Here is a 133,556-nt window from a genome sequence, read left to right as displayed (position 1 = left end):
ATTATTATTACTCAACAAATTGTCGTTGCTGCAAGTTGCAGCGTCGGTGGCGGGAAGACAGGGAGAGAGAGAGAGAGTGTGAGTGAGTGAGAGAGAACTGCCACTGCAACTTGTAGTGGCGGTGGCGGGAAGACATTTGAGAGAGAGAGAGCCACAGGTTGCAGTGGTGGTGGCGTGAAGATAAGAGAGAGAGAGAGAGAGAGAGAGAGAGAGAGAGAGAACCACTACTGCTTGTTCAGGTTGCAGAGAGGGTTCGAAGAGAGCTTGATGGCGGTGGAACTTGTTCAGGTCGCAAATAGGGTTCAATTAAGGATACTAATGTCTTTTACACACCTCTGAATTACATCTGAGCGCATTAAGAACCTGCCCCACTTCTTGCAAATTAAGATCTAAAATTAAATTTCAGATCTAATAATAAGAGGGCATATCAAACACTACCTTCATATCGGTATAATATCTAAGTTGTTGTGTATGGTCCTCAGGTTTGATAATGGTACTTTGTTACATGTTAAGTTTGTTTACTTTTGATATATTTACCAATGGGATACTTTCGGGATCAATATCTGAGGTATGTTAAAGCAAATGATGTTGGGATGGTGAAGAGTTGTGATAGGATATAACATGAATATATTGAAAATGACTTTTCTTAATTTAAGAATAACTTATTTATATGCATAAACTCCAAATCTATGTGCGAGGGACTTATGGTATCAGATTGAAATATCCAAAAAATACATGAAGGGCATTCTTGATATTTTCTGTAAACATGAAAGTTATAGAAGAATACCCTTTCAAGGGATGTAAAGTTGAATATCCACTGATGTGATACTAGGACGGAAATACATCCCGTCCTATCAATATCTAAGGTCATTGACATGAGAACTTAGCTCAATGAAAGGGCATTCTTAATGTTTTGATTGAAATACATCGAGTGAACCACATTAAAAAATAGTTTGATGGGAAAGTCTATTTCTTAGCTCAATGGAAGTATATTTGAGTTGTCGCCTGGACTCTTGATTTTTCAAAGAAAATAGGGCTGTTCATGGGTCGGGTTAGGTCGGTTTACTGAGGTTTTTTCAATCGATCTGACCTGTTCGGATTATCTGAACTTGAAACCGAAACCGACCCAGTATTAAACAAAACCGACCTAGTCGGTTTGAATTAGGTTTGGTCAATTTGGGTCGGTTTTGACTCTAAATTCAACCATGCTTGACAGAAATTCAACTGTACTATATATATATGGGGACTGTGGCACCACAGTATGTGAGGTAATGAACGCGGAAAAAGCATTGTTTTTGATAAATAAGATATACCTCTAGTCCACGCTTTTGAATCTGTCATTTGAGATAAACTGCACAACACATTATTGCTTTTTTAAAATCATGTGAGAAATGAAAACACCATATCCACAAATCTATTGTGTTGTGTCTAAAGTACAACTGTCAATGGGTTGGGTCTATCCGATAGAACTGAATCGATCAAAATACTGGTTTTGGTTATGAATACCGTGTCCCCAGTCAGATCGGGACTGGTTCTTGCTGTTGAGAGCTGATTAAGGCCTTAATCGATTATAATGGTTAATGATATATAAATGTCTATTTTTTTTTATTATATTTTATACCTGAAAGGGTAAATTTCATAGACAGTGTATACGATAATTTTGGTCAAAAACATTTTACTATTTCATGTCATTTTTATAAAGGCAATTAGATAACTATAGATGTCAAATATAATTGGGTCTTATTTACTCATACCCGATTATTTTCATTAATAATTGATTCGGGTCTGAATCTCAATTATAGAGCCAATTAATAATGATTTTGGGACTGGTCCACTCTGTCCCAAATCAGACCTGACCCACTGACAGCTCTAGTTAGCATTGGGATAGTGCCATGGTGGTGGTAGGAAAGAAACACAGACCGAGTTAAATTAACTCAACCTAGTCCAGTCCAAATACACAACCAAATTTTCAACACGAAATTCTCCACAAATTAATCAATAATATGATGTAAAAAAAATCATCCCTAACAAACTTAACATGGGTCAATCAATCATGTTACGTACATTAGATAATGTGCATAGGGTTTGGATTGTCCAATTAACCCAACCCGATTTCATATTGGGTTAGCAGAATTTTCCAACCTTAAGCCTAATCCCATCTTCAACCCAACCAACCCTTTTTATTTTCAACTTGACCCAACCCAGGTTGTAGGTGTAGGTAGGACCGCAGGAGAAGTTCAGATCGGATGAGCTTGGGCCATCATTCTGTATGTTGGGTTAGTACATAAGATTGATGTTGAAGATCACAAAGACTAGAAGTCGAGTTTGGTGCTCAAGCTTTCTTCTTCGCCATTTTTCAATGGGGGTAGTGTTTCAGAATGAACAATATCGGTCTTCTCGAACATTTTGGAGAGTTACTTAAATATCTATATTAATATAAATATATTAGGGGAATTTACGGCGCCCAGTCCGGGGCATAAAAAAATACCTCTAAAATCATTGTACTAATTTAGAAATTTCGAAATTTTATACCTTGCAAATATAAGTTTCCGTCAACTCCACTGGTCCACACCCACGTCACCCCCAATCCTTTCATATTATGTGAAATACCCGAAATACTACTTTTACCCACTTGACTCTCGACCCTAGAAAAATCCAGAAATATCTCTCATTTAACATCTCGTCATAGTTAAAGTTAAAACCGTTAATTTTCTCTCTCCTCCCATATTTACGCACTTAACCAACTTATCTACCCAAGGTCCTTCTTCGGTTCTTCCAATCACTGGTGTTCTTTCTGTTCTTTAATTAAACCGGTCCAATCTTGCAACATACAGAGAACAACTGGAAACAAATGCGGCAACAAGGCTGCCACTTTCCTTTCTGTTGAATAAGACGTAAAGTTCTGCAGAGAGAACCTTGTAGAGAACATTACAGAGAACCTTGCAAAGGACTTTGAAGAAGATGATAGTGGTTGTTTAAAGGGGAATTTTTCATATTTAAAGAGAACTTTGTAGAGAAGCATTCGTTTGAAGCAGACGACAGAATTTTTACAAAGAAGACACAGAGAAGAATCATTCGTTCTTAGTTTCTAAAATCTAGTGTTACTTACTAATTTCCACCCCACATTAGAACACCAAATTTGTTCATACAATGTAAGATTCTAATTCTCTTTCTTTCTTCCTTCTCTATCATTCATTCCATTTTCGCTCTTTTTTTATCTTTATTCTTCTTTGTAACTCCCGCTTCCTTTCATCTGCCTCGTTGGGACGACAACGACAAATTGAGCAGCGGCAACAAATTTTTCCCCTGTTTTCTAAGTTATAAATCAAATTAATATCGTGTAATAACACTAACTGATCTAGTGGTCATCATTTTTGTTAGGTTTTATGGTCTCTAAATTGAAATAGCCACATACTGTTCTTTTTACATTTATGTCTCTCACTTTTCTCGTGATCTTCCATTTTTTTTTCATATTGTTTAGTAGTTTCGAATGGAGGAGGAACCCTTCGAGGTTGAAGTATCCTTACTTGATATCTTTAGGCGAACTTCTACTACTTGCCACCTCCCACGGCCGAGATTTACTATAAATACAGTGGGCAACAAATTTTATGCAGTCGTTACTGTGACTATGTGGGGCGATGTGAGAAGCTTCTATGGGGATACAACTGATACGCCCGATGCATTGGTTGAAATTCCTTCCCGAGTGGCCATGCAATATCTGCAATCACGCCAACGGATCAACATAAGGGATGCAAACTTTGATGCCATGAAAGAGTACCGACGCATTTGCCTTGAATGGGAGGCCGAACTACAGGAAGTAAGGACATAATATCTAGCATTGAGACGTGAGTTTTTGCAATTACGCGACAAGGTCAAACGCTTGTAGAATATCGCTACACAAAATGATTGAAGTGGCCACCATTAATGAGATTGGAAATTGTCTAAATGACCAGATGTTTATGCCAGATCAAACATTTTGTGTGTAATTTGTTTATATAAACGAATCACACGTTCCATTTTTCTTTATTGATAACTATATTTTTATTTGATTAGTCTTTTATGTGCTATGTTAATACATTTATCCACCTCCACCAAAAATGATTTCTCTTCCTAAATGCTTCATAAATACATATATCCATATGCAGGAATGAACAACAACAAAATCAAATCTAGATTGTATATTGTCCAGTTAGAACAAAACATATATAAATCTTTGACAACTATCGTCCGTTACTAAAAAAAAATGAGTAGACATCTTTCCGAAAAAATGAAATAAGTTCGACAGGAATCATATATTTACTAATGAATTACATTTACAATTAAAACTAGTTTATTGCAAACCTATAAGACAGTGTAGATGTGCGTCAGCCTAGTGTAGTCCACATTTGGTGGATTATTGTATGCACGTACCGAGATGGATTGACTTCAAGTGTATATGCCAGAGACATTCAGGCCTTGAATAGCCTATCTAAGGGTCCGTTCACCTTCGGACGTGGGCATGTGTCGTATGCATGTGATCACTGTTAATTATGTGTTTTAGCTACTGTATTCCACATTTGGTGGATTATTGTATTCACATACCGAGATGAATCAACTCACAGGTCATTCTTATGTATGCCATGGATGCCTCAAGAACTTTCTCAACCTACCTCCGGTCCTATTCACTTTTGGACGCGGGCGGACGTGGCCGATAGTAGTGAATGTGTGGTTTTCATGAGATTAGTACTGTTGTGTGTTTCATCCTAGTGAAGTTCACATTTGGTGGATTATTTTATGCACATACCGAGATGGAATGACTCAATAGCCACTATAGTGCATGTGCTGGAGGCCTCAGGGACCAGACAATCTGAATGCCGGGCCCATTAGCCTTCGGACGCAGGCAGATGCGGTCGATAGGTGTGAATGTGTTGTTTGCATGAGATCAGTACTGTTGTGTGTTTCACCCTAGTGTAGATGCACATACCGAGATGGAATGACTCAATGGTCATTATAGTGTATGTGTCGGAGGCCTCATGGACTGGACCATCTGAACCCAGGGCCCATTTGCCTTCGGACGAGGGCGGATACGACCGATAGGTGTGAACGTGTAGTTTGCATGTGATCAGTACTATTGTTTTTTTTCAACCTAGTGAAGTAAACATTTGGTGGATTATTTTATGCACATACCGAGATGGAATGACTCAATGGACATTATAGTGCATGTGCTGGAGGCCTCAGAGACTAGACCATCTAAACCTTGGGCCCATTTGCCTTCGGATGCGGGTGGACGCAGCCGATAGGTGTGAACGTGTCATTTGCATGAGATCAAGACTGCTGTGTGTTTCAGCCTAGTGTAGATGCACATACCGAGATGGAATGACTCAATGGTCATTATAGTGCATGTTCTGAAGGCCTCATGGACCGAACCATCTAAACCCCGGGCCCATTTGCCTTTGGACGTTGGCGGACACGGCCGATAGGTGTGAATGTGTCGTTTGCATGAGATTAGTACTGTTGTGTGCTTCAACCTAGTGTAGTCCACATTTGGTGGATTATTTTATGCACATACCAAGATGGAATGACTCAATGGGCATTATAGTTCATGTGTCGGAGGCCTCAGGTACTGAACCATCTGAACCCCGGGCCCATTTGCCTTCGGACGCGGCCGATAGGTGTGAATGTGTTGTTTGCATTAGATCAGTACTGTTATGTGTTTCAACCTAGTGTAGTCCACATTTGGTGGATTATTTTATGCACATACCAAGATGGAATGACTTAATGGGCATTATAGTGCATGTGTCGAAGGCCTAAGGGAGCGGAACATCTAAACCCCGAGCCCATTTGCCTTCGGACGCGGGTGGACACGACCGATATGTGTGAATGTGTCATTTACATGAGATCAGTACTGTTGTGTGTTTCAACATCACATACCGAGATGAATTGGCTCAATGGTCAATATGATGCATGTGCTGGATGCCTCAGAGGCCGGACCATCTGAACCCTGGGCCCATTTTCCAGGTGCGAACGTGTCAATTGCATGAGATCAGTACTGTTGTGTGTTTCAGCCTAGTGAAGTCCACATTTGGTGGATTATTTTAAGCACATACCGAGATGGAATGATTTAATGGGCAATATAGTGCATGTGCCGGAGGCCTTAGGGATCAGATCATCTAAACCTCGGGCCCATTTGCCTTCAGACAGGTGGACACGACCGATAGGTTTGAACGTGTCATTTGCATGAAATTAGTACTATTGTGTGTTTCAACCTAGTGTAGATACACATACCGAGATGAAATGACATAATGGTCACTATAGTGCATGTGTCAGAGGCCTGATGAACCGGACCATCTGAACCCTGGGTCCATTTGCCTTCGGACGTGGGTGGATGTGGCCAATAGGTGCAAACGTATCGTTTTCATGACATCAGTACTGTTGTGTGTTTCAGCCTAGTGTAGTCCATATTTGGTGGATTGTTTTATGTACATACTGAGATGGAATGACTCAATGGGCATTATAGTGCATGTGCAGGAGGCCTAAGGGACCGAACCATCGGAACCCCGGGCCCATTTAACTTCAGATGTGGGTCGATGCGGCTGATAGGTGTGAATGTGTCGTTTGCATGAGATCAATACTGTTGTATGTTTCTGTCTAGTGTAGATGTGCATACCGAGATGGAATGACTCAATGGGCATTATAGTGCATGTACCGGAGGCCTCAGGGACTGGACCATCAAAACCAGAGCCCATTTGGCTTCGGACACGGGTGGACGCAGCCGATGTGTGTGAACGTGTCATTTGCATGAGATCAGTACTGTTGTGTGTTTCAGCCTAGTGTAGATGCACACACTGAGATGGAATGACTCAATGGTCATTATGGTGCATGCGTCGGAGGCCTCAGGGACCAGACCATTTGATCCTCAGCCCCATTTGCCGTCGAACGCAGGCGGACGCGACCGATAGGTGTGAACGTGTTGTTTGCATGAGATCAGTACTGTTGTGTGTTTCAACCTAGTGAAGTACACATTTGGTGGATTATTTTATGCACATTCCGAGATGGAATAACTCAATGGGCATTATAGTGCATGTATCAGAGGCCTTAGGGACCGGACCATCTGAACCTCGGGCCCATTTGCCTTCAGATGCAGGTTGATGTGGCCGATAGGTGTGAACGTATCGTTTGCATGAGATCAGTACTGTTGTGTGTCTCAGCCTAGTGTAGATAAACATACCGAGATTGAATGACTCAATGGGCATTATAGAGTATGTGCCGGAGGCCTCAGGGACTAGACCATTTGAACCCCAGGCCCATTTGCCTTCAGATGCAGGCGGACGGGGCCGAAAGGTGTGAACGTGTTGTTTCCTTGATATTAGTAGTGTTGTGTGTTTCAACCTAGTGTAGATGCACATACCAAGGCGGAATGACTTAATGGTCATTATAGTGCATGTGCCGGAGGCCTCATGGACTGGACCATTTGAACTCTGGGCCCATTTGCCTTTGGATGTGGGTGGACGTGACCAATATGTGCGAATGTGTCATTTGCATGGGATCAGTACTGTTGTGTGTTTCAGCCTATTGTAGTCCACATATGGTGGATTATTTTAGGCACATACTGAGATGGAATGACTCAATGGGCATTATAGTGCATGTGCCGAAGGCCTCAAGGACCGGACAATCTAAACCTCAGGCCCATTTGCCTTTGGACGCAGGCAGACGGGGCCGAAAGGTGTAAACGTATCGTTTGCATGATATTAGTAGTGTATTGTGTTTCAGCCTAGTGTAGATGCACATACCGAGATGGAATGACTTAATGGTGATTATAGTGTATATGTCAGAGGCCTCATGGACTGGACCATCTGAATCCTGGGCCCATTTGCCTTTGGATGCGGCCGATAGGTGCGGACGTGTCATTTGCTTGAGATCAATACCGTTGTGCGTTTCAACCTTATGTAGTCTACATTTGGTGGATTATTTTATGTACATATTGAGATGGAATGACTTAATGGGCATTATAGTGCATGTGCCGGAGGCCTCAGGGACCAGACCATATGAACTCTGAGTCCATTTTCCTTCGGACGTGGGTGGACGGGCCTGAAAGATGTGAACATGTCATTTGCATGATATTAGTAGTGTTATGTGTTTCAGCCTAGTGTAGTCCACATTTGATGGATTCTTTTATGCACATACCGAGATGGAATGACTTAATGGGCATTATAGTGCATGTGCTGGAGGTCTTAGAGACCGGACCATATGAACTCCATGTTCATTTGCCTTCGGACACGGGCGGATTTGGCCGAAAGGTGTGAACGTTCCGTTTGCATGATATCGGTAGTGTTATGTGTTTCAGCCTAGTATAGTCCACATTTAGTGGATTATTTTATGCACATACCTAGATGGATTGACTTAATGGGCATTATAGTGCATGTGTCGGAGGCCTCAGTGACCGGACCATATGAACTTCGGGTCCATTTACCTTCGGACGAGGCGAATGGGCCGAAAGGTGTGAACGTGTTATTTGCATGATATCAGTAGTGTTGTGTGTTTCTGACTAGTGTAGTTCACATTTGGTGGTTTATTTTATGCACATATCGAGATTGAATGACTCAATGAGCATTATAGTGCATGTGTCAGAGGCCTCAAGGACCGGACCATCTGAACCCCGAGCCCATTTGCCTTCGGACGCGGCCGATAGGTGCGAACATGTCGTTTGCATGAGATTAGTATACTAATCACATTTTTGGTGAACACATGTCTAATTCACTAGTAAGAGAGTTTGAGAACCAAAAAAGTAATTATAAAGTTACATTAATTACATGAGATGAACGTTATAACCAAAATACAATTTCAAAATGATGGCTATTTGACATGCTCGAATTACCCTTATTCTTTAGACGCTCAATATCCTGTCGAAGGTGTCCATTTTTGCGTGTCGACTGCCAGATCTCTCTCATGACATCACATAGCTTGGCCTCTCGTTCAGTTATCAATTGCGTGTAACGGTTTATGAGATCAATGTTTGTGTCTCTTATCTCAATTCGACACTGTGTTTTCAGATATGCAATGGCTGCTTTGGCAGCCAATTGAATAGACAGTTCCATCATGTCACATACGTCACATTCGATTAACATTTCTTCACCCCATGCATACATGGTGATGACTGTTTGTGATTTGTCGCCCACCACCCTCATAGCGCAATTGGACCGTGGCAGGTTGCATGTGTTTGTGACTCATTGGAGAACCTCCAAAATTGAAATCTCCACCACAATGGGTCGCTTTGCCATCTGGCACACATGGACAAAGATTAATGCTATAGTAACGTATCAGTAAGATATTCAGTTTGAGTTATCAAATGATATGCCCACCCCTACCCCTAAATACTCAGGTTAGGGTTGGACAATGGATCAAATCGTGTCATCTATACTTACATAATTAAAGATTTAAACATAATCGGTCGGTTTAAGCAAAATATAGTTGCAAGTTTAAACAACACATTACAAACATGATCAGTCCCCTATATCTATCCCATTTGCATCTATTACCCCCACGGGGCCCATCCCCAAATGTTGTTTCCGCTCAACCCACTTGATACTGCATCATTCTCTAGCTGCTCATGCTTTTCATACAACTCTTTGTTCTCGATCTGCAATGCCCGGTATTGGGCCTTGGTTGCCTGAAGTTCCTTCTCTAAATACCAGGATCGGTGATACAATTTTTTACACTCATCAAAGTTTGCATCCTTGATGTGGATGCGATGGGTCATTTTTAAGTGTTGTATGGTCCACATCGCTGCCGATTGTAGTGATGGCTCGGGCGTTGAAGTAATATCCTCATAAAATGTCATCTCCTCTCTCCACACATCCATGTTGATTGCCGCTTGAACTTGGTCTTCAAGCGTGTTAACAGCGAAACTCGGACGTGGGAGATGGCATGCGGCGGCAATTCTCTTTAGCATATCGTAATGAGATACCTCAACTACAATGGTATCGTTATCCATGGAACTAGCAGAACGAATCTAAACACGGGTGTATAGATTGTTAGATAAATGTACAGTGCGTGTGTGCATGTGGACATGTCATCATAGGCATTTACATATAGAGTAAGCCACATCAACACCACACGCGTTTCATTTGGATGTCGGGTTCGGTCAGTGCAAGGCCCGTTCAAACACCCTCCGAATAGCATATTCACCCTTTCATCAGGAACAAATCCGCATACCTGTGGATTTATATGATGTGTGTTAGACGGGCTTTGCATTGTTTGAACCCGGTTTCCCGAGCTTGTTGAATGTAGGCCGCTTGGACCCGTTAAGCCATACAAGTATAGTAGTATACAGACAGAGTGTCAAAAAATAGATGTATAACCTGTGGTTGCGAGAGAACACATACAAATATTGAGAGTATGAGTCCCATATATATTGTTGCATGAGAAAAACACAAGAAAGATGTTGAATTTGCATATTCTTACTTCTCGAATTGAAACTATTGTAGCGTCAGAAACTCTTGTAGTACCCTCGCGATGAGTGGAATAAATCACAGACCACTCTTGCAGCAACCTCGCGACAAGTTGAATATATCACAAACCACTCTTGCAGCAACCTCTCTTGCGTGGATTTCCCTCCTCTATGGTTGCCATATATACACAATTTCTCTAGTAAAATCAGCTACAATCAAGCTGATTGATGAATCAACAAGCTTCTATTCAATCTCGCCCTGACATCTCACTGACTGCATTTGATAGCACCGAGCTTCTCTTTTACATTGACAGCACATTGTGACCTCTCACTGTATTTGAGATTCACTTCACATTGACCAATCTTTTGGCTAGCATCTCAATGCGACCACTCATTTGGACATAGCTTACCTTTTGGATGTGACCACTCACTGCGCGGTAGAGCTTGGCTTCTCAATTTCATCTCCCTGTGACCACTCGCTCCACTCACATCACACACATTGACCAATCTCACTGAGACGAGTCATTTGAATATAGCTCACCTTTTGGCTGACATCTCAATGTGACCACTCAATGTGCTAGAGTTTGGCTTCACATTTACCTCCCAATGTGACCACTCGTTCCTTTATTCACAAAAGGGTAAGAGCATTTATCATATAATTGTAGGGTCTTTTATATTTAAGAAATCATTGAATGCTTGCCTGGTTTATAGCTTACCTTTTAGATATGACCACTCACTACGCTAGAGCTTGGCTTCTCAATTTCATCTCCCTGTGACCACTCGCTCCACTCACTGTATTCGAGCTTCACATCACACACATTGACCAATCTCACTGAGTCGAGTCATTTGGATCGATATAGCTCACCTTTTGGTTGACATGTCAATGTGACCACTCAATGAGCTTGGATTCACATTTACCTCCCATTGTGAGCACTCACTCCTTTATTCACAAAAAAGTAAGAGCATTTATCATATAATTGTAGGGTATTTTATGTTTAAGAAATCATTGAGTGCTTGGCAGGTTAAGTTCATCAGCCCTGACTGCTCCAAGCGGACCAAAACTCCTTTATCTCTGAGGACTCTTCAGAAAGAGGAAGTCCTGCTATGTCAAAGGTTGTTTTGTGGTCTTGGGTCAGTGCACTAACATTAGTGTCATGAAGGAGCAATAACTCACATACTATCTGCAAAAGAAAATAGGTAAAAGCCTCTTCCATGGTTTGATTCTCCAAGAGGGGGTTATCATTTCTTTCAGTACAGAGAAATACACCATCCAAGTCAAACATTGTAATATCTTAGTTGGGTTGCCAAATACTCAATACAACAATGACAATGATATAAGAACAACAGGATGGTATAAGAAGAATGAAACATAGTCAACTGACTGCGGCTAGAAGCGTGAAAACATAGAGAAATCTCCTAACTACCATTATTTGCATCTTCCTATCCCTATCTTGTAATCAGTAATATATAAATTATAGTAACTACCTATCAAAAAAATTTGTATAAATTATTGTGAATGATATAATGAAGTCAAGAACAGATATAAGGAAGAAAATGCAGAGGTATTAAAATAGGAAGTATGTTTGTTTTGCTCATGTGGTGCAGTGGCTGTCTTGTGTGGATTGATTTTCTGCTCGTGTGGTTGTTCCTTCAGTGATAAGGTAAGAGGTTTCTATGCATGATTTCTGTTATGATCAAATAGGAAGTATGTTTCAGATTATATGTTGGGGTTTCAGATAGTAGCATGCTTGGGTTTATGCTGTTTTTGTGTATTTCGAAGGAAGAGTTGTGATCATATAGTGGTGAGATTTCAGGTAGCCGTAGGAGTAGGGTTTGTGGTGTAAAGAGTACATTATTCAACAACAACAAGTGCTGAAATCAGTGTGACGAGTGTGATCTAGTCGTGTGCAGTGTGCAGAATTCAGTGATAATAGAATTCAACAAGTGTGCAGAATGTTCAGATGACATCCATTAAACTAAATGAAGAGAATTATGTGCCTTGGGCTAAATTCGTCGAAGTCTTTCTGGAGGCAAAGAAGAAGGTAAAACACATAAGAGAGGAGAAACCCTCCACTGACTCTCACGAGTATGAAGACTGGGAGCAAGAGGATGCTCAGATCATCACATGGTTATGGAATAGTATGGAACCCAGGATTAGTGAAATTTCATGTTTCTTGACACTGCCAAAGATGTGTGGGACCATGCGAAGAAATTGTATTCGGGTCAGGACAATACAACCAGAGTGTATTAACTGTATCGGGAGTACTTTAATCTGCAATAGGGTAATCAGAGTCTTGAGGAGTACTATACCAGTATGAGAAACATACGTAATGAGTTGAATGTCTATCACCCTCTCACTTCTGATGTCAAAATTCAGCAACAACAGAGAGAACAACTTGATGTGACTCGATTTTTGGTGGGACTGAAATCTGAATATGAAACAGTACGGGCTCAGATACTAGGAGGATCAACTCTCCCTTCTTTAGAAGAGGTATTTGCTCGACTCCGGAGGACTTCTATCGGATCTACTGAGAACTCTAATACCTCAGATAGATCTGCCTTTGCTATGTCGAGAGGCCGTGGTGCTAGAGGTGGAGCTCGGGGAGCTCAGTCTGGCCGTGGTGGTAGTAGTGGTCCGGTGTATGGCCGAAGTTGCAATGGTGGGCCTATTTATAATCGTGGTGGTGGTCATATTGGGGGCAGAGATTCAGGGGGAGCCCGTGGTAGAGGACGTGGCTCAGGCCCGAGGAGGTGCACTTATTGTGGTATGGATGGACATACCATTAACTATTGTTATGATCTACATGGTCCACCCTCAACCTAGGCCAATCATGTTGTGACTAGTGACACCAGTTCCAGCTTTAGACAGGAGAACCGTTCATCTGATCAGATACCTCCTACATCCACTAATGGTCCCGTGAAGGAGATGGTGAGTGTTCTCCGTGATGAATATGAGAGGTTTATCCAATCCACATCACAGCAGAACATGGCTACTTTCACTCACTCAGGTATGGCTTGTTTGGCATCCACACTCAATCCCTGGATCATTGGCTATGGAGCCTCCGATCACATGACTGGAACTCCAGGTGTGTTTTCTTCCCTATCTCATTGCTCAACATCACAATCTGTCACCCTTGCTAATGGTTCAACATCCTCAATTTGTGGTGTTGGTAATGTTGACCTAGACCCTGTATCCCTATCCTCAGTTTTGTATGTTCCTAAATTGCCTTTTAATCTTATGTCTGTTAGTAAGATGACCAAATCACTTAATTGCTCCATTACTTTTTATCCTTCTATGTGTGTTTTTCAGGATCTCAAGACGGGGATGAAGATTGGTGGAGGGCATGAAGCTGGTGGACTGTATTACCTTGACAGTGGTGGAAAAACTTCAACAGCTCTCCAGTCATCTTTTTCTCCTCTCTAGTGGCATTATCGATTTGGTCATTCGTCGCTGAAAGTTTTGAAGTCTTTGGTTCCGTCTTTGAGTCAACTTTTTGTTTTGGATTGTGAGTCGTGTCAGTTTGGGAAACACCATGGTGTTCCCTTTAGTTATAGGGTTGATAACCATGTGTCGAGTCCTTTTTCGTTGATTCACTCCGATGTTTGGGGTCCTTATAAAGTGATGCCATATAATAGATATAGATATTTTATCATTTTTGTAGATGATTTTTCAAGGATGACGTGGCTCTATCTAATGAAAGAAAGAAGTGAATTGTTTACCATTTTTTAGAAATTTTATGTTGAGATTCGTAATAAATTCGGTATTCACATTAAAGTTTTCCGTTCTAATAATGGGCGTGAATATTTATCCTCACCATTTCAAGAATACCTGGACCAACACGGCATTATACATCAGACCTCATGTACCTACACCCCACAACAAAATGGGGTGGCTGAGAGAAAGAATCGCCATCTCTTGGAAGCAGCACGATCCCTCATGCATCACATGAATGTTCCCAAACCCTTTTGGAGTGATGCGGTGCTTACCTCTTGCTTTCTGATTAATCGGATTCCCACATCCATCCTTGATGGTCATTCTCCGTTTATGATCTTGTTTCCCGCCTTGTCTCCGTTTCCTCTTACTCCTAGGGTATTTGGGTGTGTCTGCTTCGTCTATAATCTGGGTCCTGGGAATCACAAGTTTGATGCCCGTTCTCTCAAGTGCATCTTCCTTGGCTATTCTCGGATGCAGAAAGGGTATAAGTGTTACCATCCTAGTTCTCAACGGTCCTTTGTGTGTGCTGATATCACCTTCTTTGAGTCTACTCCGTTCTTTTTGGGGTCCGGTGATGCTTCTTCCTCCTCGTCACCTCCTCCTCTTCCACTTCCCGTTTTCGACTCTCTTGCCCTTGTTCCAACCGTGACCAAATCCTTGCCCCCAATGCCACCACCTGTTAAACGCCCACCTATCCGTCATGTGTATACACATCGCCCACGCGTACCAGCTACTACTCCTCCGGCTACAACACCATCGATAGATTCGGTTCCAGACCCGAACCTAGCATCTGATCTTGATCTTCCCATTACCTTGCGGAAAGGTAAACGAACTTGCACCCTTCATCCTATTTCTAATTATGTTTCACTTACTCACCTTTCTGCCTCCCATCGCCAGTTTGTCAACTTGTTATCATTAGTTGTTGTCCCTAAGAATGTCCAGGAAGCCTTGCCTCTCCAGGGTGGTGCCGTGCGATGGAAGAAGAACTTTCACCCCTTCATCATAATCATACTTGGAACCTCACCGTTCTTCCTCTTGGGAAGCAAGCTATTGGTTGCAAATGGGTTTATACAGTTAAGTATCTGCCTGATGGTAGTGTTGAACGCCTGAAAGCGCGATTGGTTGCAAAAGGGTACTCCCAAACCTATGGTATTGACTACACAGGGACCTTCTCACCAGTTGCTAAGATAGGGTCAGCTCGTGTTGTGATATCTCTTGTAGCTGTGTATGATTGACCGCTATATCAGCTTGATATCAAGAATGCCTTTTTGCATGGTGATTTACTCAAGGAGGTCTACATGGAGCAACCTCCAGGTTTGTTGCTCAGGGGGAGGATGGTAAGGTGTGAAGACTAACGGAGGCTATATATGGGCTTAAACAGTCTCCTCGAGCATGGTTTGGTAGGTTCAGTGATGTGGTTAAGAAGTTTGGTATGAAACGGTGCCAAGTTGATCATTCTGTATTCAGTCATGACTCTCCGGGAGGAAAAATACTGTTGGTGGTGTATGTAGATGATATTATTATTACTGGGAATGATAACATGGGTATTGACAGGCTGAAGACTTATCTAAAGGATCATTTTCAAACAAAGGATCTTGGTAAACTGAAATATTTCTTGGGGATAGAGGTAGCGAGATTTAAGTATGATATTAATCTATGCTAGAGGAAATATGTGCTTGATTTGCTGGAAGAAACATGCTTGTTGGGTGCTAAACCAACTGAAACACCTATGGACACAAATACTAGGCTAAGCAGTGATATGGGTGAAGTGTTTGAAGACCCTAGCAGATACCAACAACTTGTAGGTAAACTAAACTACCTAACCATTACTAGGCCATACATCTCATTTGCGGTTAGTGTGGTAAGTCAGTTCATGCATAAACCTCTGATTCTTCATTGGAATGCAGTTCTGAGAATTGTGAGGTATTTAATAGGGCTCCGAGTTGCGGTTTGATATACAAAAGTGGCGGAAAATTTGAAATAGAAGGGTATTCTGATGCTAACTGTGCCAGTTCTATGTTTGATAGGCGGTTTACCACAGGCTATTGCACTTTCCTGGGGGGTAACCTGGTGACATGGAAAAGTAAGAAGCAAACAGTCATGGCAAGAAGTAGTGCAAAAGCAAAATATAGGGCTATGGCGCATACTGCTTGTGAATTAGTGTGGCTAAGGAACCTTCTACAGGAAGTAGGGTACAACATCAATACTCCAATGAAGCTCTATTGTGACAATCAGGCTGCAGTTCATATTTCTTCTAATCCAGTGTTTCATGAAAGAACCAAGCACATTGAGGTTGACTGTCACTTTGTGAGGGAGAAGGTGCTGAGTGGAGAGCTAAACACTGCATACGTTAATACAGGAAACCAGTGGGCAGACTTATTTACAAAAGGGTTGAGTCGGGGAAGAGTGGACTACATATGTAACAAGCTGGGATTATATGATATATACTCACCATCTTGAGGGGGAGTATTAGCGTAGGGGTATTTCTATCTTTATACTTATATTAAGGTTGCTGATCTATAATATTATGTTAGAACCAGTGCTCCTTACTTAAATAAGGGCACATATATCTTTTCCATTATTTTAATAATAAAAGCACATGTCTGGCTGAATGGGAGTTAGGTTTTTTGACTTTCAGTTCGAACTAGACTTTCACCTTTTCTCTCTCTCTCTCTTTCTTCCACCTTTCTACCTCTCTCTATGTGACTGATCTCAGACAAATAGAACTCCAAGGCAGGCCGAATCATAACAAATTCGAATCGAGCTCGAGCTAGATGACACCTCGACCACTGAGGGAGACCTCGGCTCGGCACCTCGGTTGCTGAGGGAGATCTTGGCTCAACACCTCGATAACTGAGGGAGACCTTAGCTCAGCACCTTGTCAACTAAGGGAGACCTTAGCTCGACAACTTGCCTACTAGAAAAACCTTAGCTTGACACTTTAGCAGCTTAGGGAGACCTCAATTTGGCACCTCGGCAATTGAGGGAGACCTCAGCTCGGAACCTCAGCTGCTTGAGAGACCTATAATTGAAGGTAGCCAAGCTCGAACTTCTGAGCTTTTGACTCGAGTCGAGCTCGAGTTCAAATCTCTAATTTGAATCGAGCTCAAGCCTGATAGTTTATGAGCTAGCCCTTGCAATGCAGGGCCCCCTCCACTAGTAAATGTATTAAGTAGAATATGTACGTAAGAAGGCCTGAGGGTGAGGGAAATGGAATCTAAACAATATTTTCTGCCTTTTTTCATAGAAATTACAAGAATGCCACTCTCTCCTACCAACTCTCTCTATCTCTCTTGCTTTCTTTCTTTCAAATTATAAGAATGTCACTCTCTCTCTCTTTTTCTTACAAATTACAAGAATGCCATCTCTCTCTTTTATTGTAAATTACAAGAATGCCACTCTCTCTCCAATTGAGGGAGACCTCAGCTCGGCATCTCGGTTGCTAGGGACCTGCAATCAAAGGTAATTTTTGAGCTCAAGCTCAAGTCTCTAATTAGAATCGAGCTTGAGCTAGACGAAACCTCAACCACTGATGGAGACCTCAGCTCGGCACCTCGGTCACTAAGGGAGATCTCGGTTCAATCCCTCGACAACTAAGGGAAACCTCAACTCGGCACCTTGTCAACTAAGGGAGACCTTAGCTTGACACCTCGCTTTCTAGGGAAACATCAGCTCGACACTTTAGCAGCTGAGGGAGACATCAATTTGGCACCTTGGCAATTAAGGGAGATCTCGTCTCGACACATCGACTACTTAAGAGACACGCAATCAATGGTAGCTGAGTTTTAACTTCCGAGCTTTTGACTCGAGTTAAGTTCGAGCTCAAACTCAAGTCACTAATTCAAATCGAGCTCGAGCCTGATAGTTTATAAGGAAGCCCCTACAACACAGGGCCCCCTCTGCTAGTATTTCATTTAAAGTTGCACTGGGATTCTAATAGCATTAAAAAGAAAAAAGAAAGGAGAAAAAAAAACTTTTGTTGATTCTAAAGATGGCCCTTCATGTTCATCACTTGGTACCCATTTGGGAGGACTTTCCCACGATGGCTTCCGGCTTTGCAAAGTAAGCCCTACATGGAAAAGCTAGAAGCTATGTTTGATGAAAATCCCATAAAGCCCAAATGCGCTTTCATTCAGCTAATAAATAGACTTCCCAGTAGCTTTTTCAACATGACTGATCAATTAACGCAACTTAATCAAAGTTGAGAGCCCTCCCAAAAGGGCTCTTAATCATTTCTTGATACCCAGTATACATCAAGAAATTTACAATTAAATCTCTGTTTGGTTTGAAGGAAAAAAAAAAAAAAGGGGAAGGTGTACTTCTGGTTAGCTGCGGGTGACTGATACAAATCGAAATTGCTATTATACACCATCCTTCTGCTGATAATGTCACGTGTGTAGAATCGTTTCTTCACTTCATTATCTTGCTCGTAAAATCTGCGTACTCCTTCAAGCATCTCATCCAACAAGCTTGCAGGGATCCCATGATTAACTACCTGAAAGAAGCCCCATGTCTCCGATGCGTGGCGGATTGATCGACGATCTCTTCATGTCGAATTGCATCTTCATGGATGCTGCCCAAATCTATAACCGGAATTGTAGTCGGGTGCATCTCACCGGTAATGGGTTTCTGGTCAGTTTTATCGGATGGGTGGATGAAAATACGAGGGACCTTCACAAGCCCTGAGTCTACCAGTCCTTTAACACCAGCTTTCGATTCATCAAATTCTTTTAATTCCTTCGTTCGATCATAATCCGATGCGATTCCGGCTGCAGAAACTTTGCTGGCACCACCTGTGACTACCATCTTCTCTCTTTTGCAGGCTTCTAACTATGGGGAAGAAAACAGAGACAACGAGTTCGTAGAGTTCAACAGAAATTCCAAGATAAGAAACAACCGCAAGGAGAAGAGTTCTGCCCTCAAAAACACAAATAATTTCACTCGAGGGATCTGCTGCGAACATGGATGCATGTCACGGGTTACATAATCAATCACAATTCAACACGCTAATGTTCCATACATAGCCCATGGATACGTCATTGTGTGCTCAGCAGATTTGAAATCCAAATATGTTCAATTGGAGTGGGATCCGCTTTGCATTCTCAGTTACTCATATCCTCTGCACCAAACCAATAGCAATTTGCCACGCCAGTCTGTCTTTCTCCATTTTAAAATTAAATCCATTTTTTTTTCCAGATGTTGTGGCAGATTGCTATTGGTTATTGCAGAAAATTTTCTGCACGTGCAGACAGTGTGAGTTCGTTTAATTCCACTCTGTACATCTTTGCATTCCCAAATAAAGACTTAACACTTATCCCATTAAACATTTCCAACAATCAATATATATTCCATTCATGAACCTAGGAGACTTCTTTTTTTAAAGATAAAGATAAGATTAAGATGAAACCAAATTATAAAATATAGAAAAAAAATGTGACGTTAATACTTGAATTAAATTATTGTTATCGATAAGACTGAAAAAGAACTTTGGCGTTCCAATTTTGACATTGAATAGTTAGGATATTATTTATATTAGTAAGAAAATGAGGAATTCAACCCAAGTCTATACAGAACCCAACTCAAAACAAAATAGAAGTAGATGTCAAAATATTATATGTAATCCATTGAGCTTGACTTCATGATCTGAGAGATCTTCTAGATTGACATCCACCATTATATATGAAAGCTACGTCATACGTGCGAATCTGGAACTCCACTCCTTTTGTGTGAGACAGCGTGTTCTTCCATTCAACTTTCACAATATACCAATTGAATGGTGGTTTAGTTGGTTGGTGTTTAATTTGGGTAGTCCTAATATCGGTTTTTCTCACCTTAACTTTGAGAATAGTTGTTAGATTATTTTGATGGGGGTAGTGTGTTGTGAGTAAATGTGGATAGAGTTCTGTAGAATCTTCAACATGTGGGTGATATACGATACCCACATTTCATATATACAGAATAATCAAATGGCTGCCCAATTCAAATCAACGGAGAGGAGAAACGGAAAAAACCATTGAAAAGAAAACCCTAGCCCCTTTGCTGTCTGACCTCATTTTGGCTGATAGATATCTCATGTCCATATTTTTCAGTCACTGCATAAAACTTCATTATTGATACAGTAGAGCCAGCAAGAAACAATAGATGTCTCATACTATGGCTTGACCTAGCCTTTTCAATTCAGACATGGCCATTGGTACCTCTTCATAGAAGAGTTAAAGAAAATGGATATCCTAATTATTTCAACTTATATATAGAATAATTAAATGTTATACACTCTGTTTTTATGACCATCGGTTTAGTTCCAACTGGTTTGGTTCATCAATTTTTTGGTTAATTTTTTGATATTTATAATATATATTGTAAATAAATGTATAAATATATAATAAAATACTAGAAATACATATAATATAATATATTATAAATAATATAATATATTTATATATATATACTAGTTGGTTCGGTTAAACATTGGATTTTTGTATTGGTTAATCGAAACTGAATTGATACATTCAGTTTTTCAAAGATATCAAACTGAAACATAGCCTAATGCAAACAAACATAGGCTAATGAAAGGTAGAAATACTAAACGGTTAAAAAGAAGCCTTTCAACTTGACCAACCCTTTTACTTCTGTCCAAATAAGGTAGGGCATGCATCTGCTCTTTCTTACACTAGTGACAGATAATTGAGGCAGTAGGAAGATGGTGTACATTTTGCATCAGTTTTTGAGAAATATTTGCATTGCTAATGTATACAAATCTATGCTATACCTAAAAGTGTGGATGCAAAGTAAAAGTTTTTTTGGATTAAAATTACCATCTTTTTGTTTATTTAAGAAAGGGTATAAAAGTCATTTTATTATAACTTTTATTGTTACTAAAATGCCCATATTTGTGTATTTAATCTATTTCTAATTGTAAGGGTTGAAAATGTAATTTCAATTATTACTTTCCACCTCATTTAATCCCCTCTCATCAAGTCTTATACTCAAGGTATTAACTCTCATTTTCCCTTAATAAATCCTACATTTAAGTTATTTTTCACTAATAAATGCTACTAATTAGATCTATGTGAATATTTTTAAGGGTAAACAACTTAAACATATCCTGTGTTTTTTTAAATTGACTTAATCATATCCTTACTTTTGCAAAAAGACTTAAATATACATTGTGATGCTTTTACCCTTCATTTTCTTTCAAATTTGAAACTCGTGTAAGTGGTGGGCATATAGGACTGCTCTCTCTCTCTCTCTAACCCATCCAAAGTTTGGAAAATACTTCTATTGGTGCAAACGTGTGCACTTTGCATCTGAGTTTTGTTTCAATTCTTCAAAAGATGGAATCTTTGTATATTTCTTCAACTTCTCCAAACCAAATAACATTGGTTTTGTAAAACTTTTCAGCTTTTATCTTAAACCTAGTAAACCACATACATCAGTATGTATTAGGTCAAGTGTGCCTGCAGATCTTTCAGGCTTACTGTTAAATGGCCGCTTAGTCATCTTACCTTGTAGGCAAGGCTCACAAGTGGAAAGATTTTTTATGGTTAGAAAATCCAAAGGACCATCCTTTGCCAGCCTTGTGATTCGGTCAACACCGATATGGCCAAGTCGGTAATGCCAGAGGCACGTGAGGTTTACTGTATCACGATTTCTTTTCTTGGGATTTTTGACCGAAATAGTTTCGGTTAAGTTAGTTTTAAGAGAAGGGTGTAGAACATAGAGAGCGTTCTCCAATTCCCCGCATGTGATGAATTTGTTATTCCGTTTAACAGTAACCATATTAGTAAAATAAACAGTATTTCCATCAGCACACAATTTAGAAACAGAAATTAAATTTCTTCCCAAGTTCTGTACATAAAGACAATCTTTAAGTACAAGCACTCATTCTCTAAAGACTAATTCTACGGTTCCTATTGCCGCAGCTGCAACACTTGCAGTCATTCCCAAGAATAGTGTCACTTCGCCTTCACTCAATCTTCTGCTAACTTTGAACCCCTACAGTGAGTTACACGCATGAGTTGAAGCCCCGGAGTCAACACAATAGGACACAGAAGTAACTAACATATTAATTTCTATGACACAAGTTTCGATGTTACCTTTCTTAGATTCTAGGTAGGCAGGACAGTTCCTCTTCCAGTGGCCGGTCTGTTTGCAGAAGTGATAGACATCAGATGCCTTGTTTTTCTTCTGCTTCTTAGGCTTGGCAGCTTTCTTCTGGGGCTTCTTTGCCTTTCTCTTTTTCTTGCCCGATTTGTTAGTTTCAACAAGCATAACCATAGGCTCATCCTTCTTGAGTAGATCCTCAACCCTTTGCAACATATTGATGAGTTCTTGGACGCTGACATTCAGCTTGTTCATGTTGTAGTTCATTGTGAACGCATTGAAGGAAGAGGACAAAGAATTCAGGATGGCATGCACTTGCGTGCCAAGATCTAGCCCGGATCCAAAAGCTTCGAGTTTGTTAATGTAACCCATCATCCGAAGACAATGGTCATGAACTTTCTGCCCTTTGGACATCTGCGCGGTCATGAACAGTTTCAGGACCTTCTGTCGAGTAGAATGGTTCTGCTCTTCATACATTGTCTTTAGACTGTCCAATATGTCCTTGGCTAGTTCGATCTGATTGAACTGCCTCTGTATTGAGTTGTCTAGTGAGGCAATGACAAAGCAGCGGGCTAGGGAGTTCTTGTCCTCCCAATCTTGGTAGTCCCTCCTACGGGCCTCAGAAGCCCTATCACCCGGACGCTCCGGGGCAGGATTTTTCACCACCTTATCTAACTTTTCGGAAGGTAGGACCAGCATAAGATTTCTGTACCAGTCGGCATAGTTTGGGCCCTTAAGCTTCTTATTGTCTAGAAGCTTTGCGAATTGATCGTTTGCCATTTTCTGATAAAACAACAAAGATGTTAGTCCACAACCTTAGTTTGATTCATGTTACCTACATAGATATGGTTTTTAATCTATGTTCCATTTCCATTTGTTCATCTCTGATATTTCCCTCCTTACTCAGTGACGGAGACGACGAAATGTCTCTGGAAATGTGGGAAATCACATAGGGTGCGTGAGGCCAACTGTTTCAGCTGCATAACCCCACCACCTTTCTGTGACGGATCATATCCACTCATCGAATGAGTTTCCCTTTGGCCTAGGTTCAGAGCCGTTTTTAGGTAAACCTTTCTGTCTAGTGAGTGCACATCCATCATATTCAGGTTACGCCAAGGTACCGTGAGAGAGTTCCCGTTTTCTGGTGAAGCCCCTCCAACATCAGTCTATGACACCCCTATCATCTTATGAAACACTCTGACAGATCCAACAGCAAATGGATAGCCCAATTTTATGGTGTGTTTCCTCATTACTGAAGGACCCATCATTGTGCTAATGACGGAAGGCCTTTAGAGAGTCTATCATATGGATCTCCCTATCACATGCACTCATATTTGCTGGAGGGAACAAGATTACGCCCTAATTCTAATTTAGGTCAAACCAGAGTGGCTCCCACTGACTTTTATAAAGTCAGATTTCTGGTGGGCCTTAATCAGCTAGGGTTTCCGTACGCATTCCTTTTCAGGGTTGTGGGGCCCACCAAGTAAGGAGGGGTCATCCAATGACCTTAAGGGACACCATGGCAATGATGTGCATTCAGCCATGGTGTGCGCAAGAGCCACTAACGAGTCATCATGGGCCAAGTGCTTATGGCCCATGGTTGCAGCATATCAAACATCCAAACATCAAATGTAGAGGAAGAATTGATCCAATCAATTAACTGCTGGAAAGCCCATTGAACAGCCCATTTAAAAACATAACATTAACAATTAATGTCTACTAGGTGTATGGGCTGAATCGCAGATAGCAATTCGGCCCATACAACTTTTCTCACAAGAGTGGGCTTTTGCAGTTTTAACCTTTTAAAACTAGGCTTTACAGGTGGGCCGAATTAATCCCTGTAATTGAACATCAGATTTGGAACTGCAAGAGGGAGAAAAATTGGACTGAAAACAGTCCCCTTCGAACCCTAGATTCAGTCCAAACAGTTTTGGTCCAATCTAGTCCGAAATTGTTCGAAACTGGTTTTCAATTAAGAGTTAATTCATGAAAGATCTGAAATTAATCATTTCGATTTTAAACAATCACAAATCAAGTATGGACTGTTCGCACCACCTACAAAATAGAGGTTAATCACTAAGGTTGCAGTTTCACAAACTGCAAATCACAGAAAGCGATTTCTCCATCTGTAAATCTCCAGCGCCGCCTTCCTCTTCCTTCTTCTTCAATCAAGAAAATAAAAAAAAATAACAGAAATCCTATTTCTATTAAGTAATTACATTCTTGATCAAATTCTATACATTCAGTCTAAAAAATAAAAAAAAATTATTTACAGACCGAATTGAATAAAATAAATGAAAAGGGTGCGCAGACCTTCTGCGCCAAATCTGCACTGCGATCTCCAGGTTCGAACAGTCCATTAAATCAAAATAAATAAAGAACAGTTCTAAATAAATTTTGGATTTAACATAAATTAATTTCAGATCAATCGCCCTTAACAAGAAACAATTTCTTGAAATAAAGAAAACAATCTACGCAAATCTTGGCAGAACATCTTTTGTCCATCTGTGCAGGTTCAGATCTAATTTTCTTTTGGTTCAAGATTCGAACCTGTGGCTCTGATACCACTGAAAGAATGGTAGGATCCATCTAATGGACGCCATGAAGGTTGTGGAATGGGTGGGCGAATTTCAAAAATTTTCCTACCTTCTTCCAACTGGGAATCATATTCCCTAAATTTAGAATACAATATTCAAGGATCCTACTTGAACCATAATTGAACCAGATCTGAACCAAAAAGAAAATGGAGGAGTTATACTTGATCCAGAGAAACAGTATCTCCCAAAGTTGGTGTTCACGCCCAAAGAAGACACCAAGATCCGCTCCTGCTGAAGATGACACAGCTGTTTGTGGAACGGAACCAGCAGAGTGCGTCCTACACACTGGATCCTTCGCAAGAATCCTTTGTAAACTCTGAGCACCGAATCTTTTTCAGTGTTTTCTAAAAGACTGATGTCAAGAATTAATTTCTTGATTTCTTTCTACTGCAAAGATCAAATCTTGCCAGAAGGAAAGGCGACGACTGGAGGAGAACTCCTAGGACGAAGATGGCTGAATTGCTTTTCTTCTCTCTAGAGTATGAATGAGATCTGATCTCAATTTGCAGGATGCTTTCTAGCTTTTCACCCTTGGTTCGAAATCTAATGATTTTTCTCTTAGGGTTTCTCCTCTTTTCTTCTTGATTAAGAAACCTTCTAATTAGGAGTTATCCCAATCCAAATCAGTATTTGGATAGGGGATGATCTTAATCCTATCTGCATATTAAGTTAGTTTACTCTTGATCTTATCAAGAGGTTACCAGATTCAAATCTGATTTGAATTTGGTTTCCCAAAGTGGATAAGGTTAAAAGGCCCTATCCTTTTGCTAACATTAATCCCAGATCCGCCCCATAGATGGGTGATCATATCAGCCCAGCTCGAGATGGGCTTTTGGCCCATTAAATGTTCAGTGCATAACTAGTTTCCAATCTGCTGCCCAGTTGGGCTTCTTTGTATGGCGTGGGACCCAAGCATTGATCTACACCCCAGTCACATGGGTTTGGCCCAGCCTTTATTACAAGGCCCAGCCGAATTCATTGAAAAGCTCAGTAAACCCCTGAGCCCATCACCTGGACCCTATGGGCCCAACACTTACACTAAGTGGTCCCTAGGCGAAGCCATCTTATAAAAACCCAGGGACTGTGGGTAGGTGCAAGAATAGCCCATCAGGTACTATCCTAAATGGTCTTACACTTAACCTCTCAGCCCTTAATGATCAAGCACTACCCGACAAGAGAGGACCTCTCCCTCGGCTGCAAGGAACAGTGCCGCACTTTCTACTTACATGGATCCCGGGAATTAAAACCATTTGCAAACATTTTGAAACCGTACATATACACATATATATATATATATATATATTTTAATTTTGCAAAACAAAATTCCAACGATTGAAATCAATTGCCGGCAGTTTGGTTTCCATCAGAGAGAGTGCATTCCCGATCATTACCTTTGTCCGACAAAGGGGCTGATCCTGTCACTATGATCACCCACTCAGATGAATTCTCAGACTGTCCCAACATACCCAGGTTTTGATCCCCACTAAGGATCTCATTGATTGGCATATCAAAGACAGCCCAATCCGACACCTAGTGAAGTGTCATAATCGAGTCTAGGGGTTAGGTGTAACTTTCCAGTTTTGCCTATCTATCTCCAAGGTCCCAGGCAATACTGGAAATCTAGTCCGGTTCAAGAATTCAAGTAATCCCATACTGCATGTGCCTTGGGTCTTACCCTGGTGGCCGAGACAGGCCATCCCAACACTTGGTGGCACACCAGTATCAGCCTTGGCAGGATAAATCTCCCAGACTTATCCAATGGTGTCCAGTTTTAGGGTCTTACATAGAATTATACCAAACAACATGAATCAAACATGCACTTTATTTATTTACACTAAATGTCAAAAGTACATCAAATCGGATTGAAGCTAAGGGCATACAAAACTGTCTAACAGTTCGGTCCCTCGACGTTGACTGTAGATAAACTTAGGGCTTTGATAGGTCGATACCACCTTATGGAAGAGTACACCTACAGTCTCCCCGTAACCAACTTTCCTTGGGAGCACGATCATAATGAGATCGTAATCTTCGAAGAGCAGCTCGTGGCTGGTCTTCACTTACCTTTGCCTCCCTTGATCATCGAGGTCCTGAAGTTCTTCAACATCACTATAGACCAATTACACCCGAACTCAATTCAGAATGTAGTAGGGACGATCTCTCTTTCTTACGAGTACTGTTTGCCTCTGGACTTCGAAATTTTTTCTTTTATTTTATCGATCAAGAAAAATTCTTCTAGCATCCTTCCCGAGCATAGGTGAACCTATTACCTGTCACCTCGCTCGGGCTTTAAACTTTTACACGAACTACCCAATAGGATCCCGGCCTGGAAGCGAAGTTATTTCGTAGTTCGTAATCCCGCAGGGTGGCCTTTCCCTACTCATTGGAGGGCTGCCATTTAGGATTCCGGTGTTAGACTGGACCTGAAGACAAGGGAGACGCTCCAATTGTGGGCAGAGCTCGACTTCCACTACAAGGACTACCTTGCCGAAGATAAGCTCGTGCAGGCCAACTTAAGTCCTGGTAGGTCGTCTTTGGTTTAGAGTTTATTTTGACAGTTGGTATTTTATTCTTGTTGATGTTGCTAACGTCAGGTTTTGTTGCAGGTCCCATGCATCTCAGCGCAGACAAGCTTCTCGGGCGGATGAAGGGAAAGAAGAAGAAGCGAGCTACTAAAAGAGCTCGTATTGAGTTCCCAGAAACCGCCATCCCTGAGCCCGAATAGCCTTCCAATGCGCCTCCGGTGATCGACTTGGAGTCAAAGAAGGTCCCACCTCGTGCACCCGAGACATCTTTAGGACCCGCCCCTACAACAACCGTTGCTTCTTCAGGGAGAAAAGGATCAGTTCGGAGTATCCTAACCCCACAATGCAGCCTTTGAAAGAGCAAAGAAGTTGTGTATTCTAAAGAAGTCGCGAGCTAGGCTGAACTAGCGCCTGCTCAGTTCGGAGCTCAGGCAGCTACTCACTGTTTGGTGGTAAGTCTTGTTCTGCTTTGATTTTTGTATTTGTAGCTTTGCTGGTACTAATTTACTCTCTTGCTAGGTGAACACCACTGTGCATGCCTTGACTTATCAGTCCGAGTAGCACTTGAAGCGAGCTCTAGCTGTTAAGAGTTCGTCTCGTGAGGCTCATACTGAACTGAATTCAACTCGCGACAAGATCCATCATCTGGAGAACAGTGTGTGAGCTCAAAAAGAGCTTATCGAGTCATTGATGTCAGAGAAAGCGAATCTGGAGCGTATGGTGGAGAACCTCGAGGCGGATGTCAAGGAGAGGAGGGCTACCGCAAAGGCTTCAAGCTCAGTAGGTGGCTAATCAAGCGCGAGTTCCCGTAGCTCGATGTGAGTGCCATCACTACCTCACGAATCACAAAGGAGGTAGCCCTTGAAGCTGCTGAAGACCTGGACTCGGAATCGAAGAGGGACGATGATGACATTGTAGAGACCAATGCTAATGACAAGGCTGGCTCCTCCACCGAGGCTTCGGGTAAGAGCGACGAGTGCCCCAAGTAGTCTTTTGTATTGTGAGCCTACGAGCTCAGCTTCTTTTTCTTCTTTCCTCCTTCTGTAATGAACTCTTTATAATGAAATACATTTTTCGTTAAGTGTTGTGCAATTGATCTTTTGACCATGGTGATTTTTTCCAAACTGTTGAACTATCGAGCTAGATGACCGAAGTGAGTGATATTGTAGGGTATACGCCCAACCTGTCTGCACACAGGCTACATGTCATAACAACCGTTACAGGTATTCATACCCGAGCAGGGTGTGCCTTGGCACTTCGCCTTTGCCAAAGAGGCGACTAGGTCCGTGATGGTGCCGAGGTCCTTTGTTAGCTCGGTATTTTAGCCCTTAGGCTGAGGGAGTGACTTATAGTCTCCTTTCTGGAGCTCGCCCATGCCAAAGAGGCGACTGGGTCTTATATAGTGCTGAGGTTCTTTTATTAGCTCGGCGCTTTGGCCCTTAGGCTCGAGGAGCGACTTATGGTCCACTCTCTTCTAGAGTTCGCCCATGCTGAGGAGGCGACTGGGTCTTGTAGTGTCGAGGTTTAGCTCGGCACTTTGGTCCTTAGGCTCGAGGAGCGACTTGTGGTCCACTCAGCTCGGTAATTACAGGTAATATTACCTTAGGTTGACAATATTCCATGCCCGAGGTACCTACTTCCCTTCTAGAGTTTCGAGCTCATACGTTCCTTCCCCAAGTACCCGCTTTACTCGATCGGGTCCTTCCCAATTTGGCCCATGCTTATCAACACCGGGCTCAGGTACCTTGACTTTACGAAGAACCAGGTCTCCGACGCAGAAGTTCCACTTCTTGACCCTGGCGTTATAGTACCGAGCTACTCTCTATTGGTAGGCCGCGGTCCTAATGTATGCGAGGTCCCGTACCTCATCAAGTAGGTCGAGGTTGGTGCATAGTTCATCATTGTTTGCTTCATCTTCGTATGCTTCCAAGCGTAGCATAGGGACCTCAATCTCGGCTGGGATCACTGCCTCCGTGTGGTAAGTGAGGTTGAAAGGGGTCTCGCCCATTGCGGTCTTCACCGTGGTTCGATAAGCCCATAGTATGCTGGGCAGCTCGTCTACCCACAGTCCCTTAGCTCAGGCTAGACGTGCCTTCAGTCCGCGGAGAATGGCTCTGTTTGTGACCTCCGCTTGACTGTTCGTTTGAGGGTGCGCCACTGAGATGAAATTTTGTTGTATTCCCATGTCTTTGCACCAGTTCTGGAACTTAATGTCTTCGAATTGTTTTCAGTTATCAGAGTTCAACACTCGGGGTAGTCTGAAATGGCAAACTATATTCTTCCAGAAGAATTCTGCACACTTCATGTCGTGATCATTAAGAGAGGTTCGACCTCCACCCACTTAGTGAAATAATCAACTGCTACCACTAAGAACCTCCTCTGTCTTGTTGCTAGTGGAAACGGTCCGAGTATATTGATCCCCCACTGTGCAAAGGGCCATGGGCTGGTAAGGTACTTTAGGTCGACAGCGGGCTGGTGGTGGATGTTGGCATGCTTCTGACACTTGTCACACCTTCTCACGAACTCAATCGCATCTACCTTCATCATTGGCCAATAATATCCCTATCGTAGCGCCTTCTGGGCGAGAGCCCTGCCCCCCATGTGTCCTCCGCACAAGCCCTCATGAGTGTCGCGGAGCACGAGTTCGGCTTCAGAAGGTCATAAGCAGTGCAGATAAGGGAACGTGTAGGATTTTCGGTACAGTCATCCATCTATTATGACGTATTTTGCTGCTTGACGCTCTACCCTTTTGGCAGCATTACGATCTGCAGGGAGGGTCCCATGTAGCAGGTAGCTCATGAGTGGATCAACCCAGTTCGGCTCTGCTTGTATGACAGGAGTGACCTCCTCTGCCCTCCCGAGAATGCTAGGCCGAGGCAGGTTCTCTATGTACACGGTTCTCATGGTGTTATCGCTTGTGCTGGCTAATCGGGACAGGGCATCGGCCTCAGCATTTTCGGATCTCGGGATCTGCTTGATGAAGTAGGACTGGAAGTTGAGCAGAGCCTCTCTGACTTTGGCTAAGTAGGTGACCATGGTTGACTTGCGAGCTTCATATTCGCCGGTGACCTGGTTGACCACGAGTTGAGAGTCACTGCAGATAATGATGTGCTTAGCTTTTACTTCATTCGCTAGGGCTAGCCTGGCTATCAACGCCTCATACTCCGCTTCATTGTTGGATGTAATGAACTTGAAGCGTAGTGCATACTCCAATTTCACACCGCTTGGCCCGTACAAAACGATTCTAGCCCCGCTACCTTGTTGATTTGACGAGCCATCCACATGGAGGATCCAGGGCTCCTCATCCTAGGTCGGGTTTGATCTAACCAGGAGAGAGGCCGCGCTAGTTGAAGCTTCCTCGGTGTGCTTGGGCTCGTCCGACCTGGGGACTTCGATGCTGAAAGTGCATTCTGCGACAAAGTCGACTAAGGCTTGGGCCTTGATAGCAGTTCACGGCTTGTACTGGATGTCGTACTTGTTGAGTTCGATGGCCCACTTCGTCAATCTACCAGAGACCTCGGGCTTGAGCAAGACTTGCCTTAGAGGCTTATTGGTGAGGACGACGATTGTATGAGCTTGGAAGTACAGTCGAAGTCTTTGAGCTGCATCAACTAGCGCGTATGCCAACTTTTTGATCTCTGGATACCTCGTCTCTGCTTCTTGCAACACTTTGCTAACATAATAGATGGGTCGTTGGACCCAATCTACTTCTTTTATCAGTACTGAGCTGACTACCTCATCACTCACGGAGAGGTACAGCTCCAAAATATCTCCCTCCTCGGGTCGGGTTAGCACCGGGATGCTAGCGAGGTACCTTTTGAGCTCATCAAAAGCGAGCTGGCACTCTTCAGTCCATTCGATGCCCTTGCTTCTTTTAATTGCCTTGAAGAAAGGCATGCAGCGATCTGCCGATTTAGACATGAAGCAGCTCAAAGCAGCTATGCGCCCGTTCAACCTCTGAACCTCCTTCAATTTTTAGGGTGGTCTCATATCTAAGATGGCCTTAATTTTATCAGGATTGGCCTCAATGTCACGTCAATTGACAATGTAACCTAAGAATTTACCCGAGGTGACACAGAAAACGCACTTATTCGGGTTTAATTTTATGTTAAACTTATGCAAAATTTCAAAAACTGAATGCAAATCTTTTATTAAATCATTCGAAAACTGGGTTTTGATGACCATGTCATCTACATAACATTCTACTTTTTTGCCAATCAGTGGCTCGAACAATCAGTTTACAAGTCTTTGAAAAGTAGCCCCGATATTTTTCATCCCAAAGGGCATGACCTTGTAGCAGTACAGGCCTAGTTCGGTTATGAAGGCCATTTTCTCCTCATCGGCAGGGTCCATTCTGATCTGATTGTAGCTTGAGTAAGCATCCAAGAAGCTCAGCAACTCATGCCCTGAGGTCGTGTCCACCAAACGATCTATCTTGGGAAGTGGGAAGCAGTCCTTCGGGCAAGCTAGATTCAGGTCGGTATAATCGATGCACATGCGCCATTTACCATTGGCCTTTTTTATTAGAACGGGGTTGGCTACCCAGCTCGGGTAATGGACCTCCCTGATGAAATCGGTTGTGAGGAACTTCCCAACCTCCTCGTTGACTGCTCTCCAATGCTCTAGGGCTAGGTTGTGTTTCTTATATCTAACGGGCCTAACTATAGGATTAGTGTTCAGCTTGTGAGTAATGACTCTGGGGTCTATGCCGGGCATCTCTGCCGTGGACCATGCAAAAACATCTAAATTTTTAAGTAGAAAGCTTACCAGCTGAGATCGTAAAGGCTCCTCGATTGAAGCGCCGATCTGGAGAGTCCGAGCTGGATCGTTTGTCGAAGTAGGTACAACGACCGTCTCTTCTATGGGCATAGCTCGCTCTTCATGCTGCTCCGTAGGTCGCTCCAGCTTGAGGTCGTCGGCCACCTTGGCTTTCCCTTTTAGGGCGGCGACGTAGCATTTGCGAGACTCGAGCTGGTCGCTCCGCACTACCCCTACTCCGAAGTCCGTTGAGAACTTCATAGGCAAGTAATAGGTGGGCACCATTGCGCATAAAGCGTGGGTGATTGGCCGACCTATTATGGCATTGTACGGGGAGGGAGTCGCGGCCACTAGAAAGGGGTGGTCGAGTCTCACAATACTTGGCCATGTGCCGACCTCCACAAGTACTGTAACTCTCCCAGGGGCCTGACTTCCTCTCTGCTGAAGCCCACCAAGGGAGTGTTCACGGGCTTGAGGTCACTTTCCCGAAGCTGAAGTTTGTCAAACGCGGCCTTGAAGAGTATATCCGCTAAACTGCCGAAGTCGACAAGGATGCTCCTTACCTCGAAATCATTGATTCTCATTTTTACAACGAGCACATCATCGTGGGGGTACTGGACTCCGCACGCATCATCTTCAGTGAAGAAAATTGGTTCTTCTAACCTTGGCCGCTTCAGGGGATTCTGCTCTTCTCTTTCGATCTCACGGGCTGAGGTCCTTGCTGCGGTTGAGGTGCAGCCTACGATGATCGATCTACCGGTGATCATTTGGATGGTTCCCTGAACTAGCCTCTCTTCGGGTGGCTGCCTCTGCGGCTGCTCATTCTGCCTATTGCTGGACTTGGGAGCGTCTCTACCTTGCTCCCCCTGCCGTCTTGTTTTATTATCACTTTGTACAAAATTTCTTAAATACCCGCGATAGATGAGTTCTTCTATCTCATCGCGGAGGTTTTTACAAATTTCGGTGCTATGACCGTGATCTCTATGAAAATGACAATACAGATTTTTTTTTCTAGTATTCAGGCCTCCTCTCATACGAGGTGGCCACTTCATAAAAGACGCGTCCTTGATCGCCATGAGGATCTCCGCTCGCTTCGCGTTCAAGGGCGTGTATTTCGTCTTTTCAGCTGGAGGAGCTTGGAAAGACTGGTATGGCTTTCCTCCCCAAGCTGGTTCTTTCCTCCTCTTATTGTCCCCGTTAGTTGAGTCTCACCTTCTCTTTTCCTCTTCTCCGGTGGGTTCTCGTTTTTCTGGTTCATCTCCTCCGCTGTTCTGATGAACTGGTCTGCGAGCTTGAGGAATTCAATTATGTCCTTGGGCTTGTTGGCAACCACATGCCATTTGAACTCTTTGTGCGTTATGCCTCTTTTGGCTGTTGTGAGCCTCACTACGGGGTCTAGATCGGTTATCTACAGACATGCATCATTGAACCTCTTGATGTAGCTGCGGATAGGTTCCCCCTCCCTCTGTACTCTGCCGAGAAGGCTTTCTTGGGACCTCGGGCACCTCTTGCTGGTGATAAAGTGTAAGGTGAAAATCTGCACGAACTGTGCCCAACTCTTGATTGTTCCGGGCGCGAGGTTTCAATACCATGTGCGAGCTACCCCCTTAAATGTAGTAGAGAAAGCTACACACATGCAAGACTCACCTGCCCCGGCTAAGTGCATTTGTGACTGAAAAGAATCTACATGATCATTCGGATCGAATGATCCATCATACTTATCCAAGGGAGGTACCTTGAAATCTTTTGGCATCGGGACGACTAGGAGTTCGGGAGATAGGGGAGATGGCACGGAGAGGAGAGGAGTGGCTTTCACTGCTCCTAAGCTCGCTTCTTCCTTTCCTTTGAGGAGTTTGGGCATGTTCTGGGCTATAGCTCGGCGAGCTTGGCAGCATCTCCGTTGCTTCTTTGTTGGCTCCGCATTGGTGCTGCTGGCCTCTGTGTTGTCAGGCACCGTTCTCGCAGGGAATGGCTCGGATTGCTGGCGATGGCTGTGGATTGAGGGACCTTGTCTAGAGTCAGCGGCCAGGACCTCGAACTGGTTTTCTACAAGCGGGATCTTGAACTCTGAAAGCCGAGGTGATACGGGTCTGTTAGGCTGAGAATCTCCCGTCCTGACCAAGTGCGGCGAGGTGGGAGTAACTGGTTTCTCCCTCTTGCCGCGGGATGAGACTTGGCTCCTAGGGGGATTCTAGGTCTGGGAGGTCTCTCCCCGGCGAGAGGGACGTTCGCTCCGGCGACGAAGCTTGTGTGGCTGGATGCTGAGGTGTAGTCGGCTGCTGGTTCTGAGGCAGCGGTGGAAACTGTTGTTGGTACTGATGCTGATAAACCTGGTGTAGCACTTGCTGTTGATACAGTTGGAATTGTTGGACCTGTTGCATTTGAGCTTGCATAGCTCGCATGTAGTGTACCAGGTCTTCAAGTTGGTTTTGTCCGGCCACCGGGGAACAACAGATGGTTCAGCGAAGGTTGCACCCGCCGTGGAGGGGAGTGGAGCATTCGCAGGTGCCATGATTTGGGGCACGTTCAGAGTAGGAACTCCATCCGCAGAGAGTGACAGGGTGAACTGACCAACACACACCATTGGGATCTAAGGTTGCTCCCCGGAAGCATTCATGTCTGCACTGCGTCCGACGTTGCTGGAGGAAGCCATGGAAACTGAACTTGAAAGATTTGGTGGAAGAAGGTTTTTTGAAGCGTTTCCCATGGACGACGCCAATTGATGGTGCACGATCTAGTCACTCCTAGTTGGAAGGGGCTGCGCTCCTTGCTGGTGGGCTTGCCTGGTGGGAAGAAGATGAAGGATCCCGGGGGGCTTGCCTGGTGGGAACACTCCGACGGTCAAGTTAGTAACCAGACTGAAAGATAAGAGAGAGAGAGAGAGAGAGAGAGAGAGACAGACAGAGAAATCAAAGAACTAGAGTGATGATCACGCAATACCTTCGCCACTGGGGGTCGGGGCCCTTATATACTAGCATCTTGACATGTCAGGTGCAACCACCTCCGAATCTCTGTTGCGGCGATCTGCTGTCAAATAACGGCTTGGAGTGGCTGGCCGTTATTTGTCAGAGTTGAGCTGTTGGGCAAAGGTGACTGCTGTAGAGTACGGTCCTGACAGACAAGAAACAACCTCCAGGGTTGGCAGGTACAACGCCGCCAGACAAGAGACATGGGTGCAGTCTCCAGGTTTGGCAGGTATAGTTGTCAGGCAAAAAATCCCCTACGATATGCCGAACTGCTCTGCAGCGAGCTACCTTACACCGAGCTGCTGGGGATGCGCCGAGGTACTTCTACCCGAGGCAGGTCTCCGAGGTAGCCTACTTAGGTTTGGACAGGAGCAAGCTTATTCTAGCTAGGGAGCTGACGAACTTAACCCGCAATGTCTTCAGTTCGGAATTCTCCCTACTTGGGAGAATCTTAGCTCGGGGTGCTCCCTACTTGGAAGAATCTTAGCTCAGGGTGTTCCCTACTTGGGGGAGTCTTAGCTCAGGGTAACAGAGCATTACCTTGTAGCGAACTGCTATTCATGGCGAGCTGTCAGGCTGGGTTATAGTGAGCTCGTTACGCTGAGTTGGAGCAAGCTCGTTATGCTGAGTTGTCACTTATGTCGAGTCACGTCCACTTATCCCCTCGTTATGAGGTCGGGCCAAATCACCCACAATCAGGTATGTTTCTGTATGAAACGTTTTACCTTAATCATTACAAATTGATAATAAATATGCAATGTTACACCACATATGAGAGTGGATCAACTAGAAAGGGATTGAACATTGGCATTTATATTTAAAATCTCAAATTTGACATTTCAAGGTAAAACCAGCAATTTGTATTGATCAACCAAAAAGCTTTCTGGTATAAGAATCTCTCTCTCTCTCAATTAACTTGTGTTGATTAACACAAAATGTTTCACATAGGTAGAAACAGTAATAGTAACCAAACGCAGCCAAGGTCACCACATGCGCATAAATCCACCACTAATCATCTTGTAGTTGGCAGAACTTTTCAATAAGATCCCATTGGATATTTTTGTTTTTTTTCTTTTTCTGGGTAGAATTCATCATCTTTATCATCCTGTGGTTGTTTCTTATCTTGGAATTTCTGTTGAACTCTACTGACTCGTTGTCTCTGGTTTCTTCCCCATAGTTTTCCTCCTAGCTAGCTAGAACCCTGCAAAAGAGAGAAGATGGTAGTCACAGGTGGTGCCAGCAAAGTTTCTGCAGCCGGAGTCACATCGGATTATGATCGAACGAAGGAATTAAAAGAATTTGATGAATCGAAAGCTGGTGTTAAAGGACTGGTAGACTCAGGGCTTGTGAAGGTCCCTCGTATTTTCATCCGCCCATCCGATAAAACTGACCAGAAATCCAATACCAGTGAGATCCACCCGACTACAATTCCAGTTATAGATTTGGGCAGCATCCATGAAGATGCAATTCGACATGAAGAGATCGTCGGTCAAATCCGCCACGCATCGGAGACATGGGGCTTCTTTCAGGTAGTTAATCATGGGATCCCTGCAAGCTTGTTGGATGAGATGCTTGAAGGAGTACGCAGATTTTACGAGCAAGACAATGAAGTGAAGAAACGATTCTACACACGTGACATCAGCAGAAGGGTGGTGTATAATAGCAATTTCGATTTGTATCAATCACCCGCAGCTAACTGGAGGGACACCTTCTATTGCAAAATGGCTCCTAACCCTCCAAATCCTGAAGAATTGCCTGAAGCTTGTAGGTATGTATTGAACAAAAGACATCTAACTAGCTAGCTAGAGTGGGATGAGGAACACGGAAAAAACCGTGAAACTACTGCCCCAGTCTGGTTTTCTATGTTTCCAATTCCGACCCTGATCGGTTAATTGGTTTCTTATGTGCTTAATTTGTAGGGATATAATGATGGAGTACTCGAGGCAGGTTGCAAGGTTAGCAGCAACGCTGTTGCAGTTGGTATCTGAGGCATTAACACTAGAGCCAAAACGCCTGATAGACATGGGATGCGCCGAGAGTGAAGCCATTCTGTGTCATTACTACCCAGCCTGCCCTGAGCCCGAATTGACAATGGGCACTAGCAAGCATGCTGACAATGATGTTGTCACCATCCTTCTACAAGACCATATTGGTGGCCTCCAAGTTCTTCATAAAAACCATTGGGTTGACGTGCCACCCATGCCTGGTGCTTTAGTAGTAAACGTTGGTGATCTTTTGCAGGTCAGTTTAATTCTTCTTCTTGTCAATACTCAAATACATTTTCATGGTTTGTTAATTAGCCCAGGGCTATGATAAGGGTTATAGCTCAAGCCCAAGCCTGGGCGAGGCCTGACCCAGACTCCTGGCCTAGTCTGGACGGGGCCCAAGCTCGAAATGATCACCCTTAGGGGACCTAGGTGCTTCCCATCGTTTCAAAGCCATCAACCCACCTCACCTTTAGGGGGCATTCTTTTTTCGGGTTTTGAGAGGGGGGAATGTTGACCAACAGGATTTTGGTTCCTATTGACCAAGAATCCCATGTTCTTTTTTCATATTTATGTGGGTACCAGGGAAAGTTTATTTTTCTGGGTATGGGTAAGTGATACCCATCTCCTATGTGGGTAAATAAATTTCCCACCTAGGGGGAAAGTTATCAACGCTTGAATGGGACAAAAATACCCCTTTTAATAATGGGTCTTTATGGCTAAAATGGTCATTGCCTTATTTACATGAGAAATAAAAGCTTTGAGCATCATACTCAGATTTCTAAGCCTTTTGATCTTCAACATCACTCTTATGTTCTAACCCAACATCCAGAATGATGGGTGAATGTCCATCTTCTTCTCTGCCTCCTACTAAGAGCTACTACTTGTGTTTGGGTCAAATCGAAAAAAGGGTTGGGTTTAAGGTTGGATTAGGGTTATGGTTAGGAAATTTTGCTAACCCAAAATTGAATTGAGTTAGGTATTGGACAATCCAATTTTTGGTCGGTTTGATTTGCAGTCGGAATTGGAACCGAAATTTCTTGGACTCGAAATTGAAATGGTCTATTCCCATAGTCAATTTGATTTAGTCAGGAATTTAAATTGAAATAAACTGGAATAGGATTTCATCCCCAAAGGAAGGAGGGAATGGCAGGCTATGCCATTCCAGTAGGAATGGAAATGGCCAAATGGGATTCCGATTCTGTCCAATAAAACAGTTGGCTGATTCTGATTCAAGACCACTATTCCCGTGAACCAAATGAGCCCCTAGTACACTTGAAATCATATATTCATGCACATTATGCATGTAACATGATTGGTTTAGCCATATAAGTTTGATTGTATGAGAGAGGGGGCATGATGAAAGAAGGGTGGTTCTTGACATCATATTGCTATACTATAATGTCTATATCATATTCATATATAATATATAGCAGATAAAGTCCAACTAGGGCTCAATTTCATTAATTTGTTGATAAATTTGTGTTAAAAATAATGGTTGTATACTTGGATTGGGCTAGATTGATTTCAACCTGGACCAACCCAAGTTGGGGTCTGCTCTCAACAAGCCTTCCAACAGGTCTCCCAACAAGTTACTATAGCCGCAAATTGGAAACATTTCCCCTGGACATTTGTTGGTAGCACATCCGGTTTCAACTGACCCAGTCTGTGTTGCTTTTTCCTACACTATCCTGATGATACCTCCTCCTAGGCTCTAGCGCAACACATGTGAATGGACCATTGCATTGTGCGAAAGCTTGTTCTAATGGTGTTTTCATTTCCTATATCGTATTGGGCTTCTCACAAAAACAGAAAAGCAATATTGTGTTTATGCAGCTTATCTCAAATGACAGATTCAAAAGCGTGGACCACAGAGTGCTGGCAAAACGCATAGGCCCCCGTGTATCCGTAGCATCCTTTTTCCCGTCTCGTGAAGATTCCACACATATCTATGGTCCAATCAAGGAGCTGTTATCGGAGGAAAATCCTCCCATTTACAGGGAAACCACGGCCCAAGAGTATTCTAATTTCTTCAGGTCTAAGGGACTCGACGGTACGTCTACGCTTACACACTTCAAGTTGAAAGTGGTAATGTAATACCATTTGTGTACTCGCTTAACTCAAAGGAATAAAAAACTGAAAGTATTCAGAAACTCAAAGAAAGTTTTTTCCCAATCATATGGGGTCAGCTACCTGAATCTTGTACTGCCATTTTGCACCGTTCAGTGCCATGTCCAGTGTTAAATTATGAGATGAGATTGACTACCTGTCTATGGATTTGCTAAGTTTAATTGCTTCATTGGCAAACCTGAGCCCAATTCATGAATTCCTTTTCTGGGAAAAAATAAATACTAGTTCTTTTTTGGTAACAACTACATGATAAAAATTTTTATCCTCGTCATTTATCCAATTTTTGAATCAATCTACAATGAATTTGGAACTGGTTCATACTTCATAGTTCATAGGAGAATGTGCTCTATCAATACACTACAGGGCAGAATGATGGGAGTCGTTTGCCTTCCTGTGCTTCCTAGTGTAGACATGCAATGGTTGACAAGCATTCTGATGGGTCAACACTTAACACAGGCCATGGGGCAAAATTGCAATAAAAATAGAAAGCGAAAGCTCTGGGACAAAATACCTTAGTTAAAAAAAAACGCTAACAAAAATATATCAATATTATCTTCAAACTATCAAGTCGTATTACATAAAACTTAAAAAAAAATAATATAATAAATTATTAATAGCAAATACAGAAAGAAGACGCATGTTATGGAAACGCCACTCATGCACCTACAAAGCTGTGTCTCTGTATTTACAAGTGAACCTCCACCTCCCATCACTTCATATTGGCTAACAATAGAATCAGACGGTTGCTTTGGGTTGCAAAAACTGCATAAGCGACCACAAGATATCCATTCTATGCATGCCTTTGTTATTCTGCTCCTGCAAGAGTTCTCAGTTCAACATTTTTACACTGAAATAATAGAAAGATACAGACACTAGAATGCTCCTTTGACAAGAAATCAGAAAATTTGTATCCTATAATCCATCATACCTATTTTACCTATGAAGAGATCCGATCCATTCAACCCATCCCCCTTAGGTCTTAGCTAAGAAATGACATAAATATCATATTTAGCAGATGATTACAATTACGATCTAAAACTTGTATTTCTATACTTAATTGTTACTATCTAGGGGAATTTCATACATGCAACTAGACCTGTTTATGGGCCAGATGGGCCGGGCCAGGCTTTGCCTCTATATTAACAGAATATGTTCAGGCCGGAGCCCGAGCCTGGCCTGACCATTGGGCGATCTTGAGCCCAAGCCCAGCCCTTGTATAAAGTCCGAAGCCTGACCAAAAAGTTGGGCAAGAAGAACTCTTTTTTTAATTTTTATTCAACCACAAGAGCAATTTATTTATATTAAATGACCTCAAAACCCCAAAAATATTGAACGATCTCACTATGGCCAGAGAAAAGAGGAGTAACAAAGTAAGTTATATAAAATATTATCAGGCTGGGCTCGGGCTCGGGCTTGGGCTGGGCTTTTTTGAAAAAGCCTGAGCCCATGGGCCTAAAATCTTGTCCAAGCCCGACCAAAGACGGGCCAGGCCAGGCCAGCCTGTCAGGCTACCTGGCCTATGAACAGGTCTACATACAACATATGATTACAGAATTTGTTTTCTCTATATATGGGGGATGCTCAATTGATTTTAGAGATGGAAAAAGATTAGGGCCATTCTGACGCTAACCAGATTGAACCAAAACCCAACCCTAACTGGGTATAACTGGCAGGGAAGAATGGTCAGAGCCAAAAATTGACCACCTATTCCTCTCACCACCGACTAGAAAACATTTGTTCATATCTGATGATCTTCTCAATCATGTGGGATCACTGGGATGGTAGAGGAGAAAACTGATCACATATTTTTTCATTGCAAGTTCTATCCTATGGATTTTTTTAATACATCTATGGTATACAATAGTGCTTCCCTTTCAATATCTATAATTGTTCCTCAGATGGAAAATCAAAGAGAAGCAGGGAGAGACACTGGGGGAAATTCCCTCTGTGATAGTGTGGTTGACTTGGAAAGAAAGGAACGCAAACATTTCTGAGAACAGGAGCACCACTTCAGAAGCAATCCTAAGGAAGATCATTGTTAAGAATGCAAAGAATTCAGGAAGCCTCCTATTCAGAATTCTTTAGTTTTAGCACTTTTTATATGCAGTATAAATACCAAACATATGTTGATATGAAGACTTTTCTCTAGATCTTCTGATTTCCCAATGTATAGCTCCTTGCTGCACATGGGCTGTTACATGCACACACTTTTGGAATGAGCATATTATATTCTTACCACTTCAAAAGAATTTAAAAAATATTAAAATTGTGTGAATTATTGAAATTCATCATTTTTTATCAACAACTGTATAAAGAGAGAATTTATTAACTATTGAAAGTAAAAACTGAAGAACCTATTGAAAAAAAAAAAAGAAAAGAAAAGAAAACCCCTACAGTTGGGAAAAATTGAACTTCTGGGTACAGTACATAGAATAAATCTGACCAAAACTACTATTACGAAGAAGGGAGAAATACAAGCAACATTCTGGATGACCATGTTGAAATGTGGTTCACAATCAAAATTCAAATCCATGTTTCAGAGAGCTAATAAAGGCCATGTGGGCTTGGGGATTAAAGAAATGGCCATTCCAGCAGGTCTCCTATCCAATGGTTTATCTGGATCAGCCACTTTATCACTTAATGTGGCAGAAATAGTGAATGCCACTTAGTAATAACTCTAATTCACCAGATGAGGTACATAGAGAGAGAGATAGACAGAACCATCTTGTCAATGCCCTTCAGTATGGTGGCACCTCCTTCTCATGGATGGTTGCTAAGACAGAACCATCTTGAGTGCTTAATTTCACCCATATACTTAGTTATTATGACCCAACCCATCAGGTTTACTATAACCTGAATCCAACAACAGTAAGCTTATTGGAATCCAAGTCATCTCTAAACACAACAAAGACAACCAGAGAACACCAGAGCCAACCCTATTCAGGAAGTATTTACCTGGAAAGAATTTACAGTCAGACTATATTCTGATGTGTATTCAGCAAAATAAAAGGGAAAAAATCAAGGATCAAAATTTTGTCATGTATCGGAGCCTTCCTGATACGCCCCTACAGGGAGTGTTTCGGGTCAGCGAGTGGTTCAGGGGGTAGACCAGCCTTAAACCGGCCCTCTGAACCAGATTCGAAAAGAATAAACAAAAAAAACAAAAAAAAACAGTACTGATACAGGCCGATACGCCCTACTAGCGTATCGCCCTGTATCGATATTTTGAACCTTGGAAAAAATAACAGAGGAGAACAGCGAAGAAGAGAAGAGAGAATGAGAAAAGGGGTGCAGTAAGTTATGTTCCTGCTGCCCTACTTTTTATATTTATATGTTAGCAAACAAAAGTACCCTTGCCACCCATATAAGAAAAGGAAGACAATAACAAGAAGCTAACAGCAAGCAATAAATAACATAAAACATAACATAAATATAAAGTCCATAGTTTTCAAGGTGTCAGTGCGATTCTGGGCGACACTGGGGCACCTAGTCTCCTAGGAGATAAAAATTTTATAATATAAAAAGACTAACTTTTGGTTAGTTCCCTAGTTTTATATACCATTCAGCATGTATGTTAAGTGAAAAAATAGAAATTCTCTTTATTAAGAACATTAAATTCCCTCTAAAAATGTGGCAAATCATCACATCTAAAAGATAAAAATCTTTACATATATTAATTTCATTGTTTTCAAAAATAATACTACTATAATAAGTATTTAATAGAGCAATTTCATATCAATTAGCAGCTAAAAAGGTTATTAACTTTATATGATAAATATTCAAGATGAAAAGTAAAATAGAAAAAACAAGGATGGAGTTTCTGTCTTTATAATTCTATTCTTTCTTCCTTTCTTTCTTTTCCTCTCCTCAAAACCCTTTGATCTTTTAAATTTCAATAGTAAAACATTAAAACAAAGTATAATTAATATATATAGCATATAATATAATGAATTAACACATACATTAATATGATACAACAATATAAATGATATTATAAAAGGTGCCCACCTTGTCATTTTTGTCACCTAGGTGGGCGCTTAGTCGCCTAGTTGCTAAAAGTCAAGGCATTTGAGTAAGGAGCCCATCCAAGGGCGCCTAGTCAACTAGGTGATGCCTAGGTGGGGCCTCGCCCAAACTCCTTGACAATTATGGGAGGACTGTACTGTGTCTCTACACTCCCCCTCAAGTTGCGATTAGATATTAGTCATTCCCAACTTGCATAAATATGTCTCTAACTTGATCTTTGTAACAACTTTGGTGAAGATATCAGCAAGTTGCATATCAGAACCAACATAGAGAATGACACACTTCTTGAGAAGCAACTCTTTCTTTGATAAAATGTCAGTCCATGATGAGAATAAAAATTATCATATTTTTATCCCTCAATATTCAGTATTTTATACTTAATTAGTACCTAATTGGACTCACTATTCTTGTATTTCGATTTAGGGCACGAAAGAAGGCGTAGGGTGAAAAACAAGGCTAATCGGGTAATTTTGCATAGTTTCGGCGCCGCGTGATAATTTGGGCATAACTCTCCCATTCGGACTCCGATTGAGATGATTCAAGATGCATTAGAAAGATAAGGAAAAACTCTACAACTTTCATGTTTTGAGTTTTGATAGATTCGGACTGCGTCGAGGTCAAAATTGGGCCCGAAGTCTAAGCGAATTCATAGAGAAGCCCAGTTCGCAACTAAAGCCCAGTTCGCAAAGAAGCCTTGCAGCAGCCCAATTCGTTGAAGAAGCCCAATACGAATGCAAGAATAAGAAACATCAAAGAGTCCTATCAGATTCAATTTTCTATTGTATTTCTAGAAGGATAAAAGAGATTAAGGTTACCAATTAAGAGATAGGAGTAGATTAGATCTAATCTAGGCATTATCTATAGGAAATAGGACTTTTTATTTTTGAGAAGGAACTCCAAAAAGGAGTTGGAAACAGCCCCTCCTCCTAAAGCTATATAAAGGGGGGCGGACTAGCACCCAGGGCATCATCAAATCCTGCAAGAGAGCTTTAGCCTTCAAGAAAAGCAATCAGCAACCAAGGAAGAAGAAGCAGAGTTCGCCCCCTCTCATCTGGAAGCTGCGATTTCATCATGAAGTGTCTGTAAGGTTTTAATTTCTAGTTGAAGGGTTAGGGAAGCTTTGATTCTATAAACATTGTGAGATCTAATTGATTTTTATTTCAGTTCATTGTTTATGGGTATTCATATGTTTTCTGCGATTAACTGTGAAGAATATTTTTATTGATTAAGCAAGAAGGCGCCCTTGCTCATTCAATGAGAATAATCTATGGACGATTGAACCTCCAGTTTCATATATGATTGGTAGGTTTGATCATGGTGGCAACTAACAGAAATTGATTGCAAAAAAGTTTTCGATCTATGTTAGGAAAATGTATGATCTGGTTTAAACGGTCCGAACTTGTGAGATCGCTAACCAGAATTGGGTCTCTCCCCTCTTAATGCTATTAATAGATTAAATCCTAAGAGCTTGTTTAGGACTGTCTATTAATAAGAGAAGTAATCAAAGAGCTTGTTTTGGTTGTCGAATAATACGAGTAGAGGCTGGCTGTTAGAGCTTGTTAATGGCTATAACCAATTTATTCGTAAACATATGAATTTATCTTTGCATCGAGGATCAATGATAAGAATCAAAGCTGAACTTGTCCCCTCAACCGGAAGCTATCTCCCATCGATTTGATCCTTGCTTTCTGTTATTTTCTTTTATTTCATCTTATCTTCCTTATTTTCACAACCCCCTACTTCATTTACTTGGAAATAAATCCACCCAATCCCTGTGGAGACGACCTTGCTCATCACTATATACAAATTATTCACTCGAGCAAGACTTTTTATCTTTGGTTGGATTCGACACCCACCAGTCCACCTCGAGATGTTGGGTTCAATCATGTTGTATTGGATTTTGAGCAATATTAATAGTGGCCTGGTTGTTACAATACAACATCAATGGCTTTTCATATTCAATTCCCAACTCCTCAAGTAGGGATCTCAACCATAATACTTCAACCACACCATTAGCAATGGACTCTATATTGAGTCTCAACAATGGAATGTGCAACACCATTTTGTTTCTTACTCCTCCATGAAACAAGATTCCCTCCAACAAAGGTACAACACCTTGAGTTAGATCTCCTATCATCAATACACCCGACCAGTATTTGTATATGCCTCTATTTTCATATGAGCATTATTTTTGAAGAGTATGCCTCAGCTTGGACATTTCTTCAAGTAAGCATGAATCCTCTCAATTGCAAGTAGATGGGATATTTTGGGAAAATGCATGTACTGACTGACAACACTGGCAACATAAGAGATGCCGCATCGTGATATAGATAAATATGTTTTCCAACTAATGGATGGATCATAGCTTTGCCTTCAAGAGGCTCACCACCTTCTACACTTGTCTTATGATTTTGTTCAGTAGGTGTATCAGCAGGTTTAATTCCTAATTTCTCAATTTCCTCTAATAGATCTAGGACATATTTTCTTTATGAGATAAAAATGCCATGTTAGATTGAACCACTTCAATTCCCAAGAAATAGTGCAAATCACCCAAGTCTTTCACTTCAAACTTTTTGTTAAATAACTGCTTAAGAATTAATCTCACTAGTATCATTGCCTATTACCACAATATCATCAACATACACTGCAAGGAAAGTTAAGGAAGAACTTTCCTTCTTGATAAAAAAGTGTGTAGTCTAACTAGGCCTGCACATAGCCAAACTTCTCTAAGGCAAGTCTAAATCTATCAAACCATGACCCTGGAGATTGCTTTAGACCATACAAAATCTTCTCCATCCAATAGGCTTTCTTTTCTGTATCTGCATCATGAAACCAGGGGGTAATTCCATATATACCTCCTCCTGCAAATCACCATTGAGGAAGGCATTATTAACATCCATTTGGAACAACGACCATGAGAAATTCACAACAAGGGGAAACATCACTCTAATGGTGTTCATCTTGTCAACTAGTGCAAAGGTCTCAACGTAATCAATACCATAAGTCCATGTTATCACTTTTGCAACTGGTTGGGCCTTGTATATTTCGATTAAGCCATTTGCATTATATTTTACTGTAAACACCCATCTGCACCCGATAGGTTTGTTCCCTTCTAGGTGATCCACTAGCTTCCATGCATTATTTTTAGTGAGGACATCCATTTCCACCTTCATTGCATCCTTCCACTTAGGCACTAGTAGGGATTCCTGCATTGTTCTAGGAATAGATATAGTAGCAAATAGCAATAGATGCCAAAAAAGATTTATAAGATGGTGAAAGGTGGTTATAATAAAGAAGTTGAGATATGCAATGGGTGGTAGATGAGGTACAACAACGCGTCCCTTTGCAAATTGCAATAGAGAGGTCAAGATCATTTGAGGGAGGATGAGGCTCAGTAGTAATAGGAATGTCATCTGCAATAGTAGTAGGTAAAGGGGTTGTAGTGGAGACGAGAACTAGCCTTGATTGCTCATGACTGAAATCAATCTACCTCCACTGTCTATGAGACACCCTTAATTCTTTACACTTTTGAAATCCCCTTCACCACACTCTCTTTCAGTGATAGAACAGGTAACGGAACTTCCGAGGCAAAAATACCCTTCTCACCACTCTCTCCCTGAGATGAAACCCTTGGGAATAATAGTGAACATCCTCAAATAAGGTAACATCCATAGACCAAAACAAGTTCTAGAGACAAGATCATAGCAACAGTACCCCTTTTGACTTTGTGCATACCTAAGAAAAATACACTTAGCAGCCTTAAGATAAAATTTAGAGCAATGAGGTCCAAGGATTTGAACAAAGAAAATGCATCCAAAGGGCTTAAGGGGGATAGTGAACATGTCTTTATTTGGATATGTTGGGTTAAAAGGAGATTTCATATCTCAAACTCGTGAAGGAACCCTGTTGATTAGATACATGCTTGTGTGGATGGCATCCCTCCAAAAACATATAACATTAGAATTCAGCATGATGCTTCTAGCAACTTCCAAGATGTGTTCTTTCTCTCAGATACTCCATTTTGCTGAGGTGTATGGGGATAGGTACGTTGATGGATAACCCTATATTCAAGGAAATATGAAGCCAAGGATTTTTCAAAATACTTTGTGGCATTATCTTACCTAAAAGCTTTGATTTTGATTCCAAATTTGGTTATAACCATTTGGTGAAAAGCACGGGTTAGAGAAGGGACCTCATCTTGAGAATGAATAAGATAAACCCATGAGAAATGGGAATGATCATCAACAAACAACAAGAAATATTTGTACCCTCCCCCCATAGTAGTAATATGATATGGTTCCAAACATCGTTATGCACAATTTCAAAAAGAGAAATGCCTCTGTTATTACTCAAAGAATAACTTGATCTATAATGCTTTGCAAGTTCACAACTCTCATACCTTAAATTGGACACTTGGACTGACTCAAACAATGTAGGAAAAAGGACTCTTCAAAGCCCCAAATGATAACTGACCCAACCAATTATGCCAAAGCATAATCTAACTCAGACTTACAAACAGAAGACCTCCCAACTTCTTTATTCCTCCCAAGTGGATGCTTAAGCAAGTAGATTTTCCTGAACCCATTTAGCATAGTTGGGTCTTTCTTGGCTGGTTTCTTTATGTCCCCAATCACATACCGAAGTTTCCCTCTACCTCCAATGGCCATCATGGCTGATTGTGCCCATTCCAAGTAGCTAGTTCCATCAACCTTGACAGTAGTAATCTGAAAAGAGTTATTTGTCATACGTCCAGCCCCTACAGGTCCTTCCCCTTGAGCCTTCGATTCACTCCTAGCTGTCTCAATGACAAATACACTACAAATGATAGTCCTCCAACAAATAACAGCCATTAATAAATGCTAAACAAGTCTGTACAGCCTCCAAAACAAATAACCATCCTCAAACAATTCTCCAAAATAATATTCAGGTGACTATCAGTCACAGAAGTAGGTCTGAGATCAAAAAACTGATCGCAGTCTCGTAGGAAACCCTAGAACAGGCCTGGAGAAAAGTAATTCTACTAGTCACTCTTTCTATAAGGATCCAAATACCTTCTAATGACTGTCAATCTCAACAAAGATGAGAAATCAGCCTAGAAAACTCTGAGTGCCACTTCCAAACTCATGTTTAAGCCCTAGACCTTATACCGACCTGATTTCTCTGATTCTTCCTGGTCACTGGGCAATCTCCAAGGTCAGACACCACCCTGGGCAACAATAGAATTCTTCCAAGAATTGGGCAACATGCGCTGAAGCTCCAGCCCTAGGAAATTCGCATGCAGCTGACTGGACCAAGTCCACATGAGAACCCTAATCAACCCTAGACCTGCTCTAATACCAACTTGGCTGAAAGGATTTACAGTCAGACTATATTCTAATGTGTATTCAACAAAAGGAAAGGGAGAAAATAACAGAGGAGAACAGAGAAGAGAGGAGAGAATGAGAAAAGGAGTGCAGTAAGTAATATTCCTGTTTCCCCACTGTTTGTATTAATATGTTAGCAAACAAAGATTAGTACAAAAAAAAAGAAAGACAATAACGGCAAGCAATAAATAACATAAAACATAACATAAATATAAGGAGGGACCACACCAATCTACTGTGCTGTGTCACTACATATTTTATGGAACAAATAATTCTTTTTTTTTCGGTTATCATAGTATTTGAACTAATAAGGGGCCATTTCTTGCTATAATGGTAAAATTTTGGGCTGTAAAGCCTGAGAATATGGATTTGAGTATGAGAGTGGCCACTTTGTGCAAAAATGTGCTAAATGTTAGGTCCATATCCACTCCACCCTTCCAAGACCCCAGATAGCTGGAGCAACACTTGGTAGTGGCCTTTTCTTTTATAGTATTATCAAGGCAACACATTCTCCAAAAGAAAAGAAATTAAAAATAAACGAAAAAATGACTAGAATTTCGGGAAAATGATATAAATGAATTCGTTTTTTTCATAATCTTTCAATGACCATTTCTTTCTTAATATTCTTATAAAAATAAATTTCTAACTTATTCAGACAAATTCTTCAAGTAAGAAGAAATCATTTCATTCCATGTGGTTTCCAGATGAGCCATTAGTAGTTTCAATTGATACAGTTTGGTTGTGATGCTGTTAACACACTGTCATAACTTGTTTGACATGAAATTATATATATACGAAGAGAAAGCTCCACAAAATTATATGATATCAGGAATTAAGACAACCATGATATATATTTTCTCAAACTCTGACAAAGCCAAGAGCTCATATGCAACCAAAGCCTCACCTCAACAATAAAACAAGCCCATGTCTTTTTGCCATGAGCTTCTGTCAAACCCTTTAAGATTGTAAGTCCCAATCTTCTAATGGCTTCAGCTATCTCAAGAAAATGGTTGCAATCCTCGCACAAAATCTACAGAGTTTGTCCAGAATACTTCATTTAGGGAAAAGAAGACTAACAAGAAATTTATTCATATTTGATGAGTACAAACCTCTATAAGCATCTGCCCATTCATGTTAAGATTCTCCACTATTACAGGGCAAGAATTTGTCTGGCTTCCTACTTCTAGAGCCCAGCTTGAACCATGATCATGACTACAGGATCCTAGTAGATCCATTGTCTTATCGTGCAACCACATATTCATAAATATAACGTAAGTTGCATATGGTAGACAATCACAATTAAAATTAAAACAAAATGAAATTTTTTTCTTTTACAAACGATGATACAATATATCAAGTTTTAATCTAGGAGAGCTATCTCAAAATCAATAAAATAACTCCATAAATATGTAATTTGAGCTGCATATATTGGTGACTACCTCTATCCAAGGTTCAAAGCATTGGTATTGCAAGGATTATTAGAAAGGGAATTTTAAGATACATATTGCTATATAATTTGGAGAGTGTAATGATCTGGATACACATGCATATGCTAGGGGAACTCACAAAAATCCTTCATATATATATATATATCAATAAAGTTAAATTTGAGGTTTAAATTACTATAAGGCACAACACATAAAAATCAATGTTACTTCAACCGGACCAGATGGTCTGACCATCACACTCAAAAACTGGAGGGAATCAGCGATTTTTTTTTTATCCTGAGTTTTAGTTTTAACTAAAAAACATCTGACTCACTATTAACTTGGGAAAACTGTTGAACAGAAAGTTTTAGTGACCCGGCCAGTTTTCAATGATCCACCCAAGTCATTGCTTCATGATATGTTGTAGATGATAATAATAGGAATTCAACTCACAACCTGCTATTTACAAAGAATTGCATATTACCAATAAGCCACAACACAATTTGTGTGTCTGTGTGTATTTGTGTTTCTTTAATGCTTATATTGACCAAATATATGTGTTCTTTTTTTTTTCCAAAAGCATGATTTACAATGAACCTAAATCACTTGAATGAAGATTAGAAAAATAACCAGTAAGCCACAAACATCAGACATGTTATCATATATAATATATTATATATTTATATACCTAATGGCATGGGTCACTAGTTCAACCAACTGGTTGAACCACTTGACTAGGGGTGCAAGTTGGGCCAGGTTAGGTTGGGTTGAACCCCCAACCCTAAAGCTTCAGGTTGGGTTCAAGTTGGGGTTGTGTTGGTCTCTGATTGGCCCGACTTCTCTACTTTTTTCAAATGTACTTATTTCCTAGACACTAAGGGTTCATATTAATTCAATAATAGCATTATTATGAGTAAAAGAACACAGTTACCATGTTGTAGAAAAAAATTGTCTTAAAACTTCACATATAATATACATGCATACATGCATGAATAGTTAATACACATATACATAAGTACTTACATGCATATGTACATGTTTCTACTGTAGCTACAGTAGTCCGAACCAGTAAGGAGAAGAAGAAAGAGAAGGAGAAGAAGAAGAAGAAGAGAAGAAGAAGAAGATGAAAGAACTGTCGAACCTGATAGCTAAACCCTATCAGTCGACCTCTTAATAGTGATTAGGCTTCTAATTAAATGTATAAGGACTAAACTGCCCCTACTTAAGTATGGGACAGAGAACCTCTAATAAGACTGCCACATAAGCTCATAACTTAACCAAGGTGAGTTGACTAATCTACCCTTATTCGGCTAACTCTAACACTCCCCCTCAAGCTGGAGAATATATGTCATATAATCCCAGCTTGTTACATATATAGTTCACTCTCCTTGAGCTTAAGGCTTTTGTAAACAAATCTGCCCACTGATCACCTGAGCTTACATGTTCTGTGCTTATCTCTCCAGTAAGAACCTTCTCCCTCACAAAGTGGCAATCAATCTCTATGTGCTTTGTTCTCTCATGAAAAACAGGGTTGGATGAGATATGGAGCGCAGCTTGATTGTCACAATACAACTTCATAGGTTTATCCATGTGGAACCCGATTTCTTGTAGGAGATTCCTCAACCACACTAATTCACATGTAGTGTGTGCCATGGCTCTGTACTCGGCTTCAGCACTGCTTCTAGCCACAACCGTCTGCTTTTTACTCTTCCACGTCACAAGATTTCCTCCAAGAAATGTGCAGTAACCTGTAGTAGATCTTCTATCAGACACAGAGCCCGCCCAATCTGCATCCGTGTACCCAACTACTTCAAGTTTTCCTCTTGGTTTATACAATAGCCCACGGCCCGGAGCTCCCTTCAAATATCTTACAATTCTAAGAACTGCATCCCAGTGAGATATACGAGGGTTCTACATAAATTGGCTCACCACACTGACTGCAAAGGAGATGTCTGGTCTCGTGATAGTCAAATAGTTTAGCTTCCCCACTAGTGGTCTATACCTTCCAGGATCATCAAATATTTCCCCTGTATCACTGCTCAACTTAACATTTGGTTCCATAGGAGTCTCAGCCGGTTTTGCACCTAACAGTCCTATTTCGTCCAATAGATCGAGAACATATTTTCTTTGGCACAGGTTTACACCTTGTCTTGATCTAGCAACTTCTATACCCAAGAAATACTTCAATGTCCCAAGGTCTTTTGTTTGAAAATGATTTTGCAGAAAGACCTTGAGTGTGTCGATCCCCAATTTGTCACTGCCAGTTATGACAATATCATCCACATAGACCACTAATAAAATCTTTCCAGCTTCTGAGTCATAGCTGAACACTGAGTGATCAACCTGGCATTGTTTCATTCCAAAATTCTTCACCACTTCACTAAACTTCCCGAACCAAGCACGAGGCGATTGTTTCAACCCATAAATTGCCTTTTTCAGTTTGCACACCTTAACAGCCTCCCCCTGAGCAACAAACCCAGGTGGTTGCTCCATGTATACCTCCTCTATAAGGTCACCATGAAGGAAGGCATTTTTTATATCAAGTTGAAATAAGGGCCAATCATACATAACTGCCAGGGAAATTAACACACGAACAGAGCTAATCTTAGCCACTGGAGAGAAGGTCTCCATATAGTCCACTCCATACAACTGTGAATACCCTTTAGCAACAAGTCTGGCTTTCAGACGCTCCACACTACCATCTGGCAAGTATTTAACAGTATACACCCATTTACAACCCACAACATGCTTACCAGGAGGAAGAGTAGTGAGCTCCCACATGTGAGTATGCTGAAGAGCAGAGAGTTCCTCCTCCATTGCCTGCCTCCACCCAGGTGAACTAAGAGCCTCTTGGACATTGTTAGGTATGGAAATAGATGACAATAGTGAAACAAACTGGCGATGTGAGGCGGAAAGGCGAGATACTGAAACAAAATTGGAAATGAGATGGAGAGTAGAACTACGTTTACCTTTCCGTAAGGCAATGGGTAGGTCAAGTCCTGAAGGTTCAGCAACAGGAGCAACGACAGGATCTGCGGACAAGGTAGAAGCTGGAGGAGGGGCCGGTGTCGTTCAACGTGTATACACTTGCCGAATTGGTGGTCGTTCAGTAGGGATCTGCATTGGATGAGGTGACGAGTCAACTCCAACAGGAACACCCGGAACGGGATCACTGACCGGAAGAGGAAGAGGAAGTAAAGGTGGAGACGAAGATGCTTCAGTTCCTGAGAAGAAGGGAGCAGACTCAAAAAAGGTGACATCAGGACAGACATAGCACTTCCGAGTAATGGGATTGTAACACTTGTACCCTTTTTGAGTCCGAGAGTAGCCAAGAAAGACACACTTAATGGAGCGTGCATCAAACTTGTCTATTCCAGGACTCAGATTGTGAACAAAGCACACACAGCCAAAGATACGAGGTGTTAATGAAAAGGGAGACAAGGTGGGGAACAAGATAGAGAAGGGAGACCGACCATAAAGAATAAAGGAGGGCATCCGATTAATGAGGAAACACGTAGTAAGTACAACATCACTCCGAAACCGTTTAGGAACACTCATATGATGAAGGACCGAGCTGTTTCAAGGAGATGACGGTTCTTCCGTTCAGCCACCCCATTTTGTTGAGGAGTGGATGCACAAGAAGTTTGATGAATGATGCCATGCTGTTCTAAATACTGTTGAAAGGAAGTTAGAAAATATTCACGACCATTATCTGAACAAAGAACTTTGATTGGAACACCAAATTGTGTACGTATTTCAGCATGGAATTTTTGAAAAATGGAAAATAATTCACTCCTTTCTTTCATTAAATAAATCCATGTCATTCTTGAACAATCATCAATAAAAGTGACAAAATACTTGTAACCATTATAAGACTCTATTTTGATTGGGCCCCAAACATCTGAATGAACCAAAGCAAAAGGACTCAACATACGACTTTCAACTCTAGGACTGAAGGAAACACGATGATGTTTCCCAAACTGACACGACTCACACTGTAACACTGACAAATTACTCAAAGACGGAACTAGTATCTTGAGTGCCTTGAGAGAAGGATGTCCCAGTCGACAATGCCACTATAGAGGAGTGAGTGAAGTTTGAAGTGCAACTGACGATCCACCACCATCAAGGTAATACAATCCACTAGCTTCATGCCCCCCACCAATCTTCTTCCCCGTCTTGAGATCCTGAAAAACACAAGAGGAAGGGAAAAAAGTAACAGAGCAGTTAAGAGTCTTGGTTAATTTACTAACAGACATAAGATTGATTGGAAACTTAGGGACATATAGAACAGATGATAAAGAAAGAGAAGCCAATGTCAACATTGCCAACACTACAGATGGGAGAGGAGGAACCATTGGTAAGGGTAACAGTTTGAGATGTGGAAGTTTCAGAGAGAGAAGAGAACACACCTGGAGTCCCGGTCATGTGATCAGAGGCGCCAGAGTCAATAATCCAAGGAGAGGTTTTAGATGACAGGCAAGCTATACCTGAGTGGGCAAGAGTAGCAGTAGTGTGCTGTGAAGTGGACTGAAGGAACCGCTCATACTCATCACGCGGTACACTCACCATCTCCCTTCCAGAAACAGATGTAGATGTGGAAGGAGTTAGGTCTGCCTGTTGATTATCACTGACATCAACCCCACCAGCAACAGCATGATTGGCCCATTTAGAGGGAGGGCGGCCATGAAGATCATAACAGAAATTTACGAAATGTCCTTCCCTGCCACAGTGGGTACACTTCCTTGTAGAGCTGCCTTTTTCTTTGCCACGGCCTCCCCCTGAGTCACGACCACCACCACGGCCAAATATGGAACCACCACGACCTCCTCGGGAGGCATGTCCTCCCCCTTTCGTACCACGTCCACCTCCTCTGTCTGTCACAAAAGCTGATCTATCAGATTGTGTGGGATTCTCTGTTTGTCCCAAAGAAATCCTGCGAAGCCGAGCAAACACTTCCTCAAGTGTAGGAAGGGTAGAGCCCCCCAATATTTGGGCCCTAACTGGTTCATACTCTGATTTCAACCCCACTAAGAATCTTGTGACATCTAGTTGTTCCCTCTATTGTTGCTGAACCTTAACATCTGGAGTGAGAGGATGATAGACATTGAGTTCATTTCTGAGGTTCTTCATACTGGCATAGTACTCTTCTAGGGTTTTATTTCCTTGTTGCAGACCAAAGTACTCCTAATAGAGCTGATATACCCTTGTAGTATTATCTTGCCCAGAATACAGCTTCTTGGCATGTTCCCATATGTCCTTAGCTGTACCTAAGAACAAGAAGTTGGCACTTATTTTGGGTTCCATACTATTCTATAGCCATGTCATGATTTGAGCATCCTCCTGTTCCCAATCATCAAACCCTAGAGAGTCAGCCGGTGGTTTATCTTCTTTCACATGCTTCACTTTTCTCTTTGCCTTGAGAAAAACTTCCACCGACTTGGCCCATGGAACATAGTTCTCACCATTCAGTTTAATTGAGGTCATTTGTACACCTAGATAGTCAGAGGAAACCACCACACTAGGTTTCTGATCACTACAGCCATCTCCCATTGCTGCCATGATACTCTTTCAATGCTGCCTCTAATCTGAATTCCCAATCACCAACTAAGTGCTGCTGTCAAGAGTTTGATGTTCCAGAACCTACAGCAGTCCCTAAACACAATGATAGATACACGCCTTTGTTCTTATCCACACCACTACTGATTTCACAAAAAAAAACACAGACTACACCGACATTAATTCAGCACTTACTAACCACATGCAAGCTCTCTTACAACTACTCAACAGAGTTTGTGCATCACAAGCACCACCACACAGCCATAGCTGTCACACACAATACAGACCTACTTTAACGCTTTTAAGAGAGCACCACAGGACCAACAAAAACTCAACTAGTACCATTGCATTACACCTTGCACCATTCGGCCACCTACAGTAGCAGCCCTTACACCATTTGGTCACTGTAAACACAGCCTGTTCTTGGAATTTTTCCAAGAACCAGGGCAACAACCAACCTAGTTCTCTAGGTTCTGATCAGTCCTCTCAAGTTCTTGAAGATTTTCAACCCAGAAATACCAACAGCACACAGAGGAGAGATAACCAACCTTCGTTTGAGAGCTTCAGCCAACCATTCACTGTTGAAGTTGTTTTCTTAGGAAAGGAGGTTCTGTGCACCAGAAAAAAGAAGAGCTGTGATGTTTCAGGCCTGGGACGAATCACTTTTCTCCATTGACAGCCCAGAGAAGAAAAGGAGAGAACTGAAGCACGAACTGAAGTTGTCACGAACTGAAACAGGTCACGAACTGAAGTTGTCACGCTCTGATACCATGTTTCTACTGTAGCTACAGTAGTCCGAACCAGTAAGGAGAAGAAGAAAGAGAAGGAGAAGAAGAAGAAGAAGAGAAGAAGAAGAAGATGAAAGAACTGTCGAACCTGATAGCTAAACCCTATCAGTCGACCTCTTAATAGTGATTAGGCTTCTAATTAAATGTACAAGGACTAAACTGCCCCTACTTAAGTATGGGACAGAGAACCTCTAATAAGATTGCCACATGAGCTCATAACTTAACCAAGGTGAGTTGACTAATCTACCCTTATTCGGCTAACTCTAACAATACATATTTATATAATATTTATAGATGCAAATATGAAGTTAATTTGGGTTCAGGTTGGTCAAAACCTCAACCCGAACCCAACCCAAAGTTTAGTTGGGTTCATACTTTTCAACCCCAACCCTAACCCGATCTTTAAACCAACCCAACCCTAGTTTTCCAGGCTGGGTTCAAGTTGGATTCGGGCTAACCCAGCCTAAGTTGCAGTCCTACACTTGACCCATGAGCCAATGGCCTTTTTGGTTTGAGTGAGAGGTCCAAGTCTTTCAACATTGTAAAAAATCATTTATTATAGTTTATGTGTGTTTGTCGAACTGAACCTGTTGAGAGAGCTGAGAAGAAGAAGAAGTGGAAGAAGAAGAGAGGAGAATCTGATGTGTTCGAATGGGCACTATTCATCAGCCGGCCTTGTTCACTAATATAAGAGCAATACAAAATTTACATGAAAGGACCAAGATGCCCCTGATTAGTGATGGGACACCCAATCTAATAAAACACAAGATACAATTAGGCCCAGTTACTAAGGCCCATTAACTAAAGACTCTAATACCCAGCCCAGACAAGAGAATAACAACATATCAGCCGAACCAACACTCCCCCTCAAGCTAAGCATGGATGTCAATCATGTTTAGCTTGCCCAGTAAGTCCAAAAATTTCATTGTGGTTAGCCCTTTAGTTAAAACATCTGCAATTTGCATCTCTGAGAGAGTGTAAGGAATGCAGAGTTATCATGTGACTATTCTTTCCCTAACAAAATGGCGGTCTATCTCAATATGTTTTGTTCTATCATGTTGCACTAGGTTATTTGCAATGTTGATAGCAGCGTTGTTGTCGCAGTACAACTTGAGAGGACACTCAGTCTTCACTCCCAGTTCACCAAGAAGAATTTTAAGCCACAACAGTTCTGCAACACCATGAGCCATAGCTCGATATTCTGCCTCTGCACTAGACCTTGCAACAACATTTTGTTTTTAAATTCTCCATGTAACTAGATTTCCCCCAACAAAAGTGCAGTAACCTGAAGTCAACTTTCTGTCACCCACAGAACCAGCCCAATCTGCATCAGTATATCCTTCAACTTCAATTCTATTGTTTTTTCTGAACAAAATCCCTTTCCCAGGGCAAGACTTCAAATATCTGAGGATTCTTTCTACAGCCTTCATGTGAGAAATTTTGGGATTGTGCATAAACTGGCTGACAACATGAATGGCATAAGCAATGTCGAGACGAGTGAGGGACAAGTAAATTAACTTCCCCACTAACTTCTGGTATCTCTCCTTATCAGGGTAGTCCTCTCCCACTGACTCCTGTAGACCATGATTCGGTTCTATTGGAGTATCTGCAGGCCTGCACCCCAACATGTCTGTCTTTTGTAGAAGATCAAGGATGTATTTCCGTTGACATATATAGATGCCCTCTTTGGATCTAGCAACTTCAATCCCTAGGAAGTACCTCAGTTGACCCAGGTCTTTGATTTCAAATTCAGCAGCTAGGACCTCCTTCAGTCTGTTGATCTCCTCCTTATCATCCCCAGTAATTACCATATCATCTACATAGACGATAAGAGCAGTAAGTTTTCCATTCCTCTTCTTTATAAATAGAGTATGATCTGCCCCGCTTTGAGTATAACCACCTTTCTTCATGGCTCCACATAGCTTCTTAAACCAGGCACGAGGGGACTGTTTAAGGCCATATAGTGCCTTTCTTAGTCTACACACTTTTCTGCCAAATTCATAACCTGGTGGAGGATCCATGAATACCTCCTCATGTAGATCACCATTTAAAAAAGCATTATTCACATCCAGCTGATGAAGCTCCCACGAGAAGTTTGCAGCTAATGAGAGGACTTTGATAGTGTTGAGTTTTGCTACGGGAGCAAATGTTTCTTTGTAGTCAACTCCTTTCTTTTGAGTAAACCCCTTTGCCACGAGTCTAGCCTTGTATCTTTCAATGGACCCGTCCTCCCTATGCTTCACGGTGAACACCCACTTGCATCCAACAATACCTTTCCCTTCTGGTAGATCTACTAGTTCCCAAGTTCCTGCTTTCATCAAGGCCTTCATTTCTTCATTCATAGCCTCTTTCCACCTTGGGTCAGACACAGCCTCAGAGTACCTAGTAGAAACATGCACAAAAGAGAGAGCAGACACAAAAGAACAATAACTAGGGGACAAGTGTGAGTAAGACACAAAATCCGCAATAGGGTATCTGATAGTACAAGAACGAGTAGATTTACGAAGTGCAATTGGAAGATCCAAGTCAGAGGAATTGATAGGATTACCTTGAGTTACTGATACAGGTTGATCCGAGTCCAATTGGTTGTTGTCATGAGTTGGAGGGCTCTTCTTCCTTCTATTGTAGGTAACTCTAATATCTTTTGCTGCCTATTGAAGCCTTTAGTAACATTTTCCACATCACTAGTAATAGCTGGGCCAATGAGAGCCTTACTAGATTCACCTGGGATACCACAACTAGGAGGATCAAGAGGAGAAGATGGAAGATCCGAGGCAGAGAGGGGCACAAAGAAATGGGGAATAAAAGAATCAACCGGAGGGTCCTCTTCCATCCTACTAGTCTCCCCCTGAAGAGGATCCGAGGAAGATTGAAAGTAGGATTGAGACTCAAAGAACACCACATCTTTTGTGACATATCTTTTCTTGGTGACTAGATCATAACACTTGTATCCCTTCTAAGTAGGAGAATAACCCAAGAAGATTCCCTTTGTAGATCGAGGATCCAGTTTTGTCTTCTTTGGATCCTTGACATGTATGAAACATACACACCCAAAGACCCTCAGTGGAAGAGAAAAAACAGGGAGGGCAAAGAACCGAAAATGGAGTCTTCATTCCCAAGACCTTAGATGGCATTCGGTTTATCAGATATGATGTAGTGAGGATTGCCTGAGACCAATAGCCTTTTGGAACCTTGTGCTGAAATAATAAAGCTCGTGCAGTCTTCAATAAGTGTCTATTCTTGCGCTCAACAACCCCATTCTGTTGGGGGGTATTAGCACAAGATGACTGGTGAATCATTCCCGCATCCTCCATAAACAAGTTTAAGGATATTTCAAAATATTCAGCAGCATTATCTGACCTGAATTGCTTGATTTTCTTGCCAAATTGTGTTTCAATCATTTTGCAAAATGCCATGGTTACCCGTGGCACTTCATCTCGTATCTTTAATAAGTAGATCCATGTGCATCGAGAATAGTGGTCAATAAAACTGATAAAGTATCGATAGCCATCCACAGAAACAATGGGAGAAGGACCCCAAACATCAGAATGCATTAAGTCAAAAGGTGCTTGAATTTCATTACTAGAAGTTGAGTACACAGTTCTACACTGTTTTGATAATTGACAGACTTCACAGACTAACTTTTGACTTGACACACCTTGAAACAATTCCGGAAACAACATTTCCAATGACGAGAACTATAAATGACCTATTCTAGCATGCCACAGGTGCATCTTAGATAATGACTCCACATTACATTGACCACTAGTAGTAGATGTTTGAAGGACTGAACTGATGTCTGCATCCAGGTAGTAGAGGCCTCTTCGCTCATGACCGCTCCCAATCGTTCTCTTCGTCAAACTGTCCTGAAAAACACAATGGGTAGGAAAAACGGTTATGCTACAATTCAAGTTCTTGGTAAGTTTTGAAACAAATAAAAGATTTGAAGAGAGATTGGGAACATGTAAGACAGATTTGAGAGAGATGTCCTTGCTTAGGTCAACCACTCCTTTCCCAGATATGGTAGAGAGGGAACCATCAACAACCTTCATCTTGTCTTGACCAGACATTAAATGATAGAAAGAGAATAAGGAAGACATGTGAGTCATGTGGTCAGTTGCATCGGAATCAATAATCCAGGAGGCTGGATCAATGGAACTAGTTGCACTAAAGGCTGAAACAATACCTGATTTGGCAAGGGAGGTGGAAGCAAGAGAATTTGTCCTTAGGCGGGCCAGTGCCCGGCTAAGTACCTCTACCTCATCAGCTGTGAAATCCATAGGCCCATGTCCTTGGGAACTGGTAGTCTGTCCCGAAGAAGAGGAAGCAACTGTGGATGAGTGTTTAGAACCTCCACCACTGTGACTTGCTGCTAGGTTCCCACTTGCCGAATGGCCCTTCTGGTGCTTCTTCTCTTTCCACAATGCTGTTGATTTCAAATGAGGGTAGAGAACCCAACAGTTCTCTTTCACATGTTTTTCTCCCCCACAGTGAGTACACCTTAGGTGTCTCTTGTCAGAGAACTTGTTCCCCCTTTGGCTTGTAGAAATGAGAGCTGAATGTTCTATAGACTGCTCTACTGGTTTAGTCTGGGCATCAACTTGCATCTCCTTTCTTCTCACCTCTTCATTTCTCACAAGATAGTAGACATGATGTAGATCAGGCATCTCATCTCTTCCCAGAATTTGGGACCTTATGTTCTTATATACCGGATCTAGGCCAGCCGAAAATTTGAATGCTCTACCCTCTTCAACTTGTTTGTCGTGTTTCTCCTTATCTCTAGCATTCTCCCAGTCTATGATGAGGTAGTGATCCAGCTCTTCCCACAATCCTTCTAATGTAGCAAAGTATGTAGCAACACTCATGTCTCCCTGCTTCAGGGCAGCAATATCTTGATTCAGTCTATAGATTCGGGCATTATTCTTTTTCTGCCCATAGGTCTTAGACACCTTCTTCCATATCTTGGCAGCTGTGGAGAAGTGTTGAACCGTCCTAGCTACCCTGGGAGTCATTGAAGCAAGCAGCCAGGACATGATTGTAGCATTCTCTCTTCTCCAAACAGCATATTCAGCACTCCCTATTTCGGGTTCTTTCTTCTGCCTGTCCAAATAGCCTGTAAGATACCGGGATGTGATAAAGAGCATGGCCGAAACAGACCATTCCCTAAAGTTGTATTCATCAAGTAACACACGTTATCTGTAGGCTGTGCAAATTAGGGTTCTCCAGATTAGGAGACCTCCCACTAATCCTAATATCTCTAGAAGAAACTTCCCCAGATATGGAAGACATCTTCTCCGACTTGCAAGAGTACCAAAACTGTCACACAGGTTATGTGAAACCTCTTCAGACTTCCGGACCTTCCAGCACTGTAATCTCAGACCTGAGGGTCTGTTTTAGGGCTGTAATACCCTTCCCACTCTGCTGTACTGCTCCACTCACTGCTGTCGCAAGCTGCCACTTACAGTTGAAGTGCCAAGCCAAAAAAAAACTCGGCTGTGTTTGGCCACTGTTGTCACAACCCTGACCTAGCTGTTGTGGCTTCTACCACACACCAATCACTGCTATCGCAGGTTAACCTTCACCCACGAACTGCTCTAGGACTGCTGAAATCAGTCCTCTCTTCTAGATCTGTTTTACACAGATCTCACTTAGCCGAATGGCTACACCTTGCTCTATGTATCTCTTAGGGTATCAACTACTGGAACTAACTCCCCTTGGGCCCTACAACCAAGGGAAACCCCGGCGGCATAAGTTCTGCTGTGTTCTACGACCAGACCTAGGGTTTCTTTGCAGTACCAAGATAGAGAGAGAAGTGCGAGACAGCTGCTGTAACCAGGCAAGAGAGGTGTTCTACGACCAGACCTAGAGCTCTGATACCATGTTTGCCGAACTGAACCTGTTGAGAGAGCTGAGAAGAAGAAAAAGTGGAAGAAGAAGAGAGGAGAGTCTGATGTGTTCGAATGGGCACTATTCATCAGCCGGCCCTGTTCACTAATATAAGAGCAATACATAATTTACATGAAAGGACCAGGATGCCCCTGATTAGTGATGGGACACCCAGTCTAATAAAACACAAGATACAATTAGGCCCAGTTACTCAGGCCCATTAACTAGAGACTCTAATACCCAGCCCAGACAAGAGAATAACAACATATCAGCCGAACCAACAATGTGAAGTATAAATTATCAGGACATAATTGCAAAATTCTGTAAAATGGTTGAAGAATTGAAATATGCATTATATCTTAGGAGTTAGGAAACTGAAATAAAGCTTATTAATACTTTGAATTACAAATTTTGGTGATACTTATTTTTTTTTATTTGTAAATCTTTTATAAATATCATCGCTATTTAAAAATACCAATTTTAGTGATTAATTAATTATTTTCTTTCTTTTATAATTTTTGGATGATTTAGTGCTAATAAGAGAAAATTCATGAAAGGTTATTTAAAAAGATAAAATTTAGAATATTTTATTTTCATGTGTTATTGTAATATTGTGTAGTGGGTGTGATCATTCTTGGCCCGGCCCAGAAACTTGGCCCAACCCGCAAATTCCCAAGCCTAGGCCCAAGTTTTTGTGTGCAAGCCCGGATCAGCCCGGGCCCGCATCAAGCCTAGAAAATTTTGGGTTGGGCTTGAGACCAACACTTCAAGCCCAACTCAGGCCTGGCGGCCTTGGCCCAGCTCGCAATATAATATAATATGTATTTTTAAATATATATTATAACATTATATTATATTTGTTATATATATACAAATATATTTTATTTTATACTAAATGTTTATTATTTTATATAAGATATAAAAATTTTAAGTTTTAACATATAAATAAATATTAATTAGTTGACACATGTCAATACATGTGTGAACACTTAAACCAACTCAAGTATGTAAGTTGTCCTCCTAGGCTTCATTCTCATTGCCTAAGCAATGTGGGACTTGGAAAAACACTCACTGGCAGCACTCATTATTTAGTGAATCCAAGTCCCACATTGCTCAAGAATGGGAATGGAGGCCTTGCCTTCATCTATAAAGGATAGGTAAGCCAAGCCAAACCAACTCTAAGAATTAAATGAGGCCCATGCCTTTTTTTGTCCATTGGCCCAAAGCTTAGCCAAGCCCAATTTGCCTTGGGCTTGTGCCATATTTTTTTTTTGCATATATTAATTTAATTTAAAATTAAAAATCTAAATAATTAAATTTTTATTATTTGATGTCATAGGCTTGGAAAGCCCTAAGCCCGGCTTGAGCCCATGTAGGGCCGGGCTTGGGCTTGCAAACTAGACTTGGGGTGTGCTAGTGTGGGCTAGGCTAGACCTGGGCCTAGGTTAAAGCACTTATCATTAGTGCTAATTGCTAAACCCGGCTCGACCCATGATCACCCCTATTGTGTAGTTGTAAAAACTCTTACTTCTCAGTGGGGCCATAGGGGTGGCAATTTTTCACCCAACCCGCCATTTATTTGGCGGGTTGGAAATGGGTTGATCACCCATTGGGTCAATTTAAATGGGTTGGGTTGTGGGTAACCATTGGGTTAACCACTAAAGATGTAAGTATTAATTCGTTAGCCATTTTTTTTAATTTTCTTCATTTGAATGAAATAATTTATAATTAATGCATTAATTTTCTATTAATTATTGACTAAAATTAATTTTGTCTTGAATCAACACACTTCACCCAAATTGACATAAATCCAAATCAACTTGACCCGAGTTTGGACCAGCTCAACTTGGTCTAAATATGAACAGACCTGATCACCTCGGTTCGATTCGCTTGGGTTGGTCAGCCTAGACCGAACATGACCTGACCCAGGGCAGGCCGATCCGGGTCGACCCGAATTTGAAACTGTGACGGACGGGATGGTTCGTTCTGGTCCGACCCAAAATCTGCCCCGCTTGTTTTCCCTAGTTTTGGATTGTCCGCTCAGGCTCGTATCTGTACAACCCGACCCGAATCTGAACATGTTTGATTTACTTCTTTTGAACCACTTCGGGCCAGTCGGTTTGGTCCCAAACCCGAGCACAAACCTGATATGGGCCAGTCCAAGTCAATCTGCCATTGACTGAACCGGTCCGGTTTGGTCCGACCAGACTGATCTGGATCTAAACGGTTCAACCACTCTTGAACCTAAGTGGTTCAGTCAAGCCTGAAACCCGGGCATAGTCAACTGGCTTCGTAGCTTGTGTAAAAATAACATGCATGTAATATGATTTGAACCTTCACCACTTGTGTAAATAGCAACTACTATTACCACCAAGCTATGACCAACTTATTTATCAAGAGGGAGTTAGTTTTTTGTTTTAAGTACATAAATATAAGATTAATGGGTTTGGGCGGGTTGGACTGGGTTAAAGCGGGTTTGGGTTGAACCCAACCCATTTAAGTTTATATAACTGGGTCATTAATGGGTTGGCGGGTTTTAGATGGGTTGGGTTGAAACTCAACCCAAACCAAACCCAACCCAACCCAACCCAACCCGCCCAATTGCCACCGCTACTTCTCAGGTAAGCAACCCAGGTTTGAATCCTTGCCACTACATATAATTTTTGTACACAAGTTTAGAATAGAAGTGCCAATAAGCAGTAAATATGTTGGAGGTTTTAAATGTAATTTAAATAGATATATTAATAGGCATTAAATAGACTTTTAAATATGTTTAAAAAAGTTATATTAATGGTCATTGAAGGAAGTTTTAACAGGTTCATTAACAGACATTAAATATGGAGTAGAAATTTTCAAAATTCAAATCAAATATTTTAAATTTTAAATATGACCTTATCAGACATGTATCAATATCTAAAACCTTCCCTCTAATTGCTAGGGCATAAAACAAGACTACTTAAAAATAGCACATCTGCACAAAACTCTTTGTGGAACATAGACATTATATCAACTAGTCAGGTTGGCACAGATACTAATATATCAAGGTTTAACCCAAGCAAAGCAGACATAGAATGAAACAGGTAATATTATAAGTTACAAAACCATTGGCAGAGGATACTCATTTATTTCAACTTTATCTCTCCTCACCCCAAGTGATGCAATTAGTCTCATTCTAATAACATGTTTAATTTACACAGGTTCTTCAATCATCAAATAAAGGCCATTTTTCAGTTGAAAAGTTGAATCACAGAGGAATTTAAGAATTTAAATGTTTACCTTTGATTCAGCACATCTCCTTAGCTTATCAGCATGCTTAGTGACACTCTGAAGAAAGAGCAAATGCTTGATTGTGAGCTCCAGCAGTGCATCGATACTGCACTGTGCAACCATCTCAAGATTTTCAGTGCCATATGAAAGAACAAGTATTTGCATGCATCATTCACCAAAAAAACTCAAGCAGAGACTGGCTATAAAATGGTTACCTTGGACCCATTAGGCACAAGCTCTCGAAGCTCTTTGACACGATCTTGGATCAGTTGTCTATCCCTTGGCCTAGGCCTACAAGTTTCACCAGGTCTAGTCCTCTTTCTATTTATTTTAGGTGGTTCTACTTGCCTTTCCAACTGCTCACTATGTGCACTTAGAGTTGTCAATGATAATTCTTTTTGGGACCTTACAACCCTTGATTCTGTTGAACCCCAGGTAGAAGCCAAGCTGCAATGTGAATCCTCTTCAACAGAAGATTCAGGCAGTCCACCTGCTGTACAAGGATGCTTAATGTGGGAAGGAAGCTCTTTTATTTTTTTAGTTGTTATTAGTGACTCTACTGATTTACAAAATGTGTCACTCTTAACATTGTTAGTACCCTGGCAAGCATTTGCAACCACTGCGTCTAGTAGATGTTCTGACCCACTCTCTAACATAAACTGGTTATAATCCATTCCCTCTTGGAGCTCAATTGGAATACCACTTCCTGCCCCCTCAGCCTCATTCCAAGGAAAACACTGCTGCTCTCTCCTAAAAGCTGGTCCAAGGGCTTCATGCAGCTCACAGACAGTAGAGAACTTAAGTGAATTGTCTACAGTATTTGTGCAATTTATCTCAGTCCTGAACTTCATATTATCCTCTGAGCCTTTTCCTCGTTGCACTTCAAGTGGCTCAGGTATGTGGAGTTCCTTATTCTGAAGATGAACTCCAAAACACTTAACCATATCTACTGCAGGTTCAAGGAGATCTGGAGGCAAGAAAGGGCGACCTCCTTCAGGTTTAGGAAGGGGCTTTGTAATATTTATTGTTGTATTGAGTAAATCTTGTGATACTGATGCATCATTCTGTATTGAGCCAACACAATCCTTCCACCTGTTAATTTCCTCTCTGTATTTTTTGTTCTTGAACATTTTCATATCCACCTCTTTTTGGTTATCCAAACTGCAGATTCTGGACCTTGGATAAAGAAACTGAGTACTCTCATCACCTATAAATGTAGGGGATTTAACTCCTATATGTTCATCAAGCATTTCAACTGCCTCTTTTCCATGGGGACCAGGCAATGCAACAACATCATTTAAATGTTTCCCAATAGATGGCAACAAGTGAGAATGAAAATCATGACTTCTTTTCTTGACAGCTTTATCTACTCTGTCTAAGCACTTAGCTGATATCTCTGACTGGAAAGACAGCTGCATCAGATGGATATATATTACAATAACAAAATATTCCAAATAAAATGAAGTAACATACCGGACATAAGGTGGCCATCTTCGTATTTTGCATTGGATTGGCCAGAAATTCCATACAGGAATTTTGAAGTGAATAAAATACATCCTTTACATGGGTTACCAGCTTCAAATCTTCAATAACCTGCTCCTCTCACAAGAAAAGAAACAATTAGAATGAACAACTAGATTTAAGTAAAATAAAGGAGTTCAAAATATGCATGTAAAATTTAACAACCCAAATGGAAAAGGATTTAAAAGAAACAGAGTTATCGCTGATGAGATAGGTGCAGAGAAGCATCAGTTAAAATGAAATTATTAACAGAACTTTATAATAGAAAACATAAATTAAATGCATTTTCATTATTGAACAGTATATTTTTATGGGGCACACTCTGTTAGACCTGGTTGTTTACGATTAACTAAATCTACCAGCTGAGCTTAGTTCTTAGTTCTCATTTGTTTTAGGTTAACCATTTTAACCTGAGGTTCACACAAGAACTTGCTAGCTTCACTACCATAAAAGATAACCTAGAGGCTAGAGCTAAACCAGTAGCTCAATTGGTTTATAGAATGTGAGGCAGACAGAGGTTTTCTGATGTTTAGAGATCAATGGTATTATTATCAAAGCTTGATAGTCCACTCCCCAACCCCAAGTGAGTATACCCAATTCTGAGTCTGTCATTTATTTATGTTGGTTTCAAAAATTGAGGTGCTTGTATTTTAAACCTAAGATCTGGATTTGTAACTGCTTATTCACCTAGATTTTTTTGTTTTTTTTTTATTGGCCTAAGGAATCTGGGTATTGAGAAGAATGTATACTGTACTTGGAGATAATCATGCATCAGTTTTGGCCAATACATTTAAAATGAGTTTGTAATATGTTGTGCACATGCATGAAACGTGAATGAGAAGTAAAGGACCTCAAATTAAAATTCTCTCAATGCAAAATGTACAAGTTCAAAGACATCTAACAACAAGATCCAACTCTAACTATACAGATGTAGAGAGACTGGGCCGAATGGGCCCTAATATTTGTTTTATGTTTAAGTAGTGTTCTATCTGTTTTATGAGTTAATGGGCCTGTTAACCTCATTTTAATTTCTATTAAGTTCTTGCTTTGCTGGCCGCCCACTTAAAGGGCAGACTTATAATTAGGATAATTGATTAAGATTAATAAAAGATTAGTGAAGGGAGAGAGGTATCCATCGAATTCTCTTCTTCTTTCTCTTCTTCTTCATCTTCTTCTTCTATTCTTCTGTAACCTTCGTTTCTCTCTCACTTTTCTAATTTTTAATCAGTTTTGTATCAGATTTGAAGGACAGATTCACATCTTGGTACCAGAGCAGTTCTTCCTCTTCTTTTCTTTTTCTCCTTTTTTCCCATACACCCTTTGATTAGAAGAGTGTATGGAGAGATAAGTCGCTGATCAATCAGAGGACTATTTGCCTAGTTGGTAGAGGGTTTGGAGAGTTAGAATCTGGCCGAAAATTGCCAGGAATTGAAGCTATAATTTTTCTGCCCAAAACCCTAGCTGACTATTGAAATTTCAAGTTATAGGTTAAGGAGAAGAATCGGGTGTGGCGCTCAGGGCTTGGGAGGTGTAGTTTGGTCCCCAGAAGTGTGTGGTTGAGACTTGAAGAAGGTTGGGAAGCTCTGGTAGGAGTGGCTACTTCTTTTCTCTTCCTCCCCGATAGCCAGGTGTAGTGAAACCCTAGTTTTTGAATCTCCAGGTACTATACTAACCTTAGTTAGGTTTATAAAGACTAAAAACCTAGTTTTTTTTTCGTTTGATCAATGGAGCAATCTGGAAGTGAAATGAAGCAAATGCCGGTATGCGGGGTTGGTCCGGTAGATTCCTTTTTGACTGAAGTGACCACAACTAAACTAGATGGAACCAATTATCTAGCCTGGGCATAGTCCATAGGGATTTATGTTTGCAGTAGAGATAAACTAGGGTATCTCATAGGTAGTAAGGTGAAACCTGCAGAGATAGACCCTGCATATGAGAAATGGATGAAAGAGAACTACACAGTGATTGGGTGGTTGGTCAACTCTATGCTGCCCCATATAAGTCAGCATTAGCTCTGGATGACCTCAGCCAAGGAGATTTGGGACAGTGTTAGAGAAACATATTCACAGAAGTTATATGTTGCAAGAGCCTATAAGTTGAAGAGTGATGTGAACAATCTGAGACAGGGGGAGAAGAGTGTAGTAGTTTATTACTCCATGTTGAAGTCACTATGGCAAGAAATTGATGTTATGGAGACAGTTGTATGAGAGAGTACTAAAGATGTAGAGACATTTAAAAAATTGGTGGAATGAAACAGGGTGTTTGAGTTTTGTTAACAGGTGTAATATATGCACTGTTCACAGACTTAGTACCCGCAGGGGTATTTTTGTAATTCTATAGACATATTGTTATGTATGGCCAGAATAGTATAAATGCAAAGCTTCACTCGACTGAAGCTAAGTTTTGTTGAGGCCTTAACTCAGTCGCCTCTTATTCTTCTTCCTCTTCTCCTTCTTCCTTCTTCTTCTTTTCTCCTTTTCTTCTTCTTCTTGGCCTCCTGCTCAACATGGTATCAGAGCAGGTTCGTCCAGGCCTAGAAAACAACTAACTGAGGTCTCTCTCCTCTGCTGCGAAGGAGCTATAGTACTGATGCTCGAAGACAAGGAAGAGGAAGCTTTTCTAGTGCTGCGGTTAGTCTTCACTACCGAGTAGGGCTCTGCTACAAGTATGCTGACTGTTCAACTTCCTAGCACAGAAAAAGGGTTCGGCTACATGTTTTTTGCTGGTAACTGGGTTGCTTCGGCTAAGAGGACTGTAGAAATTCATCCCAGATGTTTGAAGGAAGACTCTGACCTGAAGGGGAGTTCGAGTTCATGACTGAACTGCCTATTGCAATCTGACTTGAAGGGAAGTTTGAGTTCATGACTGATGACTGTGTTGCCTATTGCTGGTACTGAGATTTTTTTTCTCTCTTCCTGTTTATGGCTTCTTGCACGACTGTTAATGTTCCAGAATCTGACTAGGGACTGTTCCCCTTCCTCCGATTGTATGTTGCCCTAGTCTGCACTCTAAGGGGCTGTTGATGAACCCTAGAACTTGAGTGACTGTTCGGCTGCCCTGGAAAGTGGATATTAGCCGATTAGGTGTGGTGAATCACCACTAGTATTGCTGCTCCTACTGTGCCTTTTTTTTGGGGCTGAGAAGTTGTATCAAAGTTGTGAACTGTAGGTCTTTCAGACCTGGTTACACTGCATGTGCAGTTCGTATAGTGTTTTTTATGAACTCCTACACAGTGTAGGTGATAACCCCTAGTACTGCAATTGCAGTGTTTGTGTTTGGTTCTCTGTGAAACTGAAAATCAGCAAGTGCCTAGTTGTGGACTGTAACAGCTCTGTAAGGCAGTGTACCTGTGTTTTTTGAGTACTTCTAAACCTAGAATCATGAATAAGGAAAGATTGTGGTGCACTAATTGTCAGAGGCCCCGACACACCAAAGATACTTGTTGAGATCTCCGTGGGAAACCAAAGTGGGTTCAGGATTTACCTAAGAAGCAAGGCTTAGGTGTAATTAGAAGACCCGGGCAACAAGGTACCAAGAAACACCACATGGCAAATATGGTTTCTCGGAAGACTCAGCCCTCCACTTCTACTGTACCTCAAACACCACATAGCCAACACAGCTACTCTGGATCAGACCCAAGGGAGGATATTGTAAACTCCACCACCTCTTCTGCATCCATATCAGGTAATTCTGCTACTGCTTTCCATGCTGCCTCACACAACCTTGACTCTCCATGGATCATCGATTCTGGAGAGTCAAAACACATGACTGGTATGTCCTCTTACTTTCAAACTTATCACCCTCTTTCCGGAAGAGATAAAGTGAGACTAGCTGATGGATCATACACTTCCATAGCTGGTCAAGGAACTCTCTCTCTTCCCCTCAGCCTTACTCTTTCTGATGTTCTTCATGTTCCAAAACTCCCTATGAATTTGTTCTTAGTCAGTAGTATTACAAATTCCTTGAACTGTTCTGTGACCTTTTTCCCTACCTATTGTGTGATTCAGGATCTGGCCTCGGGGAGGACGATTGGTAGGGGTCGTATGGTTGATGGACTCTACATGCTGGAGAATACGGCTGGCCTTCATGTTACAGAGTCTATGAGTCAGTTCAAAAAGAGTAAAATGTATTTGTGGCATTGTCGTCTGGGTCATTTGTCTTTTGAAACCTTGAAATTGGTTTTCCCAGAACTGTGTAAGTCAATGTCTGCTCTAATTTTTCCTGTCAAACGTCTCAGTTAAGCAAGCATTGTAGAACTCAATTCCCTCAAAGAAATAGTAAATCTGAGTTTCCTTTTCACATTGTGCATTCAGATGTGTGGGGCCCTGTTACTTTAGCTTCTGAGAGTGGCTACAAGTATTTCATTACCTTCATTGACGATTATTCCAGATACACTTGGGTATATCCAATGCGAACCCATGAGGAAGTACCAAAAATTATCCAAGATTTTCAGCGGATGGTCTTCACCCAATTTCAGAACCGAGATTCAAATATTCCAGTCAGACAATGCAAAAGAGTTTTTTCATAGTGACCTCACGGAGTTCTTTGCTTCACATGGCTCTCTTCATCGGAGCTCTTGTGCCCGTACGCCACAACAAAATGGTGTGGCTGAATGGAAGAACCGACACCTCCTTGAAGTGGCACGGGGTTTACTACTACACATGAATGTTCCCAAACGATTTTGGCTTGAGGCTGTCCTTTGTTCTACATACCTCATTAATCGAATGCCCTCTCGTTGGTTAGAGTACAAAGCCCCACATCAGCTTATCTTTCCTAAGGCCCCTCTTCTTTCTATCCCTCCTCGTGTTTTTGGTTGTCGGTGCTTTGTCCAAAACCTATCTCCCACCCGGGGGAAATTGGACTCTCGTGCTATCCCGTGCATATTTCTTGGCTACTCATTCTCTCAAAAAGGGTATCGTTGCTTTGATCCTGTTTCTCGGAGATTCTATGTCTCCATGGATGTTACATTCTTTGAAGATGAGCCCTTCTTTCCTGTTTCTCCTCAGGGGGAGTGTAGGCATGAGGAGAAACTGGTTCAGCTTCCTCCTCTTCCTAATCCTTCTCCTTCTCCCCCTTCTCTTCCTGATCCTCCACCTTTCCGTGTTTATTCTCGTCGTCATAAAGGCCAACCAAGTTCAAGATCTGTGGAGAATCCAGAAGCTGTACCTCAAGTGCCATCAAACTCCTCGAGGGAAGATCATACCCTCTCAGGTAACTTGACTCCCAATGATAGTCCTGACCTCCCTATTGCTAATGATCTTGACCTCCCTATTGCTCACAGGAAAGGTGTTAGGTTGTGCACCACAAAACACCTCATTTCCAACTTTGTCTCCTATGAGAACATCTCACCTTCATTTCGTGCCTTCCTTACCTCCATTGACAGTATCCCTATTCCCAAGAATGTGGCAGAAACTCTCTCAGTACCAGAATGGACAAATGCCATGAAGGAAGAAATTGATGCTCTTCATAAGAATGGCATGTGGGAACTTGTTGATCTCCCTAAGGGTAAGGTTCCAGTTGGATGTAAATGGGTGTTCACTGTTAAGCATGGGGCTGATGGAACTGTGCAGAGGTATAAAGCTCATTTAGTGGCAAAGGGTTTTACTCAAGTATATGGAGTTGATTATGTAGAAACCTTTGCCCCCGTTGCCAAAATGAACTCTATTAGAGTACTTTCCTCTCTTGCTGCCAATCTGAATTGGGATCTACATCAGCTCAATATCAAGAATGCCTTCTTGAATGGTGACCTTGAAGAGGAAGTTGATATGGCTCAACCCCCCGGTTTTTTGGCTCAAGGAAGTGAACATAAAGTGTGCAAGTTAAAGAAGTCTTTATATGGGCTGAAGCAATCACCAAGAGCTTGGTTTAGCAGATTTCATACTGCAGTTCAGCAAAGGAAATACAAGCAATGTCAGTCAGATCAGACACTGTTTGTAAAAAGGGTAGAAGGTAAAATGGCTTCCCTAATAGTATATGTGGATGACATAATTGTTACTGGTGACTAGGAGGATGAAATTCAAAGTTTGAAGGGCTTCCTTGCCACTCAGTTCGAAGTGAAAGATCTAGGACCTGCCAAATACTTCCTTGGAATTGAGGTTGCCCGATCAAAAAAGGGTATCTTCATCTCCCAAAGGAAATATGTCCTAGACTTGCTTAAGGACACTAGAAAGATTGGGGTTAAACCAGCTGACTCTCCCATTGACCCCAACCATAAGTTAAGTGACAGCCAAGGTGAACCTCTTAAGGATGTGAAGCAATTCTAGAGGCTTGTAGGAAGATTGTTGTACCTCTCTATGACTCGTCCAGACATAGCATATGTTGTTGGTGTCCTCGGCCAGTTCATGCATGCACCTAGGTCCACCCATCTTGAAGCAGCAGAGAGAGTACTTCAGTATCTTAAGAAGTTCCCGGGTGCTGGTTTATTATTCCAGAAACATGGACACTTGAGGGTTGAAATTTACACAGATGCGGATTGGGCTAGATCCCAAAGTGATAGAAGGTCTACTAGTAGTTACTGCACCTTTGTAGGAGGGAACCTTGTTACTTGGAGGAGTAAGAAGCAAACCGTGGTAGCTAGATCCAGTGCTGAAGCTAAGTACCGTGCAATGGCACACGGAGTAGCCGAAGGTATGTGGATAAAGAATCTATTGGGAGAGTTGGGTTTTCCAGTTGGTAAACCCATGACTTTACTCTGTGACAACAAGGCAGCTATCAGTATCGCTGCCAACCCGGTACTACATGATAGAACAAAGCACATTGAAGTTGACAAGCATTTTATCAGAGAGAAAATCATCACAGGCGAAATATGCTCCAACTTATTTACAAAAGGGCTAAACCATTCCAGACATCAAGGTCTCTGTGACAAGTTGGGCATGATTGATATCTATGCTCCAACTTGAGGGGGAGTGTTAACAGGTGTAATATATGTACTGTTCACAGACTTAGTACCCGCAGGGGTATTTTTGTAATTTTATAGACATATTGTTATGTACGGCCATAATAGTATAAATGCAAAGCTTCACTCGACTGAAGCTAAGTTTTGTTGAGGCCTTAACTCAGTCGCCTCTTATTCTTCTTCCTCTTCTCCTTCCTTCTTTTCTCCTTCTTTTCTTCTTCTTCTTGGCCTCCTTCTCAACAAGTTTCTCACAGGACTCAACCCTGAGTTTGACATTACCAGGCAGAACATCCTAGCCAAAGATGAGGTAACTTTTGCTCAAGCATATGCCATGGTAAGTAGTGAAGAGAGTATATGGCAAGTACAGTTACAGGGACCACCTACAGAACACTTTGCACATGCTGGAATAAAACCAAAGGGGCCGATTGAGAAAAGGAAATAATATGTGAATACTGCAAGAAGCCAAAGCATACTAAAGACACTTGTTGGAAACTTCATCCAAATCTTCTCCTAGACAGGTTTCGGAACAACAACAATAACAACAACTTTAAGAAGAATGGTCAAACTAGGAAGCCTAAGAATGCTAATGTTGCCACAATGCCTGCGGGTGGAAACAAGGAAAGTGAAGAAAGATCAGCTATGGAACAGCTGGCAGTAGTAAAGTCAAAGTTTGAAAAGTATGGAAAGTTACTTAATCACTTGGAGACCACTTTTTCAGCATCCAACCCTTTAGGCAACACCTCATCATCCACATTTGCTCATTCAAGTACTCATGCTTCTACAAATCATCCTAAGATTTCAGGCAATCATAAGATCCCTTGGATTATTGACTATGGTGCATCAGACCATATGACTAGTTTATCTAACCTCTTTTGTTCATATCAGCTCTTCTCTATTAGAGAGAATATATCCCTTGCTGATGGGTCTCTTGCTCCCATCTCTAGAAAAGGAGATATCAAGGCCTCTGGCGCACTTGTTTTTATCCTTTGTTCTTCATGTCCCCAAGCTTAATACCAACCTTTTATCTGTTAGTAGCTTGACTAAATCCATGAACTGTAGCATAACCTTTTTTCCTACCCATTGTGTTTTTTAGGAACTGAAATCCCAGAGGACGATTGGGAGTGGCCATGAGGCGAATGGAATATACTTGTTAGACACACCTGATAAGAGTCTTGGACCACCTAATGGAATTGCTTTGGAGTCTATTTTGTTAGTCTATTAAAGAGTCATGTTATATCATTTATGGTTTGGTCATTTACCTTTTCCTGCCTTGAGTCATTTGTTTCCTGATATGTTTAAGGGAGTGTCTTTATCGAGTCTTCATTGTGAGTCTTGTGAACTTGCAAAGCATTGTAGGCATTCTTATTCAGTAAGCAATAAAAGATCTATTTCTCCTTTTCATGTTGTGCACTCTGATGTGTGGGGGCCATATCATTTATCTACTATGGGGGGTTATAAGTATTTTATCCTCTTTATTGATGATTATTCTCGCTATACTTGGATTTATCTCATGAGATCTTGGGATGAAGTACCAACTATTGTGCAAAAATTTCATGAACTTATCCTTACCCAATTTAACACCTGGATCAAAATATTCCGATCTGATAATGCTAAGTAATATTTTGATAAGAACCTCTCATCCTACTTTGAGACCTTTGGGGTTATTCATCAGAGTTCTTGTTGCTACACTCCACAACAGGATGGAGTAGCGGAAAGGAAGAATCGCCATGTGGTTGAGGTTGCTAGATGCCTCCTTTTTGCATCTCATGTTCTTATTAAATAATGCTAAGTAATATTTTGATAAGAACCTCTCATCCCACTTTAAGACCTTTGAGGTTATTCATCAAAGTTCTTGTTCCTACACTCCACAACAGAATGGAGTAGCGAAAAGGAAGAACCGCCATGTGGTTGAGGTTGCTAGATGCCTCCTTTTTGCATCTCATGTTTTTATTAAATTTTGGGGGGATGTTGTCCTTATTGCCACTTTTTTTATTAATCGTATGCCTTCTCGGGTTCTGGGTTTCACGACCCCGTTTAGCCTTCTCTTTTCGAATGAGGATCTCTTTTCTCTTCCTCTCCGAGTTTTTGGGTGCACCTGCTATGTACATGTTCATAATCATCAGAGACACAAATTTAAGCCTAAGGCACATAAGTGCACTTTTCTAGGATATACCTCCACCCATAAGGGATATTGCTATTTTGATCCAGTCCGTGGCACCCTCTTTGTCTCTAGGGATGTCACATTTGTTGAGTCTATTCCTTTCTTTACTATTCCTCCTGAGGGGGAGCTTCTGAGGAACCATTTGCTATGTCTCCAGTTGTTCCTCTTCCAGTTACTTTTGAGTCTTCTGGTGAGTCATCTTCTTCTATTGCCTCTCCTTCCACTGTGTCTACCTCACATGTTCCTGCTCCTCCTCCTCCCCCAGATCATCCTCCTATATTTTCCTCACATCTTGTTCTCCAAAGGTGGTACCAAAGATAAAGATTTAGGCATGGGCAAGTTGTTTCCAATCCTTCATCAGAGCCTTTTGCACCTTCCATCACTACTGAGGTAACAGGTCAGCCTTCCTTTGACCCACTTGCCACCTTCCCAGACCTTGACCTTCCTATTGCCCTTCACAAAGGCAAGTGGAAGTGTACATCACATTGTATCTCTAAACATTTGCCCTACAGCCTCCTATCCCCTACCTATTATTCTTTTCTTACCTTTGTTTTACCCATGTGATTCCCAAGTCTGTACCAGAAGCCTTGTCCAAACTTGAATGAAGGAAAGCTATGATGACTGAGCTAGATGCTTTGCATAAGAACCATTACCTCTGTTTTACCCAGTTGGTTATAAATGGGTATTCACTATCAAATATAATTCTGATGGCACTATTGAGAGGTTTAAGGATCGATTGGTTGCTAAGGGTTACACTCAAATGTATGGTATTGATTACCTTGAGACTTTTGCTCCTGTGGCTAAAATGACTTCAGTTTGAGTTTTGTTGTCTCTAGCTGCTATTTTTGATTGGTCCCTTCACCAATTTGATGTTAAAAATGCCTTATTGAATGGAGACCTACATGAAGAGGTCTATATGTCTTTACTTCCAGGGGTGTATGGAAAGGAAATGCAAGGGAAGGTGTGTAAATTGAAGAAGCCTCTTTATAGTCTCAAATAGTCCCCTAGAGCCTGGTTTGAGAGATTCAGAGCTGCCCTTGTTTGTTTTGGTTACACACAGACTCAATCTGACCATACTTTGTTTGTGAAGAGAAGTAATTCTTGGTGACGTTTCTAATTGTTTATGTTGATGACATTGTGGTTACGGGTAATGACACTCAGGAAGTGATTAAGCTCGAAAGATTTCTTGACATTGAATTTGAGATAAAAGATTTAGGGGGTTTCAAATATTTCTTGGGAATTGAAATTGCTAGATCTAAGGATGGTATATTCATTTCACAGTGCAAGTATGTTCTTGATCTCCTTACAGAGACTGGTAAACTTGGTGCTAAACCGGCTTCCACCCCTATAGACCTAAACCATAAGCTTTTTGCTATTGATGGTGAATTGTTGACTAATAGGGAAGTGTTCCAGAGAGTCAGAAACTGCTCGGGAAGTTGTTATATCTCTGCATAACTCGGCCAGATATTTCTTATGCAGTAAGTGCTATTAGTTAGTTTATGCATTCTCCCAGAGATACATATGTAGCAGCTGCAGAAAGAGTTTTGTGCTACTTGAAAGGCACTCCAGGTATTTTGTGTTCCAAGCATGGACACATGAAGCCAGAGGCATACATTGATGCTGACTGGGTTGGATGTATTTAAGAGATCCACCTCAGGATATTGCGCTTTAGTGGCAGGGAAGCAAAGTATAAGGCAATGGCACATGGAGTGTTAGAGTTATTGTGGTTGAGACCACTTTTGGGAGAGTTAGGTATTGACTATGAAAAGCCAATGATGCTCTACTATGACAACCAGGCAGCTATCAACATTGCACATAATCCTATTCAGCATGACAAAACTAAGCACATAGAGGTTGATAGACATTTCATATGGGAAAGAGTTGCTTTAGGGGAAGTTTGTTTGCCATTTATTGCTTCAAAGAGCAGTTGGTTGATGTTTTGACCAAAGGTGTTCCAAAAGGAAAGTTGACACACTATATAAGCAAGATGGGCAAGATTGACATCTATGCTTGGCTTGAGGGGGAGTGTAAAGAGACTAGGCCAAATGGCCCCTAATATTTGTTTTATGTTTAAGTAGTGTTTTATCTATTTTATGAGTTAATGGGCCTGTTAAGCTCTTTTTAATTTCTTTTAAGTTCATGCTTTGCTGGCCACCCACTTAAAGGGCAGACTTGTAATTAGCATAATTGATTAAGATTAATAAAAGATTAATGAAGGGAGAGAGGTATCCACCGAATTCTCTTCTCATTTCTCTTCTTCTTCTCCATCTTCTTCTTCTATCCTGCTGTAACCATCTTTTCTCTCTCACTTTTCTTATTTTTTATCAGTTTTATATGAGATTTGAAGGACAGATTCACATCTACAGATAACAATATGATTCCAAAATGTTCTCAAATGGGCATGGGTAGGGATAGCAATAGAGTATGAAAATCTGAGACCTGATCCTGTTAATTTGGATTTGGCTGATCCGTCAGGTTCAGAATTTAAAAGATGCATCTGCTTAATAATCAGATTGAATGCAGATCTAACTCTATTTGATCTGATTATGATTCAAGTTTGATTAAATGTTGTACATAGACACACATATAAATAGGTAATATGTAATTAAAATTTGGCTAGCATAATGGCCAATGTAATATTCACATATCTAATAATATTTTCAAATAAATTCCTAAAGAAAAGGAAATTATTTTAAAGATACCATTGCACCATGTAATTTCAATTGGATCATCCCAAGACGGTTTATGTCATGTTAGATTTTTCAATATACTTGTATAAGTCAAATAGTGATTAATTTTCATATTTTCAGTATATTTCTTTATTTTAAATATGGTAAAACAGACTAAGATTAAAACAAAAAATATGATAGGGTCCTAATCCAATCTGAAGCCCCCTAGATCCAATAAGATTTTGGATGAAAGTTGGATTGTATGTTTTATTAATCAGATTGAACTTGGATGTGGCTAGATCCAATCTGAATCCTACCTGATTACATCCCTAGGCCTGTGGTGCTCATTTCTTAGGGCTTGCTTAAAAGAAAATTCAAGAAAAATGCCTTAAGGCTCAAACTTGGAGGCTTATGCATCAATGTATAAGGAACACTTGCACTTTTCACCTTGGTGGGGTTCTTATATTGAAATACACATCTCATATATTGATCAGAAATAACCTTCTTCATCACAAGACAGAGAGAAAAGATCAATTTCTTGAACTTTCCTGCCATCTTTGATTTCCTTAATCTAATAACTCATTTTTATATTAAACAGATTGAAAGTTTTTATAATCCTCCGAAGGATCTATTTCAGATTACTAGTCTCCATAACAAGCACAAACTAGTCATTTGCACGACTTTATTACATTTCTTTAAACTGCAATTCTTGGCTTCTGTAAACTTATAATATAAGTTCATTATAAGGTATCATTTTTCTTACAAGTGAACTGAACACTAAACAGCATTATTTTCAGTGTTAAGAAACAGTAAACCAAATCTTAATTGAAAACACTTTTCCTTAACCATTGATATTATTTTCATGGCAACGCATTTTAAAATACCGGTTTCTTAACAAGGTCATACTCAGAGAAAAAGTAAAATTTAACTTTCTTACAGTATTTAAAGAGCCAAGTTGTACAACTCCATGTGGAACAACAGCTACAACAGCAATTGTCTGCACAACAGGGATAAAATATTATTATTCCAAATTTTAAACAAAACAAAAACTGGGCAGAATTTGTAGAATTGTTTTGGTAATAAATAAAAAAGAAAATTTTATTAAACAAAAGAGGTTACAGGAAAGGTGATAAGCTATCACTCGCGAGAGAAAAAGAAAAAGCTGAAGTCCCATAACATCAAAAACTTCCAAGACCCTTTTAGAGTACAATTCTCATCCCCAACCCTTAATAAATTACAACCAGTCTACCAATATCCAAAATAAACACCAAACCATAAAAAAGCTCATCCCTACGTCTTTGACTCTATTTTGAAATGGCACTTGCAGAATTTTTTGAAATGGTATTATAGAGTGTAATGTACAACATTATGCATAGAGTACATAGGTGATATTTAGCTCTTTTCATCAAAAAGGAAAAAAAAAAAAGAGGTGATATTTATCTCCCCAAACCATAAAAAACACAGGTTGATGTCTAGTTCCCATATAAAGCATGAAAAAGCCAATCTGTTTGCTTTTTGCACTAAAACAAATTCTGGCTCATTTTTACTTCAAACTTTACTTCATCTATACCACAAACAAACAAAACAAAGTAAAGCACGAAACTAAAAGTAAACCAAAATTTTCCCTTGACTCATTTGCATCAATGCAAATGGAATTGCACTTGAAACAAACCAACCAGAAAGCCCAAGTATCAAAAAGTTAGGAAACTCCATATTTTAAACCTCCTCCAATTCTCTCAAATTAGAATTGTTTGAGGCATTCCTAACTATTTAGTTCATCCACTTTATTTTTGACAACCAAAACATAAATTATCTGAACTCATTTCCATCACCCAATGTTGGTTGGCTTATGTTCGCAAACTTGTCAACCAACTCAGTGCAAGATTTTTTAATCAATCTAAATGACTCAAATGTTATACCCTAACCCAAAAGAAAAGTGATGCAGTATGGACAGGTCTAACCTCCTGGGAAATGCATTCTTTCCTTACTGGTCTTGGATCTCCATCCATATATTTTGTAACCACTCAGAAGAATCACATCCATCAGATGGTTTAGGTTTAGCCTGTTTTACCCAACTACCCAAGTTATCTTGTACGCAATTCCATTAATGAGCCTGGACAGTACAGTCTTAACTAGATTAACATATCATATTCGCAATTCTCAATGTCCATAGGTTATGAAATCCAATTGACATGTACTGTAATTCTCCAATATACACAGGCAAAAGATATTCAGTTCCGAATAGCTATGAAGCCCTTGGCAATTTGGTTTCTGGATATGTAGAGAGATGATGTGTCAGATCTTTGTAAAATGGCATTTTCCATGTTGGACCCGTTTCCCACCATGTATTGCAGTTTTCTGCCCCAATATTAGCCATCAGTTCTCTTTTTAATTACTAAATAAGAAAAAAAATTGCAACTCCTTTCTGCGGTAGGTGGGTAGAGGGCTTTTGTTATGGACACACCGCCCGGCAGCGCACTGCGGCGCAGTCATAGGCAGCAGCACGCACAGCAGCAGACACCGCCCGGCAGCGCCGCACAGCAGCACGCACCGCCCGGCAGCGCGCAGCACGCATCGCCTGGCAGCGCGCACCATCCGGCAGCAGCAGTAGGGCGGGGCCCACATGACAGCTCATCAGGGTGGGTCCACACTTATCTTACCACATCAGCTCTGCCCGCCAACTCGCTGCCAGCTACATCATTCCTTATCCTTATCCCTATCTTATCTTATCTTATTTTCTTAAGTAAGAATTGTGTTACCATTAGAAGTAGGTAATTAGGAGTTTGAGTTTGAGTTGGATTACCTTAGCCTAGCCGAATCCAACAAGGAATTTCCTTTTGTAAATCTCCTATTTAAGGAGCTACGAGTTGAAGTAAAGGCATTCAGTTTTCCAGTCAAGAAAAGAGTGAGGAGAGTTCAGGTGGTCTCTTGAACAAATCACCCATTAGGAGAGTTCGGGTGGTCTCTTGGACAAATCACCCATTCGGTTTTCCACAACAGGTTCTGCACGCAAGGGAAGGCGCAAGGGAAAGTAGGGCTTTCTCCCCGTGGACCGACCCGTGACGAGATCCTACGCGCGGGCCCATAACATTCTGGTAACAGAGCCAAACGTCACGGGCGATATGGAGCAGTTATCATCCAAGGTCAACGAACTGGAACATAGGCTAGCAGAAACTAGCATGGAGGTTCGTGAAGTCAAGGAAGATGTCCGGGAGCTGCGACACCGGCTGGAAGCATTCCTCTCCAACAAAGAAAGGAGTTCTGAGGGAATCGCCAACACAAACAGTCGCCGTCCAGACTGGGCAGAGACATCCAGCGAATAGCAGATCGCTGCCCCTACAGCCGCAGTTATTCCCAAGGATCAGCGCACGGAGGATGAAACTGTAAAGTCTCCTCCTTTGGCCGGGGACAATGTCACGAACATTATATTGGTACCTGCAGAATGCGCTCCTTGGTTGAAGACAGGTGGGCTTGGCGATGTTGCTGGGGCTTTACCGAAGGCTTTGGCTCGGCGTGGACATAGAGTTAGGGTTGTGGCACCACGGTATGGTAACTGTGCAGAAGCCCAAGAAACAGGAGTGCGCAAGAGATATAAGGTGGATGGGCAGGATAGGGAGGCTGCTCTTGAGGTTCTCATCTGTAAGCATACCCGGTGCGTTCTTGTGATCCACAACATAGCACACTGGGGTCGTGGTCCAGTACGCGATTTTCGTTATGTGGATCTTCCACAAAACTATTTCAAACTATATGACCCAGGAGGTGGGGAACACTTCAATGTCCTTGCAGCTGGCCTGAGAGCAGCAGATTGTGTAGTCACTGTAAGCCATGGTTACGCCTAGGAGTTGAAAACTAAAGAAGGTGGCTGGGGTCTGCATCAAATAATAAATGAGTTTGATTGGAAGTTGAAGGGCATCGTGAATGGGATTGATGCAAACGAAGGGAACCCACAGTTAGATGTTTACCTGGCATCGGATGGCTACAGCAATTACCCTGCGGAGACTCTTCAGACTGGCAAGCCTCAATGCAAAGCAGCTCTATAGAGGGAGCTTGGTCTTCCTCTTCGGGAGAATGTTCCTCTGATTGGGTTCATTGGCAGGCTTGACCATCAGAAAGGTGTTGATCTCGTTGCTGAGTCCATTCCTTCGATGGTGGACCAGGATGTGCAACTAGTATGCTGGGCACTGGGAGACCTGACCGGGAACAGCTTCTCAAACATTTTGAGAGCCAACACCATGACAAGGTCAGGGGTTGGGTTGGTTCCTCTGTGAAAATGGCCCATCGAATAACTGCTGGTGCAAACATCCTACTCATGCCTTCTAGATTTGAGCCATGGGGACTGAACCAGCTTTATGCACTGAGCTATGGGGCAGTCCCTGTTGTTCATGCTGTTGGTGGACTGAGAGATAGTGTGCAGCCATTTGATCCATTGGCAGAGTCCCAAGCCACGTATCCAGAATTCGAGCTTGAGGACAAGCTCGTTGTCCAGGAGGGGTGTGATGTTATGGACATACCACCCGGCAACGCACTGCGATGCAGTCATAGGCAGCAAGCCACACAACAGCAAACACCGCCTGGCAGCGCCGCACAGCAGCACGCACCGCCCAGCAACGCCCAGCACGCACCGCCTGGCAGCACGCAGCACGCACAGCAGCAGGCACCGCCCGGCAGCGCACAGCATGCACCACCTTGCAACACGCACCGCCCGGCAGCGCGTATCACGCATCGCCCGACAGCGCACAGCACGCACCACACGGCAGCAGCACTGCGAGACGCGCACACCGGCCGGCAGCAGCAGTAGGGTGGGGCCCACATGACAACTCATCAGGGTGGGTCCACACTTATCTTACCACATCAGCTCTGCCCGCCAACTCACCGCCAGCTACATCATTCCTTATCCTTATCCTTATCCCTATCTTATCTTATCTTATCTTCTTAAGTAAGAATTGTGTTACCATTAGAAGTAGGTAATTAGGAGTTTGAGTTTGAGTTGGATTACCTTAGCCTAGCCGAATCCAACAAGGAATTTCCTTTTGTAAATCTCCTATTTAAGGAGCTACGAGTTGAAGTAAAGGCATTCAGTTTTCCAGTCAAGAAAAGAGTGAGGAGAGTTCGGGTGGTCTCTTGGACAAATCACCCATTCGGTTTTCCACAATAGGTTTTGCACGCAAGGGAAGGCGCAAGGGAAAGCAGGGCTTTCTCCCCGTGGACCGACCCGTGACAAGATCCTACGCGCGGGCCCATAACAGCTTTCTTGGGGGTGGAGGGGGAAAGAGACTTACTGCATAGGGAAGGGTGATGAGCATAAACATGTGAACAGTATGGGCTACTACCTTATCTGCAAGATTTAAAGAATTTTGTATAAACAGGATTCAGCACTTGCAATATTTAAAAGAAATTTTGGCCACATATACATGATATATATGTTCAGAACATATAGTGTCTTATTGCACACTAACAACTATAATCTTTGTGCTCCCTGTCAATAAGGCAACTTAACAAAAATCAGATCAATTAAATGGCATAACCATTCATTGGACACCTTTGTTTCACTATCTTGTTCTATTTGAGAATGCTAGTCCAGATCAGCTAATTAACAAGTATTTAGGAATGAAAGGCATGGCACCACCAGCCTTGGTAAGATTGGAGTTTCATATCAAACATTCAAACTTTTCTGTGTGTGACTCTGTATTGTTGAATTAGATGCATGAATGAGAATCAAATATTAAAGGGGGTGAGAGAGAGAGAGAGAAAGCATACTTTAATCCCAGCTGCAAATTGAGTTTTCCATCCATCACAGTACTGGAATTACCAAAATGAAGTAATAAGTATAATAATATCATGTTGAACAGTGAATACACCTTAAACCTTAGCTTTATGTTGAACAAGGAAATTCCTCACCTCAGATGATGACCAAGAACTAGATGTATGAGTATCTGAAAAAATCCATTGATGTCTTCCAGTAAGTGCCACTTGACCAATAATCCTGCTCAATAAAGAAACAATTGATACAATTGAATCATATTTGTCATTATTGGTATTCAACTAAAAGCACATATGTATGACCAAGCATGCAAGCAAACAAACACAAGTTTAACATGACATAAACATACATATATGAGGAAGAATTTGAAAAATCTATGATTATCATGGACACAGACATCATCATCATCATCATCTAAACCTTGTCCCAACAATATGGGGGCCAGCTACGAGAATCCTGTTTTGCCATTATGTTCTGTTCAGTGCCATATCTGTTGTTAAATGAGAGTGATTTGCTACAATACAAAAAACAAGAACATAAAACCCATATATCTGCTTCACATCATAGTAGATGATTTCCTGTAAATCAATTTTCTCTTCTCTTGGAAAGACAAATCTTAGATTGAATTTTTGCAGAATAGAGCCTGAAAGAAGAAAACATTTTGAGATAACTCATGGCATAGAGTGTAGTTATCATACCCTTCCCCTAGAGAATATACAAGGTATGACATCTTTGCCAGGGCTAATCCAAGCGGATCCTGTAGTCCATCATTTATCTTCACATGGGCATCTCTAAAGCACATATACTCTGAAGGATTGGATTGTTCAGGTTTATCATAATAAGCATCCTCCCAAATCAACATCCTGAAATTAAGATACATTCCCCAAAAAATCAAAGATGGAAAAATAACAACCTTAGATCAGCATGTAACAACTAATCAAACATAGTTAACAACTAAAATTAGAAACATATTAACATTAATGATTGGCTAAGCAAGTCTATCATCCTCAGAAAGTTGAATATCCAACATGCAGTGGTTGTCTTTTCAATATAACATTGATTACTTATTCTTATAATTTTTAATAGGAACCTTAAAAACTTAGAGTCAACCTAGGAAGCAATCGTATGCTTACATGTTGTAATTGAAAAATATACTACTGTGTAATATAATGTTCAACTTCTGTTTTCAGGACCCTTCAAATTGAGTCAAGTTAGGCCAAGTTCAAATCAATCAACAAGTTCCATTCAGCATCAAAGAAGTTCTCAAGACAAAAGAACTAGACAAAAAAATATGCAACTCAATATAACACATTGGAACAGATACCATACAGAACATGATGCAAAATCATGATTTTTGAAGATCTCTTCGAATTTCAAAGATTTAGCATTACCCCTAAATTAGCCTGGGCAAACACACCAGGATCTCTTCTAATGTCAGATCAATTTGGAATCACCTTCCAAATGACTCTTGAGGAGGAATGCATATCAAAATAAATCACAGCAAATTTCTCTTCCAGGTTGCTTATTTTCCATATGGATCACAATAGTGGTTCAAGGATAAATTTCAAATTTTCAAAAAAAAAACACCAGATTATAGGGAACAGCCTTGGAGAACAAAGAAAGCCTTCACAAGGGACAGAAGGTGTGCTCAAGCTCTGTTCCACCATTTTCAAATACTTAATTTAAAATCAATCAACAAGTTCTAATCATCAAGGAAGCACAACGGACAAAATAAAAAAGAACAATGTAAGAAATTGCAACTCATTTAATAACATCTGATGCAGATATAGTACAGAAAATAGTGGTGCAAAATCAACATTTTTTGAAAATCTCTTCTAATGCCGAAGATTTAGCATTACTGCAAAATTAGCCGGAACCAACCCGCCAATTTTGCTTCCTTGGACAGCCAATAAGTAATGTATGTGGAAAGGATCATGTTCAGAAGCAATCAACCAACGCAAATCTGGAAATTAAAAACAAATGCCAATATGAACATCAAGCTCCATGAACAAATGGTGAAGAACAATGCATTTGTCCACTGACAAAGAACGTGACAGTGGGCTCAAAAGAAAACATATTAGCAGCTCGTATAAATGAATACATCGAAAAGAAAGTAAAGAAAAGGAAAAAAAGAAAAGAAAACATACATGCGGGCTCTACGTTTAAGCTTCCAATAGACGGCATATTTCCACTCTGTGTTGAAACAGAGGCTTCTGAGGGTTTGCTGCAACAGAGTACCCATTTTTGACCGACCAAAATTCTCACACTCCGACAAAATTCCCAGGTTTAAACCTTGAAACCCACACAAAGTTTCTCAACTCCAGTCTTTAACTGCCTCTGTAAGAACCTCTTCCCGCCTGTTTCCTTCGCAAACCAGCTCGCCTTTTTATGGGAGGTCCAACAGTAGGAAGCAGCAGATGATCCATCTACCTCTCCCTCGATAACTAAAAGTAGAGGAACCCTACACTTAATCAAACTGCGGTCTTCCAAGTCCTCAGGGTCACTAGAAAATCAAATTAGCAAGATCAGTGACGAAAACCTCTACGCAATTCACTCTGTTCGAGCATTTAGCCATAAATTTCAGGATAACCGTAGAACCCTTCGTTTAGTTTGGTGCTAACTCTACTTTCAATCAAACAACGATTCTCGAAGGAAGAAATTTAAGCAGATTGAAATCGACGAGAAGAGAACAAAAGGAAAAGAAAATCCTAGACTTTCAGCCAATACTTTCAACTTTTTGGGTCGACCTCAAGACCAACGTTTTCTTACCGCCACAATGCCTATCTAGACCTTCTATCTTCCACGAGAACAAATCAACAACTGTTCTCCCATTAGAGCAGAACTTTTGGCGGGAATACCCTTAAAAGAATGATGGATAATTCCAGATTTCTTAATTGCATTTGGAGACATTTTTACACAGAAATCTCTGAATTCAAAGAGATGATTCAACCTTTCACAAAGCTCTCAGAGATAAAGAAGGTAAATGAAAGAAGAGAACATTTCAGGTTGAACTCGAAGCACGACTTAATTCAGAGAACAGCTCTCCCTCCCTCTCTCGTTCTCGTATGCTCATATATGTAATTTACCTTAATTTTCAGTTGTTTCTGTTACTGTACCACATACGACTGAGGATGCTCAATACGCCCCACCCCATAATGTTCGTATGCTCATATCCTACGCATTGGGCGTCGGTTAGAGATGTGCCCCTAACAACCCCTAAAACTCCTTATCACAAACAATTCACAACCGGCATCATCTTGAGATTCTGGTATTAGACCTGGCAATTGGGTTGGGTGGGTCGGGTTCGGGTTGGGTCAAAGTACTTTGGATTGATTTCGGGTTGGATTGTCAAAATGCTAGACCCTAACTCTAAATGTTTGGGTTAGGGTTGACCCATGGATCAATTTAGGTCATCCCAAAAAATAATTAAATCTAAAAAGATAAAAAAAAAATTACATGAAAAATGTTAAAATTAAAAAAATTAACCTTAAAATTCTAAATATAAAATAAAAAACTTGAACATTTAACAATTTAAAAAGTAAATAATAAAAAGTAAAGACTAAATAGAAAAAATTAATGAGTGGAAACTTCTAACAATACATAAATAATCCCAATTAGACTTGACAATCGGGTCAACAGGTTGACTCATGACCCAACCCAGCCCAACCCTTTTTTTTTTTTGTCAGGTCAGGTCGGTCATTTTCACATTTGGATAACTAAATATGAGACCCTAACCCTGTTTTTTCATGTTGAGTTGAGTCGGATTTGCGGGTTGGATCCGTCCTCCATGGTATAGGTTAAGTTAGAGAGAGGGAGAGAGAGGTGTTTATTGGTTGTTTATTTATGCAAAGGGAGCTTTAGTTACGTAACCAAGGTGAGATGCTACTTATGCCTGTGTTGGCAAACAACATGATGTCTTGATGAAAATTTGCCTCTTATCTTTCTACCATCTCTTACGTTTCTCTTCATTCCTTTTTCCAACTCTCAACTTAATATCCTCTGTATCATACCTTTTCTTCTTGAGCAATGATTCTGGTACTAAAAGGTGGTACAATTCAATTTACATTGTCTCTCTTTGCACTTCCATTCATTCTATACCCAACACAAAATTGTCTCTCCAAGTGTCATCCCCATCAGCACTACCGGCTAATCCATGTCTGCAGAGTGGCAATCAAGAATCAAATGTGATGATATGTTTGATATTGATGATAATTGGGCCAGACTGGCTGACCCATCTAGAGAACCCCCTTTCTTTAACCTTCATCCAAATTGTTGTCTAGAATCTAAGTAGGGATGGCAATTTCTACCCTACTTGGTGGATACCCGCCCCTACCCACCCTGACAGAATGGGCTTTTGTTGCTTGAAGGGTGGATTTTGGGGCGGAGACAGGTTTTGAGATTGTACAATTCATACGGGTATGGTATTAGGCTAAACCCAATCCTCCTTGACTCGTACATTGCCGAAAACCTTGTGAAATCTTTATGTAATAGGTGTAGAATTTAATAATTGTTAATTTTTTTGTAAATGACATAATTTATGTATTTTTTACATGTCTTAATAAAATAATTAAAAACTTTACTATTTGTTCATGTTCTTTTACTTATTTATTGCTTACATATAACAAAAAATAATAAGAAATTAGATATAGGTTATAAACCCTGCTCACCCTACTCTTGAATACGGAGAGGGTTTGGATTCTCAAAATCCAACCTGCTATGGGTTTTTGGGCAAATACAGGTTGGGAGATTTTGAAAAGGAGTCTAGAATTTATAAAACCCTCCCCAAACCCATACTGTTGCCATCCCTAAATTAAGAATTGATGCAATCCTATAATGAATTCTTGGAGTTAATTGCATGTCTATTAACTAATTCTTCTTGTGCCTCACCAGGGCAACATTGTTATTGAGAACCCATGATTCCTCTTACCAATGTGATCTTCAGAGAATGATGTCATGGCTCCTAATCATTTCCATAAATTCTTTTTTCCTATTTTCCCACTTTTTTTTTAATTATTAGCATGCAAGGTTGAGAAGCATGCTGAATTTATTACTCACAAATGAATATGATACAAAATGAAATTAACAAAAGGGAGGTCATACATCATAAGGTCAATCAACTAAAACTATATATTAACAAAATATCAGTAATCAAGAATGATATAACAATATATTTTGACATAAGAAGATTTATCGATCTATACGTATTGTTTTTGCTATCTTGACATTTGAATCACCTCTTATTCTTTATTATCTTGTTTTCTTACACCTTTTATCTAATTAGCTATAGCTAGCTAGAGACAATCGTACTAAAGTTTATATATTCTGATTTCATATAATTTTTGATTCCCTATTAATTAATAATAATAGTCCATGAAAATAGAGAATTCATTAACTCATAGAGCTATTATATATTGAGATCAAATCAGCCCCCCACAATATCCCACAGCATATCCCTGACGTGTATTGGGAACATCTCTCAATGATAATATCAGAAATAATGATGTCATCATCGGGAGATGTTTTCAATACATGGCGGAGATGTGCTGTGTGGGTGGCAATCTTGTGGGGGCTGATTTGAACTCTTACATATTAAGTTTTGGCATGCATGAGATAATATTTCTATCACCATTATCTACATATTAAGTGCATATCCTTGTAAATCCAAGGCATTCAATTGTCAGCCCAATTGCAAAGATTTCCTTCACTAAAAACCGATCCACTTCGATGATTATCCATCTTTTGGATAGGATTTTTTTTGGAAAATTCCTGATTAGTACCCTTACTTTGGGCTTAGTCTCACTTTGGTCCCCAAACTTTAAAACATGACAATTCAATACCTGAACTTTCAAAACATGTCAATCCAGTACTTGTCATTAGCCAATCTGTTAACTAGTTGTTAAGTAGCATTTGAAAAGACACAAAATGCCCTTCAAATGTCATCTAATTCTCTTTATCATCTATCCAAATGTTCATAAAAAATGAACAATCCCAAATCCTTGTCTCTTTTATTCAAAAAAGTCGGGGTCATGTCTCAATTGGAATTATAGTGATTCCAACTTTTTTTAATAGAAGAGGCAAGGGTTTGGGACTGTTCCTTTTTATCAATGTCTGGATGGTTGATAAAGAGAGTCAGATGACACTCAAAGGGTATTTTGTGTCTTTCCAAATGCCACTTAATAGCTGGTTAATGGCAAATACTGGATTGGTATATTTTGAAAGTTCAGGTACTAAATTGTTGCGCTTTAAAATTGATGGACCAAAGTGACATTAGGCCCAAAATAGATGGTACTAATCAGAAATTTTCTCTTTTTTGAGATATGAGATTCTCCTCTTATTTATTTTTTTCCATTGCAAGGAATTATTTGATATAATAACAATCCTTTTCAAAAAAAACAAAAAATAGAAAGAAAGAAAGAAAGAAAAATCTATTTATCTATTGATTAGCTGGAAGCATTAAAATGGTTTACTCATTTTTTCCAAGGGATCTATGTAGGGTCTACTGGTATAGTTGTACTGAATGTAAGGAATATTTTAATTTTACCTACTAGTCTCATATAGTCATATATTGTAATTCTACAAAGACTATTGACTGTTTCTACATAAATTAAGAAAATGTTCATCCTTTTAATTTACAATTGGCGAGGGTAACTTTTTTGAACCAGTTCCATATAAATATAAAAGAATTACAAAATGGTCTATGAAGTTATCTTCTATATTCTTTTGGTATATGGAATTCTGAAAAAAGGATGTATATAAGGGAACAATGATTCAATGATTTCAAAATGTTTATTTTTTAAATATGTTCAACACAAGTTTCTACATAAAAGATCGAAGGGTTTGCTCAGTGATCTGAGTTATAGATCATCATTATGCTTCACAAGTAATAAAGACTCCTAAGAAATATGACCTCACAAGCAAAACCTACCATCCGATTGACCCCTACAAGATCTCTAGCTAGTTCATAAAACAACCTAACAAAATGATTACATCTTTATGATCAATGATTACATGGACCACTATTTTATTACAAATGACAGTCTTAGCTTATTAATATTTATATTAGTTTTACTGTAGAAAATAATGTGACTGGTTGAATAGTACTTATGATGATCATCATGAGTTGGGAAAAAATTAGTGACCTTATAACAAATTAAAATAAGATTCTAATACTGAGTAGTAGTGCTTGGGCTCTTTAATGCTCATTGAATGAAGTCAACTTGCTAATGCATGAAGAATTAAATTCATTGATGCAAATGGTAGATCGTTTTTTGAATAAAAAATTAAGAAATGAAATGAGTAGGATCATGAATATAAAGTTACAGAGGAACATGATATCTTTCCCTTTCCCATTCTCAAATATATATTAGAAAGGCTTTCTTCAATTTTCTATTGAGGAAGTCCATTATATAGTCCATATGATGTAAGGATTATGTAAGGCTGCCACACTGAAAAGTGAAGAAGGTGTGACCATTTTATTAAGGAAGTTTGGATTCCAAGCATGCTTTTCCCACCTTTTCTTTCTTTATTTTTTTACTTCAATACCTCTTTAGAGCAGATAGCCACCCATGTTAAATGTGAAGCTCTCTCTCTCTCTCTCTAAGCCTAAAAGAAAAGGAGGAACCAAAATCATTTTAAGTAGATTTTGTAGATTTGCTTTTCACTAACATGTAATCCTAGTTAGTGCTTCCTTGGTCTCTCTAGTCATGAGTGGTGATTTGATATTTGCCTTCTCCCTTCTCTCTATCTCTCTCACACACACATTTGAGACGAGTCAATTTAAATAGGTTTAAAGAGTATTTGAACTTAGCTTGTAAAATTTTCTTATCTTTATAGGATTATAGTGGCCATTATGCAAATGGGATATCTACTAGGATTGGAGTTGGATAAAACACCAGTGCAAACCTTTGGTTCTTCAATCCATGGCTCGGTTAAAGAGAGAGTTATATGGTATACAGTGGCTTGCAGAAGAGGTTGAAAAAGCTATGACTTCCCAACTTCAAAAAGAAAAAAATAATAATAATGGCTTGGCCTAGTTTCATCAAGTGGGTTTTCCAAAAATTATGTAGGTGCCTTCTTTTTTTGGTAAAGAAAAATAACATTAACTGAAAACCAAACAAGAAACAGCATCAGCTAATCAAAAACAAAGCTAGGTGGATCAAGGACATCCATCTTAGGAGACATTCTACAATCTCCATTTATATATTAAATGCCATTTATGCATTATTCCCATAGGCACAGCCTGGTATTGCATTTCTGCTAGGCAAAAAGCTAGCCTTGATATTTGTCTGAATTTTCAAGTAAACAAGGATAAAAAAAAAGGCTAGTTTCCGCCACATGACAAAGTACTAGCGAGCTGATATTTGCCACATGACAAGTTGACCACTGAAAAGAGGTGAAATGCAATACCAGGAATGACACATTCTGTTATATATATGTATAAAACCATATATTAAAATGTTAGTAGCTTGCGTACTTAGGTCGGTTTGGTTATTATTATTATTATTATTATTATTATGAATTACCCATGGTGTTTAAACTATATTATAGATTCCAAAATACCAAAACGATGTTAATATCTATTTTTCTAATTGAAAAAGTTTCTTTTTGCCCACTGTGGTAATACTATTGTCGGAAGGAAAATGCTAACAGGAATGGCACTTTTTTTTATTAAGGAACAATAATGATACATTAAACTTAGGGACGCAAATGGATCGGGGTATATTTGGATCTGATAGGAGTTTATTTGAATTCAAATTTTATCGGTAAGTTGGATTTTTGGATCTGATCCAATCTGATCCAAAGTTGGATCTTTGGATCTTTGGATCTGATCCAATCCGACAGGTGGTGTAAGTGGATCTAGGGCTGTATTAGGACTTGCCATTATTCTATCCTGGTGAACGGGACTGTGGTTGACTTATTTCCTGCGTTGAGAGGTCTAAGACAAGGATATCCTCTTTCCCCTTTTCTTTTCACCCTGATTGTTGATGTGCTTGGGCGATTGATCCATAGAGCAGACTCGAGGAATCTAATAAGAGGGTGGAGAGTAGGAAGGGAAGAGGTTCCCTTAACTCTTCTACAATTTGCAAATGATACTATCCTTTTCTGTGAAGGAGGGAACTTCAATTGGATCCGAAATCTAAAGTTGACAATACAACTTTTTGAGCAGATATCTAACCTCAAGGTAAACTTCGATAAGAGTTGTGTGGCGAGAGTGAATGTGAACGAAAGAGACCTAAGGGATTTTGCAGGTGAGCTAGGTTGTACAATTACGGACTGGCCCCTGACATATTTGGGCCTCCCTTTAGGAGATAATCCTAAGAGTGTTAGCTTTTGGGCTCCGGTAGTGGAGAGGTTTGAGAAGAGGCTAGCGGCCTGGAAGAGAAATTATCTTTTTTTAGGTGGAAGAGTCTCTCTCATTAGGTCTACCCTAGCTAACCTACCTGTCTACTATCTGTTAGTGTTTAAGATCCCCTCAAAAGTTTCAAATCTTTTGGAAAAATTAATAAGGAACTTTCTCTGGGAGCTTGGAGAGGAGAAGAGAGATCATAGGGTGAGTTGGGAGGTGGTCTCTAGGTGTAAAAAACTAGGAGGTCTTGGGATTGGTAATTTCAAGAAAAGGAATTTGACTCTTCTGGGGAAGTGGTTGTGGAGGTTCTCTTTGGAAAGGGATAAATTGTGAACTAAGATTGTGACTAGCATTCATGGGCTAGAAGACAATGGCTAGGATCCTGGAATCTTGGCAAGGGCTTCAGCTGCTTTTCCTTGGAAATCTATCCACAATCTGCTTCCAGTTTTCTCCCCTTGGATCAGGTATGGTCTAAATTCTAGTAATCGAATAAATTTCTGGGAACAACTTTGGGTCGGAGATTCTCTTTTGAAAGACCAATTTCCTTCATTGTATGCTCTTTCAAACTTGAAAAATGAACCCATATCTTCTTTCTTGGTCCCTTCAGCCTCCACTTCTGGCTTTGGATGGAACCTTGGCCTGCGTAGGGCAATTAGGGATATAGACTTGGATAGCTTGGTAGCTTTGCTAGCCTCCCTTGAGGGTGTCTTCCTTGTTAGTAAACCCTAGCAGATTCTAGGTTGAAGTAGAGAAGAAGAAAGAAAAGAGAAAGAAGAAGAAGAAAGAAAGGTTCGGCCAGACTAGAAGAGAGTCAAAATCTCTCTCCCCTAGCTGACCCACTTGTATTTATTCAAAAACATAGAGTTACAGGAAAGACCATTTTGTCCCTCATAGAAGATGGGACACATAACTTAAACTCAGATACAATAGACCTTTCACTCTCAAGTAGATAATCCAGAATGACCAAAATACCCTTGACTCGAGCATTCTAACACTCCCCCTCAAGCTGGAGAGTATATATCATATAGTCCCAGCTTGTTACAAATGTAATCTATTCTTCCCCGAGACAATCCCTTTGTGAGGAGATCTGCCCATTGATTTCCTGAGCTCACATGAGATGTGGTTATCACCCCACTTATCACTTTCTCTCTTACAAAGTGACAATCAACCTCAATATGCTTAGTTCTCTCATGAAAGATGGGATTGGAAGAGATGTGAACAACAACTTGGTTATCACAGTATAGTTTCATGGGTTTGTCAATTGAGAATCCCATCTCTTGAAGCAAGTTCTTTAGCCATACTAGCTCACATGTGGTATGGGCCATAGCCCTGTACTCTGCTTCTGCACTACTTCTTGCTACCATTGTTTGTTTCTTGCTCTTCCAAGTTACAAGATTGCCACCGAGGAAGGTACAATACCCTGTAGTTGATCTCCTGTCAGATATAGAACCAGCCCAGTCAGCATCTGTGTACCCTACTATCTCAAGAGTTCCACCACTTTGGTATAACAAACCACGACCTGGAGCACCTTTTAGGTACCTAACAATTCTCAGAACAGCTTCCCAGTGAGGAACCCGAGGATGTTGCATAAACTGGCTCACCACACTCACAGCAAATGATATATCTGGTCGGGTAATGGTCAGGTAGTTCAATTTGCCAACCAACCTTCTGTATCTTCCAGGATCATCAAGCTCTTCACCCGCATCAACACTCAGCTTGGCATTGAGTTCCATAGGAGTCTCTGCTGGTTTAGCACCTAACAACCCTGTTTCTTCAAGTAGATCAAGAACATATTTTCTCTGACATAGGTTGATCCCATGTTTTGACCTCGCAATCTCTATTCCTAGGAAATATTTCAGCTTCCCCAGATCTTTCGTATTGAAGTGATCCTGTAAGAATTTCTTCAACCTGTTGATTCCATTGCTATCACCCCCAGTTATGACAATATCATCCACGTACACGACTAGCAAGATTTTCCCATCCTTTGAGTTATAGCTGAACACAGAATGATCAACCTGACATTGTTTCATCCCAAAGGCTTTCATCACTTCACTGAACCTGCCAAACCAAGCACGTGGAGATTGTTTCAGTCCATAAATTGCCTTTTTGAGCCTACACACTTTGCCAGACTCCCCTTGAGCAACAAACCCTGGTGGTTGCTCCATATACACCTCCTCAACTAGATCACCATGCAGGAAGGCATTTTTTATGTCAAGTTGTACAAGAGGCCAATCATACATAGCAGCTAATGAAATCAGCACCCGAACTGAACCAATCTTAGCCACAGGAGAAAATGTCTCCATATAGTCCACACCATACATCTGAGAATAACCCTTGGCCACCAACCTCGCTTTCAATCGCTCCACATTGCCATCAGGAAGATACTTCACTGTGTAGACCCATTTACACCCAACTGTGTGCTTACTGGAAGGAAGAGCGGTGAGTTCCCATGTGTGATTATGTTGTAGAGCAGAGAGTTCTTCTTCCATGGCTTGCCGCCACCCTAGGGAGGCAAGAGCTTCCTGGACAGTCTTGGAAATGGGAATAGATGAGAGTAATGATATAAATTTGCAATGAGAAGCAGCAAGGTGAGCAGTAGAAACATAGTGTGAAATGAGGTGAGAAGTACAAGTACGTTTACCTTTTCGCAGACCAATAAGAAGATCAGGATCTGAAGGAGAAGGAGCAGTAGCAGGATCTGTCGACAGGGGCTGAAGTGGAAGAGGGCCCGATGCACTTCTGCGGGTATACACTTGAGTGATTGGCGGCTTCTCAGTAGTAACAGGCATAGGATGTGCATCTGCAGTAGAAACAGGAGCTACTGGAGGGATGTCCACAACCGGTACAGGAAGGGGAACCATAGAGGGAGAGAAAGAGATCCCAGCATCTGAGAAGAACAGAACTGACTAAAAGAAGGTGACATCAGAGCACACAAACGATTTATGGGATTTTGGGTTATAACACTTGTACCCTTTCTGAGTCCTTGAGTAGCCAAGAAAGATACACTTAGTAGCTCGAGCATCTAGCTTGTCTAACCCAGGCCCTAAGTGTTGAACAAAACAAACACAGTCAAAGATTCTTGGGGTAAGAGGAAATGAAGATAAAGTGGGAAACAACACGAAGAAAGGGGATTGACTTCCAAGGATTGACATGGGCATCCGATTGATCAGAAAACAGGACGTGAGAACAACATCACTCCAAAAATGTTTTGGGACATTCATATTAATCATCAAGGATCGAGCAGTTTCAAGAAGATGTCGATTTTTTCGTTCAGCTACACCGTTCTGTTGTGGGGTGTAGGCACAAAAAGTTTGATGAATGATCCCATGATGTTCTAGGTATTGCTGAAATGGTGAGGAATTGTATTCTTTGGCATTATCGGAGCGAAGAATTTTAATATGAACACCAAATTGAGTGCGTATTTCAGCATAAAATTTTTGAAAAATAGGGAACAACTCACTGCGATCTTTCATAAGATAAATCCATGTCATCCTTGAAAAGTCATCAACAAAGATTACAAAATACTTATACCCATTGTATGACACCACTTTAATTGGACCCCATACATCGGAATGAACTAAAGAGAAAGGACTTGAGACACGACTATCAACTCTTGGACTAAATGAGACTCTATGATGTTTACCCAATTGACATGACTCACAATCTAATGATAAAAGATGACTTAAGGAAGGAACCAGTAACTTCAAGGCCTTAAGAGAAGGATGACCAAGTCTGCAGTGCCATTGAAGAGGAGTAAGAGATGACTGAAAAGCTACTGGAGGACCACCACCATCAAGGTAATATAATCCATCTGCTTCATGCCCTCCACCAATCTTCCTCCCCGTCTTGAGATCCTGAAACACACAGGAAGAAGGGTAAAAGGTTACAAAACAATTAAGAGACTTGGTTAATCTACTGACAGACATAAGGTTAAAAGGAAACTTAGGAACATATAAAACAGATGATAAAGGCAAGGAGGAGAGATTAACATCACCAACACCACAAATAGGAGATGTAGAACCATTAGCAAGTGTAACTGTTTGAGGTGTGGAGGAGTGGGAAAGGGAAGAAAATACATGAGTCCCAGACATATGGTCCGAGGCCCCGGAGTCAATGATCCAGTGTGAGTCTTTGGAAGTTACGCAAGCCATACCTGAATGGGCAAGTGTAGCGGTGTTCTGCTGAGATGTTTGAATGAACTGCTCATATACTGCACGTGGTACACTCACCATTTCCTTCTCAGAAGCACAAGTAGATGTGGAGGGGATTGGGTCAGTTTGCTGACTTTTAGTAATTGTGTCACTACCCTTAGTCCTAGCATGGTTAGCCCAAGTGTTGGGTGCACCACGCAAATCATAGCAGAAATTAACTGCATGCCCCTCTAAACCACAATGTGTACACTTTCTCTGAGTATTACTCCTTCCTCTTCCCCGACCTCCTCCTGAGTCTCGGCCTCCAGTCCGACCACTAGCCCTGCTAAACATGTGACCACCACGGTTGCTTGGGAGTCCATTCCTGACACCACCACTTCTATTTCCACGACCACCCCCTTTAGTCACTACCAAACCAGATCTGTCAGAGAGAGAATAATGTTCTACTGACTCAATGGATGTCCTCTTAAGGCGAGCAAAAACTTCTTCAAGTGAGGGAAGAGCAGATCCTCCCAATATTTGTGCTCTGACAGGCTCATACTCAGCCTTCAACCCCATAAGAAACCTTGTCACATCAAACTGCTCACGTTGCTGTTGTTGGATCTGAACATCTGATGTTAGAGGATGATACACATTGAGCTCATTATGAATATTCCTCAAACTTGCATAGTACTCTTCCAAGCTTTGACTCCCTTGCTTCAAATTGAAATACTCTTGGTACAACTGATACACCCTAGTTGTATTGTCTTGTCCAGAGTACAACTTCTTAGCGTGATCCCAGATTTCCTTAGCAGTATCTAGGAACAAGAAGTTCACACTAATCTTTGGTTCCATGTTGTTCCAGAGCCATGTCATTATCTGTGCATCTACTTGTTCCTAGTCACTGAACCCAGGGGAATCAGAGGGAGGTTTCTCCTCTCTTACATGTTTTACCTTCCTCTTGGCCTTCAAGAACACCTTCATAGATTTTGCCCATAGTACATAATTCTCACCATTCAACTTGATGGAAGTAATTTGAACACTTAGATAGTCTGGAGAAAGCATGACACTTGTTTTGTTATCATTCCCATTTTCAAATGAAGCCATCTTAATTATTTCACCTTCAAATATACAACACAACCTCACACTCTTTCACAAGACATATCTCACTTATAACACCACCAACTCCAGCTTCTTTAAATACACATTACACACCACACACTTAGTCTTCACATCAAACACCTGGGCTGCACACTGCAAAACCATTCACCATCAACACACTAAGACTGAAATCACTCAGTCCTCACATCAAACACTTGAGCTGCACACTGCAGACTGATTACACACAAGGTATAGGAGATCACTTTTAAATATTTTGAAGCATAGATACACCAATCACCACGACACAACCACCACCAATCTACTGCTGTTGTGAACTTCAGCAGTCGACAACTCTTCTTTCAACATACATACGAAGAGAATGCAGAGGAACACGATTGAGATGCATATCAGTCACACTGTGCACCACCACAACCAACTTTTGAAACAAAAAGAAACATTCACAGTCCCTTATTTGGACAAACAACAGTAGTGTTCATACCTGTCCACATTCAGCCCTCTTCGATACTGAATAGAGGGTTTAGTATACCACTCCAACGACCACCACAGCAACGACCGGAGGCATCCTCACCTCCAGGCCCACAAAACGACAGCTCCTTTTCAACCCCTTATCGAACCTCCACTCAGGTCAGTCGAAAAGGAAGAAGATGACTATGAAAGTTGGCGACGAACCCAGAAAGAGAACAGCAGCAAGAAAGAAATGAGGATACGACCTTACAGCTCTGATACCATGTTAGTAAACCCTAGCAGATTCTAGGTTGAAGTAGAGAAGAAGAAAGAAAAGAGAAAGAAGAAGAAGAAGAAGAAGAAGAAGAAGAAGAAGAAGAAGAAGAAGAAGAAGAAAGAAAGGTTCGGCCAGACTAGAAGAGAGTCAAAATCTCTCCCCTAGCTGACCCACTTGTATTTGTTCAAAAACATAGAGTTACAATAGACCTTAAAATAAAAACAAAAATTATAAGTATTTTTTAATTATTTTTATCATATATATATATATACATATTTTTATAAAAATAAATAATATAATAAATTTAGAAAAATATAATATAAAAATATATATTTATAAATAAATAAATAACACATATATATATGTATAAATACATAATATATCAGATCGGATAGGAGTGATCTGAATCTAATCCGATCCAAAGATCCAAACAAAGATGATCCGAATTCGACCAAATAAGATTATACCCCTAATTAAACCCAGTATTTTCAATCTATTGTTGACCCAACCGGTCATATTAGTGATCGGGTTACTATCCAAGTTTGGGTCAATCGGTAACCCGTTATGATACAAAGACTCATCAACACCCTGTCAATGATTCGTCAACCCAGATGATAGAACAGTTGACTGGAAGGGAAAAACGGTTCAACCTCTGCTGGGTTAAGTTTAAAGACACTGGTTGACTAGATATCTCGTCCAAATTTATTTTGGCCAAAGTTTTGAATTTTTTTTTTTAATTTTTAGCAAAATGTTTAGAATATTTCAAAATTCATAATATTTTGGAATAACTGAAATTAATTTTGGTTTTTTACAGAATTTATTTAAAAATTAGTTAAAATATTTAAAAAATTCACAATATAACTCTGCTTTTTAACGATCGACCAAATGAACAAAATTTCAAATACTTTAATTGCACGACCGAAATTTTGGTTTTCTGAAAAAGCAAAAACCTTGGAATGGGTCCCACCAAATTGATCACCTTTAATTTGGTCTAAGAGTAGGAGATAACCTATGCCAAGACTAGGATGATATGACGATTACAATTGTGTTTTTTATTGTTTAATTTTGGAAAGCGAAGAACGAAATTCATTGAGATCCAAAAGAAACTTCAACAAAAATAAAGCTAAAGATCAGATATGGTAAATATATATATATATATATATATATATATATATATATATTTTAATTAACCTTGTCAACTTAGATGAGCATATAGAAATCTCTCTGCAGGGACCCATTTAGTGGTGGGTCTAGATCTCTAAACCAGAAGGCAGAAGCTCCAAAAATGTTTTAGTGGGTTCGAGGTCTTCCAATGTACTAAACTTTTCTTGTAAGCAAAGCTGTTAATTCGATATATACCATACAGTACTGAGTACAGAAGCTGTGAGGGAGAAGGAGAACCCACTTCAACTTGGGAAGCTAATTAAGCTAGCCAGAAAAATACGGTGATGCTCTCTCTTACAAAGAATGGGGGACAAGTCCAGCTAGCGAAGGCCAGAAGTAAGACAATGAATGCTCAGTTCCTTGTCCATAGAAGCAATTTCAACGGACATTGTTCAGGTGGGCCTTTGACCTTACATACACAAGACATTAAAAATTTTGGTGGGTTCTTCAGACCTTAGATTGTTTCACAATCTTTTTTCTGGGCTACGGAAGATTGTTCATTTGGGCCTGTTCGTTTTTGGAGAAGTTATTTTATTATTATTTAAGGTAAATTATAAAGACCCCCTGTACCATGGGATTAGTAACAAAGACCCCTCTATTTTGTTTTGTGACAAAGACTCCTTGAGACAAAGACCCTCCTTCCGTTAAAATCTGTTATTGTAATATTTTTTAATTCTCATATTACCCTTTTAATAATTATTTGGAAAAAAATACTGTTCATTTTCTCCAACCTCGAGACACGAACAGCAGTGGGATAACGGTTGCAGCGGCGGCGGACTTCCTAAGTCCACTCTCTCCCCGATCTCTCTTCTTCCCCTTCCCCTTTATCTCCCCAAAAGACCCTGTTTGTATGGCAAGGTCTTCTTCTTCAACTCAGATGCCACCCGGTTCACCGTGTAACGCAACTCGTGAGCTGAAACTGGCCCTCTTCTCCTCGTACTGGAGCTGTCGGTTGACCAGAAGCTTGAGGATTGGGAAAAAATCGAATACAAAGGCAGACATGAACTTTGACGAATCGATCCATCTCCGCCTCTTGCCTTTGCAATTCCCCATCGATATCGTCATCAAGGAGCGAGAAAAGAGGTGAATCACCTGAAGAAGCCATACGCCTATCATCCAGGGACAACCCCAAACCTGTGGAAACCGACCGTGTTTGCAAGAAATCCACCGAAGATATCTGGGAGTTGTTCTCCAAGAAATCCTGTTCTTTTAACCTTTTCTTCTTCAGCTCCGAACCATTCTTCCACCGCATACCGCCGCCACCACAATCTGTTGCCGGAGTCGGAGCAGGAGCAAATCCGGCCACATGAACTAAAAAAAGTAGAAAAAAAATGAAGTAAATAACTAAAATATTTTACAAGAAAAATAATGGAGATGAAGAAAATCTCTAGAGAGATTGGTTATAGGGAGAGATATATTGGGGTTGAGATTGATCGGCGAAATTTGTGGAGTTGAAGAAGGTGATTGGTGATGACATTTGACCATCCATAGATAACAAATTTCTGGATAAAAGAAATCAGAAAAAAAAAAATTCAAAGAAGAAATAAAATAGCATAAATCATTAAAAAACATTAAAAAAAAACAATATCTATATATGATTCCGTCGCTTGACCTTCTGAAGCTCTTTGAAACAACAGAAAATCTTTTAGCCTCCATTTCTTGCTCCCCTTCAAAGACGACGATGATGTAGAAGAGGATTTTGAATTTGACGAAGCAGATTTGGTGCTTTGTTGTTGCTCTTTTTCTTCCCATGCAAACGTAGAAACACCCCTGCAGCCGAAATTCGAACCAAAGAACCTTTCTCTCCCTCGACCGTGTTCTAATCCTTTATGCGCTTGCTCTATTGCAGCTGCGAACGAGTCAAAGTCTTTCTTGTGTAGCGGGGACAACGCTTCACGGATTATCCTTTTCCCCTTCAAGATATGTGATCTTGGGGACCTCGGCAATGAAACAACGCTCTTCCAAGTAGCAAACTCGTCAACTCCGCTAGGAATCATTCATCGGCGGCGAGCGAAGCTGTCTCTAACTGACCATTGAAATCAAAGGCGAAGTTGTCATCATCGTTCTGGGTGTCGCTGGATTTCAACTTTCAAGGCTTCTGTTCCCAGTCAAATGGGATGACCGAAGAAGAGCCACCCCTGCCACCGGTGCCGTTGGTGATGGAGAATTCTAAAGCCACTATAGATTGCAGCTGCCCTAGTAGGACTAGTGGGAGCGCTGATGTAGGGGGAAGAGTAGGCGCTGTTGAAGTTGAAATCCATGCCGCTGGGTGGTGCCGGTATCACCACCTCCATTGTCGAGTTTGGAATTCTATCCTTATCTCGCTCAATTGAGAAGCTGAATTTCAGAATTTCAGAGTTTTTCTAAGAAAGAGAGAGAGAGAGAGAGAGGGAAAGGGAGAGGAAAGAGGGGAGAAAGAGCAAATGGCAAATGGGCAGCAGAGTTGATTGACCAACAAATGAATTTAAGAAGAAAGTTGGTTGCTTGTGGTATAGAAAGAAGCCACCTTTTTTATTTCGTTATTATGATGTCCACAGCATCGTCGTCGGCAATCATTGGGTCAGCTACGATGGTGTTGGGACTGAGTTTCGTGCTCAATATTTGCTATGCTTTTCTTCGAGAAGAAGAAAGGGGAGGAGAGAAAGGGGAAGGGAAGAAGAGAAATCAAGGGAGAGAGAGGGAGAACTTCGGAAGTCTGCCTGCTGTGAGGTCGGGGAAGATGAATAGTATTTTTCTCTGAATAGTTATTATAAGGATAGTATGGGGATTAAAAAATATTGTAAGTAAGACTAACAGAAGGGGATCTTTGTCTCACGGTCATAGTACAGGGGGGCCTTTGTCGCAAAACAAAGTACAGGGGGTCCTTTGTCACAGACCCCATAGTACCGGGGGTCTTTGTAATTTACCCTATTATTTACTTGTATAAAATGCACTTACCCATGTTCTTTTATTTTTCAGGTAAATAAGAAAATGATCATTTTAACCGTAAAAACCCATTATTAAAAGGGGCAATATTGCCTCATCAATGTATTGTCAACTTCCTTAGGTGGGAAAGTTATTTACCCACTTGGGACATTGGTATCACTTTATACCCAGGTATACCTAAGAAAAATAAATTTTCCCCCACATAAATCTGAAAAAATAACATGGGTATCTTGGTCAATGGGAATCAAAATCCCATTGACCACGGCCCTTAGTACCATGAAGCTAAGTTATTGGGCAAAGGAGCTCACAAGAAGCATGGTTGAAGATAGGGTCTGGATCCAAAAGCATTTGAAAGAGAACTCCCAAAAACTCTCTCACTTGTTCCAACTACCATTTAATTCCATCTCTAATGTATCAAACTTAATTAAGTTTAATCCCATTGAGATTTTCTCAATCTATATACTATTATAAAAAGTACGAATGAGGGAGTGGAATTTTTCTTGACTAAAATGCCTATAGTGTATTTAATTCATCTCTAATTATGAGGTTGAAAGTGTAATTTCAATTAATGCTTTTAATCTCCTTTAACCCTCTATCATTAAGTCTTATATTTAAATTATTAACTTTCATTCTCTCTTATTAAGTCCTATATTTAAGTTATTTTTCATTAATAAATGCTACTAGTTACATCTATGCCCAATAGTTTTAACAATATAAACCCATATATTTTAAAACTTACTCAAAAATAAATTCATTCTTTATCCAAGTGACGAGTAAGCAATTCAACCATTAGTATCAAATTGGTGAAGCCATGAAGTGATAGTCAAATAATTAATTTTTTAAATAGAAATAAATATAGAAAATTACAAAAATGTGTAAAAATTAGACACATTTATTATATTTTTGTTAATCAAATTGAAAAAGTGTAATAATCAATAATTATTTTTAATGATGATGAAAATGAAATACATAATCTAAAACTAACTAAAACGAAATTATTTTTTGTTTTGGCAAAGATCAATAGTTCAACTTATGGGTCAAATGTGTCAACCTTTAATGTCATAATTAAATAATAAAAATTAATAAAATATAAATACATAAAATTGAAAAAAAATACATAAATTTTACAAGAAAAAACATTGGGCTCATGTATATCATACATTTATTTTTTACATACGTAGAAACAAAAAAAAATATAGAAAAAATTGAATACATCTATAATTTTATATTTACACTACTATTAAAAATACAAATAAGATTGTGGAACGCATCTATAAGTTCTAGAATCATCATCTAGAACTGCCACATGCATACTTGCTAGTTTCCAAAAATGTGAGAATAACAAGGCTACCAGCAGTGCAATCCATTACACTAAATGCTGCCACTCCACTCATAAGCCCAATTGTTTTAAGGGTCATTTACTAAAACATCCCCTATAGTTTGATGGATTTACTAAAACCTATCCTATAGTTTCAATTTTATTAAAACACCCCTATAGTTTGCAATCAATTTACTTAATTGACCTTCCATTAGATGACAATGGAAAATAACAGTCTTGACCCTAATATCCATTTGAATAAATTTAATTAAAAGAAAATAAAAATACCATTTTTCCCCTAGTAATACACGAGCAACTACTCTATTTATCTCTATTTTATCAATTTGGTTTTCTTTACAAAGAAGTATTAGGGGTACTTTTGGAGTAATCGATTGTAGGTTCGTGCCCTTAAACATTTTCCACTCAATTTAGGCGACAATGTTACTATTTTCATATGGTAAAAGAAACACTTCTTAATAAAAGGCCGATTAAGTAAATAGAAAACTATATGGTAGGTTTAAGTAAATCTGTAAAACTATAAGGGATGCTCTTGTAAATGACCCTTGTTTTAAATATTTGATATTTTGGGTCTAGTAAAACTATTCATGTTTTCTAAGAACATTGATGGGATATAGGACATGATGATCAGATCATCCTTACTAATTTAGATGCAATTGGATTATAAGATTAACTAGCGGAGGAACCCTACTTCGCAGGGGTTGGAATGGAACCGTCGACTCGTTGACCTATTCTCTGGCCAAAAACTGTTGAATCGGTCAATGATCCATTGACTCGAGCGGTTGAATCGCCGACCCGTTTAATGGTTTTTGGCAACTTTTTTATTTTTTCATTGGGAGCCATCCAAGCATCCGTTTTCGTTTTATCCTAATTTCATTCCCTAGCCAAAAATTGTTGAATTGGTCAACGACCCATTGACCCATTCAATGGTTTTTGGTCGTTTTTTTTTATTTTTTTTTATTTTTGTTGTCAGAACAGGCCATCCGTTCAAACTGAACAGTCGAACCGTCGACCCAAAAACCAGTGGCTAGAGTAGTTCCGTCTTCAGGTCATATGAGTCACACGCTCAAATGACATAACACGTATGGTACTGCTTAATGGACCTCAGACACTCAATTATTTGCCTGTATTTTTTTTTGTCAGAATGGGTCATCCGTTTTTTTTTTAATTGGGTACCGTCCAGGCAACCAGTTCCATTTTACCCCAATCTTAGTCCCTGGCCAAAAACCGTTGAATCAGTCAACAACCCATTGACCCGAGTGGTCGAACTGTTAACCCATTGACCCATTCAATGGTTTTTGGTCATTTTTTATTTTTTTAATTTTTGTTATCAGAATGGGTTGTTTGTTTGAATTGGACGGTCGAACCACCAACCTGAAAATCGATGGCCAAAACGCTTCCATTTTCGGATCGTATGAGTCACACGTTCAAATGACATAACACGTATGGTACTATTTAATGGACCTAACAAACTCAATTTTTTGCCTATAATTTTTGTTGTTAGAACGGACCGTCCGTTCAAACCAGATGATCAAATCGTTAACCCGAAAACTAGTGGCCAGAATGGTTCCGTAATTTTTTGCTTGTAATTTTTGTTGTCAGAACGGGCCATCCATTCGAACTGGACGGTCAAACCGTCGGTTGTCAGAACGTTATTAACAACATTTATCAATAATAGTAAGTAATTGTACTATTTAATTAAATAATCATTAATGATAGTTTTAATAATATTATTTAGTTATTTTTAATATAACAGTAAATATTAAATTTATGAATAGGATTTATTAACAATATTCATTAAATTAATAATTACCAAAATTAAATTAAATTAAATTAACAGTATTTATCAGTAATAGTAATTATAATATTTAATTAAATAATCAATAACAATACTTTTAATAACATTTTTAATTATTTTTAATATAACAATAGTTACTAAATTTATTAACAGTACTTATTAATAACAATATTTATAATAACAGTAATTATTAATTATAATCACTAATTATAATTTTATTAAATTACTGTAATAATCAGTAATTATAACAGTAATTTAATAACAGTAATTACTGTTATTAACAATACTTTTAATAACATTTTTAATTATTTTTAATATAACAATAATTACTAAATTTATTTATAGTATTTATTAATAATAATATTTATAATTTTAATTTAAACTAAAATTATAGTAAATATCTATTTATTAACAATATTTATAATAACAGTAATTATTAATTATAATCACTAATTATATATTTATTAAATTAATGTAATAATCAGTAATTTATTAACAGTATTTTTTTAATAACAGTATTTATAATTTTAAAGTAAATATCTAGTTATTAACAATAGTAATAACAGTAAATAACAGTATTAATTATAATCACTAATTATTTATTTATTAAATTAATATATTAATCAGTAATTATAACAGTAATTTAATAATGGTAATTACTATTATTTATAATAGTAATTAATAACAGTAATTACTGGGGTGCTTTCACGTGAGAATTTACTCGCACGAGTAGATTCAATTTCCTGCAAGGTGAGAGCACCCCTATCCTATATATATATATATATGTGTGATTCTATCATATATAACTACAATGATAAACAGTGAAGTGGTTTCACATCAAGAGTTGGCCGGGAATATGTTGTTGTTTAAGTGACTTCACATCAAGAGTTGGAGAAACATATTGGATTTAACCTGTTTATTCTTTTTATGGGAACCCTTTGTCATCCAGCTGAAAATGCGCATGGCCTACAGCAATATTATAGCCATGGAGGATCCAAATCCGTTCATGTTTGGATTTTCTGTCTTTATCAAATCCAACATTGAAGGGTTAGGCCGTACGTGAATATGCTGGAGCTTATCAAATACTATTCGCTTTACTCTTATTTTGGAGGTCCTTATCTCAATTTAAAACCGGAGAAATGAACTTGTCGTGTAGGAGAACACTTATCTAATTCATTAGACTAACGAATGAGACATTAATTGGAATTGATCTTTCTGTGTTTTGGCCTTTCGAATATTAAATTAATCAAAGAAATTTATCTTCACAAGTAGGAAAATGTATACATGACTGGTAGATTTTCCAAAGTGCTTTACATGTGTTCCACTTTGTGACCTGCTTGCAGATAAGACAAGACAAGAAGAAATGAGAAGCAAAATTGAAGGGCTAAGACTAAGACAATCCCACTTGTTCTCAATAAGTGTTTTAATTTTTCCACTGTGTTGTTGTCAAGTGTCAAATAGGTTTATTATTTATTTCTTTCTTGTACCATAATAATTGTCAATTGTTATGACCTTGTTTGGAGATTTTTTTTTGAAGATCAAGTGGTTCATATAACATGTTGGCTCTGATCCTCATAACATGTAACATGTTGCAATTTATTTACACAGATCCTGATCACTTCGGAATTAGATAGGGATCAATCTATTTCGCTGGGTCGACCGTTAACCCCTGCTAGAACCACTACTCATTGGTCCAACCGTCCAAACACCGACAGGAATGATCATTGATCAAGCTCAATGCCGATGGAAGGCGTGGAGAGATTTGTCTTCTAGGGCCGGAATCATGTATTGTCTCAATACACCTATTTACAGGTGTTTTGGGATACCATTTATTTCAATAAAAAAGATTTAAAAAACATTTTCACAAATCAAATTTTGAGAAAAAAATTAAAAAAAACATTAAGTGGTTAGCTTTTAGTACCAATACGCCCCTGCCAATACACGGGCGTATCAATACTTTGAAGGTGTATTGTCTCAATACACCTATCATAACTTTTCAGTGCGTCTAGAGAACCCCATGTCATTAAGTTTTTGTTTTCCAAAACTCATCATCCGCTAGAGCACCGTTAGTGTACATAAACAGAAATTGTCTGTATCAGCATAAATGCAATTTTCATGACTAAACTGCCCCTGAATGGCAAGTCAATAGGGGTGTAAACGAATCAAATTTGAATCGAATTAGGGCAATATCCAAATTTGAATCCGATTAAAAAAATCTGATATCCGAATTTGATTCGATATCCAATGGATATTGAAAATTAATATTCGAATCCAAATCTGATAAATATTTGAATATTCGATTCGATTCAAATTCAACCAATTAATTATTTTAGGTAATTAATAAATATATAAAGTAAATATTTTATATATTATATATAAGAATTATATAATTTATCGAATCAAATTAGGTCATTCAAATTCAAATCCGATTAACTATTCGATATGAATAGGATATCCGAATTTGACTGATTAGATATTCGAATTATCCGAATTCGATACGATTATGTTGAATCTCAAATTTGGAATTGGATCTTCAAATACCGTTGACACCCCTACAAGAGTAAAATGGTAATTTATTGAAAATGGGTTGAACATAACAAATACCCCTACTGGGGTATTTCTGAAATATTGAAAATGGGTTGAATATAACAAAGGGTAAAATGATAATCTATTAACACTCGTTAACCTGTTTAATGTTAAATTACTAACATGGGGTTCCTTGGACGTTTTGAAAAATTGTGGTTTGTTTAAGAGAAATGCTGAAAACTCATGGTGAGTTTTAGACAATTTCTCTTTTTCTTATATTTTTCACACAACACATTACAAGGGAATCAAGGTAGAGACAAAATAGGGTGCATTTGAGTATATACCAATATACCATGGACATGGAGAGCTTGCAGTCGTGCAGGTTTGAACTCACACCACACCTTTGGGAGGGATAAGAAATGATTTTAATAATCATGGAAATGGAATGTAAAATTTAAAACTAATTGGAAATAAAAACTATTTTCCTATTTTCACTTATTAAATATGATATCTAAGGTATATTCTCTCATTAAATCCTATATTTAAGATATATTTTTCTCATCATTAAATTTTGCTAATTAAATTCATAACATTAATTTTAATAGTATAAAAATAAATATTTAAAAAAATAAATTTAAAAACAAAACCATTTTCTTCCCTCCCGGTGGTGGGTAAGCAATTCTATCATATGGGGTCAAATGGGTTAATAAATAATGTCATAATTAAAAAATAAAATAAATTAAATATATAATACAAATAAAAATAAAAGGAATTGGGCATATCTTTAATATTGTATATTCATTATACTAAACAAAAAAATTATGAAATGCAAGAAGTATTCTTATTAATATTGAAAATGGAATGCCAAATTGAAAATCAACCTAGAAATGAAACGATGCCATAGTCAAATAATAGAATTTTTTAAATTAAAAAATACAAAGAATCACAAAAATAAAAAGAATAGAGAAACATTTGGGCATATATCTAATGTTATATATTTATAAAAAATAAAATATTGGGTATATATCTAATATTATACATTCATTATATTTAACAAAAATAAGTATTATACATAAGAAATGATTTTATCAATGATGGAAATGTAATACAAAATTTAATGTCAACATAGAAATCAAACTAATTTTCTTTTTGGGTGGTGGGTTAGTGGTTTGGGTCAAATGGATTAATCGATAATATGATAGCTAAATAGTAAATCTTTAAAAAATAAAAAAGTACAAGTAATCAAAAGAATATATAAAAAATTATATATTAATTATGTCAAATAAAAATTAAGTATGATAAGTAGAAATTATTTATATATTGTAGATAAAATATATAACTTAAAACTAATCCCAAAGCAAAGCTATTTTCTTATTTAGATAGTGGGTCAATGGTCCACGCCCAACTTTTCAAAAAAACTAATGATGTCATAATTGAATAATAAATATTTAAAAAAACATAGAACAAAGAAATGAAAAATGCAGATTTTTTTTTTAAAAACATTTGGAATCATTTCTAATGTTCTATATTCATCATATTAAATAAACATAATTGTTAAAATAAAAATTATTTTTATTATGATATAAATGGAATACAAAAAGTTAATAATAATAATAATAATAAATGTTATTATAATTTAAATTTTCCACGTGCATTTGGACATTTATAACAAGCATTTATGTTTAGTTTTAATTATATTGTTATTTTTTTATTTTTAATTTCTATCTTAACTATGTGTATCTAAAATTCAAGTAATTAATATGAAGAAAATTTTCACATGCAATGCACATGCTTAATTACTAGTATATATAAATAGGATTCAAATCCTACCCTTTGTGTCCCATTATAGGTGTCTTCACTATTAGCCTATCACACCATTTTCTCTTAAGAGAGATATCACTTATGTGGTGATGGGTTTGAGACGGGATGGATTTTGGTAAATTGGGATGAAATTATGCCTTTGAGATCAAAGGTGTTTAAGCAGATTTGGAAATATGAAGAACAATTTTCACGGCTACCCTACCTGTTACCATCTCTAGGGAAAGATGCCAAGTGTCCATCTTTGACTATTGGGTTATCGACTTCCTTTGATTGTTGAAGTCAACACTCAAAACATATGTGGTGGTCTTTAGCGAGTCCAGATTTCCTACTCACTTTTTCTATCCGCTCTCTAACCACCGTGAATTGCAGCCATACATCTCTCAATTCATAATAAAGATGTGTGGCTCCAATTCACAACGGATAAAGAATGGGTAAGAAATCCCAAGTGATCTTTAGCAAGAGTGCAACTTGTGCAGGTTGCGGTTAGGGCTTTGTCAAAATTTGAATGAACCTGACTGAAGCTTGAACCCGAAGCAATGTAAAATGTTAATTGAGGCCAACCTGAATTGCACCCCTGGTCTTTAGACCTGTCTTGGTGTATAGCTAACACCATTGCTAATTGCAAGGGTTACTGCGTTGTATTCCAAATATCTGGGTGAATATCTATAAAGAGGCAAATAATTCTGCTCATTTCCTTGTCAAAATTGCTCTTATTCAAAAAATTTTACTTGGGAGTTGGGGCATGGATCCGAACTTCTTGTATTACTATATTCAGACTGATTGTTCTTCACCGAGATGCTTTGGGAAAAATTAGGATGTTTGAACTCAGTATCACAAATACTCGTAATTCTTCTTAACAGTGAAGCTGTGGCTACAATACCACAACGGATCATATACAATAATACAAACATATAGAGTTGAATGGCATTTATCAAATTGGATCACTTTGAAAGGTAGAGATAAGGTCAAACCAGTTGGGTGATTCTAACGAATTGCTCCACATGGGTAAACATGTTGCCAGAAAAAAAAAAGATGTTCTAGTCATAAAAACACTAAGGCCCTGTTTGCATTTCGATAAATTACTTATTCAGGTAATTGTTTCTTAGAAAAGATTGGGTAAGTGCATTTATTCATATTTTTTTATTTCTCATATAAATAAAGCAATGACCATTTTATCCATAAAATCCATTATTACAAGTGGCATTTTTGTCCCTTTCAAGTATTGACAACTTTCCCCCAAGATGATAAAGTTATTTACTCACTTAGGCCGGTAAGTGATACCCAAGAAAATAAACTTTCTCTGGTCTCCACATAAATATGAAAAAAGAGTATAGAATTTTTGATCAATGGGAATCAAAATCCTATTGACCAACTTTCCCCCTAAATCCAGAAGAAAAACGCCCCCTAAAACACATATAGAATACCTCTATATCGTGTACTGAATCGAGTACTTAATCTAAATGAAGCCATTCATTCTCTTATAGAATTTAGTTTAATAAATTCGCATTGACCTGAAAGACAAATGGGATAAGACCAACTTGATTGAATAGATTTTATTGCGCTTTATATTTCAAGTTGTTGATAACTTGATATCATATGGAAAGGAAAGGGAACTACGGAGTACTACTCGTGATGAACCCAGGCCCAGCCCAGTTAAAATATAATGGGGCGGGCCAGGCTTATGCCTTATTTAAGCCCAAGAGAACTCGCCCAATCCCAACCCACCAAACACCAATTTGAATCGGGTCCTAAATCAAGGTGGACCACCTGAATTTCATTTCATCATAGCTTGTAACCGTGGAAATGACAAATACTACTCGCCATTTTTGTTTATTTTACTAGTTTCTTTATTCCACAAATAATACTTTTCACATGATTGCATACATTTTACTAGGAAGGAATGTCTACGTTCATAGCATCCTTGAAAACATAGCCCAAACTCATGTTAGGCCCCAAAACCCGACCATTCCATGGTCCGCTGAATCTTCAGCCTGGCTGAGCTTTATTGGGGACTTGGGGTTAGGCCAGGTTGGGTTCGATTCACCCGGACCCACATAAATGGAATCGGCAATATTCAAATGGCATTGGGGTTAGACCAAGGATTAAGGTATCGATGCGAAATTCCCGATATGGGACGTATCGTATTCATATCCATGATCATGGATATAGGATACGCTAGGACTGGATACGTATTCTATGAGTCGTGTGCATTGGTATGATACGCCTTCGAATCGGATTGTATCGCACCTTATCGATGGATATGGTCCAATACACACTGATATGGAGGTATACTCGTGTCTAGTTTGACAAAATTGTATATTGAGTACTTTTGGATTGTTTTTCATCTTTAATACAAGTTAAAAAATAGTACTATATAAACAGAAATAAATAATTTAAGATTTAATTTTTCCAAAAAATTTAATAAAAACTAAAAATTATAAAAATAATATATTTCATCTACCTTAGATTATTTATATATTTTATTTTACACATAATTATATGTTAAAAATGAAAACATAGTAATTATTTGAAAAAAATAGTTATTTATAAAAATACTAAATAAATAAGTTTTCCCAACAAAATTAATGGAAAACAGAAAATTATAATTATAAAAACTGAAATGAATAATTTAATATTTAATTTTCCCAAAAAAATTAATAAAAACTGAAAATTAAATATAATTTATTTTATCTACCTTAAATGATTTATTTGTTTTATTTTACAATTATGTGTAAAATAAAAGCATTATATGTTTAAAATGAAAACATATTTATTATTTAAAAAATAGTTGTTATTTAAATAAAATACTAAATTAATAAATATACCAAAAATTTAATAAAAATAGAAAATTATAATTATAAAATTGAAAGAGTGATAATTATTGTACAATGTTTGAATGTTCTAGAGTCCCGGTATTGTTTGTTGTAATATTTCTCTTCATATAACCTAATGAAGTATGCATTTCTCATGTGTTTATATCTTATTCATAGATAATTCAGCTTTTGGTTTAGTATGATTAATGTATTTATGTGATTCATATGCATTTTGCTAGTGTACAATGTTTGAATGTTCTAGAGTCCCGGTATTGTTTATTGTAATATTTCTCTTTATATAACCTAATGAAGTATGCATTTCTCATGTGTTTATATCTTATTCATAGATGATTCAGCTTTTGGTTTAGTATGATTAATGTATTTATGTGATTCATATGCATTTCACTAGTGTATCCAATGTTTCTATATCTTTTGTTCGTATCCATGTGTTTCCAAAGCGTATCTGTATCCGATTTATCCTAACAAAAGAAACATAATAAAAGAAACAATGATTTAGAGGGTGTTTGGAACCGTGGGTGTTTATTCAATAAATGCTACCACATAGGTGCCACTTCAGCAATTCCCCTCTCATGCTCTTCTGTATGCATCAAGAATAACCTAAGGATGAGAGGGTGCTTGAAACCATCCCTTTTGTTATTCTTGATGCGTACGGAAAAGCATGAGAGGGGAACTGCTGAAGTGACGCCTATATAGCAGCGTTTATTGAACAAACGCCCACGGTTCCAAACACCATTTAAATCATGGTTTCTTTTATTGTGTTTGTTTAAATTCGGTGCCATAGTAAAAGCAAAATAAAACAAAACACTGAAACCGAGTCCAAAATATAGAATCCATTAGATTCATGGGATAAAAAATTCAATTCCCTCCAATTCTAAATCTCTCTTTATCCAAACACAATTTTTATTAACTAATCCACTTTTGGATGTCAAGATTGAATAAAATAAAATAAAATCCTAATTTGGTTTTCTTATAAGTTCTTGCATTAATCACAAGTTTACCTACCGTGCTGCTTCTGGGTGTCTAAAAATAAGAATGAGGCCATTTTAGATTTTTGTTCTTTCTTTTTCTATTATTCTCTCTTCTTTATTTGTTTACTAGTGGTGACTTATGCGATGCGTGGAATACTATAATTTTACCTTTTTACATGTAGAATAGTAGAAAAAATGTTTCATTTAGTTGATACCTTATCTAGTTAGTTGTAGTAGAGACCTGGGTTAGGACAATGGGTTACCTCCTATTGTGTGGCCCTATAAAGCCAAAAAATGTTCTCAACATGAGATTAATAACCATGTTAAAAAAACAAACAAGTTCAAAATTGAACTGATGAAGATAACCAAAAGTTCGCATTATGTGCCTTCTTATTACATTTTATTATTGAACCAAGAACAATCCATTAAACAAATATACATTAAAATAAACTAATGGAAACAAAGGGAGAAACCTAAACCCAAGGAGGGGAGTAAATTAGAGGGAAAAACCTGATAACCCAAGGAAATGAACATGATTTGTTTAGATTGGTCCACCCCATTTATTGGTGGGAAAATTTGGGTTTTTAGACATTAATTTGGGTTCAAGGTTTATATTTAGGTTGACCCTTAACCTAACCCAATCCATCTAATTTACACCCTACTTTATTAGAAAGAGTCAAAAGGGATTAAGAAATATTTAAGAGGAAAATAAGGATTTAATGGGGAGGGGAGATATTACAAACATTAACTATTAAAGTGAGAGAGAGATTTATTAGAGAGTAAATTTATGAGAGACAATAAAGACCCATGAGGTTTTTAATGATTTATATAAAAATAAATATGTACTTGTGTGAGAAAGGAGATGAGTTACGTGTGAGCTTTGTGGTGAGACGTGAGAGGATCCTCACCTCCCTTTCCTCTTTCTATTATATATATATATAAATTTATTTGTTTTTGCTTGGCCATTTTAGGTTTTCAAGCAACGTTCCCATTGCATATATATCCAAAGAGTTCACATCTCAGCATGCATTGGGAACCTCTCCCATACTTGTCATTGGGAGATGTTTCCGGTACATGGTTGGGATGTGTTGCGGGGCACCCGTGGGGTGCAGATGTGATCTCATATCCAAAGACCAAAGCTGAGGACCGTATCTAATTTACCCCTCCTAAGAGAGAGACCCTAGATTATGTGGGGCCAACATAAGGGGTGTAACTTGGATGGGCTTTGGTTGGATTTTTGTCAAAATTTGGATGGATCCAACCCAAAGGACCAAGCCCAAAGCAGTGTAAAGTGGTGTTTGGAACCAATGCCATTTCCTAACAGGCGCTTTCTCAAAAAACGGTGTTGTTTAAGCATACTGTTTTCTCAGAAAACATTTTCCAAGGTTTTCTATTTGGTACTATTGCTGTTGCTGCTACATAGGTGTTTTTCAATGCCATGTCAACATACTATTGCTAGAAATAGTAGAAAAAATAGGAAAACACCATGTTAAACCACACTTTTCCAGATTTCCAAGACATGGTATGAGAAAACGTGTTTCAGAAAAATGGCTAACCAAATAGCGGATGTTTTCCTAAAAAACGGAATTCTGATATGACAATGATGGGGTGTCGTTTTCTGAGGGAAAGGCATTGATGTCAAACACCTACTAAATTGCTAATTAGGGCCAACCCAAAGTACACCCTTAGACCAAACATTGGGTAGTGGAGCAACTTCATCCAAGCCAAAACCATACGCACACTTTTTCATTATCTCACGGGTTGAATATATGGGTTTGATGAAGTTGGAAGGCCTCTATTTTCAATCATGATAACAGAGAGTGTTTCCTCTTGCTAATTTCATCTAAGCAGATTGGACATATTCCCATTACAATCTCTTCCCATGTGACAAGTTTTTGCCATAAATCCTCTCTTGTATAACATGCAAAAACATTTAATTCTTTCATCAGAATTTACCGCCTCTAACATTTTCTTGTTTTTAATTATTTGAAAACAATTTGAAGGAAAGGTACCTTAACTTCTTTTTAGTCCTCTTTAACATTTTTAATATAAATACTGCCCTACACGTAGGATGGTGTTTGGAACTGTGGGCATTTATTAAATAAACACTGCTACATAGGGGCTTACAAAAGTAGGCTTCGGTTTATGTGCATGTCTACTGTTGGGGAAGCTTCATTTTAGTGCTTCCCCCAACGGATAGGCGTTTATTCATTATTTTGCTGATGTAGTGCCTAATGGCACCTAAGTGTCACTAAACGGGTTCATTATTGTTTTTTCTCAGTTTTCTAAATAAATCAATTACAAAATATTTAGTCAATAAACGTCCACAGTTCCAAACACATACTACATCTTGCCTTGAACTTGTTTTTTTTGGCATCTTGACTTGAACTTATTTCCTTGTTTTCTGTCATAACTAATATAAATGCTATTTGTTTTTTAGTGGAGTTATTTTCAGTTTTGAATTGTTTGAACCAAAATCTGCTCTGTACTTCTTTAGTAGGTGTTCGGGATCAATGCCTTTTTCTTAATAATGGTGCCACATTAGTGCCACATCATAAATCTATTTTATGAGAAAGCACATGCTGTTTGGTTAGTCATTTTTTCGAAAAATGTTTTCTCAGAAAATGCCTTAAAAATCGAAAAAGGTGTAGTATGAGAAAACATCATCTTTTATGTTTTCCCGTTTTTTCTACTATTGCTAGCAATAATGTGCTGATGTGATATTAAAAAATGCCTATATGGCAACAAATGATACTAAATAGAAAATTTGAGAAAACAGCATGCTTATACAACACCATTTTCTAAGAAAATGCCTCTTAGGAAACAATGACGATATCAATAGTATTTGATGAGGGGTGATTTGGCTTGACCTAATAAACAAAGGACACGTGGATGCGACCTGCCAGCCAAACAATGACTCAGCACTTCCCACCATCTCGAAAAACTAGGGCACCTCAGGTACTTCAGTCACTCCAAATAGTATCGAAGCTAGGGGACCTCAGTGACCGCATGCATCAAGGTGACATGTAGCAGATTCTAGAAGCTCACCAGTTGCCCCCAGGCCTTTCGAGATCATATCACGTAACCGTAGGCCTTATTCTCGTCCCGCCCAAATCGGATGGACACAATAAGCCTTATCAGCTAGCACGTTGGCCACCTTTCGAAACGGAAGAACTCTTACCACCTGGTCCAAAGATCCCGAAGAGGCTCCTTGGGGCTCACGGCAGCTCAACTATATAAGGGCATTAACCCCATAACACAAGGTACGCACGATTATTTGCTCACTAGCTTATTCGCATTCAATCTTTCAGCTCGCTACCAGAGTACAATACTAACTTAAGCATCGGAGCGACCTCGCCAGGTTAGCCACCCCGGGTTCTCTGACCCATCTTCTTGCAGTTTGAGCTAGCTCGCGAAGTAGCCAACATCCAGGTGACCTTCCAGCTAGGAGCTTTCAGATCGTGCACCATCAACTAGCGCCGTTTGTGGGATCTACAATCGAAAAGCCAACCTTCATACCCTACTACTTCTCTCATTCAATGGCTTATTCGCATTCAAGCTCTCTGCTCGCTACCAGAGTACAATACTAACTTAAGCATCAGAGCGACCTCGCTGGGTTAGCCACCCCAGGTTCTTTGATCCATCTTCTTGCAGTTTGAGCTAGCTCGTGAAGCGGCCAGAATCCAGGTGAACTTCCAGCTAGGAGTTTTCAGATCATGCACCATCAACTGACGCCATCTGTGGGATCTACGATCGAAAAGCCAACCTTCATACCCTACTACTTCTCTCATTTAATGGCTTTTACAAGCAACACCGTGAAGTGCATTGAGATGATTGTCTCTGGGGGATAGGAGCAGACTGTGGCTAGCCAGGAGTTTCCCAAGGTCTGCATCGGCTAGTTCACCATCCCCCTCACTATTTTGGGGATCCCTACTATATGAACATAGCTGACTCGATAAAGAATCCAACCATTGAACGTTCCCTTGCCCCAGGTAAGCGCTACTTTCTCCGTGCCGAAGCCCTTTGTGGTCCCTCCTGGGGTTGGGCACCAGCAATTCGACGAGTTGGTCTAGAGTGTTCGAACCACACAACTACAGATGCAACAAATGCACCAGTTCCAGCAGTATTACTTCTATCAATAGTACCAGCAACAGTTTCCACCACTATAGCCGAACCAGCAACAAAATCAACACCAGTGACAACATGATGCAAACGGTATACATAGAAGACCTGCCTTGGCCCAACATTCTTAGGGGGGGGGGGCAGAAGAGATCGCTCCCATGTTGCAAGCGGATGCAGCTCAGACGGTTGTACAGGAGGTCCTTCACACTCCCCTACCTACGTTGCTTGTGACCTTCAGAAGCAGATTGGGTGCTCCACCACATTCACGAAGGACTTTGCGAAGGACACTCGGGGACAAAGAACTAGCCCAAAAGGCACTAAAACAAGGGTATTACTGGCCCACCATGAAAACAGACACACTCGAGTTCATCAAGAAATGCGATATCTATCAGAGGCATGCCAACATCTTTCATTAACCCACTGTCGATCTGAAGTACCTGACTAGCCTGTGGCCATTTGCACAATGGAGGATAGATATACTCGGACCATTCCTGCCGACAACTAGGTAGAGAAGATTCTTGGTCATGGCGGTTGATTGCTTTACAAAGTGGGTGGAGGTTGAGCCCCTGGTAACAATTACAACCCGGAATGTGCAGAATTTCTTTTGGAAAAACATAGTGTGCCACTTTGGGCTACCCAAGGTGTTGATTTCGAACAACGGGAAGCAGTTCGAAGACATCAAGTTTCAAAACTGGTGCGTTGAAATGGGAATCCAATAGAATTTCACTTCGGTTGTACACCCTCAAGCAAACGGACGGGCCGAGGTGACGAACAGGGCAATCCTCCGTGGACTAAAAGCTCGATTGGCGCAAGCTAAGGGGCTATGGATGGACGAGCTGCCCTGTGTCCTCTGGGCCTACTGAACTACTATCAAGACTGGAACTGGGAAAATACCTTTCAACTTGGCATACAGAACAGAGGTTGTGATCCCTACTGAGATCGAAGTACCGACTCTGAGGCTTAACGCGTATGACGAGGACACAAACAATGACGAACTCTGAACTAACCTAGACCTAATCGAAGAAGTACGCAACCTGGCCTATATTCGGATTGTGGCCTACCAGTAGTGAGTAGCTCAGTACTATAATGCCTAGGTCAAGAAACGTTAGTTCCGAGTTGGCAACCTGGTGCTTTGTAAGGTGATGGTACCTGAACTCGGTGTAGGTAAGCTAGGTCAAAACTAGGAGGGTCTGTACAGGGTGAGATGGGTGCTCGGAGAAGGCATGTACAAGCTAGAGATGATTGAAGGGAGGTCAGTACCCCGAGCATAGAATGTTGACAACCTGAAGATCACCGAGCTAGATATCTGCAAAAAATTAACTAAGTCTAGAAGATCACCGAGCTAGCCAAATTACAAATCAAGGAGTGGACTATGAGTCGCCAGAGCCAAAGGGCCACAACGACTGAGCTAATGACCTTGGTGTAACCTAAGACCTAGTCACTTTGGTATGGGCAACCTAAGACCTAGTCGCTTTGGCATGGCCAATCTAAGACCTAGTCGCTTCGGTATGGGCAATATAAGACCCAGTCGCCTCTTCGGCATGGGTAGGCAAGAAGTAGCTCGTTTGCAGGCAAATCGGGTGTATACCATACATTGTCTGCTCACTTCGGCGTACATTGACATCGGACTATTCTTACTTATGTCGAGCTCGCCAGCTCGACACTTCAAAATAATCCACACACAGAAAAATTTTTGCAACATCAAGATTTTTGCACAGGGAGGACGACAAAAAGATTCGATTCATTCAAGGTGTAGTTTCAGTACATTCAAGAAAAAGAGAAATAAATACATAAAAAGGAAAGTTACAGCTAGTTAATCAAGCTCGGAAGCTCGGGACATCAAGTATTTACGGGAGGTCCAAGAAAAGAGGCAAGTAAAGTCAGTCCTTCTGGGGCTCCTCACCCCCACCAACAACATCCTTGGGGCAAATCGATCTCCATAGCATCAGTGATATCTCCATCTGTCTCTTCATCGAAGTTGTCGTCGTCACTCCCCTCTTCGGAGTCGGGGTCCTTTGTTGCCTCATCGGCCATTTCCTTAGTAACCCTGATAGTGGTAATAGCCTTGAGGTCGAGCTCGGGGAACTAACACCGCAATAGCCACCTGCTAAGTTTGAAGCCCTTCCGGTAAGCAGTCGTGCCGATCTTTATTGTCAGCTCGCGTAATTCCTGCGAACTCTTGTAGGCCTCGACGGCTTTACTTCCGGCCTCCTTGATCACATCGCTAAAGATAGCCTCGCGCTTGCAGAAGAGCTTGAAGATTCTCCTTGTCCTTTTCTAGATCCTTCTTTTCCCCCATCAGTAGCTCGATCAGTTCCTTCTAAGCCCACGCGTCTTTCTCCAGTTTATGGATTTGACCAAGGGCCTTGTTCAGCTCGCATTGAATGCTCATAGAGGAGTCTTCGACTTGTAGGGCGCTCTTCAAATGTACATCGAATTTCTAAACCAAAGCATGAATCATGGAGTTCACCTACCGAAAAAGAAAAAATAAATCCTAAGTATTGAAAAAGAATGAGAAAAAGCACTGTTCGAGGTTTAGATACATACCACCATGCAGTGACTAGCGGCCTTATGCCTGAGCTCACCGATCGAGAGTTCAAAAATCTTAGCAACCTTTTCCGTGTAGATCGCTTCCTTGCTCTTGAAGAGGATGCATTTCAGGTTCATGATGCTTGGTGGCACTTCAGAGCCCTCTCCTGATGAGCTGGCTCTGTGGGCAGCTTAAAGCTCGGACGCTGAGATCTCCTCAGGCAAGCAAGGTGGGGAATCCTTATTGCGGTCTTCCTCGACCAAGTCGATCACCGGAGGGTCCTCGGTGACAACAACGTCAGCGTTTGGTGGGGCAATGTTCTCTTGAGAGCGGGCCTTCTTGGATGCCCTCCTCTTCTCCTTCTTCATTCTCCTAAAGAGTTCACCTGCGGGGATATCCTCCATGGCTCCTGTGAAAAATAACAGTGGGATTAGCCAAGGTAGTTAAGGGCGAATTCAAAACAAAAGATAAGTGTGTGCACCGAGGTGGTGACCTACCAGGAGGACTCAACCTGGCTTTTATGAGCTTTTCTTTGGACAAGAAGTCTTCTAGCTTCAAACCGAGCTTCGCCCAAGAGTGGACTTCCGCCTTTGTCTCCTTGTCTAACTTGATGCCGGGGTCCTGAGTGGTAAGCCTCCAGTGAGTTGGAAATGGCCACCCCATGGTATTACGAACTACGAAGTAGCGCTTCTTCCAGGCCGAGACTTTAATGGGGAAGTTGTGCAAGATCTTGTAACCAGGTTGGGGAGACATGTAGTAGCTATGCCTCTACTTCGGGAGGACACAGGCAAAAATCTTTTTAATGGACCAGGTCAAACTAAAGATGTCAAGGGTCAAGGGCCTATTATAGTCATGGAAGAGGGAGATGGTGCCTACAATGTTGCAGATGGAGTTGGGGTGGAGCTGATCTATGGAAATGTCAAGAAACTTGACGACCTCAATGATAAAGGGGTGAAGTGGGAAGTGCAAACCGGCCACGAGCTGCTCCTCGAATACCACAATCTCGTTGTGATCATGGTCCCAAGGATACCTTCCTAGGGGAATGCTATACACTAGGTCGTCAGGGAGCCTGTAGCGAGTAACCAAGGCCAAGAGCCTAATAGTCGTCATTGTCGAAGGGCCGAAACTATCTGGCCCCCGAGTGCGGCACGAGGTGGAGGCCCCCTTCTCGGAAGCCTTTGTGTTCTTGCTGAGGTGCGTCCACCTCAGACGGGTTGGAGTCCAAACCACACACCGAAGCACTCACCTCGGTGGGATTCGACTCTTCAGCCTGTGCCGAGGTCCCCACTTTGACTCCGACGGACTCCTCACTCAAGTCAAAAAGGCTACCCGTGCTGACACTAGACATATTGAACTAATTGGAAAAAGACAAGAAAGAAACGGAAACAAAGACAAGATGAACTCACCAAGAAGCCAAAGAGAATGGATGACCTCGAACACAAGGGCAATTGGCACCGACCTAGAGATAGATGCTCGACCTCACGGACTTGGATACGCGATATGTGGCAAGAAAAATGGGCCCCCTAGGTCCCTATTTATAACCACCATGCCCGGGGTTCGACGGCCGAGATCTGCACAATCCTACGGCTCTCATGGAAACTAGTTGCACGCTTACCGAGATCAAAACCGGTTGAGCATGCACTTTGGCGTCCGTGGAGCCTATAAACTGCATGTCGCCTGCGCATCCCCAGTATGTGATCTAGGTTATCCTGATTGAGCCAAGTGAGTCAATGTGGTCCGACCGAAGAACTGCCCTCCTGACCAAGAGAACTCAAGCCAAGTCCACCTAGGCTTGTCATGAACTCCCCGTACCGGGTCTAGACCCTTGACACGGGGAGTGGGGGGCAATTGATGAGGGGTGATTTGGCTCGACCTGATAAATAGAGGACCCGTGGACGCGACCTGCCAGCCAGACAATGACTCAACACTTCCCACCACCTCGGCAAACCAGGGCACCTCGGGTACTTCAGCCACTCCAGATAGTACCGAAGCCAGGGGACCTCGGTGACTGCATGCGTCGAGGTGACATGTAGCAGCTTCTAGACCTCGGTAACCATAGGCCTATTCCTCGTCCCGCCCGAATCGGATGGACACAATAAGCCTTATCAGCTAGAATGTTGGCCACCTTTCGAAACGGAACAAACTCCTACCACCTGGTTCGAAGATCCTAGAGAGGTTCCTTGGGGCTCACGCCAGCTCAACTATATAAGGGCATTAACCCCTATAGCACAAGGTATGCGCGATTATTTGCTCACCAGCTTATTTGCATTCAAACTTTCAGCTCACTACCAGAGTACAGTACTAACTTAAGCATCGGAGTGACCTTACCGGATTAGTCACCCCGAATTCTTTGATCCATCTTTCTTGTAGTTTAAACCAGCTCACAAAGTGACCAGCATCCAAATAAACTTTCAGCTAGGAACTTTCAGATCGCACACGATCAATATTCATATTTTTCAACTTTATATGCAGACGTGCAAAGCACGTACCCTTGTATTACAAAATGTTTAAGAAATGAATAGATTTTAGCTTGAACAATAAACCATAGATTACGATCATCAACAACCATTTAACGGGTACTGGTTGAGAGATCATATTACAGCTAGTAGTTTGATTAAGCTTTTTAGAAAATCAATCTACAAATGAAATGGTTAAAATAAATTGGGTAATCAGTTGAAGTTTGCTTGAAGGAAGAGATTGACATGGATAGAAATTCTTGCATGAAATACTTAATATTATTTATCTAAATATAATTCTCCCTAGCCACACGTTAGTATTTAGTAATTCTACTCTCTCAATATAGCTCTCATTTAATTTCGGATCTATATTCTTTTATCTCAAATCTGCATTCAATATGTAAGCTTTTGAAAGGCATGATCACATATATATATATAGATTCTCTAAGGCTGCGTGTAAATTTCATTTGCACTGGTGTTTACATGCATAGGAGTGCAAATGGACTGGGTATAAATCTTGATTTACTTTTGTTTGAGATTTGACCCCTGTTTGTGTGAAGCAAAATGGTGTTGTCCCCAATTTATAAGAAAGAGAAATGAGGAAGGAGAAAGGTTATATATTTGGGGGAGTAAGGTAAGAAGAAAATGAGATCATCCTTCCTTTATATAAGAATTTAGAGGAAGTGGTGCAAATTTTGCATCAGTTTTTCAGATTGCAAAATTTATACTGTTAATGAATGCAAATGGGAAAAGTGCAAATTTTTTCACGAGAAAGAGTATAAATCATAGTCATAAACAAAAGGGAGAAGTACAAATCAGCCCAGTTCAGAATTTACTAGGCCCAAAGTACAGGGGGAATGCATCCTGACCGTGAATTGATGCTAAATTCACGGGCAGGATGTGATTTATAGAGAGGACAGGGTTAGTTGTAGGGGGGTTGGAATTCAGAATTCTGCATCGTATGTCTCGTACTTTTCCCTAAACAAAATAATGCAAAATTAAACCAAGAATAAAATTTATATTCGGTTCATACAAACACAGCCCTAGGAAATAGGGAAATATTCCAGATGTCCCCCACAATTACATTGATCTTGTGAAGGACCTGAATGTCAATGCTGATAGTGTTGTGGCTTTAAAGAAACATGTAGCGATAGCTGGTCCTCTCTAGCTATCATTGAGGCTATTCCGTTGACTAAAGGGGGTCTTGGATTTGGATAATCTTTTACGCCAAAGCCAGAAAGGACCTCGCTCCATGTGCTGCCACTCTCTTTCTCTTTATATTAATTATTTTGCCGAGACATATAAGCAAAAGAGAAAGAGATGCATAGGGTGAGTGGTAGGCCTCCCTCTTAACTTCACTAGTCCTTATCAGAACCAAAAGAAAACTGGATGTGGACAAAATTATTTTGAACCGGTGAGTTGAATTTAAACAGCAGCTAGCTAAGCAATTTCTCATTAGTAAATAAACATACTATGGTTTTGAAGTCTATATTTATAATATTTGTTTATCTATACTATTATTAAAAGTGTGAATGAGAGTGTGGAACTTTTGTTTGATTAAAATATTTTTATTTTTTTATTTTGATTCTTTTCTAATTATAAGGATAGAAATGTAATTTGAATAATCACTTTTCTCTTTATTTAAATATTTCTCATTAAGACTTATATTTAAGGCATTAACTCCCATTAACATTTATTGAATCATTTTCTTGATTATAATACCCTTATTTTTTACTTTAGTCCCTCTCTAATTATGAGATCACAAAATGTAATTTGAACTACTACATTTCTCCTCATTCAGTTCCCTCTCATTAAGTCTTATATTCACGGTGTTAACTCCTATTCTTTCATTGAATCTTATATAATTAATCATATTAAAGAAAAATAAGTGTGATAAAGATAAATGCTTTTATTGATAATATAAATAAAAATTTAAAACCAATCAAAAAATGAAGTTGTTTTCCTGTTTGGTCATGAGTCAACAAAATGTGTCAACCTTTGGAGTTATAGTTAAATAATAATAATTATTAAAAAATATAAAAAATACATAAAAATATAAAAATATAAAAAATACAAAAAATTGTAGAAAACATTTAGGGCTTCTCTAATATCATATATTCATCATATTAAACAAAAATAAGTGTGGTAAATAAGAATGATAGGCATACAAATATAAAAAAAAAATTGTAGAAAATTTTAGAAAACATATTATTTACTATCATCATTAATTGGGGGTGCAACTTGGGCAGGTCCAACCCAACCTTGACCCGACCCAACCTGAGTTTTTGCATGGGATGGGCTTAAGTTTTCAAATTGCAGGCCTGGTTTGGGCCAAAAAACTCGGGCTCAACCTAAACTTAGGTTGGGCTTGGGTTGAGGCCTTAGGTAGCCCAAGCCCGACCTAAGCCCAATCCAGCCCAACTTGAACCTGCCCAAAAAATACATACATACATACATACATATATACATACATATATGTGTGCATGCATTATATTTATATAAAATATCTTTTTTCTAATCATGTAATCATGTATACGTGTGTATATTAGTATATATATGAAGTATGTAAACATACATTCGTTGAATGAAATTTGTACATATTTTCCGTTAATTATACTCTTAAATTGGGTCATAAGGCCTTTTAAAAGATAAATACATAAAAATATCTACATAAATTCCTTCAAACCTGACCAACCCGCTTAAGCCCAGCTAACCTGAGCCCAAGCCCAAGCCCAACCTGAGTTGTGTTGGGTTAAGCTCAGGTTTGGCCTAGGTTGATAAACATAGGCTTAACCTTGGGTCGGGCTAGGTCTGAACCCGAGATTTGCACCTTTAGGATTGGGCTCAAATTAACCTTTTCCCCGACCCAATCCACTCAAGTTGCGAGTTTGAATCACCTGCCAACAAAATACGTTCCAACGCTCTACTAACATGATCTAACACTACACATCTCATATATGGCAGATCCCACTTTTAATGGTGAGATGTGCGGTATCAGATCTTGTTGGTAGAGTATTGGAACATATTTTATTCGCAAGTAACCCCAACTCCCAAGTTGTACGCCTGATCATTATCATAAATACAATCAAAGATTTCTGCATACAAAGCACATAAATACTTGCTAATTTCAAATTAAAAGTGGGTAAGCATTTTTCAGCCAATGTACAACTAGTTTATGCAACTCTAGTTTATTCTCCCTGTTCATTTGGTATGAGATATCTACTATAAGGTATACTACAAGGCAAAGTTGAACAATAACTTCATGCATGGTGGGTTCTTCCTTGTACACAGAGCAGGGAATAACAGTAAAGAAAACATGGGTTCGAGTCTGAGCCTCTCAGGGTGACCATTTTGTGCAAAATGTGCTTACCAATTTGTCTCTTTGAAATCCCCTAGATAGCTGAAACTAATATTGAGTAATATTTTTTTGGGTAAATTACAAAGACCCCCCTTTACTATGGGGTCAGTGACAAAGTCCCCCTGTACTTTTTTTTGCGACAAAGACCCTCTGAACTTTAGCCATTAGAGAAAGACCCCCTTCTGTTAATGTTCTGCCGGTTAATTTCGAATAAAAATTCATCCAACTTTTCAAAAAATTTTAAATGTCCAAAATACCCTTTTTATACTATTCATTGTCTTCCCCATTGAAGTTAGTAGTCCATGCTTGTTCAAGAGAACCCATAGAACCCATCTGAAATATCTGTAGCAGAAGCTCTTATCGTGTTTTCTGTGCTTGTTCAAGAGCCTCATCTTGACAAAGAACCCCCTACTCTTGGTGGTTCTTTTGAGCTCCACCATCTCATCATATGTTTAAAAAAAATAAGGAAAAAAAAAAACAAGAGCCAGAGATGAATTCAGTTGTTAAGATGGGACTTTCGTTTTTAGTTGGAGATGAAGTGAGGATGAAGAGAGACATGGAAGAGATGGATGGGTTGGTGGTGGTTCGTTTTTACATCATGGTATGTGAAGTGAAACTCAAAAGGAAGGAAAACAATAGGTTAAATAGGTTTTAAGAGATAAAAGGGCAAAAAAAAAAATAGAAAATAGAAAAAGTTTGGTGGGGTATTTTAGTAATTTAACACTTTCTGTCATCTGACTTAATGGCCAATGGGGTTTTTGTCTAACGGCTAAAGTTCAGGAGGTCTTTGTCACAAAAAAAAGTACAAGGGGACTTTATCACTGACCCCATAGTACAAGGAGGGTATTTGTAATTTACCCTTTTTTTTATGCAATACTTGACAAGTGTTAGAAGAAAGGCTTCTTGTGTAGGCTTTTCCCTTAGGGTTTCTAACATATAAGGGCAACTTTTTGCCCCAAATATCAATAAAAGATAATATTTTTATAAAATAACAAAAATAGGGTAAAATTTTATGAAAATATCAAGAAAGGGCAATAACACTCCTTCCTCTTCCTCTGCTCTGTGATTGTTTTTAATCGGTGATGTTCCAAGGAAGTTTACCCCATTAATTAAGCCCCTCTCCAACAATATTAATCCAGACACCACAGTGAAAGAGTCTAGCCAATCATTCCATTTCTCCTCCTCTTCGTTTCTCTACTTCCCATCTTTCTGCTCCTGGTTCTCTCCTCTCAAGACTGAAGACTGAAGCACCATGTTCTGTCTCAAAACCATAACTAAAGTGCTGCTGCCTCTTTTCTTAACCCTCTCAACCCTTTTACTAATACTACTCTCTTCAGTAAATCCGATCAAAAAGGAACCAAAGTCCATCAAAATCCCACCATTGCGCCTTCACAAACATCTTCAGATCGCCCATTCGGATGCCAGTCCGCTACAGTCCAGCACACAGTCAATGAAGTCAGAACATCTGCTTCTACCTGCACTGGCATCCGAATGAAGCGCAGAACACTCGACCCACTTCAAGAGATGGCTCTGCTGTCGCTGATCTTAAAAGCGTTCTGTCCGATCTGTCACCGAAAAACTCACCTTCGAGGCACTATAATGACTTGGGAACTCTGTTAAGTGCTGCAATGACGAATCAATACACCTATCTTGATGGATTCGCTCACAGTAGGGGCAATGTAAGAGAAGAGATCAAGCAAGGCTTGTACAACAAAAGCCACTCGGTCAGTAATTCTCTTGCCATGCTTAAGAAGATCCCAAAGTCGAACAGAAGCTCCAAGGCTGAGGTGTTCCCAGAGTTTGGCAGAATGGTGGGTGGGTTCCCGAGATGGGTGTCGCCTAGAGATAGAAAGCTTCTGCAAGCATCGACCAACACGACGAAGTTTGATTTGGTGGTGGCTTGCGCTTCTTGGAACCGATGATCTACTCCCTTTCCTTTAATCGGAAGTTTGAAATTTCAACCAACTCTTATTACAAGGAAAAAGAGTAAAATACAAGGTTGGAGTTGGACTTACAGGTTACAGCTGATTGGAACCTCTGATCAAGACTGGAGAGTAGGTCTTGCCCATAAAAATATATACACGGAGACATAAAAAAAATGAAGAAAGAAGAACAAAAGTTTGGCTAATTAATAGTTAATGGTTCTTATTTATCAGTCCAAAATCCTCACCTACAAATATTTATTCATCGTGATGTAACCGGTTCCGGTCACGTCTCATTTTTTCGTGATGTGTCAATTTTTTGGCTAAGTACCTTGCCATTTCATCTGCTCCCATGTGGTTGGTGACTCAGAGGCTGAAGTGGAGCTCCCTGGTGGCGAATTGCCTGGTGGTGAACTACCTTGATGAGCTGCTTGGAGGTGATCTACCTTGATGAGCTGCTTGGAGGTGAACTACCTTGGTGAGCTGCTTGGAGGTGATCTACCTTGATGAGCTGCTTGGAGGTGAACTACCTTGATGAGCTGCTTGGAGGTGATCTACCTTGATGAGCTGCTTGGAGGTGAATTACCTGGAGGTGAGCTACCTCGGTGAGCTGCCTGGAGGTGAACTACCTTGATGAGCTGCCTGGAGATGAGCTACCTTGGTGAGCTGCTTGGAGGTGAACTACCTTGATGAGTTGCCTGGAGGTGAGCTATATTGATGATGAGCTCCCTAGTGTAGTGCAACCCGACTGCTACTGGCAGGAAGTGATTTGGCTACCAATGATGACGGGAACTGAACTGGCTACTCTCGGTTGGCGATGATCTGCTCATCTTTGTAAGCGGCGGGAGCTGAGGGACCTGCGAGAACCAAATCAGAAAACCCGGGGGTGTTTCCCGGTGAGGTCACTCCGATGGCTAAGTTAGCGCAGTATAGTAGTAGAGAGCTTGAAGATGATAAGAGAATGAGAGAACTAGAGAGCAGAGGTTACCCACCCTTTTTGCATCATACCTTCGCCCCTGGGAGGTGAGGTCTTTATATACTAGAGTCCTCATGGGTTAGGTGGAGCAGTTCTTGGATCCCAGCTGTGATGGGACTGGCTTGCGTGTTAGGTGGGTGAAATGCCATCAAACGGTAAAACTGTCCATTCTCGTCAGAACCGGGGAATTGGTGAACTAATATAGCCGTTACAAGTCACAATCCCGTAAAATGCGGGGTACGGTGGTGAGCTCCTTAAGGTTGTCAGGTTGGTGCCTGTGTCAGGCTGCCAGGTCGGTGCTTGGGCCAGGCCGTCAGCTCATGCCAGGGCCAGGTCGCGCCAGGCTCAGGCTGCCAGCTCGTGCCAAGGCCAGGCTGTCAGTTCGTGTCAAGGCCAAGCTGCCAGCTTGTGTCAAGGCCAGGCTTCCAGCTCGTGCCAAGGCCAGGTCGCCAGGTCGGGCCAGGTTCAGGCTGCCAGCTCGCGCCTATGCCTGACCGCGCTTCTGCTAGGTCGCACCTGTGCCAGGCCGTGCCTGTGGGACACCATCATCTTAGCAAAGGCAAGTTGCTGCCAAAGTGGTCCCGGGTGTCACCTAGTTGTTCTGAGTTGCCAGGCTACAAGATGGAGAACTGCCTAGTGGCGAGCTGCCTGTGGCGAGCTGCCTGTAGCAAGCTGCCAGTGGTGAGCTTCCTGTAGCGAGCTGCCTGTGGCGAGCTCGAGCTGTCTAGTTGTCAAGGGGCTGCACTTATTTGGCATGAGGTGCTAGGTGTCACAAGATCATTAGAGGGCCAAAACCGCCCTCATCAGTTGCCCCCCACTCCCGAGCTGAAAGTAACTCGGCGAAGGGAGTAGATTTCTCCTTTTGGCCCGTAATTCGATGAGCCCGTAAGCGTTGATACAATTTCTTAGTCTCTGGGAGCTGCTTGGAAGCGAGCTGCCCGTAAGGCGCTAAGGTCTCTTCCAGTTCGGTACTGTAGCCCTTAGGTTCTGTAAGCGACTTATAGTCCACTCTTGTTGACTTGGTGCATACCAATGAGGCGGCTGGTTCTTGTGCAGCAGTGTTGCCCATGCCGTAGAGGCGACTGAGTCTTTTAGCAGTAGTGTTGCCCATGCCTTAGAGGCGACTGGGTCTTGTGGTCCTTAGGCTTTGGGGGGGGGACCCATAGTCCGCTCCTGAATTCTCCCATGCCATAGATGCAACTGGGTCTTCTTGTGGCCCTTAGGCTTTGGGAGGGACTCGTAGTCCGCTCCTGAGTTCTCCCATGCCGTAGAGGCAACTGGGTCTTCTTGTGGCCCTTAGACTTCGGGAGGGACCCGTAGTCCGCTCCTGAGTTTTCCCATGCCGTAGAGGTGACTAGGTCTTCTTGTGGCCCTTAGGCTTTGGGAGGGACCCATAGTCCGCTCCTGAGTTCTCCCATGCCGTAGAGGCGAATGGGTCTTCTTGTGGCCCTTAGGCTTTGGGAGGGACCAGTAGTCCACTCCTGAGTTCTCCCATGCCGTAGAGGCAACTGGGTTTTCTTGTGGCCCTTAGGCTTCGGGAGGGACCCGTAGTCCGCTCTTGAGTTCTCCCATGCCGTAGAAGCGACTGGGTCTTCTTGTGGCCCTTAGGCTTTGGGAAGGACCCGTAGTCCGCTCCTGAGTTCTCCCATGCTGTAGAGGCGACTGGGTCTTCTTGTGGCCCTTAGGCTTTGGGACCCGTAGTTCGCTCCTGAGTTCGTTGCTCCATAGAGACCTACAAAGAACTAAATGTCAAAGGACCCGGTGTGGTCGCTCCGATGGCTAAGTCAGTACTCTCATAGTAGACTGCGAGCTAGAAATCATAATCTGAGACCTAGAGCTTGATTACTTGTTTCTGAGGTTGGTGCCTTTTTATTTCATCAGTTCGTGCCTGGGCTAGGCTGCCAGGTCGGCGCTCGTGCCAAGTTGCTCCAGGTCGGCGCAGGCCACGCCAGGTCACCAGGCGGGCGTCTTAGAGCTAGTTAGTCTGTTAGCTCCATGCATATCTTTGAGTTAATAAACAAATGGAAACCATAAAGCGAGAGATTCAGTTCCTAAAAAGGTGAGGACTTAGCTTTATGGGAGAAGAGGACTTAGCTTTTTGTAAGATAAGAACTTAGCTTTTGTAGGATGAGAAGTTGGCTTTTTGTAGCGCATTCCCACAGACGGCGCCAATTGATATAACCGATTCTGGTCACGTCTCATTTTTTTGTGATGTGTGAATTTTTTGGCTAAGTACCTTGCCATCTCGTCTGCTCCCATGTGGTCGGTGACACAGAGGCTGAAGTGGAGCTCCCAGGTGGTGAACTGCCTGGTGGTGAACTACCTTGATGAGCTGCTTGGAGGTGATCTACCTTGATGAGCTGCTTGGAGGTGAGCTGCCTGGAGGTGAGCTACCTAGGTGAGCTGCCTGGAGGTGAACTACCTTGATGAGCTACCTTGGTGAGCTGCCTGGAGGTGAACTACTTTGATGAGTTGCCTGGAGGTGAGCTACCTTGATGGCGAGCTCCCTAGTGTAGTGCAACCCGATTGCTACCGGCAGGAAGTGATCTGGCTACCAGTGATGACGGGAACTGAACTGGCTACTCCCTGCTGGCGATGATCTGCTCATCTTTGTAAGCGACGGGAGCTGAGGGACCTGCGAGAACCAAATCAGAGAACACGGGGGTGTTTACCCGGTGGGGTCACTTTGATGGCTAAGTTAGCGCACTATAGTAGTAGAGAGCTTGAAGATGATAAGAGAATGAGAGAACTAGAGAGCAGAGGTTACCCATCCTTTTTTGCATCATACTTCGCCCCTGAGAGGTGAGGTCTTTATATACTGGAGTCCTCATGGGTTAGGTGGAGCAGTTCTTGGATCTCAGCTGTGATGGGACTGGCTTGCGTGTTAGGTGGGTGAAATGCCATCAAACGGTAAAACTGTCCTTTCTCGTCAGAACCGGGGAGTTGGTGAACTAATATAGCCGTTACAAGTCACAG

At 40.3% G+C, this 133,556-nt stretch overlaps 3 protein-coding genes and 1 pseudogene across 17 annotated transcripts; 2 read left to right on the top strand and 2 right to left on the bottom strand.

The window, feature by feature from the left end:
• Positions 1 to 36,093: 36,093 nt before the first annotated feature.
• LOC104610045 (1-aminocyclopropane-1-carboxylate oxidase homolog 1-like) lies at positions 36,094 to 44,405 on the top strand. 6 transcript variants are annotated; one of them, XR_016080516.1, is made up of 4 exons: positions 36,094 to 36,855; positions 37,007 to 37,328; positions 38,926 to 39,125; positions 43,652 to 44,405. XR_016080516.1 is itself a non-coding variant. In XM_088894997.1 (4 exons), exons 1-4 carry the CDS (start codon positions 36,305 to 36,307, stop codon positions 43,534 to 43,536), a joined length of 1,161 nt encoding a protein of 386 aa, XP_088751123.1. In that variant the 5' UTR covers positions 36,103 to 36,304; the 3' UTR covers positions 43,537 to 43,551. The 6 variants fall into 6 exon arrangements, 4 of the variants coding, with proteins under 4 accessions (XP_010274804.1, XP_088751123.1, XP_088751122.1 ...); XR_016080517.1 differs by lacking the exon at positions 43,652 to 44,405 and adding an exon at positions 41,101 to 43,456; XM_088894997.1 differs by lacking the exon at positions 43,652 to 44,405 and adding an exon at positions 43,466 to 43,551 and having other exon boundaries at positions 36,103 to 36,855; positions 38,909 to 39,125.
• LOC104610047 (transcription factor EMB1444-like) lies at positions 39,719 to 87,658 on the bottom strand. Of its 9 annotated transcripts, XM_019199875.2 has the most exons (12): positions 87,295 to 87,655; positions 86,673 to 87,028; positions 85,224 to 85,388; positions 84,663 to 84,747; positions 84,522 to 84,563; positions 79,702 to 79,761; positions 66,992 to 67,111; positions 65,734 to 66,918; positions 65,528 to 65,629; positions 49,701 to 49,829; positions 49,496 to 49,621; positions 39,719 to 40,018 (listed from the first exon to the last, which is right to left on the bottom strand). In XM_019199875.2, exons 2-12 carry the CDS (start codon positions 86,765 to 86,767, stop codon positions 39,938 to 39,940), a joined length of 2,190 nt encoding a protein of 729 aa, XP_019055420.1. In that variant the 5' UTR covers positions 86,768 to 87,028; positions 87,295 to 87,655; the 3' UTR covers positions 39,719 to 39,937. The 9 variants fall into 9 exon arrangements, with proteins under 9 accessions (XP_019055420.1, XP_010274806.1, XP_010274805.1 ...); XM_010276504.3 differs by having other exon boundaries at positions 39,719 to 40,012; positions 86,673 to 87,656; XM_010276503.3 differs by having other exon boundaries at positions 86,673 to 87,655.
• LOC104591195 (granule-bound starch synthase 2, chloroplastic/amyloplastic pseudogene) lies at positions 81,887 to 83,562 on the top strand (annotated as a pseudogene).
• An 11,312-nt stretch (positions 87,659 to 98,970) lies between the features above and the next one.
• On the bottom strand, positions 98,971 to 104,040 carry LOC104610044 (uncharacterized). Of its 2 annotated transcripts, none has more exons than XR_016080514.1 (2): positions 102,621 to 104,040; positions 98,971 to 102,510 (listed from the first exon to the last, which is right to left on the bottom strand). XR_016080514.1 is itself a non-coding variant. In XM_010276500.3 (2 exons), the coding sequence occupies exons 1-2, from the start codon at positions 103,003 to 103,005 to the stop codon at positions 101,898 to 101,900; spliced, it is 807 nt and encodes a 268-aa protein (XP_010274802.1). In that variant the 5' UTR covers positions 103,006 to 103,871; the 3' UTR covers positions 101,026 to 101,897. The 2 variants fall into 2 exon arrangements, 1 of the variants encoding a protein (XP_010274802.1); XM_010276500.3 differs by having other exon boundaries at positions 101,026 to 102,319; positions 102,621 to 103,871.
• Positions 104,041 to 133,556: the final 29,516 nt, after the last annotated feature.

Source organism: Nelumbo nucifera, chromosome 1, assembly GCF_055504915.1.
Source record: "Nelumbo nucifera cultivar China Antique chromosome 1, China Antique-T2T, whole genome shotgun sequence".
NCBI classification, from domain to species: Eukaryota; Viridiplantae; Streptophyta; class Magnoliopsida; order Proteales; family Nelumbonaceae; genus Nelumbo; species Nelumbo nucifera.
Note: the sequence above shows the minus strand (reverse complement) of the source record. Positions and strands in the feature narration are given on the sequence as shown.

Coding starts and splice junctions, on each gene's coding strand:
- LOC104610045 (XM_088894996.1), top strand. CDS start 36,305: ATGGTAGTCACAGGTGGTGCCAGCAAAGTTTCTGCAGCCGGAGTCACA. Junction 37,329..38,908: donor ACGTTGGTGATCTTTTGCAG/GTCAGTTTAATT, acceptor GTGTTTATGCAG/CTTATCTCAAATGACAGATT. Junction 39,126..43,651: donor CAGGTCTAAGGGACTCGACG/GTACGTCTACGC, acceptor ATTTCGATTTAG/GGCACGAAAGAAGGCGTAGG.
- LOC104610047 (XM_010276503.3), bottom strand. CDS start 86,767: ATGGGTACTCTGTTGCAGCAAACCCTCAGAAGCCTCTGTTTCAACACA. Junction 84,748..85,223: donor GTATATTCTCTAGGGGAAGG/GTATGATAACTA, acceptor TTTATTGAGCAG/GATTATTGGTCAAGTGGCAC. Junction 66,919..66,991: donor AGATGGCCACCTTATGTCCG/GTATGTTACTTC, acceptor CTGTCTTTCCAG/TCAGAGATATCAGCTAAGTG.
- LOC104610044 (XM_010276500.3), bottom strand. CDS start 103,005: ATGATTCCTAGCGGAGTTGACGAGTTTGCTACTTGGAAGAGCGTTGTT. Junction 102,320..102,620: donor GTTTCAAAGAGCTTCAGAAG/GTCAAGCGACGG, acceptor TACTTTTTTTAG/TTCATGTGGCCGGATTTGCT.